At 36.7% G+C, this 121,896-nt stretch overlaps 2 protein-coding genes across 3 annotated transcripts; one reads left to right on the top strand and one right to left on the bottom strand.

The window, feature by feature from the left end:
• Positions 1 to 12,882: 12,882 nt before the first annotated feature.
• On the bottom strand, positions 12,883 to 104,161 carry NUDCD1 (NudC domain containing 1). The gene is made up of 10 exons (XM_031013776.3): positions 103,933 to 104,161; positions 92,072 to 92,226; positions 66,196 to 66,381; positions 63,153 to 63,333; positions 59,570 to 59,752; positions 50,789 to 50,993; positions 45,189 to 45,333; positions 40,851 to 40,976; positions 15,529 to 15,688; positions 12,883 to 13,507 (listed from the first exon to the last, which is right to left on the bottom strand). Exons 1-10 carry the CDS (start codon positions 104,048 to 104,050, stop codon positions 13,215 to 13,217), a joined length of 1,752 nt encoding a protein of 583 aa, XP_030869636.1. The 5' UTR covers positions 104,051 to 104,161; the 3' UTR covers positions 12,883 to 13,214.
• A 145-nt stretch (positions 104,162 to 104,306) lies between these two features.
• On the top strand, positions 104,307 to 115,986 carry ENY2 (ENY2 transcription and export complex 2 subunit). Of its 2 annotated transcripts, none has more exons than XM_004047438.5 (5): positions 104,307 to 104,442; positions 106,167 to 106,243; positions 109,332 to 109,402; positions 110,511 to 110,585; positions 113,436 to 115,986. In XM_004047438.5, the coding sequence occupies exons 2-5, from the start codon at positions 106,176 to 106,178 to the stop codon at positions 113,510 to 113,512; spliced, it is 291 nt and encodes a 96-aa protein (XP_004047486.1). In that variant the 5' UTR covers positions 104,307 to 104,442; positions 106,167 to 106,175; the 3' UTR covers positions 113,513 to 115,986. The 2 variants fall into 2 exon arrangements, with proteins under 2 accessions (XP_004047486.1, XP_004047485.1); XM_004047437.5 differs by having other exon boundaries at positions 104,377 to 104,514.
• Positions 115,987 to 121,896: the final 5,910 nt, after the last annotated feature.

Genomic DNA, 121,896 nt, shown 5'->3' on the forward strand with positions numbered 1-121,896 from the left:
CAAAAGTTTTCCCATTGATTTGAATATTTTTACTTATTTTCCTAAAACCTCTGTCTCTGAAGATACTGAATACTGACAATTGCAGAAACAGGTAACCAAGCAGCAAAAGAAAAGCAATGATTGAGAAGTACATTTGTGCCCCGAACTCCATTTGCCTAAAATTCTAGAGACTTGGGACACATATGACTTAAGTCATCACCACAATTACCAAAAAGTATATAAACAATTTACTAGCTGTGTGTGCAAAGCAGGTTTTGTTTTGTTTTGTTTTGTTTTTTGAGATGGGAGTCTCGCTCCATCACCCAGGCTGGAGTGCAGCGGTGCGATCTTCTCGGCTCACTGTAAGCTCCGCCTCCCAGGTTCATGCCATTCTGCTGCCTCAGCCTCCCGAGTAGCTGGGACTACAGGCGCCCGCCACCATCCAGCATAATTTTTGTATTTTTAGTAGAGACGGGGTTTCACCGTGTTAGCCAGGATGGTCTTGATCTCCTGACCTCGTGATCCACCCGCCTCGGCCTCCCAACAAAGCAGGTTTTAAAGGTGGCTGAGAGTTCAGCAAAGTCTAGACTGCCTTGGTTCAAATCCAGGTTCTGCCATTTACTATGTAATTCAGACAGATCACTTAACTTCTCTGTGTCCCAGTTTCCTCTTCTGTAAAATAGGGTTGGTATGAAAAAATAGTTAATAAGTGCTAGAACAGTGGCTGGTATATAGTAGCTACTATCTATGTATTAGCTGTAATTGTAATTCAGAAATAGAATTTTGAAATGTCTGTAGCTCTTTGCACATTAAGGCAAAGATTTCAACCTGTCATTTAGATAAATGTGTAAATTTAAGATGGTATTGTCTATTTTATGTTTCAAGATCTCAAGGGTTTTCTGTTTCTGAAAGGAGAATTCTCTGTCCTTACCTTGCAGAAAATTTTCAAAGAAATTTAAAAGGCTGGAACTTTCAACACAAAATGTCCCAAATTAAAGACAATGTATCCCTTCTATAACTTGTTCCTAATCCTGAATGTATGATAAAAGATAAATCTGTACTGTATTTTCTTCCTTCTTTTTGCTTATTTGCTACTATTGTCTATTTGTCCTCTTTTTGACAGTAAAGACTATTACCATGTTTCTTGTCTGCATACTTTTACAAATGAACCCTTTTAAGCACCACTTTGACTACTCTCTAGCCCAAAACTTTCCACAGTTCCCTACTGTCTTCAAGATAAACTCTGAGATCTTTAGCTTGTTTAAGGCTGTACTCAATATAGCCTCAATCTAATGTTCCGACCTTATTTCTTCCTACTCCTTTCTCATAAAGCCAATACTCTATCACAATGTGTTCTCAACTGTGGATGATTTTGCCTCCCAGGGAACATTTGGCAATGTCTGAAGACATTTCCTTGTTACAACTGGGGAAGCATGCTACTGGTTGGTATCTTGTAGGTAGAGGCCGGGATGCCGCTAAAGGTCATACAATGTCTAGGACAACCTCTGACAACCAAGAATTATCCAGCCAAAAATGTCAATAAGTGTTAAGTGTGAGAAACCCTGCTCGAGCCAAATGTAATAGCTATTTCACATAACTGCTTAAATTTCCTGCTTCTGTGCTTTATTTTTCCAATGATACTCCTTCTGCCTGGAATTGATATATTCTTCAACATTACTTTATCATCTGTTCATTTATTGAGCATCTATCATATGACAGTCCTTATAAAGGTAAACAAGCCATTCCCTATCCTAAAGAAGCTCAGACTCTCATAGAGCCTAAATGACTCTTCTTGTACATGCATGTCCAAGTAGTACCATTTTTTTAAGATTTATAATTACGATTTGAATAAGTTATCATTTGAGTGCTAACTATGTGCTAAACATTGTTCCATGTATGAACTCATTTAATTCTTACATTAATTCTATAGCGCAGGTACAATTATTACCTCCCTTTTACAGATGAGGAAACAAAGAGAAACTACAAAGTCACCCAATCTTATGGTTAGTAAATGGCAAAGCTGGGACTTGAACCTATGCAGTAGCCTATGCAGTAGCTAGGTGCTCAACCATTGTCACAGTTTACTGCTGTCATCACTAACCCTCGATTACCTAGCTGCTTCATCCTGGCTCGCCTCATCCCTGAAACTTTCAAAATTGTGCTTTCTGCCTTTGACAGTTGCCTTTGGGAGACTCAGCCACAAAGAGCAGCTTACTCCAATAGGGCAGCAACCTGCAGCTCCCCTCAGATGTAGTGCTTTATTGTTACACACTGTGGTGGCCCTTGGAGAGCCTCTGGCTCCAATATCATCAACTGTCTTTATCCCCAACACTGGTACCTGCAGGCATGAAAAGAACCATCCCCATACCTCTCAGGCAACAGGAATTCATTCCAGGCTCCTTACCTCACTTCCTCATTGTTGCCCCGCTACCAAACCATCTGTACACACTGCCCTTTACCCTGCTCCACTGGGTAGGTGGGAAAGCCTGACGGCTAAGCAGACATCCAACTAGGAAATAAATGCAGTCCACTCTTCTTAACATCCCCAAACTTTATAAGAATCTCTCAGCATCTCTTGGCAGAAGAAAAATATTCAGGCACTTCCTCTCACCCTCACCAAATGTCAAATTCATCTCAGTCCTCTAAAATCATCTGGAGGGAGTAGGGGTATGAGTGATGTTACCGTCACTGTAGGTTCCACTAAACAATGGCCTCTCAGCAAGCCCTGGTGCCTTCAATATCGGGTGGTTACCCAAGTCTACAGGGTAGGGTCCTTAGCAAACTTCTTCCTTCTGTGAGCTTTAATGGTCAATCACAGGGAAAAAACTCATTTAACACCCAGTATCATGCTGTTACAATTTATTTCTTATCTAACACTTGTATATTCTTTAAGACATTATAAACTCTTCTGAGGAAACCACCATGTACTAAAAATTGGGCACACTATGTAACATATAACCCTCATTCATAATAACTATGAGGAATGTAGCATTGTCTCCATTTTACAGAGCCGGTACTGGGGGAAGTCTGACTCCCTAAATCATGTTCATTTTAGAAAACAAAATTCCTTGAAGATTTGTGTTTACATTTTGATCCTCCTCTGCACTAGCAAAGTTACACAGGAGCATACAGCTGTTAAGAAGTAGTGATCATGAGCTGGGCATGGTGGCTCACGCCTGTAATCCCAGCACTTTGGGAGGCCGAGGCAGGCAGATCGCTTGAGCCCAGGAGTTCAAGACCAGCCTGGGCAACATCATGAAATCTGTCTCTATAAAAAATAAAAAAAAATTAGCCAGGAGTGGTGGCATGTGCCTGTAGTCCTAGCTACTCAGGAGGCTGAGGTGGGAGGATAGATTGAGCCCCGCAGGTTGAGACTACAGTGAGCCATGAAGCTGTGATTGCACCACTACATCACTGCACTCCAGCCTGGGTGACAGCAAGATCCTGTCTCCCGCTCCGTGCCACTGCCCGCCCCCACCCCCCCAAAAAAAAGAATGAAAGAAAAGAGAAAAAGAAAGAGTGATCACGGAGAAGGGCCACTTGGTGGAGCAGTTGGAACATACACAGCCTTTACAGATTAAATTCACTGTCTCATATTGGTGCGGTTTATGGTGCCCCAAAACAATTAGAATAGAAACATCAAAGATTGGGCTGGGCGTGGTGGCACATGCCTGTAATCCCAGCACTTTGGGAGGCCGAGGCAGGTGGATCATCTGAGGTCCGGAGTTCAAGACCAGGCTGACCAACATGGAGAAACTGTCTCTATTAAAAATACAAAATTAGCCAGGCATGGTGTCACATGCCTGTAATCCTTGCTACTTGGGAGGCTGAGGCAGGAGAATTGCTTGAACCCAGGAGGTAGAGGTTGCGATGAGCCAAGATTGCACCATTGCACTCCAGCCTGGGCAACAAGAGTGAAACTCCATCTCAAAAAAAAAAAAAAAAGAAACATCAAAGATCACCAATCACTAGTCACTATAACATATAATACTAAAGTTTGAAATATCATGAGAATTACCAAAATATGAGGGACACAAAGTGAGTATATGCTATTGAAAAAATGGTGCCAAAGGACTTGCTTTATGCAAGATTGCCATAAACCTTCAATTTGTAAAAAATGCAAAATCTGTGAAATGCAATACAAGGAGGAACTGCCTGTATTTTATTATTTTACTTTCTGATGTGTTTTATATAAGGAGCTTAAAACACTTTGAGCTCTCCTTTGACCATGTAACATTTTGCTTTTCCTGTTTACAAAATCTGAAGTCTTTTTTTCTCTTCAAGATGTATAAAATGTGCATAATGAAATCTAACAAAGCGATTCTTCAGCTAAAAAAAATGTGTAATCAAGGAAGGAACACACACACACACACACACACACACACACACAAGGAGCCCAGGAGGTCTGAACTGCAGATTATTTTTGTTGTGCATAATTATGAATGTATATACATATATATGTGCATGTGTATATATACATATATACATCCATAATTATGCACAAGAATAATCTGAATACAGTTTCCTCCCACACATAGTGTAATATTGGTAATAAAGCCGACTAGGTAACTATGAGATCTGGCCCTTTTGATGCCCAATTTCCTCTTTCAAACTGCTTCCCCATACTCTGCTCTCTGCTCACATGTCAAGCATCTCTCATTATCTAAGACCTTCACCCACAGTTACAGGAGTATTAGTTTTTCACAGTCATTTTGCCATGTGACACTGATAACAAAGAATTTTCCATGCTAACAATTCTCTCTGCTAACACAAGTATAAACAGATATATTTTGCTCTTTATGTATTAAGGAGGTGATCTGAAAATATCAGCAGTCACATGCATTCTCATTACAGTATTTTCTGTTAGTGATGATATCTTAGATCTTTCCTGGTAGGTGTATGGCAGATAAGTGCCCAGGTTAAGGGAGGGGGAAAACTCTGCCAAGGCAGTAGCTGCCAGCGAGAAGTGGAGAGGAGAGAGGAAAAGGAGGAGGGGGACAGATGAGAGTACAAAGGATGAAGGGGAGGAAGAGAGAGGGAGCAAAGAGAAAGACAAAGAAAATTAGAAGTTCTAGATCATGAGAAACTCGAGTACATGAACATTCCTGCTAATGCTTTTCCCCTGTTCCAAGGCCCTAACAGGCCTCACATCCTTAAATATAATTTGTGATATTTCTCCTGGGCCCACTGCAAGGATTTTCAACTAGACTGTGGACATTTAAGCACTCGTAATTCTTATTATTGGCTTAAGTTATTCATTATGGAACATGTATAAATGATAAACTCAGAGGTGCTAATTTAAACTATAACATGTTCAGAAAAACTTTAAATATCAAAATGTACTCCAACGCTAAAACCCCTTAGATGGCACATGTCTCATAGGGGTCCTGAAGTCAGTAGATACATTTATCTAGGATCACTGCAATTTTGGTGAATGCACTCCTAAACAAGATATGTAGAGTGTTTTCTGTGGTTTTCATAGACTGCATGTTAACAAGAACAAAAATGCTGACAGCTTAAAATCATTTCCTATAGACTCACATAGTCTTAGATGAAACGTAAATATCAGAAGAAAATAACAAAAACAAAGATCAAGAAAATGTTTTGTCCAAATAACTCCTCATAATATTATAGGAAAAGTATTTCCTCTGAGAGTTTTTGGCAAGAGAGGGTGTCACCACTTTATCTGGTTTCCCTAATAAAATTGTAGGAATAATTTCCCTACCATAAAATTCAAATTTCTTTAAAAATATGTTGTTTCAACAAAGTTGAAGGCAAAAATACTAATACATTTTTAGAAATCCATTCATATTTAGCATGGAAGATGATCTCAGAATCTTTTTCTTAGCTCTTTTCTCATGCTGTTGTTTCCATATGGCTTAATTGAAACAGAATCCACAAGCTACACAACTCACCTATTTAAAGTGTATAATTCAAGGGTTTTTAGTATAATCAGAGTTGTGCAGCCATCACCACAATCAATTTTTGTCACCCCCAAAATAAGCCCTATACCCATTAGCAGTTACTTTCCATTCCTCCCCCACTGTAGCCCCTAAGCCTTTGGCAAGCACTAATCTACTTTGTCTCTATAGATCTGCTTTTTTTTTTTTTTTTTTTTTTTCCTTAAAGACAGGGTCTCACTTTGATGCCCAGGCTGGAGTGCAGTGGTGCAATCATGGCTCACTTCAGCCTCGACCTCCTGGGCTCAGGTGATCCTCCCACCTCAGTCATGTGCCACCATACCCGGCTAATATTTGTTATTTTTGTGGTAGAAGTGGGGTTTTGCTATGCTGCCCAGGCTGGTCTCTAATGATCTGCCCTCCTCAGCCTCCCCAAGTGCTAGGATTATAGGTGTGAGCCACCATGCCCAGCAAGATCTGCTTTTTCATATAAATGGAATCCTACCGTCTGTAGCCTATTATGACTGGCTTCTTTCACTTAGCATAATGTTTTCAAGGTTTATCCATGTTGTAGCATCATTTATTGCTATACAATATTCCACTGTACGGATAAGCCACATTTTATTTATTCATTGGTCAGTTGATGGCTGTTTGGTTTGTTTATACTTTTTGGTTACTATAAACATGTGTGTACAGGTTTTTATTAATCTTGGATATATACCTAGGTGAGGAATTACTGGGTTATACGGTAACTGTTAACCTTTTGAAAAACTGCCAGACTCTTACAAAGCAGCTTTCCGTGCTGGCTGCAAACTCAGTTATTTTTCCTCACACCTGATTCCAGCTGGGTTCCTGAGGCACCACTAATGAACTTCCTATTATATCAACCTACGTAGGGGTATGCTTTATGCTTATATTACCTTGTGCCTCCACTAAGATATCTTCATCCTTCTCTTTTTCCTCTAAGTAAGTGTATATTTGCAGATAAAAGAAAAACACTGAATGCTTATTTACTACTTAGTAAAAGACTTCAGAAGAATAGTTTTTTGAGAGTTCTTCATTTCATAAATTTCAGTGACTGTATTAATTTTGTAGGCCAAACTACATTTTCTTTGTGAAAAACACAGATGGCAGATATGAGAACAATATTTATTCTAATGTCAAGAATATGTTTAATCTTCTTCAATATTCACCTGATATCATTTTTTCCTGCACTATGAGATAGATTCATATTGGATATTTTGGCAAGCATTAAAAGTGAATCTCAAACACTTAAAAAAAAGTCAGTTGCAGAAGTGGAAAAAATTTAAATGGCTTAAAAATGTAATATGTTACAGATTTTTTTTTTTTCTCCTGTTTGGAGTAAAAAAATTGTAGACTGGGTGCATGGAAAATACTGACGTCAGAAAATAGAGCTTCAGGATTGAAAGTACATTTACTTTTATCTTCCCTCCCTGGTACCAAAGAAACTTCTTCCAAATTTATTTTCATTAATATACATTTTTGAGGAGTTGCTAACTATTTTAAAGTGAAAAAAAATTCCCCCATTTAAAAAGCACTTGTAACTTATCTATTAAACCCCTATGTGGATTAAAATATCAGTAATTCTCATCCATAGATTCTGATGTAAAAATCTAGAATAAAGTCTCAATGTGCACAGTATAATCATACATTAAAAGAATTTTCCACCACAGAATCAGGCCTGAGTACAAGTAACAGAAAATCTGACCTAAACTGACTTAGGGAAAAAGAAAACTTAATGACTCCCATTATCCAAAATTCTAAGAACAGCTGGTTTTAAGAATTGCTTGGTAGGACTAGATGATATTATCAAGGTTCATTTTCTCAGTCTCTTAGCGCCATCCTTTGTTGGCTCCCTAGTTTGAGAAGTTCTCACCTTACTGTAGTGACAAATGTGGTTTTGTTTATATCCCTTTATTCTTACATCCAGTGGCAAGGCTTTGTCCCAGAAATCACTGCAAATTCTCACTGTGAATCACTGTTTCTAAATGGGTCAAGTGCCCATTTATGAACCAGTCACTGTGACCAGGGATTCTGCATTCGCAAACTACTGACTGGTTTAGCCTTAATAATGTTCTCTATACATGGTGCCAAGGACAGAGTCAGTAACACACAAATATATTGGCTTAGAAAGAAATTATGGTATACTTCCAAAATAAGGGGAATGGGTATACTTCCAAGATAAAAGGGAAGGGATGCTGATCCCCGTAATATAGGAAACATGCACTAAAATGCCATTGCAATACAAGAAAAAAAAAATTAAAAAGCAGAAATTAAATCAATAAGAAAATTTTGATAAGATTCAATACTTAATCTTTAAACAAATTTAAAAAGCATTATTGAGGCATTGATGTGCAAAATGGAATGCTTAAGGTATACTTTTTAATAAAATTTAACTTGTGTATACACTCACGAACTACCACAATTAAGATAATGAAGATATCTCTTTACCTAAAATGTTTCTCTGCCCATTTATAATCTTTCAAATCCCCCCGCTCAGGTAATCACTAATCTGTTTTCTATGTGTTTGCACTTTCTAGAATTTTGAGTTGAAGCATACAGTATGTACTCTGGCTTCTTTCACTCAGCATAATTACTTTGCAATTCATCTATGTTGGGTATATTGATACTTTTTATTGCTGAGTAATAATCCATTGCATGGACAAAGCACAATGTATTTAGCCCTTCATCTGTAGATGGATATTTGACTTGTTCTGAGGTTTGATTATTATGAACGCTGTTGCTCTGTTCAAATCTTTGAATAGACATATACTTTCATTTCTCTTAGGTAAAAGAATGGGTAAGTGGAATGGCTGGGTCACATGGAAGATGCATGTTTAACATTTTAGAAAACCACTAAAGTCTTTTCAAAGGCGATTCTACCATTTTACATTCCAAACAGCAGTGTTTGAGAGCTCCATTTGTTTCATACCTTTGCCAACATCTGGAATGGTCAGTCTTCAATTAAAGGATTTCAGTAGCTATGTAGTGATACCGCATTGTGCTTTCAATCTGCTCATTCCCAGTGACCAATAACGTTGAGTGCCTTTTCACATGCTTACTTGCCATTCATCTTGTATGATGTATTTGTTCAGTATTTTGGCCCAATAAAAAATTTACATATTTGATTATTTTATTATTGAGTTCTGAGGGTTCTTTATACATTCTGGACACTAGTCCTTTATCAAATAGTGATTTGTAAATGTTTTCTCCAAATCTGTGGCTTTTCATTGTCACAACACTGCCTTTCTAAGAACGTAATTTCTTAATTTTGATGAAGTATGATTTGTCAGTTTTCTTTTTTGGTGTCATATGCAAGAAATCTTTGCCTAACCCAGCCTTACAAAATTTTTCCTTTATGTTATCTGCTAGAAGTTGCACAGTTTCAGGTTTTACATTTAGGTCCGTGATCCATTTTAAGTAAATTCTGATATAAGGCTGTGTTAGTTTCCTATGGCCGCTGTAATGAATTTACCACAAATTCAGTGGTAATGCATTCTGTCACAGTTCTGAGGCCAGAAGACCAAAATCAAGGTGTCAGCAGGGCCATTCCCCCTCCAGAGGCTCTGAGGGAGAATCTATTCCTTGCTTCTTCCAGCTTCTGGTGGTTGCCAGCATGCTCTAGCACTCCTCGGCTTGTGGCCTTTTAAACACCATCTTCACATAAGCTTCTCCTCTTTGTGTTTGTAACTGCACTCTGCCTCTCTCTTGTAAGGGACACTGAAATTAGATTTAGGGTCCACCCCAGATAATCCAGGATAATTTTTCCATGTAAAGATCCTCATTGTAATCACTTCTGCAAAGACTCTTTATCTTCATAAGGTTATATTTTCATGTTCCAGGGATTGGAACCTGATATCTTCGGGTGGCCACTATTTAGGCTACTACAAAGGCAAAAATGAATACCCAATTGTTTTTGCGCCACTTGTTAAAAATATATCTTTTCTCCATCAAATTATCTCTGCATTTTGAATGGCCTCTTCACTGAAATATCTCTGACTAAAATCAACTGACCATATGTGTCTGAGTCTCCATCTGGACTCTTTATTCTGATCTACGGATCTATTTGTCGAAATTGGTGCCAATACCACATTTTCTTGATTACTGTAGCTTTACTGACCATCTTTATTGTCTTTTCTGTGAATTAACTGTTCATATCTTTTGTCTGCTTTCCTTTTGTATAACTTGTTTGCTTTTTTATTAAATGATAGTTCTTGTGTTCTAGATTTTAACATTCATACATTATGCATAAGTCACATATCTTTCCTCAGTCTATTGCTTTATCTTATACCAAAAGTAGGTCATAAAGAAATTTTACATTTTGTAATGATCAAATTCATCAATCCTTTCACTTATATTTTTGCCTTCTGGATCTTAAGAAGCCTTCTCAACCTTGAGAATATAGATATTTTCTTCTTGTAACTATAGGACAATTAAATGTGTGTCTATTTTGTTTACTAATGCAATCATGCTACTCTTTTTACTGCTTCATGATGTATCTTGATATCTAGTTGGGTACCTTTTACCTTGGCTTTTTTTGTGTATTTATTCTTTCTTACCAATTCTAGAAGGCCTTACTTCTCTTTGCTTTATTACTTCTATACTTCCATCATTAGGCTTTTTTTTTTTTTACCACTCAACTATTATTACTTGTTCAGTAAAACACACTTACTACTAAGAAGTAATTAGAATATTCTTCCAGTAATAATCAGTGATAAGTATTAGTTTTGCCTTCTTATATGACTTGCCACACATAAACTTACCATCTGTTCTTTTCTATAGTTAATAACAAAATATTAGAAATTCCTGTGTAATGATGGTTTAACTTGTTCTGTACAGTCATTTCCCTTTTATGTAGAAATGTGATGAGTATACTCTAAGAGTATTTTTTTTAACATTGTTAACCATTCCTAATTTCTTGACACTCTGATTCTTTTTTCTAACTCTTCCCATTGGCAACTCCTCTACCTGACTCTTGTGGGTAGTCCCCAAGGTTCTAGCCCTGGTCAGACTTCCTTAGCAGGAAAGCAACCACTCTATGCCACCCTCTCCTCTTTTTTTCCCTAAAAAGAAATTTTATCTGAAAATCATTAGAATGTAGATTGTCTCTTTATCCTTAGTAATATATTATCCTTAATACTGAAAAAATCATGCTAAGGTACATAGTTGATGCTTAAATGTGTTAAAAGAGTGAATATTGTTAATGACTCTTAATATGCAAAACACATAAAATACTACATTATTACTATCATACATATTTTATAAATTCCTATTTAAAACATGATAAAAATCAACAAAAATACAAGGTACTATATTTTTAGCACTTGTAGTATATATCTCAATGTTCTGAGTATATGTACCTTAGAACATTGTTTAAATGTTTATGGAATCCCTGAATCATTTCAGGTTTTAAATAGCTTGAAATCACGGCTCTAGACCTATTCATCTTTTAACGTAGGTCAACATGCGACAATATTTAGGATTAATTATCCTGAGAGCTTTCAATTCAACATTAATCATGCAAAAAAATCACATGCACAAAGAATATTGATTACTAAAATTGGCAATATATACATAGTCATGGTTAATTAAGCACCACATTTTTATTATACATTTTTCTTATGTTCCCTAAGAGGATATTATCTTTGGGGAAAATTTTAGAGAAAATTTAGATCTACTTTCCCATAATAAAGATTTTTAATAATTCACTATTTAAATGGTCTTTTGTTTCATGAAGTTTTACAACAATACTAAAAAGTTCTGGAAATATCACTGTTTTGGTTTTTGGTTACTATACAGTTTTCCATCTCTATGATCTCATGATGTTTGGTATCTAGTCTCTCTTTCCTAATACGAATAGAGTACTATTGGGACTCCAACTGTCAATACCAGTCCTCAGGACATTTCCTAACTTTCTACCTAGCACCTCAATACTCTCTAGGAAACTGCATTCTGGCAAAGGGTTTAGAACATGTATGTAATCCTCATCTTTTTTCCTCCTCTCTGTCTGTCATTCATTCGTTCATTAAAATTTAGTTGAGTCAAATACTTGCCCAGACAGGCAAAAGATATGTTAGGAACAAAGCTTTTCTATCTTATATTTCTTATCTTAATCTTCTGCCTCTTAAATGAAGGTCTTAACTTCGTTATTAAAATATAAAATCCAACTTGAGGTTTATATAAGATACATATCTTGAAATGGTATAAAAAGTAATAAAAATTTCCAGGTACATACATACTAAAACAAACCTGGAAAGGTAAGTTTGAAAAAACAAAATTTGTGGCAAGAAACTATAACATATAAACAGGATTATTTTGTTGAAGTTGTTAGAAAAATAAAGAGAGCCACAAGGATAAATTATACTTTGTCCTTGTGTGGTAAGATTGTTCCATCAATGGCCCCCAATGAGTCATACCATCCGCTGTCAGCTTGTGTAGTCCCCTCATTCTGACTTTAGACTTGGCCATGTGATTTGCTTTGTCCAATGGAACATTAGTAAATATGATAGATGTACAGGATCGATAAGCTCTTGCATATTGGAGCTTGCTCTCTTAAGATGTTTTCTCTACTATGGAAAGAAGATTCGTCTAGTCTACTGGAGGCTGAGAGGCCCTGTACAGCAGAGACAGCCAACTTACTGCATCGTGAAAAATAGTAAAAGTCCTTGTTTTAAACCACTGAGTTTTGGTGTGGTTTGTTATGCAGTGATGGATAATGTGAAATCTTATCTCTCTTTGTCTATGTCTGTGGCAGAGCAACTGGCTAAAAGTTACATAAAGCTATACTTAATTTGAAAATAATAATAAAGGTCTCTCAGTAAACTTAAAAAATATTAGACCTGCTGTTCTCTAGCATTTCCCCCTCCATGTAGACTCAAGTTATTCAATCCACTTAAATACATATGTGCAATACTCAACATTTAACTATTATCCTGTACATCTTATAGGTACAGCCTGTAGCAACTAATCAACGAACAGAGTATACAATAAATATTTTTATTTTTAAACACTGAATTGTACATCTTTCATATAAAACATGAGATTCTAGCCTGTTTTAAAAAATAAGTATACTTGCTAGTACTATCTTCACTCTTTTTTTTTTTAGAAGCCAATGTTCTCTAAATCTGCAGCTTCATTCCATAGCTTTACAGAATCATAATCTCTTGAATATATTTCCAATGTTATTTAAAAAATAAAAAATCATACAAGATATATTTAGCACATTAAAACTTAAGAGGTTACAGTATAACTGTCCAGACCTCCAGGTACCACTGAATACTTTTCCAGTAAAAAGAGGCCAATATGTTAGAATAATTAATTCTCTGTATTTACTTTTATTAAAAAGAGGTTTTTGGTAGTAAGAACAAATAATCTCTCATTTGTTGCCTGAAATCCTAAAATAGGATCATTGGTTTCTAGGCTTGCTACTTGCTGCTTAGCAACCTGTCCTACTTGCCTGCCTTCCTTTCTATTGTAAAGTACAGTGGACATGGGAGCAGGCTGACGATAGATGAATACTCGACGAAGGCACTCACAAAGGGCTGCATAGGAGTAATTTGGAGCACAGGCAAAAAATTTTTTGTCTCTCTTTGATGCTTGGACGTAGCCTGCCAAGAATATGAGACAAACAAAAGAAAAACTATATATTAAACAGAAGGGGAAAAATGATGATTTAACATTTAATATTTTGCAATGTTTATTACAAATTAAAATGCCCAAGTAAAATATATACCATAAGGTATATAATTCTGAATCATTAATGATTAGCCACAATCAGTCTCTCCCATCTGGTACAAAAATACAACTTTAATTCCTAAGGAACAAAACAGATATGGCTTTCTTGCTTCAAAAAAAGCATAATATAGTTTCATTTAATTTCCACGAATAATTCGAACACTAAAATTCTAAAATCTAAAACACTCAATACATGACAAAATATCTTTAAGTGCCAATTTAATATTTAGCTTCGTGAGTTACGGATAGGGCATCACAGAATCATTTTTTTCCTCTTAAATAAATTGGAAAATGTGTATAGGATACCATCATAAAGTTATTTTAGGTTTCTGTTCATAATGTATCCCTGAATGTACTAGTATTCGTGATGCATTCTCTTATTATCCCTAAAATGTTAGTGATATTTTTATACATCAATACCAACACTGTAACCAGATTTTTTTGTACTTTTAGCCCCCACAAGTAGAATGTTGATCACTATAACTTCAAAAATAATTTCAAGTCTCTAAACTGAAAAAAATCCTTATCTTAATTCATGTACATGTTTAAAAAGTATCTTTTTGGATTAAAACAACATTTATATTCCAAAATAAAAATTATGATTTTTAGATTGTGACATGGTTAGCAAATGTTAGGTATTTATGATCATGTAAAATAAGAATACAACATTAATTAAAATTGAGATCTCATCAAACAATGAATAAGCAAAGGAACTACTGAGCACATGCAGATCAATACTGTTTTTAAAAATATTAAGCAGGTTTGAAGCAGGAAAAGTGAAGATTTAGATACCTATTTAAATAGTTTAAAGTAGCTATCCAGGCTAACCTTGACAGAATAATGTATATAATATTTCAAGAGTACATATCTAATGTATGTTGATTTAACTTAGAATTAAGCATAGAATTCCTCTATAATAGGGGATTTGGGGATACAAATAGAACATCTGAGCATCTAAAGATGATATGATAGAGCTTTCTTCTGACCAAAGTATAGATAATTAAAAAATAGCATTATAGTAGGGAGGCTAAAAATTATATGGTTAAATTAGTTAACCAAACTTTGTACTTCAGGTCATAAAAATCCATTTGGAGTCTGAACCAGTTTAGCAGCCTACATTATTAACTATAAGGGATAATTAATAAATTTCTTCTACAATTAGGGTTGTGCACATATAGCCATCAAAATACATAACTTCACTTCTTGCTGCCTGTTTAAAATAACCTTTCAATAAAGCAACAACTGTGGCTAATTCACATAAAAAATTTCTGTCACACAATACTAATGCATTTTGACAGAAAATCAATGATTGCATACGTCTACAATTAAGTAGTTTAAACATTGTCAAGCCCTAATTTTAAAACTGATTTTTTTCCTTTTATCCTACCACATAAATTTAATTTCTGCTTATCACCGCTTTCCATAAGTATTTTCATTATAATGGCTCTCTTTTGTACTTAATTTTGACAAAAGATGTCTCCTAATGTGCATTACACCTTAGGGGAATTCTATGATGTTTCTGAAGATTACTCTGAAGAAACTTGAACACCAGTTCCATGTAGGGTATTATCAAGCTCCTTGCTCAGACTCCAGTATTATATGGCTTACAGAATTAGAAAAAGCAAATGACTTATTAGAATAATTCAAGTGGTTAGATAACCACTTTCATTTCTATTCTGTGTTGATCTTCTGTACAAGCATAAAAACAGATTAGTCTAAATGTTCCAACAGTGCTAACACTCATCAACTAGTACAAGCAAACAAATCATAGCACAAATCAATCTAAATGTAATCAGGACAGCTCAAATTAAAAAGAAAAAAAAGAAATGAACTTTAAATGAATGATGACTGTATTTTTGATTTCATGGAAAATGTCAAAGAGTTTGCTTTATACCTAAAGCATTGAAAGTTGCGATGTGCTCCCACATATCATCTTGTTTGCTGGAGTGTGGTTGCCAGAGTAGGGCATCAACATCATGGCGCAAACAGAAGCAGGGCATTTCTTTAGGATCCACTATGACAGAGAAAAGGTACTGGTTGCTTCCAAGATTCACCTAAAAAGTGATTTAAAAAAAATTTACTCAACAACAAATTAATAATAGCAACAATAACAATGGCAGAAGCTGACAGCCAGCATTTAAGTGTCAGCAACTGTTTTATACTTTTTATATACTTAATCTGATTGACTCCTCAAAATATCCCTGAGATAAATGTGCTCCTGTTATGTTCATTTCAAAGCTGAGGAAAGTGATGCACAAGGCATTTAGGTAACTTGTCGATGGTCAGCCTGGCCATAAGTCATGGAGCTGAAATTTGGACCCAGAGTCTATGCTCCTAATCACCACGTGATATACCACCTCTTAATTGTTAGTAAATAGTTTTAAACATGATATAAAGCAGGGGTCCCCAGTCACTGAGCCGCAGACTGGTACCAGTCAGTGGCCTTTTAGGAACTGGGCCGCACAGCAAGAGATGAGCAGCAGGCAAGGGAGCATTACTGCCTGAGCTCCGCCTCCTGTCAGATCAGCAGTGGAATTAGATTCTCACAGGAGGGTGAACGCTATTGTGAAATGCACATGCAAGGGATCTAGGCTGTCTGCCTTATGAGAATCTAACTAATACCTGATGATCTGAGGTGGAACAGTTTCATCCTGAAACCATCCACCAAGCCCCCACAGGCCCATGAAAAAACTGTCTTCCACAAAACTGGTCCCTGGTGCCAAAAAGGTTGGGGACTGCTGATATAAAGCACCAATTTTATAAGCAGACTATTTTTAGACCATAGAATACACATGTGAAGTTTACTAATGCTAACTTGTAATAATTACCAAGAACAATGACACTACCAGAATTTATGAGCACACTCTACATGCCACGCATGTTATAAATACTAATCTTAACAACACGCAAGGCTATTATTATCTTCATTTAAAGGATGAAAGAACAGGCTTGGAGAGCTTGAGTAACTTATCCTAGGCTAAAGAGAAATATCACAATGCTGGAATTCACACTCAGATGTTTAAAACTATTTACTTAAACATATTGCTTAATTAAAGTATCAATGTCAATATGTCAGTAATGTCAACATTTGTTATTGTAACATCAATAATTGTTATTGCAATATTGATGCCTAAAGAAATGCATTTTAATACAAAATCATCAAATTGAAACTCACTGAATTTCATCTACAGAAATACTTTTTCTAAATGAAGACATGTTGTAATGATAGTCTTCTTTATGAGAAATGTTATTATCAGAGTTGAAAATACGAAACAGAATACCAACAAAAATCACATCAAATGTAGAAAATATAAAATATGCACAGTACTTAATAAATATGTAATTGATTCTAGGAGTTTGCAAGCAGGCTAGAGAACAGTAAAAGGTTGGGTTAAAGTAAGAAGTGGAGACCTGACCTGAATTCAATAGGGAAAGCTGTGAAGTGGCTCTCCAGCAAGGGGACCTATTATTGGTAAAGCTGTGACAACACAGGCTATTGGTCACAGGAGAATACAGTGTCAGAGCAACCCATCTTCTGCTCCCCAGCAATGCCAGGGAAATAGGGCTTTTTCATAGAGCCAGTGCTCGCTCTCTACAAAATAAGGGGAGAAGGCCAGCAAACAGAGACCACAAACTATTTCTTTTCTCTCCTTACTCCCGATGATCAGTGGCTAGATAAGGTTTATTTTCAAAGTCACCACTACCTAACTGGCCTTTTATTATTATAAGGTTTGATGGACCTAACACTGCTTCAGCTCTCTTCCCTGTACTCCAACTCTGATACTCTATTTTTTTTAACCAAGGGCTTTCACAGAAGAAAAATAAACAACAGCTAAAATAAAATACAAGTTGAAACAATATTTTCACAACAACACATCTACTTTCATGAGCCAAGTGCCTAAAGAATGTATTGAATATTATGAGGATTAATATAACTGAATGATCTCTGGTCCATCCATACTTGAAGAGACAGCAGTGAGAACAGAATAGAGGACCTTGAACCACGAAGTGAAAGGTGACCACCAAGGGAGATCAATCATGAAAATAAGAGGGTAAGAATGAAGGTAGGTGCCCTATTATGAGCCCCTCACTCTGACTTAGATGTTTCTTCACTTCAGCAGCCACTTACCTTACGCATATTTCCATTATGGCGACTGTGTCAAGTGTTGTTAATTGTGAAACTAGCAATTTCATACAGCTTGTCTTTGCCATACCTTTGACATGGCATTCTGTTTGGACTCCTTGTATTTTTTTCACCTGATAGATTCCCACTTATCCTCTAAGACTCAATTCAACCATCAGTTGCTCTCAGAATTCCCCCACTCTCGTGGTTATATGAACTGATTGAATTCTGAGAACTCCAGCATCATGTATGTTATTCCTATCAAATTATTTATCATATTATATTAGATTATTAATATTTTTACATACCACCTGTGGCAGGCTGAATAATGTCCCCCAAAGATGTCCACATCTCAATCCCTTGGAACCTGTGAATAAGTTACCTTATATAGCAAAAGGGACTTTGTAGATGTGGTTAAGTTTAAGGTCCTGGGATGGAGAGATTATCCTGGAATATGTGGGTAGACTCAATGTATTAAGAAGTATTCTTAGGGAGGGAGGAGGGCCGCAGACACAGAAGGTGAGATAACAACAAAATCAAGGGGATAGACAGAGTTTAGAAGATGATATACTGCTGGCTTTGAAGACACAGGATGGGCCCGGCCACAAGCCAAGTAATGGAGGCAGCCTCTAGAAGTTAGAAATGGCAAGGAAATGGATTCTCCCCTAGAGCCTCCAGAATGAATGTTGTCCCTACAAATCATTTTAGGACTTCTGACCTCCCAAATTGTAAGAGAATAAGTCTGTGTTGTTTTCAACCACTACACTTGCAGCAATTCGTTGCAGTAATAACAGCAACCTAACATACCACCCATCTCACAACGCTAATTCTTCTTAGGAACTAGAAGTCTGCCCTTTTTTCTCCAAATTGTAAAGAATTTTTTTTAAATGAATGTTATGTAAAAAGTGATTATTTCTGTAATATCTTCACCAAGGCTAATCTATCTTTAGATTTGGGAATTATCTATTTTACAGTTAGAATAATTGGCTGAAGATTCTGTAAGGCAAAAATCTCATAATTAGGTTCTTAACCTAACAAGAGGGTGACTAGGGTCAAGAGCTTCTAGACTTAGTACATAGTTCTCTGTGCCTTTTAGCTTTTAGTTCTCACTTCCAGAAATGTTAGTTTCTCAGTAATTTCCCTCTATAGCTTTCCACTGTTTGACAAAAAAAAAAAAAAAAAGGTCCACATTGCCTTAAATGGCATTTTGAAAGCTTTTCGAAACCCGACCCCAGCATACTTTTCAATATTCACTATTACTTTCCTTAAAATATAACATTTAGCAAAACTGGATCACAATTTGCAAAACTGTCTCCCCTATTTCCCCATTCCTTTATTCATGCTTTTTTTTTTAACCCGTTGCATATCCTGTCCATTATACACTCTATGCCATATGCAAATGGCATCTTCTCCTCCAAGGAAGTTTTCCCTAATGCTAACAAAAAGAAATTGTGTATTGCAACTAATTATTTATACTTTTCCTATAGAGTTTGTCTCTTCATTTCACTTATATGCTCTTTCAGGGTGATAGCTATGACCTTGGGTAGGATATTTAAACCATTTTATTCCCCTTATAAATATGGTAACACTACTACTCACTTCACAATTGTTATGATGAGTAAACAATATATTTCAAAGCTTAGAAAGAACTTAATAAGTGTTCATGTTGATTATTACCTGTCTAGGAAAGCCCTTAATAAGTATTAATGTTAATTATTACCCTTCCAGCATTCTTAACACATTTTGTTTTGTATATTAATGGCATTTCAAATTTTAAGAATGAAATGAGTAATACTGACAAGAAAGCATAGCAGCTTTCAAGTAATCTTCCTGTAGCTCACAGCTACAGCTCTTATACAATTTTATGTCTCAGAAATGTGTAAATAGCTATAAAAATAACATACACTTATTCTGTCTTAATCCCAGCATATTTGAGACAAATTTCTATACTCTTGTACCATTTCAAAAATGAGAAATATAGAATTCATTGTTCTACTTGTCATTTTGTCATATAAATTCTATTTTTATCAGTGGTTACAAATGAATGCTTATTGCTTTCAATTTCATATATTCCTATAACGCATATATTCCTCAGTAAATGGATCTGCCCCTGAAAAGGGACAAAGTCATGTTTCAAATAAGATTTGGAGTTTTAACATATACTCAAAACCAAGTACCTTAAAGTTTAAAATCCAAAGTAAACAAACTAGTCAATTTTTTGATGGCAGTAACTACATATAAATTTACAGACAGACATAAGAATCCCATTAAAAAATGAGATATATAAAGAATTGTTGAATTTTTTTTTTTTTTTTTTTTGAGATGGGGTCTCACTCTGTCACCCAGGCTGGTGTCCAGTGGCACATTCATGGCTCACAGCAGCCTTGACCTCCTGGGCTCAAGCAATCCTCCAACCCCAGCCTCCTGAGTAGCTGGGACTACAAGCACACACTGCCATGCCTGGGGAATTTTTTAATTTTTTGTAGAGATGAGGGGTCTCACTATGTTGCCCAGGCTGGTCTTGAACTCAACTCAAGCAATCCTCCTGCCTCAGCCTCCCAAAGTGCTAGGATTACAGGTGTGAGCCACTGGCGCCCGGCAAGAATTGTTGAATTCTTTACTTCTTTCTGTATGTAGTAAGAGACTATGTGATACTCATTTTACTTAATAAATAAATTCTAGCTTTCCTATTTTTTACTTCAAAACCGAGTATTTCATACAGCTAAATAAAATAAAGATTTTGCCACTGCCAGATGTTTGCTACTTCTTAGGTTGGCCAGATGCCACAAAAGGAAAACAAAAGGAAAACAATTCAAAGATTCCAAACTAAGAGTGGATAAAGAAACTGAACATGAGCATTATTTTAAGATAATGCCTAAAAGGTGTTTGGCTTCATTTTTTTCATGGTGGTATTAGAATCTCTTGATAGCTGTTTATGCCCTTCACTATTATTTCCTGCCTCACTGCCTACCTGGGACTCCCAGCATTATGCTTAACAGGAGTAATGCGAGCAGACATCTTGGCCTGTTCCCAGTTGTAGCAGAAGCCTTCAGTCTTTTACCATGAAGTACGGTGTTAACTCTAGGGTTTCTGATGAGGCAGTTTCTTTCAATTCCTAGTTTGCTCAGCATTTTTTATCATAAACGAATGGTATTTTTTTTTCATATCCTTTTTCTGCAACTACTAGGATGATCAAATATTTTTCTTTAGTCTGTTGATACGGTGAATTATACTGATTGACGATATTTGAGTAACAAAATCAGCTCTGAGTTCCCAGAATAAACCCTACTTGGTCATAATGTAATTTTCCTTTTTACTTATTGATGGATTTCATTTACTAATATTTTGTTAAGAATTTTTGTGTCTGTATTCATGGAGGATATTAGTTTTTTTCTTCCTGTTTTCTCATCTTTTAATGTCTTTGGTATCAGGGTAATGCTAGCCTCATAAAGTAAGTTGGAAAGTGTTCCTTTCTCTTCAACTTTCTAGAAGTTTGTAGAGAATTGGTATTGTTTCTTCATTTGGTAAAATAAACCAGTGAAGCCATCTGCGGCTGGAGATTTCTTTGTTGGAAAGTTTTTAAAAGTGAATTTAATCTTCTTCAAAGAAGATTAAATACATGTCAAATACATGGAAATATAGTTGTGCATAAGACTTCATTGGTTACACTTTAGTGTCTTTAGGATCTCCATTGACATCCTAAGTGCTATTCCTGATGTTGATACTTCGTGTTTTCTTTTTCCTCAGTCTGGCTAGAGACTTACCAATCTTGACCTTTTCAGAGGACTAGCTTTTAGTTTATTAGTTTTCTCTATTATTTCCTTCTTTCAATTTAACTGGTTCCCACTTTTATCCTTACAGTGTCCTTCCTTCTGCTTGCTTTAGATTTAGTTTGCCCTTCTTTTCCTAGTTTCTTAATGTGAAAGCTTAAACTACTAAATTGGGGCACTTTTTTCTTTTCTAGTATAACATGTAATGCTGTAAATATCCCCCTAAGCTTTAGCTGTATTCCACGTGTGCCATGTTTCATCTTCATTCAATACAAAATATGTTTTAACTTTCCTTTTGAGTTCCACTATAATTCATAGGTTACTCAGTTTTGCTTGAGTACTTTCCTCAATGGTATTGTTCCATCCCAAGCTTTAGGCCTTCACTGTGCATGTTCACCTCAGAGTCTATGCTCTTACTTCCTCTCTAGTGGTAGGCTGTGGTTACTTGTTGCTTGATGTGCTTCCTAGCCTGATGGTGAGGGGGATGTGGGTTGGGGAGTCAAGGAAAAGCATTCTCTACTGTCTGGTTCAGCCTCAGTACTCTGTGACCTCAGTTTCAGGGTTTGAGCTTTTTCAGAGATACTGCCCTCCTCCAGCGGTAGGAGACTTCTAATAACCTGGATGATTTTCTGCCCCTCCTCAAGGCATAGAGATGGTGTTTTGAGGTTTTTCTTTATCTTTTCCTCTAGCTGCAATGGGTCTTCTTCTGAACCCTTGGCAAGCTAAGATTTGACGCTCTTCCCTCAGCAGCTTAGGCTGCTGATACTTAAAAAAAAACAGTGCAGGCAAGACTTCATACTTTTCCCACAGCAGAGAACACACCCCTTTAATCCAATTCTGAACCAGCAAGATAGCTTTTTCTAATATCCTGCCCTCACCAAGGTCCATAAAGAAGATCCTTTATGTGTGAGCAACTTCCCTTGTGTCTGTGAATGCTAGGTGACAGTCACGGGTCACACCACGTCTTTAGCAATCTGTTAGCTGAATCCTTCTTACCCACTTACATGGCAGTCCTCCTGTCTCCCTCCAATGTTCAGGGTGAACCAGTGTCCCTATCTCATCTTTCCTTGACATACTTTTCCTTAGATTTTAAGCTGTTGGCTGCCCTGTAAGCTCAGCTTTCTGATGAGTCTTTAAAAAGTTATGATTCCATAAATAATCCAGCATTATTTTATTACAATGGGCATGACAATCTTTCCAACTTTCTACATTTTAGGCAAAAGCAGGAATTTCCTTGATCACTATTTATTAACTTGCCTAAAAAGCTTAGGATTTCAACTTATAATCAACAGACCAGTGACAATTCAATATCTACAAGAGGTTCCAAATATACAAGTAGCCAACCCATGTACTATAGGAACCCACTTCCCTGGCTTCTGCTAACAGAATCAAGGGTTGGCATCTAATCCAAAGTTAACCGTCTTTAATCTATTGATTTATAAAATGGTTATGATGAAGTGTTTTCTCGAACAGATGCTTCCCATACTGGATGGTGGTTAGCCAAAACAATAAAGTCCTCTTGTTCAGGAAGTTTAAATACCAAAAAATAAACAATTCAAGCTAAGAAGAGAGGCAGAAGACGTAGCTAGAGAGTACAGTAAGCAGAAACCATAAGATGTAGAAAGGAAGGGAGTGATCAATAAATAGAAGTATGCTCAGCAGAAGCAAATACAGAAGATGGCAATGTGATCATAATAGCACAGAACTGACTTAGAGAACAAGTTGATTATCAAGAGGCAAATAGATCGCCTGGTCATCAGAACTTGTGCTATTTTCTAAATAATGTTCCACATTTCCTTTAGGCCTGACTTGCCAGCAAATTTGTTTCCAAAATGACCTTAGTTATCCATGAGATCTAAAGAGATTGTTTCCACTATTCCTCACAGGCTCCATATATGCTCACATCATGACTTGAGATAACCCAAAGGTTTTCTCTGTTGCCTGCAACCTCTAAAAGTTTAGGTTAACAGGATTTCTTCCAAAACAATTGTACTTCCAGTACAATTGTACTTTGCTCTTTCTTCCAAAAGCAAAGTACAATTAAAATTAAAAAGTAAAGTGACTAAAATAACTAGTTTTGCTAAGTGAATTAAAATGAAGTGTGATAAGCACAATTAAAGTATACTTACTGTATAATCCTATAGACACAGAAAATATCAATATGAGAAAAAGAAAAAATATATGAATAACAAAAGGATATTGCATCATAATTTGAAGTGGAAAACAGGGGAAGTAAAACATTATCCATTATCTAGCATGGGCCATTACCTGGAAGAAAAAAGTACAAGATGTTCAGAAGGTTCCTGAGTCAAGAACAGGTGCCACAAAACCCATTTTTCACTAGAGAACTATTTATTCTGACTGTGAACAAAATTCCATCGAGTTTACAACTTGGTAGCCAAGAGCAAAACAGGAAATAAGAAAGAAAAGGACTGTTGCTTTGGGTACATGCACCGCCAGAGTTGAGATGAAGCAGCCCATAGCTTATGAGCAGTGGAAACAAACACAAAAGACATTTTTTTAAAGGAAGTAGGCAAAGACTCCCATTTAATTCAAATACCTTTAATGGTAATTACCTAGAAATACAAAATATGGTAATTAATGTTCATTCTGATGATATGTAACCATGAACAAAATGTTACTTTCTCTTCAGAATACTTTATGTAAGATGTTGGGCAAATAATACATTTTAGTAAGATTCCAAGGGGGAAAAGAAGGCTTTAAATATTTTTGGTATTTGAATGGAAAAAATTAACTTATTTAGGCAATTTACTCATTTGGAAAATTCATTCCTTGTTAATACCAACTAAATATCTTACTGCATAAAAAACAACTCTAAACTCCATAAATCCTTTGGGCAATAAAATATACTTCCACATTTCTTATGTTTACTCTACAAAAGGTCATATTTACCTTTGAATTACCTTTGTAGTCTTTGAATGAAGACTACAATTAGAGTAAAATATTCTCTAGGGAAAATTTGGCATGCATTTCAAATAGTCAATTAATTGTCTTATTATTCTCTTTGTAGAACACTTAGCAATTAAAGACTACTGAAGATTAAATGTCAAAGTGAAGACATTTAGACAACTTTTAATCACTTCTAAAACCAATTTAAATTTAAAAATAATATTAATAAAAAGGTTTTATCTACTCAGAAGGTATGTATTGGGATGCCAGATTGAAACTTTAATTCCAAATTCATATTCTGTACACAGAATAAATTGTAAAAATTATTTACTGTGTTCTTACTATGCATCAAGTATTTAGCTGATCTGTATTTACTACCTTATTTAACCTTTGCTAACTGAGAATTAAGAATATGATCCCATTTAAAAGAGGAAACTCAAACTTGGTAAGTTCAGAGATTTAAGTCAAGAAGCTAACAACTGGTAGCTAGAATTTAAATTCAGATATATTTCCAAACTCATGTTCTTTACCACCACCTGCATGTTCTCCCAAAGTCCATTTTATAGTGACTATTAACCACCAGAATGTGTCCCTGGCTAGACACTAGTTCAGATACAGTAATTCACATACTATAAATATGCTTATAATCTAGTTTTGTCAGTTAAGTTGTATAGATAAGTTGTTCATCCATTTTGTATATAAAATTGATGTCTAAAAAATATGGAAAAGAAGTAAATCCTGGGTTGCATTTTTTGGTTTGAACACCCATTAAATTACCTATATACTTAAATATCTCTTTACCTTGACTAGAGACTGAAGCATAGGAAGATGTCAGATCTTAGCTAAGTGGTATAAAATACAACTGGTAGAAATGCACTTAAATTTCTACTTTAAAAAGCCACAATAACTATTACTTAGAAATATTTTTTAAAACTGATACTTTTTTTTCATTTTTTGAAAATTATCAAATTAGGTCTTAACTATGATGTATCATAACATTTTACCGACTATTCCAGTGGAGGATACATATAAATGTTACCAGATAAAATAAACACACAGATACAGATCAGAAAATAGAAAGTTCCATACAGAAAAAAAAAAAAAAAGAAAAGAAAAAAGCACGTGAGAAGATGGATAATGTGGTTATGTTTTAATAGGGGACAGAAGACAACGTGAACAGAGGTAAATAAAGAGAATAAGAGGAATAAAGTAAGGAAACAGTGAGAAAAGGTAGAACATTTCAGGCAGAGATAATAACAAATGCAAAGACTCTAAGGGAACAGCATGTTTCAGTAGGTTTGAAGAACAGCATAATGGCCAGTGCAGCTAAAGAAAAGTGAACCAGTTGCCGGGTGCTGTGACTCACACCTGTTATCCCAGCAACTGGGAGGCTGAAGTGGAAAGATTACTTGAAAGTTCAGGAGTCTGATACCTGCTTGGGCAACACAGTGAGATCCCACATCTACAAAAAAATCCAAAAATTAGCTAGGCGTGTTGGGATGCACCTATGGTCCCAGCTACTCAGGAGGCTGGAAGTGGGAAGACTGCTTGAGCCTGGGAGGTCTAGGCTGCAGTGAGCACGCACTTCAGCCTTGGTGACAGAGCGATACCCGTCTCAAAACACAAAGCAAAACACAACCCAGAAAACTGAACTAGGAAAAAATGGTGAAAAATAAGATAATCAGGACTGGATGGCAGTGTTCTTTTAAACTATGTCTCCACATTGGTAGCAAAATCAAGTTAGAAGATCAAGAACAGGATTTTCTATTTTATTTCATTAAAATACCGCAGAAGAATATTAGAGTACATCTCATACAATAAGGATAGTACTGTTTTGTGAAACTTTTGCATCAGATGTGTGTGTGCATGTGTTGAGTCTCAATTAAACACGTATCACCTACAATGAGTTGCAGAAACTTGGAAGGTTCTTTGTAGACCATGGTAAGGACACTGAAAATTATTCTAAATGTAACACATAGGAAGCCTACTATAGGGAGAACAGGAATAGAGAAATGACATAATCTACTAAATCCTTTAAAAAGATTACTTTGATCTTCACACAAAGTACTTATTAACTCAAAATGAAAGATAACTTTAGATTACAGAAACCTGGTAGACATCACATAATGAAATATCGCACCACAAGAAAAGGAAAAAATGACACCAAGTTCCTCTTAATGTGATGCACTGCAAGGGAAACATCTTTTATGTAGTATTCCTGGCAAAAAAAAAATGCAACATCTGAACCCGATGAGGATATACAATCTAATTAAAAGATAATCTATAAAAAAAGTACAAAATAAAGTCAAAAATGTTGGTTAACTTGCTATTCCAAATTACAGGAGATTAAAGAGACACCATAACTAAGCACTTAAAAATTCAACACCTCTTCATGATAAAAAAAAAAAAAGAAACTCAGCAAACTAAGACTAAACATGACTTCTACTTAAATAAAAACTCTAGAACTAATGTCATATTTAATGGTAAACCACACAATCTTTCTTCCTAAGATTAGGAACAGGACAAGAATTCCTATTCTCATCACTGATATCTGCATTGCATCTAATATCCTAGCTAGTACAATAAGGTAAGAAAAAGAAATAAAACGTATGCAGATTGGAAAAGAAGAAGTTAAACTGCTTTATTCACAGATACTACCCTGTACACTGAAATCTTGGAGTATCTACAATAAAGTAACTGGAAAAAGATAATTTATTGAAGTTACAATATAAAGTCAAGTAACGTTGCTACGTAATACACAAAATAAATTGGGAATTAAAAAAATACTAATTATATTAGAATCCCAAAATACAAAATATCGGGATTAAATATAACACCGACAACTTCAAAAGGCTGCTAGGACACATTAAGGAAAACCTAAATAAATGAAGAGACAATGTTTATGGATCAGAAGATTCAATATCATCAAAGTATCAATTCTCCTCAAGTTGACCTGCAGATCCAACACAATTCCAATTAAAAGCCCCATAGCCATTTTTGTGCAAATTAAAAAGCTGATTGTAAAGTTTTTACAAGAACCAAACCTATTTAGGAAAAAAAAATCAAGACTAACACCATCTGAATGGAAACTCCCTGTAACGCGACAGTAATCAAGCCAGTATAGCATTGTCTAAAGAAGGAATCAGCAAACTTAAGGGGTCAGACAGTAAATATTTCAGGCCTAAAGGTCATACAGTCTTTGTTAAAATTATTAAACTCTGTTGTTGTAGTTTGTAAGTAGCCATAGATAGCACATAAATACATGTCTATGACTGAGTTCTAATAAAACTTTATTTATAAAAACAGGTACCTGGCCCACTGAGTCTTGCAGATAATGAATCATTTGTCAAACACATGTATTAGAAATTCATTTCCCTCTCTGTAGGTTTCTGTTTTACTCTCATAATGGCATATTTTTGAAAAATAGATGTTAATTTTGATCCAATTGATCACTTTCTTTTTTTGGAGTTAGTGTTTTTACATGTCCTAGTCAAGTAATCTTTGCCTAATCCAAGGCCACAAAGATGACTTTGTGTTTCCCTCTAAAAGTTTTATTAGTTTACTTCATGTTTATCATCATAGTTTATTATTTCATATGCAGCCCATCTGTAACTGATTTTTGCATATGGTATGATGTAAAAGTCAAAATAATTTTTTTTTCTTACAGATATCTAACAGACCCAGTGCCATTTATTGAAAAGACCATCCTTTTCCCACTGCACTATGTCACCCTTGTCACAAATAAGGTCATTGTATTCATGTGTTAGGTTTATTATTTATATTACTGTCAAACCCACAAAATGCATAGCAAATGAAAATAATAATAATAAACAAACTGCATTTATTATCAACTATCTATCAATCCCTCCAGCCAGGAACATAGACTTCGTCTCATCTAGTGTGTGAGGGGCAGTCTCCCTAGGAAAAGGTTGGCGAAGAAAGAAAAGCTATATTTGATAAAAATTCTTCCAACTGGGATAGTAATTTATGATAGCTGCTAAAAATGGCTTTGCCCTTTCAGATTCTAGAAGGAAAATAATTAAATATCCTAGCTAAAACAACAGCTTCTAGGAAGAGTATATTCCTGGAGAAAGGCTCAGTATATATGAACACAGATTCTAAGAAAAAAAAAGTATCAGTTAAGCATTTCATTACTATCCCAAGGAAAGGACTGAATTCTCCTGCACTGAAGGCTTGACACTGTACAGAATTTTAAGAATCAAAAAATATAAGATTTGCAACTAAAATTATATCTTTTCAGAGGAGAATGAAAGGCAAAAAAGGAATTAAAGACTTCCGCACATAAATCCATCATAGGTAATAATAATTGGCAACCAATAATTAACAACATTATTCAATATACTCTCACAATCCTGAAAGAAACTAAAATGTCTCCAATAAAACCACACTCATATTGAGGTCAGCATTACTGTGATACCTGAACTTTAAGCTGCTGGGAGACAATTTTCCTAAATACTCGCATTTTCTGCATATCTTTGAAGCAGAGGCACTAAATATAAGTCCTTAATTCTCAACTACTATTTCAAGGATGTTTGTAAAGCAAATAACGCAAATAACCTAGGAAGATATAGTATCTCTTTCCAAAGCAAAAGGCAGATTTGTTTGAAGTCCAGTAGAATAATGTTTCTTCTAAGCAAAGTACAGGAAGGCTTACTGGCCATCTCCATATTTCCCCGTGGAAACTGAGGATCAGGGAACTGGTCCAAATGCTGATACTCTGGGTTAATGCTATTGCTGTCAGTAATAAACTATCCTTTGTGTCTGACATAGGAGTTTCATGTCTTTTTACCAGCATCTATGAAACTGTGATAGGCTAACTTGTTAGCTTGCCAGTAGGCTAAAAATCTCAGACCCACTGTCATTATTGAGAAGAAGATGGAATGCTGACAGAGAAAGGGCTCCCTGGAGGAGAAAAATGAGAGCCTTATAGGTTGATTAACAAGGTTAGAGGTGTGTCTATGGGATTATCTGGTTAACCAGGCAATAAATGCCCTCCACTTCACTGCCTATTAATGAGGAGCTGGAAAGGCAGGTTGAGTACTGGGAAGATGGTTGACAGCTGCCTGAATAATGCCCTGGCTGTTGCTAACTCTCTTCCAGAAGAAAGTATCTTCTCACTGATTTGGTGGTAGTACTTTAATTAAAGCATAATGTGCTTTAATTTCTGTTTTGCTAGAAACTAAATATCACCATCTGTTTTTTGAAGATTTTCATGATAAGTTTCACTTTCTCAAAAACAGGGGCAACACAAATTTACCTTATTTAATAAGTTTCTTCTGGGCAAATCAAGTACTTGCTAATTCATACTTTTAACAGCTTACTATTCAAAAGATTTTTTCATATACTAAAAGTAAACCTCAAAGAGTCACACAGAAGATTAGGACACAATAAAAATATTAAAAAACATTATGAATATTTATCAGATTTTTATGAGGGCAATAATCTTCTAAGTGCAAGAAGGCAAATATATAAACATTACTCAAATACATAAACACTTAAGGCTGTCATTAAAGTGAGAAAAAATAAGCAACATTAACCAAAAACAGCCAAAGAGAAATGTCTACAACAATTATGACCCAAAATCAAATCATATGCTATTTTTTTCTTTTATTCGAGAGAAGGTCTCACTCTGTTGTAGGTTGCCTAGGCTGGAGTGTAGGCACCATTATAGCTCACTGGAACTTCCAACTCTTGGGCTCAAGAGATCTTCGGGCCTCAGGCCCCTGAGTAGCTAGGACTAGATGTGTGCACCACCACACCTGGCAAATTTTTTTTTATAGACAAGAGGTGGGGGTGGAGTCTCGCTATGTTGCCTAGGCTGGTCCTGACCTCCTGGCCTCAAGTGATCCTCCAGCCTTGGCTCCCTAAAGTCTGGGATTATCGGCATGAGCCACTGCACCTGGCCCATATGCTAGTCAAAAAGCTAAAAAGATAATGGGTACAACAGGAGCAAACAGAATTTAAAACAAGCATATAGAAATCAACTGCAATATGAGCCAAAGAAACTCAATGTATAATTCACATATCTCAGATATCAATTCATAACCATTAAGATGGAAATAGTATTAAGTAGTATTGCTATGCATACACACACACACACACACACGTCTCTTTGAGACTCTATACTCTGGCAATGCCAAATTTGTGCTGATTCTGAATCTCAAAAGAACCATCATCTCTGGGATATCACATAAATTGCAATATTTGCCTGATACAACTCTCTTTCCTCACTTTCCTACACTATAATTATTGTTATAAATATTTATTTACACGCTTGTTCCCCACATGACTGTATGTTTTAAAAGTAGAGACTGTCTTGATTACCAACAGGTCTTCAAAATTGAATGTAAGCACCATATACATTTATTTGCTCAATGTTGGCATGGTTACACTAAAAGTGGTGACAGGTAACTTCTGCAATATTTGTAGAGCACTTTAATCCAAGGCCAAGACTCTAAGATAATTAAAGAAATACATGTAGGGGGGTATTTTAAATGATTATATTTGTAATTTTTAAAAATCTAGGGGAAACATATTCATTAGATAACTGATTAAACTGTAGTATAAGCCTATATGACAGCATGCAATATATTAGTATAAAATGCTCATGGCAATATTAATTTTTAAAACAGTAGGCTACAAATTGAACCTACAGTATTGTTATAGACATAAAAATTACACAAGGACTACAAGGTGAAAGTTTCAAAAAGGTTAACATTAGCACTGCTAGATCAAGAAAATGAAAAATCCACACTAGAATGAATTACATATATATACATGATGAAAACTATGTAAGAGTCAAAACGAATGAAACTCAACTATACATGACAATGTGGTTGACTCTCACAAACTTAAAGAAAAGTCACAAAAGAATACTCCAGATTATGATTCCATTCATAGAGTTCAAGAACATGAAATTAACCTATTATTAAGAGGTAAATGTGATAAGGGCTGTTAAACATATAAGTAATAAATATTAACAATGAAATATTAGACATTCAGGACTGCTTTCTTGGGCAAGAGGAAAAAGGCATAAGGAGATATAAGTAGTTAAGAGATGAGATCTAGAAAACATAAAACACAAAAACATTGATTCATTGTTTATTTTAATTTACATCAATGCTATTAAAGCAATATATATTTTTTATAAAAGACTTCTACTTAAACTTTATTAAAATGATGCCTTCATACCAACATAATTTGCCCAGTTTAATTATTTTTCTAAATGTAAATTTTCTTCAAGTAGGACTCATAGGCCCTCAGGACTCACAGGGCCTCACTATGTACTAGTAAGGGCTAGTACATACCATAAAGAAGTATAATATATACCTATACATACACATCTGTACTAGTACACATACACACACAGGTATGGAGCACTGCATTACATGGTGTTATGAACAGCAATTACTGTTGCAACAAAAAAAAACGTCTTTTAGTTGTCAAACTACAAGGGCAACAAAATAGACTACTCACTTCAGCCACTCTCTATGGGCTAAAGGAATCTACCAAGAAAAAGAAAATTTAAATACTTTTATATGTGGTTTTACTTCGTATTGTTGTAAGTTAATTCTGCATTTCTCTTTAACTTCTGTATGTTTTGAAAGCAGAGATACTGACTGCTCTTTACTCTCTAATACCTTTCCAAATGTTAACGTCCCCAGTGGACAGACAAAATGGACTCCCATGGCTGAAGCGCTCAAAGTTAAAACAGAAGCAGGCAGCCATGGCTGGGTGAGGAAGTGGTCAACTATTGTGTTCTCAGAAAGCTGTTGTAAAAGTATGACACGACCTCCTTTTCCACAGCCAAGCCAAACCACTTCCTATTGTTGGTGCCAAAATAAACAGCAGCCAGAATCCCCTCACCCATCACTCACCATTTGAAAGAAACACTTGACAGAGACTTCTGGTTTTATGCTTGAAAACCAACCAGTCAGAGCTCACCTGCCCCAGTCAATCAGGGCTCAGCTGTGGTTATTCAGCTCAAACTATGGTTATTCAGAATTGGGTATTTGGCAAACATTCTTCCAAAGTAAATCAATCAATCATGGCTCAACTATATTGACCAAGGGGCTCAGCTGTGCTGACCGATCAGAACTAAGCTGTCATTCATTCATTTGCATAAACGGATCTGCTTGGGAACCTGGGCAGGAACTGTTGCTATAAAACCTGAATGTGGCCGGGTGCGGCGGCTCACACCCGTAATCCTAGCACTTTGGGAGACCAAGGTGGGTGAATAACGAGGTCATGAGTTTGGGACCAGCCTGGCCAACATGGTGAAACCTTGTCCCTACTAAAAATACAAAAAATTAGCTGGGCGTAATGGTGGGCACCTGTAATCCCAGCTACTCAGGAGGCTGAGGCAGGAGAATCGGTTGAACCTGGGAGGCAAAGGTTGCAGTGAGCCGAGATCGTGCCAATGCACTCCAGCTTGGGAGACAGAGCGAGACTCTGTCTCAAAAAAAAAAAAACCCGAACGCTGTCTTTGTTCTCTAGAACGCACCTTCATTTTACACTGAAGGCTGCCTAAGGCTACATCTCCTCAGTCTGTAAACTGTTCACTGGAATAAAGTCTCTTTCCTCCAAATTCCTTCTCAAAGAACTTTGTTCACACAGGGATGTTCACATAATGAACAACCTTAGAAGATAGAGTGCCTCCCTCCAGTACTATGGGCAAAATGTTTATGACAACAAGCAGTTAGACATGCTAACTGATCATTATAGCAGATTCAAGTTCCCTAAGCTCAAGTTTTCTCTCCTGTAATACAGCCTATTGATGTAGGTGGGAATCCATCTGGACCCATCCGTTTTGCCCAGTGGGAATTTTAGACTTGAGAAATTGGCATAAATATGCTAATGCTTATGCTGTTTACTGTGCAAAGTAATAAAGTCTCCAATCCAGTAATTTCCTGTCTCCTACCAGCATCCATTAAACTGGCAGGTTAACTTGTTAGCCTGTAAATGGGGTAAAATCTCAGAACCTTCACAGTTCTTGACGTAACTACTATTCTGCAACTTTCTAAGAATTAGTGCTGTTACTGTGTGAGTGGCATATACACACAATCTCTGCTTTAGCCACTCTCAAAGTATGATATGCAGAACCCTATTGGGTTGGGGAGGGGGGTGCTGGGAGACATCTTCAGGGGGTCCATAGGCTTAAAACTATTTTCATAATAATACTAAGATGTAAATTGCTTTCTCCCTATTTTTAAATTTGTATGGATGGTACAAAAGGAAAAGTAGGTAAAACTGCTGGAGTGATAGCATCAATTACTGCAAATAATAGCACCAGATACTAGTAATTACTTGAAGTTGCTACATTCTTCACTGCCATGTACTCACTGTAAAGAAAAGGCCAGTTTCACTTTAAAATGTCCTTGAGAAAGAAGTCAAAATGATTAACTTTATTAAATCTTGACTCTTGAGTATATGTCTTTTTAGTATTCTGCATGACTAAATAGGAAGTACACATAAAGCACTTCTGCTGCATACTAAAGTACCATGGTTGTCTCAAGGAAAAGCACTTGGGAATCGTTTGAGTTGCAAACACTGAAATGGCTGTTTTTTCATGGAACATCATTTTTACCTGAAACAACAGTCGACAAACTATGGTTATTCTGAATTGAGATTTGGCAAACATTTTTCCAAAGTAAATGACCAAAGTCTGTCACTTCAAGGAGAACACCCAAAAGTATTTGTTGCCAATGATAAAATTTCAGCTTTTGAACAAAACTTAGAATTTTGAAGAACTCATATTTATCACCATGAGGATATAATAGCCTGCCAATCCTTAAACACTTTTCTGGTGAGATTAGTGGTATATTAACAAATGCTTATGTGTGTATCGGTTTATATTGAATAATGAAATAGATTAGCATTTGGAAAGTCTGCATAACTCTGAGAAGCAATATTTCCAAGTTGTCGTCATGGGTAAAAACATCCATTCGAAGTGTCTCAAAAACCAACTGATTTTAAAGTAACAGAGCATGAAAAGTTTACATTGCAACTAATATTTAAGAAATGGGCATGTCAAATTTTGGTGTAATATCAAAGGAAAAAACTCACCATTAACTGCAAATGTTAATTAAGTATCCCTTTCTTTCCAGTTATATATCTATAGGAATCTGAATATATTTCAACTACAGTATCATATTGCAAGAGATTGAATGCAGAAGCAGATATAAGGATTCAACTATATTAATGCAGACATTAGAGAGATCTACAAAAATGTAAAACAATGACATTCCTCCTACTTTTTTTTTTTACTCTGGAAAATATCCTAATTTTCATTAGAAAATATTATTTATGTTAATAGGTTATTATTTTAAAATAAATATTTAAAAAATTTCTTAATTTCTAATATGATACGTTTTGATAAACATAATCCAAATATAAAAATTAAGTACACCAAAAAGCTTAAGGAGGTAAAGGCAGGCAAAGTAAACCCATTGGGTGGTTAAAAGGCTTGCTAAGAATACTAATTATTCAGTGAAACATAATTGCAAGGACAATGTTTAACCTAATTAAAAAATAAATCTCAAATATTCTAACATTAATTTTAATTACAAATGAATTGTTAGTAATTAAACAATTTTGTTTCGGAAAAATGCCGTTTACATGAAATTACTTGATTATTCATTACTTTGAATGACTTTTTTTGTAATGGATAATTCTATGTTTTTTATAATAATTTAAATTTTTCATTTCCAAATAGTTTAATAAAATATGGAGGGAAAAAAAAAGAATGTAAAGGGGTCCTGAGACCAAAAACCACTGGTTTAGATACTTTTTAAATGTTTTTTAAACTATTATAACTATTTACACTATTATAAATGCTCTAATAACTTCTGATCCTATCCTTAATATCCTCTTGAAAGGATTAACAATGTACAGCACTTGCCTTTCCTACTTCCTTTCATAATGACATTAACTTAAAAAAATTATTTTCTGTTTGTAACTCTTCCTCCTGTCTTGATGAGTTTATTTAAAAGTTACAAATATTATTTCAGGTGTTTCAATTTTATATCTTAAGCCAGTGGTCCCCAACTTTTTTGGCACCAAGGACACATTTCATGGAAGACAATTTTTTCACGGACAAAGGCAGGGGTGTGTGGGGGTTCCAGGATGAAATCTCAGATTATCAGGCATTAGTCTCATAAGGAGTGCATAATCTAGATCTCTTGCATGCACAGTTCACAATAACGCCACTTTGAGACTCTAAGACTGCTGCTCATCTGACAGGATGCGGAGCTCACCCACTGCTCACCTCCTGCTGTGCGACCAGGTTCCTAACAGGCCAGGGACCTGTAAGGTCTGTGGCCCAGGGGATTGGGGACCCCTGTCTTAAGCAACAGATGAATATCATCTGATCTAAGAAATTCACCATAATCTAGTACTTAAAAATATCCTTTCACCTTCTGGTCATTCAAGTCTATATAATTTGATTAATACAGATCAGTGTTGTCCAACAGAAATAAAATGGGAGCCACATACATAATTTTAAATTATCTAGTAGCCATATTTAAGCATTAAAAGAAACTGGATAAATTAACTTTAATAATATATTTTATTTAATGAAACATATCCAAATGATTATCATTTCAACATGAAAATTAATATAAAAATTTACTAGTAATAATTTTTTTTTTTGAGACGGAGTCTCGCTCTGTCGCCCAGGCCGGAGTGCAGTGGTGCGATCTCGGCTCACCGCAAGCTCCGCCTCCCAGGTTCACACTATTTTTGTGCCTCAGCCTCCCGAGTAGCTGGGACTACAGGTGCCTGCCACCATGCCTGGCTAATTTTTTTTTTTTTTTTTTTGTATTTTCAGTAGAGACGGGGTTTCACTGTGTTAGCCAGGATGGTCTCGATCTCCTGACCTCGTGATCCACCCACCTCGGCCTACCAAAGTGCTGGGATTACAGGCGTGAGCCACCTCGCCCGCCTATTTGTAATATTTTATGTTTTATGTATTTCATGTTTTCAAAATCTGGTTGTGTATTTTATATTTATACCACATTTCAATGCAGACTAGCCACATTTCAATTGCTCAATAGTCACCATATGGCCAGAGGCTAACATTTTGACAGCACAGCTCTTAGAAGTAAAAATAATTCATCTTCAATTCTATCTGAATTCTGATTTGTGCTTTACACTTCAGTGACCAATTTAATATTTCAGAGAAATATTAAATATTCAGTTCTGATATTTAATATTTCTTTTATTGTGCTGCTTCATTTATTTATTTAACATTTTATTTTCTAAATGGCAATTCTAACCCTAATGTCCATGTCTTTAAAGGAAACATATTTTGGGATATTTGTCATTTAAAACATAGAGTTCTGACCTTTTCATTACAGCATTATTTTCTAAAACTCTAAGGACATATACTAACCTTCCCACGTAAGGTAATTTCAAATTTCAAACATTGTATGAGTATCCATTCTACATATATGTTTATGCATTTTTACTTCACTGCATTTTTGTCTATATTTATAAAAATTAGTAATAGAAAAATCAAAATGCTTACAATTTTTAAATTTTATGTTCAGGGGTACTTGTGCAAGTTTGCTACATAGGTAAATTGCATGTCATGGGGGTTTGGTGTACAGAATATTTGGCCAACCAGGTAATAAGCATAGTTCCCGACAGGTAGTTTTTCAATCCTCACCCTCCTCCCTCCCTCCACCCTCAAGTAGGCTCTGGTGTCTGTTGTTTTTATTTGCGTGTCCATATGTACTCAGTATTTAGGATCTCACACGAGTCAGAATGGCCATTATTAAAAAGTAAAAAAATAACAGATGCTGGTGACATTGGGGAGAAAAGGGAACGCTTATACACTGCTAATGGGAATGTAAATTAGTTAGCTATTGTGGAAAGTAGCTTGGAGATTTCTCAAAGAACTCAAAGCAGAATTATCATCTGACCCAGCAATCCCATGATTGTATATATATCCAAAGAAATAAAAATTGTTCTACCATAAAGGGCTTATAATTATAAAAAGAAAGTTTGGTTTAAAATCCAACTGAAACAAAGATAAGAATCTTTAGTTTTAATTATACACTAATTGAAGTTAAACCAACAATTAAACTCTGAAATGTGATTAAATAGTTAAAACGGTATGTACAAAATACTGGAAATGTCTCATCAAATATTGTCTATAAAACCTATGGTACAGTGAAGGATTATTTGTTTATTTCTTAAGTTACTGAGGATAGAACCTGCTTACCACAGAAATCTATTGTTCACACTTCCTAGGAACACAGAAGACTAACTGTATTTATTCAGAAGTAAGGACTAACTGTAGTAGCTTAGTAACTCCAAATAGAAATTTATGATCCGGTTGTTTAGGGAAAATTACGGAAAGCATACTGGCAGCCTGAGAGATCTAGTTTCTACTACTGACTCTCGCTTTGATCCCATATAAACTCCATCTATCTCAGCTTGTCTTAATAAATCTGTAAAATGAATAAGATGAAATATGGAATTTCTTTGAAGCTGGAAAGATTGTCCCTTTTTATTATATATTGGACTTCTTCCCCACTCTTGATGTTTCCATCTACGACACTGAGAAGATCCACTGCTATAACATTCTAGCTTTTATAAATTCCTGAGGAGTGAAGTCACATTTGATTGGTAAATGTAAGAAAAATCGGTGTATTTTGCTCAGTTCTATCACTTTTTCCTATAAGGAGCTAGAGGCCTCAGGAAAGAAGAGGTTTCAGCTGCCCCTCTAGGGGCAGCCAGAGCTGATTTAACATTGCCTGTGACTATAGTTAAATCTGCTAAATTCTAGGACTTAGTAAGTAGATCCACTAAGCTTTGGTACTGTAATGTATCAGTAATAATGGTTTTATTTTGTCATTGCTTGGTTTTAATTAACATGCTCAAACATAGGAAATAAAGAAAGGTATCATAAACTGGGGGGTATCTTAGTGACCAACATTAAACTACTGATCAACAATACTTAGGAGTACTAAGATGAACTGAAATTCTCAGGGAAGCTATGTTTAAACCACAGCATTTTATGACACCTAAGATATAGCTGCCTTCCTTATAAAAGTTTGGCAGAAAACAGTATCCAAGAGTTATAGCACCTAAAACTATAACGTTAAGAAGAACAACCAGATTCTTCATTATTAGAACAAATAATCTCCAGTTAGTCAGATTCGAGAGCCTTCTATCAGTCACGCCTGCAACTGGTTCTCTAAAATTTAACCCAAGGTAATAAAAAGAAGAGCAGCTATGTGATAGCTCTTATTTATCACAATTCAAGGAATCATGTATGGGATTATGTCAAAACTAAACAACATCTAGGAAGTAAAACTCCTAAAAAATCAAAACAGCTCCAATAATCTTGGGTTTTGACCGGTACCCAGCCTGGATATAATAATCTGATTAAGAATACTGCTTACTCTTCAATTAGAAGAGTAATTGAAGAGGAAGCGGGAAAATTCATTTCTTGAGATCCAAGATGGACCTAAAACCATTTTTTTTTAAATTTAATGACTGTCACTAAAAGATAATTCTAAAGAAATATATTAAGCATCTATTATGAATCAGAACATTTGGTAGGTGTTGAGGACACCGGTAAAATGTCATACATGTGCTTTTTAGAACTTACTGGTGTTAAAGTGTGGCGAAGAAGAGAGCAGTGAAGAGATAGAAATTAATTGTAAAAGCAAATATTTAATTTTGATACAGTTTCAAATGGTACTTCTGCCTAGCCATTGGTCCTATGCCATTCCACCTCATTTATCTACACTGGTGTAATCTAGAAATGCTCATTTTACAACTTCTTTGAGTACTAATTAATGTTCAGCCATTAAATAAAGCTGGTAAGTATCCAAAAAGACTAGGAAGGGATAGCGAGTGAGAAGAACAGTTATATTTCCTTTTAGTCAGTAAAATGTTGGGCCAGAACTCAGACCTGGTAAGCCAGCTTCCCATGACACTTTTAACTTCGGTTACATGAATTCTGCTAGAATACACTTTCCCCCAAATCTCTACATGACAAAGAAACATCAGGGCACACCTGGCAGAAATTTTCCAGGTTTTTCTTGAAAACAGAACCTTTGAAACCTATATCAAAGACTCACAAGTCTAAAAACAGAAACAAAAGACCAAGTTGTTCTCAATCTCTGTTGCTTTTGCTTGGAATGAGTCTCCTAAATTTCCTTCTGGTTTCAGTAATAACACTAGATTAATTTCTATATGCACAGCTCTAAATTAGCCACTGATTTGCTGAGACACCCTGCTCACATAAACAACTCTATGAAACACATTTAGTAGTATTAACTAATGGTTAAAGATTACCCTAAGAAGGAATATCTAATAAGGTTCTAAATTAAAAAAAAAAAAAAAATCTACATCTACTGCACCAAGCGACTCCAGGCAGTCTTCTTCAGTATCTTAATACAAATCTGTCAAAGCTTGTAAACAGAGTGTAATTTTGAGGTGGTGGTGGGGGGGGGGGGGGGTGGGGGGAGGGTGAAATATATGCATATATGGCACACCAGAGAGAAAAGGAAAAACAAATTCCAGATGAATTAATGAGCTGCATAAAAAACATTCCAAAATATAAAAAGAAAAAAATTGACTCACTTGATATAGAAGCATTATCCAAATTTAAAACACATCATACAAATTGGTAAGAAACACTAAGACAAATAAAAACTTCACAAAAGAAATAGTTATTACATAAAATACTTGACAGTAAAAAAAAAAAAAAGATTGGCACAAGTTTATTTTACACACCAATTAGTAATGATCAAACAAAAGTGAAGGTGAAGATGCAGTGAATCAGGCAATAACTGCAATCATTACTAATAAAAATATAAGTGGTAATCAATTTGTCAGAGGCTTATGATTCATTAATTTGAATTCTGTAACTCGTTATTAGATAAATGTCTCTGGAAATAGAAAAGGCTTCATATGACAGAGATTTTTAAAAATAGCATCATCATAAATAATGTACTTTTAAAAAAGTTATTACTTATTGTAATGTGTAGAACCACTACATACAGACATGACCAACATCATAGCATAATCCAACCATTAAACCAGACATTTAAATAACATGAGGAAACACTTAAGTCCATACTGATGAATGAAAAAAAAAAAAGTGAAGTTATTATACATTACAGGGTGACAATTGTATATTAAAAAGCTGTCCAGAAAAGCACCACTTGAAAGATATCAATATGCAGTGGTACCAAAACTATACAACACTGTTTTGCTGAGTGTGGTAGTATGAAAAGATGCTACTTTATGGAGTGATGAGACTTATCAAAGCCAGTAACTGCTAATCAAGTATCTCTGAAAAACATATATAGACCAATCATTATCCGAGTAACTACTGACAAAATTTTAGAAATATTAATATCAGTAACTTACCACATGAGTAGTTTTTAATGTATTGCCATCAAATCTGCATAAACTGGAGCTCTCTTCAAAGAAAATATCACATTCTTCTAACTCTTGAGCATTGCAAGGTGGTTTTTCTTTATCTGGATTTGGATTCTTAGTCCAGAAAACAAAATAAGTAAATAAGTAAAACAAATAAACAAGGGAATGGGTTTCTTCATCTTTAAAAATGTTAAGGTTACAGCAGTAATTAAAAATGAATTGCAAACCTATGACCAATAAAATCATAATCACAAAAACAGAAATAACAGAATGACAAAGTCAACAGAAAAGGATATGAAAACAGGTATTATAAACAGTTCCATATACTCAAAGATGTAAAGGAAAACATAACCATGTTGAGAAAGAGAGAGATGAAAGAACCATACTGAACTTCTGGATATAAAAACACAAATCTGAAATGAAAAACAAAACAGATGTGACAGGCAGCTGATTAGACACTGCAGGAGAAAAGACCAGCGAGCTTGAAAAATAGCAATAGCGACTACAAAATGAAGCACAAAGACAAAACATAAAAGCAGGGAAACTCAGTGACCTGTGGAACAATATCAAATGGTCTAGCATATGGGTAACTGGAGGAGGGCAAGAAGAATGGGGAAAAAAATTGCGAATAAGTAATGGCCAACACTTTAGAATGTCAAAGAACTCCAAGCACAACAAACATTTTCTTTAAAAAATCAAAAATCACAGTAAGTCACATTATAATTAAATTTCTGAAAAGCAGAAATAAAGAAATTCCTAAAAGCAGACAGAGGAGGAAAAGATACATTATTTACAGAGGAACAAAGATGTAAAAGACAGCTGACTTCTCATCAGAAACTATGTAGGCCGGAATACAATCGTGGATATTTGAAGGTGTAAGAGAAAAAAACAAAAACCAAAACCTGTCAACACCAAATTATATACATAACAAAAATAACTTTGGAAAAGGGAAGAAAAGAGAAATATTTTTGCAGAAAAAAGCTCAGAGAATTTATTACCAGCAAATCTACACTAGAAAAAATGCTAAAAGAAGCTCTCAAGCCAGAAAAAAATAACATCAGATGAAAATGTCAATCAACACAAACGAATGCAGAATAGAGGAAAAGGCAAATATAAGAGTAAATGAAAGACCTGTTTTTCACATTTTTAATCTCTTTTAAAAGAGAATTACTGACTATAGCTAAAATAACAAGGTATTATTAATTTTAATAGAATATAAAATGTAAGACAACAATAATACAAAGAATAGAGTGGAAAATATAAATTTCTTAAATTACAGATGATACAGTTTTTAAAGATAGTTGGTGATAAGTCAAATATGTAACCTCTAGAACCACTAAAACACACACACACACACACACACACACACGCAAATATCTACCCAAACAGAAACACTGAAATATAGTTAACAATAAGCCTAAAGTAGACATAAATAAATTCACAAAATTCATAAATTTATAAAAGCAATTTTTAAATGTTCCCTTGCTTCAATGCAAGGGTCACTGTCTGGTCTTACATACCTCACAGAGTAACAGGATCACAATAATTAAGGAATAAATTATACAATATTTGCATATAGCAGCAATACAATTCTACAACTGACCAAATGTGTAAACATCTAGTTTGCTAAGATACAGAGATATGTTAATTCTCATGTTATTAAGAACTTAATGAAATGAACTGAGAGAATCTGAAACTAAATGGATGGGAGTTCTAGAAGATCTACATACTCAACATGTGTCCATGTCCCAGCTGGGATATGGAACCACCTAGTTGTGGCTGTTGCCTCTACTCTAAATATCAATGGGAACAATTATGGTTGCTGTGGCTGGCTGTAAAGGCACCGCCAGCAATCTCCTGGTTAGTTGATGCCATTGTGCACAGAAACTCAAGGAAATATCTATGTCCAGCAGAATAGAGAAAGTACCCTATAGATTTCTCCTTCCCTTCCCCTTCCAATTATTCATACTTTAGAAGCAGAAAAAATTAAAAGTTCAGGACTATCAAGGCCACCAGTGCTTCACAGGACAAGATTAGAGAGAAGGAAATTGCAGAGAAAAGGGTCAAACATGCTATATTGCTTTCCAAGGACCATTTGCTGATTTCTAAACTGAGTCGAAAAAGACAAGCGGAAAGCAGCAAATAAGGGGCTAAAAAGCTGAGTTTGGGGTATTAAAGTGCTTGGGAGTCAAAAATTAGACTTCAGAGTCCACACAGTAGGAGAAGACCTGGTAACCATCCTAGGCTTTCAGTTGAGATAAATGAAAAGTTTTGCCTTAGGTGTAAGAATAAACATGGAATAAATCAGCCATGTAAAAGACTGAAGCCCAGCATCAAATCAAATCAATCCCTATGGAATTAAGAAGGTAGGCAAAAATTTAGAGAATGCAGCTACAGTAGTGCTTAGAAGGATATGTATAACATTAAGTGCTTTCATTGGAACAGAAAGGTCAAAAATCAACTAAGTATCACCTTCAAAAATAGAAAAAAAGAGCAAAATAAATCCCCGGTAAACAAAAGGAAGAACATAATAAACGTAACACAGAAAAGAAGAAATGGAAAACTGAAAAACAAAGGCAATGGAAACAGATGCTCACATTAGACCTATATCTGTTAAAAGAAATGAAAAACATTAAAAACTAAGGCACCATAGTTAAGTGCCTTCCAAAAAAGCAAACTCAAGGTCCAGATTGTTTTACTGACAAATTCTACCAAACATTTTAAGACATAACACTAATTCTATACATTCTCTTCTAGAAATAGAAGAGAGAACACTTCCCTAATCATTTTACAAAGTTATTACCCCAGATACCCAAACTGGAAAAAGATGGCAAAAAACAAAACAACACAAAACAAAAAACCTATCCAATATTCCTCAGAAATAGACATAAAAATCCCCAAGAAAATATGAGCAAATCAAATTCAGCAATATGTAAAAGGATAATGCATCATGACCAAGAAGGGCTTATCCCACCAATGCAGAAAATTCTATAATCATTCATGATAAAAACTCTCAGCACACTACAAATAGAAGAAAATTTCTTCAATGTAATAAAAAGAATCTATCCTTCTTAATGATAAAAGTCGATTATTTTCCCCAAGATCACAAATAAGGCAAGAATGTCTGCTTTTACCATTCGAGAGTTCTATATAGCTGTGGAGTAGACATTCTAACCACTGCAGTAAGGCAAGTATGAATATTTGAAAAACATAAAACTGCCTTCAGCTGCAGATGAGACTGTATATTTGTCTTCTCAAAATCTAACAAACACACTGGTGTTCAGGCATAAATAACTTTCTCATAAACACTAACATTCAATTGAAACCATCGAGTTTAAAAGTAGTTAACTGCAATTATCTACAATCTCAAAACACATCTCCACTACTGTCACTATTATATCCCCAGAGCCTAATACAATAATACTTGCTGAATGAGTGAATATAAGGCAATGCAGCCTGCATGGCTTGTTGTAAACAGGGCTATGAAATCAAAGTTTTGTAGTCCTACATAAGAATTCCAGTGATTCCTGAAATTTTCAATTACTACTGGCAAACATGAAACTTAGTTTCTCTATTTAGCCATGTTTCCTTTTGATAGCGACATTCACTTTGAATATTCCAGTCCTTCTTTTCTATCTTAGGATGCAAGTAACATTACAGTATAAATAATTTTTGCACAGTCTTCCTCATCTCTATAATTCAAGATGGCAATAAACCAGACATCTTTCATATGCTGGTATCATTGTTAGAAAATGAACACATAATTTCAAGTTCTGATGTACTGCTGTATTTGTTCACATTCTTAACATGATCTTACACGTCATGAGAGTGGGAATATATTCAACCTCATGATTAAGTATTGTGTTGTCACTGTAATCACCATAATGAATTACATTATAAAGAAAAAATATACTATATATGATACATATATCCTTGCAAAATTGTAAACTCACCTCAAAAATTTTAGTGATAAGTAGATTCTTAGCAAATAAACTGTTAACATAATTTTTGTCCTACCAGCATTGGTCAGTTAATTCTCCTAAAGAATACATGTAGAGAGAGAGCGTGCACAATACATACACACACATAAACAGATACAGACAAACCCTCTATACAGTATGACCACACATATATGTATGTATTTACATAGTGTAAGAAATAAATATTAGAACTTAGGCCATATTCAAACATCACTCAGATCAGTAGTATCTGATATGTATCTTTTATATTAGGAAAAGCAAAATATTATTTGAAAAGCATGGCATAATCTTCACATAACATATTTTTGGACCCTTGGAAAGTCACACTACTATTCCAACTACTTACCAGTTCTTCAGAGGTCAAATGCACCAAACGTTCAGCTATTGCAGCACACTGGGCTGAATCTCTTATAAGTTCCCCTTGTTTATCTCCAATTACTAGCTCTGGCCAGGTCAGTCCTTCATTCTTCTTAATCAAGGAAATCTCCAAGCTGGAAGTTTAAATGGGAAAAGTAATGTTACATTAAGCAATCATACAAATTATACGATCAGTAGCAAACATTGTTTGTTTCTGTCTTCTATAGAAAGAACCCTCCGGTGTCCAGAGGATGGTTTACCAAAAATCTTGCTCATTTAAGTTTTGCATGTGATGGAAAACCTATAATCCAACGGCAAATAGTCCAGATTTAATAAAGAAAGAAAGTACCACTGGAAATGGTACATCAAATGGCCTGAAGAGAGGATTGGCTGGAAAGAGTCAAGTCATCCAGAAAGTACTGGTATGCAGTATGTTCCTGAACTTAATAGAAATACAAGAAGCATGGATCTATAAGACATCTGGGGAATGGTCGGGGGTGTGGGCATGTAAGCAAAGAGTAAAAGGGCTGTAACTAAAGGATAATTCTTTGTGTCTGGAACCAACAATTAACTTTATTTTCACAAACTAAGAGCCATAATATACGATTATTAACCTGAAGATCAAGCAGGTTAAATCAACGCAAATCTTAATTTTAAAATACAGATGTTAAATAATTGAAAAGTAGAAATAAGGGAAAAAATTAACTTTGGTAATACAGGGAAAAAAGATGTTAATGTGTTCTCTATTAACTTATTTAAAATCTAATTCTGTACATGTAAACAACTAAACAATTCCAGATGCACTAAAAATGGCCTGTCAGGGAACCCTGAGATCAAGGACTGATGCAGCAGGAAAGGGAAAGAGAGCAGAGTCAAGGCAGACTATGGACATAGGAGAAGAAGTAACTTGGCCCATGTTCCTCTGGAATAGGAAGGAAAACCCAGGTAAGATGCTTTGAGAGCACCCACTGCTATAACAGAAAAGGGGAGTGGTAATAGCTATTCCACAACAAAGCAACCTTTTCCTTGTGCCATCTTTCGTACACATGTACCATATTAGCTCATGCCCTGGAACACAACTGCAAGAATACAATAATAACTATTATAGTTATCAAATAGGACACGCAAACTTACCAGCTGTTCTTTTTCAAGACTGTTACAATCACTACCTTATAAATTACAGCATTTAACATTTTTCTGAAATTACCTATTTTAAGAGACTATACAAAATAATAATATGAGTACTTATCATTAGCACTGAAAATTACTACCACAATTAAAGCCCAGATTTAGTCACATTTTTTCTTTTTGTGAGACACAGTCTCACTCTCTTGCCCAGGCTGCAGTGCAATGGCACAATCTCTCTTACTGCAACCTCCAACTCCCGGGTTCAAGTGACTCTCGTGCCTCAGCCTCCCAAGTAAGTAGCTGGGATCACAGGCCACGCCATCATGCCCACCCGGCTAATATTTGTATTTTTAGTAGAGACAGGGCTTTGTCATGTTGGCCAGACTGATCTTGAACTCCTGGCCTCAAGTGATCTGCCTGCCTTGGTCTCCCAAAGTGCTAGGATTATAGGTGTGAGCCACCGTGCCCAGCCCCCAGATTGAGTTACATTTTCTAAGGATAAAGGTAATCTTGATAATAATGATGATGATAATAATAGTAATAATGACCATAGCTTATACTTACCTATATGTCAGGTGCTGTCTTAAGCACTTTACATGTTTTAACTCATTGGTTACAACAACCAAATAAAGTACTGTAAATATTATTATCATCACCATTTTACAAGTAAGAAAAAAAAGTACTGAGGTTAAGCAACTTGCCAAGGTCACAAGCTATTTAAACAGTCTGGCTCTAAGTCCATGTTCTTCACTACTGCACTATTCTGCCTCTCTGAAAAAATATACGTAAATAACTATTAAAGAACATTTACCCAGTGAACTGTTCTTAGTTGTTACCTAAAGAGGTCTGAAAGAGTTGATACAATCTGTTATAATTTCCAAACCATCATTAATTTACACAGTTAATCAGTGCACCCTTCTTCTGACTGCATTTATACATTTTAAAACTAGTATTGTATGCTACCATCCAAGCAAAAAAAAAACCCCACACAATGCCAAATATAATAAACTACAGATTAGTTAAAAAAATCTTTCCAAAGTGAGACAACAGTAACTTTTGAAAACGAGAGGTACGAATAATTGTGTTTTTAAAACAACAATACCATCTACACTACATTGTAGTTATCTTTTTTAACACAAAATAATAATCAAACACCTCAAATTTAATGGAAAAATAATACTGATCTATGTTGATGCATTGAATGCTGAAACTACTTACATGAAGTCAAGCTATTCCCCCAGACCTTTGCTGGGTTACTGCTTGATGACTTACATTTAACAATATGTTCTAGTTGGTTTGCCAATTTGTAAATGTGACTCACATACACATACACATAATTAAATAGAGTATGTGGAGATACAAAATACTTTTAAAAGAACCTTTCAAGCAATTATTTTTGATATATTAAAAAGTGTAACAAAATCACCAAATGTCTTCATTAATGAAATGTAAGATACCTTTTACAACTTCAAACTTTCTATGAGCTAGATATATTTTTCTTGGATGCTCATGATTTAGACTTGTATCAGACTCACATGGATCATATACTACTAATTAAGAACCATACTTTGTGTAAAAACATCTAAGTTATCCTCTATGTAACATCAACTTAAAGCACAAGATTTAGGTTGTATTTTAAATCAACCATTTCTCATTTCTGACCAAATTTGACTATTTAAAAAATTAACTGCCTAACTCTATTCATTAATCCATCACTGAATTTAATAATTACTAAGACTTGATTTAAAATAAAAGAAAGTAATTTTAGTAATCCAAATAATTGGGGAATAAACAAACTGCCTGGAATAATAGATTTGCAAAATGGCACAGCTGTGGGGGGCAAAGGATTATAATTTTAAAAGACACTTAACTTTATCTTTTTTTAAAAAGACACAGTTTTGCTCCTTTAATTGAGGTGTAATTTATAAATAAAATTCACAGGTTTTAAGTGCAGAATTTACTGATTTTGACAAATGCATATACCTTTGTAACCCAATGAGGATACTGAATTATTTCCACCATACAGGCAGTTCCCTTGGCCTTTCTTCAGTCAATCTCCCTACACCCTAGAGATAACAAATGTTCTGATTTGTATCACCATAGATTAGTTTTGCCCTTCTAGAACTCCATATGTGGAATCATACAGTATGATTTTTTGTCTTTGGCTTCTTTCACTCCACATGTTTTAAATTCATTCATATTGCTTTTTATTTATTGCTAGCACTTTATTACAGAGTAACATTCCATTGTATGAATATACCACATGTACTTATCCATTCACCTTTTCAGTAACACTAGAGATATTTCTGGCTTTTATAAGTATGCCCGCTATGAATGTATGTTTGCAAATTTGTTTTGGCTTTGTTTTGTTTTTTAATATATATTTTCAGTTGGGCATGGTGGCTCACACCTGTAATCCTAGCACTTTGGGAGGTCGAAGCAGGCAGATCACTTGAGGTCAGGAGTTCGAGACCAGTCTGAGCAACATGGCAAAACCCCATCTCTACAAAAAATACAAAAATTAGCTGAGTGACTGTGCCACTGCACTCCAACCTGGGCAACAGAGTGAGACCCTGTCTCAGAAAAACAAAAAATTATATACATTCATTTATTTTGGTTAAACATCAAGGAGTAGAATTGTTAAGATTAAAAATAGGTATATGTTTAACTTGATATGAAACTGCTAAACAGTCTGCCAAAGTGATTGTATTATTATTTTACACTCGTACCAGATATGAATGAGTTGCTGGTGCCCCACATCCTTGCCAACGTTTGATACTGTCAGTCTTCAAAGTTTTAGTCATGTATTGGTGTCTCACTCTAGTTTTAATTTTCCTAATGTCTAATGATAATTACCTTTTGATGTGCTTACTAGCTGTTCATATATCTTCTATTGTGACATGTCTATTCAAATAATTTGACCATTTAAAAAAATTGGCTTCTTTTTATTATGAATTTGTAAGGCTTCCTTATACACTAAGAATGAAAGTCCTTTGTTTAAGATGAATACTGTGAATATTTTTTCCCAGTTCATGGCTTACCTTTTTGTTCTCTTAATGGTATCTTTAGAAGAACAAAAATTTTTAATTTTGATACGCAGAAAATGCCTGTTTTGAAGAAGCCTAACTTATGTATTTCTTTCCTTTTTTTTGAGACGTAGTTTCACTCTTATTGCCCAGGGCTGGAAAGCAATGGCCCGGTCTCGGCAACCTCCGCCTCCTGGGTTCAAGTAATTCTCCTGTCTCAGCCTCCCAAGTAGCTGGGATTACAGGCACCCGCCACCACGCCCAGCTAATTTTTGTGTTTTTAGTTGAGACGGGGTTTCACCATGTTGGTCAGGCTGGTCTCGAACTCCTGACCTCAGGCAATCCACCCGCCTCAGCCTCCCAAAGTGCTGGGATTACAGGCATGAGCCACTGTGCCTGGCCACTTATGTATTTCTTTTATGGCTTTGTGTCCTGAACACACAGTTCACAAAAGAAATGTAAATGGAGAATTTACATAAGAAAAAATTACTTCAATTTACAAAGAAATATTAATTATTCCACTTTTAGAAATTTATCCTTCATATATATTTCTACACATGTGAAATACTATGTATATAAACAGAAGTTATTGAAAACAACCTAAATTAACACAATAGAGGATTAATTGTCTAAAATGATGGTGCAGTTGATAGAATAAAATACCGTGATGTCATAAAAGAGAATTTAATAATTTTTATATATTCATTATGGAAAGATCCCTAAGATTTATCATTGCAAGTGAACAAAAGCAAGATGTATAATTGTGTAAAGTATGTGTTAAAAACTTTTTTATTGTTGTTAGAGACAGGGTTTTCTCTTTTTGCCTAGGCTGGTCACAAACTCCTGGCCTCAAGCAATCCTCCTACCTCAGCATCCCAAATGTTGGGATTACAGGCGTGAGCCACTGCAGCTAGCCACCAAAAGTAATTTTCCTTAAAGAAAAGGAAAAAGTATGTGTCATGCTTGAATGTATGTAAAATGTAACGACACTGATTGTGAGGAGTGGGAGGATGGGTGACCCACAGGCTTGTGTTGGAGGCAGACTTCTCACTCTACATCCTTTTGTATATTTAAAATTTTAAAGAATGGAAATATATTATCAAGCCAGCAAACTAAAGTTAAAAAAATTATTTCTATTAAAAAGTTTGAAAAAGTGCAATTTAAAATAGCCATTTTCACCTATGATTATTATTGTATCCAGAGCTGGTAAAACAAAGCACTACCATATTCTCCAAGTGATAGCTATGCTACTATCTTTAATTTCAACTAGAAATATGCTCTTTGACACAGTAATTCTATTTTTAATATATCTTAAGAAAAGTAACCAGCAATACAGACAGAACTATTGTATTAATCTCTGATGTAACCACTGTGGAAAGAGTGAAAAGAAAAGAAAAAAAGATAATAGAATATTAAAGTAAAATTTAAAAAATACCTATTACTCTCTTTAATTATCCATGTACTGCTTTCATGATCAATAGATGAATAGAGTTTTCCTTCTAAAAACTGGTGATCCTTCAGTACAATGTTGATGTGATCAGGCAAAAACTGTATTTGAATGTCCTCCTTAGTACTGTCTTCTGGAAGCCGTATGGTTACTGTCAAATCATCTTCAGTCTGTTGCCAGTAATACAGAGGTTCTATTAGGAAAAGAAAAATGCATCATGTAATAAAAAATTAGAGAAAGCATACACACACACAAAACCTATCTAAAAGAATTTTAGTATATTTACTAGTGATCATCTCACAAAACATAATTATAAACAAACATGCACAGATCTCTTTGAGGAATTTTCACTCAAAGATTTGCAGCAATTAACATGAAATTTTCCCCTTCCAGACTTACCTGATGCTTGAGGAGATAAAGCACTCATAAAATACTAATGATGGCAATCCTTTATCCTCATTTCTTCCCTCTCTCCCTCCCTTCCTCCCTCTTTCACTCCTTCTTTCCTTTAAACACACACACACACACACACACGGAGTGAATCCCTAGTTCAAAAGAACATAAAATATGTTACCCAGAAAAGCTAGCAAAGCAGTTACATAATAATATCTCAATGGATAGCTTCTGCCAGATAATGGGAATGGGAGGATGTGCAAAATCACATGCACTTTTAGTATAAATTAAAGGCCATACTATCCCAACCCTTCCTGTGCATACATCACAGCGCAGCCGGGCCCTCTCCACTCCATTTCTAAGCAGACCTCCAGGCATTCAAAGCACCTTGCCCAGATTGGCAGCCTGAACTGTCCCACCTTTCCTATTCATAGATCTGGTGTTGGGGGGCCCTCTCTGCTTCACACCCAGGTGGACTTTCAGGCATTCAAAGCACCTGTTTGCCTGTTTCAACAGCCTGAGTTAACCTACATCTCCTGTGCAGAGATTTTCATACAGAGGGGCCCTCTCTGCTCTATACCTAGGCAAAGCTCCAGGCACCTGGAGCTCTCCTAGATTAGGAGCTTATGCCATCCCCCAAACCCTGTCCAGAGAACTTGGGGCTGGGAGGGTTTCTCAGCTCCACACTTAGGCATGCCTCTGGGCATTTAGTGGCTGCCAGGTAGATTCTCCCTCAGCGCTGGTGTCCACACCTGCCACTGGGAGATCTGTAGGCAGATCTGCCCAGTCTCGTCCTGCCCATCTTGGCCCCCACTCCCCAGGGCTGAGCAGGGAGCTCAGACAACTGTGCAATCCAAGAATCAGCCCATTGCCTGAGGCAATAAGAGAGTTCTCCCAGTAAACAAGGATTAAGTACATACCCTGCTGCACTGGCTGCAATTGGCTGTTACTAACAAGCACCATCTACCGGCTTGTAGGTTAAACTGCATAGCCCAATATACAACCTGCCAACAGAAGTGCATAGGGCTATGGAAGCAAAGCCCAAAGACCCTACTCAGCATTCTCTATAGTCAAACCCCCTAGAGAGGGAAAGAGAAAGAAAACAAACAAACAAACAAACAAAAATAATATTATAAGGAAAGAAAGAAAAATAAAAAATCCTACCTGCACAAAAATATTATAAAAATTTGAAGTGCCAGGATCTCTAGATAAGAAACCAGAAAATCAAACACATGTTCTCACTCATAAGTGGGAGTTGAACAATGAGAACACATGGATACAGGGAGGGGAACATCACACACCGGGGTTGTCGGGGGGTTGGGGGCTAGGGGAGGGATAGCATTAGGAGAAATATCTAATGTAGATGACGGGTTGATGAGTGCAACAAATCACTATGGCACGTGTATACCTATGTAACAAACCTGCACGTTCTGCACATGTATCCCAGAACTTAAAAGTACAATTAAAAAATTCCAAAAAAAAAAAGAAACCAGTGCAAGAATTCTGGCACCACAAAAAAATCTGAATGTAGTGACACGACAAAAAATATCACTAGCTTTCTAGAAATGGTCCTTAACCAAAATAGACACTCAGAAATAAGACACAAAGAATTCAAAGCATGGATTGCAAGGAAGCTCAACAAGATCTAAGACAAGATTGAAAATCAATACAAAGAAACTTCTAAAGCAATCCAAGAAATGAAGGAAGAGATAAACATCTTTAAAAGAAATCAGTACAAACTTCTGGAATTGAAAAACTCACGTATGGAATTTCCAAATACAATTGAAAGCTTTATCAACAGACTGAACCGAGCAGAAGAAACAATTCTAGAACTTGAAGGCCAGTCTTTCAAACTAGTCCAGCTAGACCAAAATAAAGAAAAAAGAATTTTAAAAAAATGAACAAAGTCTCTGAGAAATATGAAATCATGTAAAGTAACCAACCCTATGAACTACTGGCATTCCAGAGAAGAAACACTAAACAAACTGAAAAACATATTTGAGGGAATAATTCAGAAAATTTCCCTAATCCTGCTAGAGGTAGACATTCAGGTGTAAGAAATCCAGAGAACCCCTGAGAAATACTATACAAAATGAAGATCACCAAGTCATATAGCACTAGACTGTCCAAGGTCAACACTAAAGAAAAAACCTTAAAGGCACCTAAAGAAAAGAGATTACATAGGGGAACCCCATTAGGCTAACAGCAGACTTCTCAGCAGAAACCTCACAAGCCAGGAGAGATTGAGGGCTATTTGCAGAATTTTTAAAGAAATTCCACCCAAGAATTTCATAACCCACTAAACTAAGCTTCATAAGTGAAAGAGAAACAAAATCTTTTCCAGGCAAGCAAGCACTAAGAGAATCACTTACCACTATACCAGCCTTAACAAGAGATCTTTAAGGAAGTTCTAAACAGGGAAACAAAAGAACAGTATCTGCTACCACAAAAACACAAGGACAGAGCCATAGTCCCTGTAAAGCAACTATACAATAGAAACTACAAAGCAATCAGTAACAACTTCATGATAGAATCAAAACTTCACATAACAATATTAACCTTAAATATAAATGATCAAAACATCCCACTTGAAAGGCACAGAGTAGAAAGCTGGATTTAAAAAAAAAAAAACAAAAAACAAAAACAAGGCCCATCGGCATTCTACAAGAGACCCATCTAACACATAATGACACCCACAGGCTCAAAGTAAAGGGCTGGAAAAAAACTTGCTATGCAAATGGAAAACAAAAAGGGCAGGAGTCACAATTCTTACATCAGATAAAACAGACTTTAAACCAACAAAGGTAAAAAAGGACAAAGGGCATTACATAATAATAAAGGGTTCAATTCAATGAGAAGACTGAACTATCCCAAATATATATGTGCTCAACATTGGAGCACCCTGATACATAAAAACAAGTACTTCTAGACCTATGGAAAGACTTAGCCACAAGACAATAGTGGGGAACTTCAACATACCACTCACAGCATCACACAGATCATCAAGGTAGAAAACTAAAGAAAAAAAGTATGGACTTAAATTTGACACTTAATCTAATAGACATCTACAGAATACCCCACCCATCAACCACAGAATATAAATCCTACTCATCTGCACACAGAACATACTCCAAGATCACTCACACACTCAGCCATAAAGCAAGTCTCAATAAATTATAAAAAATGAAATCATACCAATCATACTCTAAGATCACAGTGGAATAAAAATAGAAATCAATACCAAGAAGATCTCTCAAAAACCACACAGTATCATGGAAATTATCTGGGATGCAGCAAAAGCAGTGTTAAGAGGAAAGTGCTATGTATCTACCTCAAAAAGTAAGAAAAGCCTCAAATTAACGATCTAATATCACACCCAGAAGAACAAGAAAAAAAAACAAATTAACACCAAAGCTAGCAAAAGAAAAGAAATAACTAAAATCATAGCAGAACTGAATGAAATTGAGACCCAAATATACAAACAATGAATCCATGAAACCAAAAGTTGGTTTTTTTTTGAAAGGATAAACAAGATCAATAGACTGTTAGCTAGATTAACAAAAAAAGAGAAGATACAAATAAACACAATCAGAAATGAAAAGGTAACATTACAACCAATTCCACAGAAATACAAAAAAAAACCCAGAGACTATTATGAAGCCCTGTATCCCACAAACTAGAAAATCCAGAGAAAATGGATAAATTCCTAGAAACACAATCTCCCAAGATTGAATCAGAAAGCAACTGAAACCTTGAACAGACCAATATCAAGTTCCAAAATTCAATCAGTAATAAAAAAATCTATCAACCAAAGAAAGCCCTGGACAGATGGATTCACATCCAAATTCTACTAGACATACAAGGAAAAGCCGGTACCAATTCTACTGAAACTATTCCAAAAAAATCGAGGAGGAGGAACTCCCTCCCTAACTCACTCTATGAAGGCAGCATCACCTTGATACCAAAACCTGGCAAAGACACACACACACACAAAAACTACAGGCCAATATCCCCGATGAACATAGATGTAAAAATCTTCATCAAAATACTGGCAAGCTGAATCCAACAGCACATCAAAAATTTAATTGACCATGATCAAGTAAGCTTCATTCCTGGGGAAGCAAGGTTAGTTTAACATATGCAAATCAATAAATGTGATTCACTACATAAACAGAATTAAAAACAAAAATCATATGATCACCTCAATAGATGAAGAACAAGTATTCAGTAAAATCCAACATCCCTTCACTATACAAATCCTTAAGAAACTGGGCATCAAAGGAACATACTTCAAAATAACAAGAGCCATCTATGACAAACTCACCGCCAACATCATACTGAACAGGCAAAAACGAAGCATTCCTCTTGAGAACTGAAACAAGACAAGGATGCTTACTTTTACTGCTCCTATTCAACATAGTCCTGGAAGTACTAACCAGAGCAATCAGGCAAAAGAAATAAATAAAAGGTATCCAATTAGGAAAAGTCAAACTTTGCAGATGACATAATTCTATACCTAGAAAACCCTAAAGATTCCACCAAAAGGCTCCTGGAACTGACAAATGGCTTCAGTAAAGTTTCAGAATACAAAATCAATGTACGAAAATCAGTAGCATTTCTACAAACCAATAATGTTCAAGCTGAGAGCCAAATCAAGAACACAATCCCATTTACTGTAGCTGCCAATAATAATAATAAAATACCTAGGAATTCATCTAACAAGGAGATGAAAGATCTCTACAAGGAGAATTACACAGCACTGCTGAAAGAAATAACAGATGACACAGACAACTGGAAAGACATTCCAAGCTAGTAGGTTGGAAGAATCAATATCATTGAAATGTCCATACTGCTCAAAACAAACTACAGATTAAATGCTACTCCTATCAAACTACCAATGTCATTTTTCACAGAACTAGAAAACACTATTCTAAAATTCGTACGGATCCAAAAAAGAGCCCGAATAGCCAAAGCCATCCTAAGCAAAAAGAACAAAGCCAGAGGCATGACACTAACTGACTTCAGAGTATACTACAGGGATACAGTAACCAAAAAAAGTACAAAAACAGATACACAGACCAGTGGACCAAGAAATAAAGCCATACACCTATACCCATCTGACAATCTTTGATAAAGGCAGCAAAAACAAGCAATAGGGAAAGGAGTCCCTATTCAATAAGGGTGCTGGGATAGCTGGCTAGCCATATGCAAAAAAATGAATCTGGTCCCCTATACCATATACAAAAATTAACTCAAGATGAACTGAAGATTTAAATGTAAGACCTCAAACTGTAAGAATCTTAGAAGAAAACCTAGGAAACACCATTGTGGACACTGGCCTTGAGAATGAATTATGACTAAGTACTCAAAAGGAATTTCAACAACAAAAAAATTGACAAATGGTACCTAATTAAATGAAAGAGTTCCTCCACAGCAAAAGAAACTATGAGTAAACAAACTATAGAATCAGAGAAAATATTTGCAACTACGCACCCAACAGAAGTCTAATATCAAGGCTCTATAAGGAACTTAAACAACTGAACAAGCAAAAAACAAACAACTCCATTAAAAAATGGGCAAAAGACATGAACAGCACTTTGCAAAACAAGACATACAAATGGCCAACAAACATGAAAAAATACTCCACATCACTAATCATTAGCACTAATTATCAGAGATTTGCACCTGCAAATCAAAACTACAAGGAGAATATCATCTCACACCAGTCAGAATGGCTATTAATAAAAAGTCAAAAAACAACACATGCTGATAAGGCTGTGGAGAAAAGGGAATGATGATACACTATTGGTGGGAATGTCAATTAATTCAGCCCCTCTGGAAAGCAGTTTGGAGATTTCTCAAAGAACTTAAAACAGAACTACAATTCAACCCAGTAATCTCAATAGTGGGTATATATACAAAAAATAAATAATTTTTTTGCCATAAAGACACATGTGCTAGTATGTTCATCACAGCACTATTCACCACAGTAAAGACATGGAATCAACATAGGTGCCCATCAACAGTGGACTGAATAAAAACAATGTGGCACACATACACCATGGAATACTACACAGCCAGGTAAAAGGACAAAATCATGTCCTTTGCAGCAACATGAATGTAGCAAGTGGCCATTATCCTATGCAGATTAGTGCAGGAACAGAAAACCAAATACCACATGACCTCACTTATAAGTGTGAGCTAAACACTGGGTACTCATGGACATAAAGATGGCAACAACACACAATAGGGACTACTAGAGGGGGTAGAAAGGGTTGAAAAAGTAACTGTTGGGTACTATGCTCAGTACACCTGGGTGACAGGATCATTCGTACCCCAAATCTAAGCACCATGCAATACACCCAGGTAAAACAACATTGACATGTACCCCCTGAATCTAATATAGAAGTTGAAATTTTAAAAATGTATTAATTAATGAAAGGCCATGGATGTAGACTAAAGGTAAAGTCACAGTTTTTTAATCACCTCCCCATTGTATACATTGTTGAATGTATACAAACACCTAAATAATTTTCTCAATTACTGGTTGCTTTGAGTACCTTTCTATGCCTTTAGAGATTGTGTTTTAGGTCTTTAAAAACATGTTATTAAAATGCCAAACAGCCAATAGATAATACCAGTCTTCTTGAAGTTAACAGAAAAGGAAACCAGTATATATATTAATATTCAGAAAGTATTACAAATGCCAATCAATGACCAAACTACCCACAATTTTTAAAAATTACAACACTTTTCCTTTATTACTGTGAAAATCCTATGACAAAATAAACAATGAATTTGGAGGGAACTCAAGATACAGCATGACATGTCATCAAGGAAAACAATACCTGTGGTTGTGATTTAAACACATGATGTGTCCCACTTAGGCTTCAATCTGTCTTGGAACTGCATGGTTCCAAGTTATCTGGGCAGAATGGTTCCAAAGATTAAGGCAAGCTTTCTATTCCCTCGAAATTGCTTACCAAAGGAATTCTAAAGACACATGATCTAGAGAAATAAACAGCTATTCTGGCTAAGCTTTGGATGAGGTTAGCATTATAATTAGACAGAATAGTAACATTTATTCAGGAAAGGATCTTAGAGATAATCTAACAAAAAACGAATCCCACATGAGAAAACCAAGGTATTAAAAGTCTAAAGAAAAGGCCTACTAAGCACAGCTTTTTGTATTCAGAGGTGCATATATTTATAAACCTGTGGAAAATATTTTTCAATTATATATTACATTAATATTCATTTTTTAAAGCATCCAAAAATAGTAAACCTAGGTTGCTCTGCTTATGGAGTAGCCATTCTTTTATTTCTTTACTTTCTTAATCAACGTGCTTTCACTTAAAAACAAAAAGGTAAAACTAATTTTTTAAAATAACTTGTTTAACAAAAAAGGGAGATTCAAAGAATAATATGTAGAATTGTTAAATATTATAAAAATCTCTGTTAAATAAAATATACTATTCTCTGGCTATGAACATCAGAAATATGAACAGTAATTATTACAGAGGAATGTTCTCTTGAATAGCTTTAAAAGAATGTCTGTTCTTTATATACAAATATAAATTTCTTCTGAAATTTCTTGTTAGTCTTTTCTTTTTTTTTTTTTTGAGACAGTCTCGCTGTTGCCCAAGCTGGAGTGCAGTGGCACAATCCTGGCTCACAACAACCTCTGCCTCCTGGGTTCAAGCGATTCTCTTGCCTCAGCCTCCCAAGTAGCTGGCACTACAGGCACCCGCCACCACACCCGGATTTTTTTTTGTATTTTTAGTAGAGACGGGGGTTTCATCGTGTTAGCCAGGATGGTCTCGATCTCCTGACCTTTTGATCCGCCGGCCTAGGCCTCCCAAAGTGCTGGGATTACAGGCGTGAGCTGCCGTGCCTGGCCAGTCTTTTCATGCTAAAACATAACCTTCATTCATTCATTCAACACTGATAAAATTATGTGATTCTGCCCTCAAGGAACTTACTTTCAGTTTAGTATAAAAGGTAAGAACAGGTACATTAGCTTAACTTATTTTTAAAAATTAGTATCTTCAATATTACACTATTAATACCATCAATACTAATAGCAAATAGACATTTATTTGATAACTATTTATTAAGCACCTAATCAAGGAAGCTAATAAATGATTTTTTTAAAAAACATTTTTGGTAATAACAAAATGATCAAATTAAATCAGTTCATTCACACTATTAAGGTGGTATACCTTATAAAAGACTTCTGGAAAATACATGAGAAAATAAAGAAAAAATTATGCATCTATCTTGCCCTTGTAGAACTATTAACCTAACTGGGAAAACAAAAGACATAAATATATGTTTATGCAAATACAAATAAGCTCTATTAAGAATAAAAATTACCTTTGATTTTCTCTGATATGTCTTCATCCATATTTTCTTCAAGATCTTGACCAGCCTGAACAAATGTGAAAGACTTGTAGGATACAATCATTAGACCATTTCCATCAGGCTCAATAGCAGCATAATGTGGCACTGACTTTCCACGGAGAATATCATGCTTAATAATTTCATATTTTTTATTATCTGTAAGAAAAAGTATTTCAGAACAAAACATTACAAATAAAAACTATTATCAAAATATTCTGATATTTAAAAATTGATTTTAATTATAATTAAATAATTTGAATGTATTATTAAAAGGTACACTATTAAGAGTCTTTTCATAAGGATAAACAATTTACAACCTAATTTTCTGTAAATAAGTCCCTATTTTAAAATACTGGGTCTGGTGAAATTTGTTCCCGATTGTCCTGTCCAATGTGGTAGTCACTGGCCAGAAGTGTCTACTTAAAATTAAGTAAAATTTAAATTCCTCAGTCACACTAGCTACATTTTAATTGCTCAATAGCCACACATGGCTAATAGCTACTGCAGTGAATGGTACACATATAAAACATGTCCATCTTGGAGAAATCTCTTATTAGACAGCAGTACCCCCAGAACTCCAACATGACTGGCTTACTTGGAATAACAGCTTCTGTATGACCTACCTCTCCTTGACTAACGCCTGTCTGCCTTCTCAGCAGGTATGTGATAAGTTTCTTCTGAAAAGTGACAAATTGAGGACAAGGGGAAACATGCAGTGTGGTCTATTTTTCTGCCTGCTCTAACTCCTGATAAGGGGCATTTTAACAATGAAATAAATTTATAGCAGAAATGATTTTTTTTACACAAGACATTTATCTATATGCTTATAATTAAACATAAATTAGTGCTACTTTTAAGATATAAACAATTAACTGTATTCCAAAAGTTTCTGACAAATTAAACTTATTTTCCTATAAAGACAGTAATTTTTTGCTTTAAGAAGTACTCAAACATTTTAGCTGACTCCATACTTTTACCTATACTGTTACTCTTTAAAGTGGGTTATACTTGTAGGCTTCATACTGAGTAGTCGAAAATCACAACTCAATGTCATATTATTATGAGTTTTTACATAATAATACCATCTGTTCTAAAATATCTCATTGTTTTTATTCAAAATCCTCACCTATATTCACACATTCAGTTCACACATATTTAAGAACAGGTTTGTAATTTAATGAATGAACAAAACTCCTACACTTCCCCTATAGATACATGCAGGGCCAAAAGTCCTACTTGACTTTAAAGATCCAAACACCGACATCACATATTTATAGCGTGGCCTTTCCCAACATGCATGGGACAGAAAAGAATAGGAAGCCTCAAAAACTGGATTCCATGGTTAAATACGTGGAGAAATGCTAGGTTAAAATTAAATGTAAATTGTTTTTTGTTTGAGACAGGGTCTTACCCTGTTGCCCAAGCTAAAATGCAGTGGCACGATCACAGCTCACTGTAGCCTCAAACTCCCAGGCTCAAGCAATCCTCCTGAATAGCTGGAACTATAGGTGCACACCACCATGCCGAGCTAATGTTTCTGTAATTTTTGTAGAGACAGTGGCTCACTATGTTGCCCAGACTGGTCTCAAACTCCTGGGCTCAAGTGATCCTCCTGCTTTGACCTCCCAAAGTGCTGAGATTACAGGCATGAGCCTCTGCATCTAACCTAAATTTTTTTTACTCACAATTTTTAGAAACTTTAATATGCTTAATGTGTAACGGAGCTATTTTATGTCCACATTTTCAAACTTATCTAACCATAAATATACTTTATGAAATGTTTCATTCAAAATAGTTTACAAAAATACTGTTCTGTTAACTAAAAAGAAAAAGAAGAAAACAACCAATCATATTAGTAGTAGTCTGCGAGAGAAGGAACAAGATATAAAAGAAAGATAAAGGGAACAATAAAGAGAATTAATGATTCTACAACTACAATCTTGGGAGAAAAAAGGTTAGTCTCAATGTATTTGTCCAGCTGAGGCAAAGAAACGAAGACAAACGGGATGGAGAAGTAGAGCTGGAGCAGAGTACTGCTATGTTCTGAGGCAATTTGATGAGTTACCACAGATTGAGAAAAAGATGTTACAGAACCAAGTGTCTTGGAGAAAGGAGGAGGAATATGCATGACAATGTCTCCTGTAAGATTTTGAATTATGTACCTAAAAAAAATTAAGGCTTCCATTATCTAAAGCAGGGGCTCTGCAAACTAGGACCCTTGAGCCAAAGCTGAATCTAGGCCTATTTTTGTATGGCCTGTGAGCTAAGCATGAATTTTATATTTTTAAATTGTTAAAATAGTAATATTTAAAGAATAATATTTAAATATATGTCAAAAAACATAAAATTCAAATTTCAATGTCCATAAAGTATGACTGGAACACAACTATACTCATTCATTTATATATTGTCTATGGATGCTTTTGCACTGTGTTGGCATACTCGGATAGCTGTGACATAGATCTTATGGTTACCAACTGGGATTTCAAAAAAGTTTTCTAATATCTAATTAAAGTTTAAAGTTACTGTGTTCCTCCAGAGATAAAACTACAACACCAAAAAGAACTAATAAATTATACTGAATACTTCAAAGAACAAATCTGGGAGACTTATTCAGTTTATTTATAAACAATTTTGAGATATTAGATAGATAGCTGTTTTAGAATAAAAGGCAAAACCCTCTTAGGAAACAAATACTAACAGTCTTTACTGAATTGCAAACTAGCAGCTATGGTAAAGAAATATTCTTCTACAGAGATGAATGATAATTTAATTTATATTAACTTACTCATAAATGAGTCAGCTAATAAAAACTACTGAGAAAAAGAGCATAGAGTCATTATGGAAACAAGCACTCTCAGTACTCAACTACAGTTAAAAAGAAAACACTCAATGAGTCAGCAGGAACTAAGCAAAGGCAAAGAGATTTCTTAATACTTTAAAGAAATCCTAATTAATTCATGAGATTGTAATTTTTAATGTCAAGTTAGAAGCTTGACAGACAGCTTCAAACAGACCAAAGTTCAGGACTATTCTAAACATGGAAGCACATCAGGTAAGAAAAAGTAACAGTTTTCCTAAATGTAGAAACAAATAATGAAGTTCAATTAGATTTAAAAGAAATCATACCTGTACTTTAATGAAATAAAGACATTCATTTCCAAGTAAGTATTTATATTTATTTACATTTAAATTATACTATAATTTATTAATTTACATTTAGTTTTAGGTATATGTTTTTGTGTATCACACATATATATGCATATATTTTTGTATATATTAAAAATATACCTGTTAAATTATTCAAAACTTATATAACAATGTCTTGTTTTATATAAAAGGCATAATTGGCTGTGGATGCACACTGCAATTTTTTTCATAAAATATACCTGAGGAAAAACTATCTATACATATTCATTCCACCAGTGGTGGCAGGTGCCAGAATTGTAACACAATGCCCAAGACAGAGCAAACAGTATTTACAGGGACAGCTTTGTGTTTCAAAATCTACTAAATAATGCCAACCAGTAGAGACAGATTCAGACTTTTGTTTTACCTTTATTTTTCTTACTGATAGTGACCCACTCCAGAGAAACATAGAAACCACTTCCTTTCATATCCAATTCCTCTTTCTCTATTCGAAGAAGTAGGGTAGCTATAGAATGTTCTTCAGCATTTAGCAGTGAGATACTGTGAATTATAATAAAAGGATCCCCAAGTTCTTCATTAAACATAATCTACAAAACAAAATTACACACACAAAAAAGTGTACATAATTACATGAACACAGATAGCATAGAGGGAATATATAGGATTCTGGTGATTCAACAGTTATTTTGGATACTAATTATTACAAGAAATTTGAAAATAAAAAGTCCTTTACATAAAGACTGCAAGTTTAGATAATGTTCCCTGAGGACAGAACTTTTAAGAAAATATTTATTTGTATAAGAAAAAAAACTGATCATTAGTCTTGGCTACCTTGCTTCCTCTCAGTTTCTAGATATTGTATATAAGTGTGCATGTGTGTATGCCTTTTTCCTGTTTTTTGTTTGTTATTTATTCTCTGGAAGTTTACAAAGGCAAGAGTCAAAAACATTGAAGAATAAATCACCAAAACATGTTTTTTCTCAAAAACAAAAGAGCCGATTAGCATTTAAGAATAAGTTAACAAACTCTATTTAAAATATAATCCTAAAGTGTTTTTTGAAAAGCAAAAAAGCATCATATAAAAACACACAAAATCTTATCTAAGCATCATACAGAAACACACAAAATCTTATCAAATTCTTTCTTATACCACAAACACAAGATCTGAACAACTATTACATTTTTAAGACTAAATACAAAATAGAGAAGGTTTTAAGGCTGCTTCCTAAACAAGATTTCCAAATAAGATACGGACAGTTGAGAAAAAGCCTAACTGAAAAAAAGGTAGCTTTAAAAAACAAAAACAAAAAACAAAAAACAAAACCTGTACCTGGTATCCCCACATATCTACTCCTACTTGAAAACCTTACAAAGAAAAATGTGCTTTAATGTCATCAACTTCCCTATGTATTTGAACATCTGCCAAAATCATTCAAGTAGTGGGCCTTCAGAATCCATTCTTAAGATTTCCATAAACAGAAAAAACAAAAGCTTAAAAAAAATCCTTAAATATTCAAAACAGAGATGACAGATGAAGGCAGGTTTTTATTGGTTGATTGGGTTTTGCTTTTGTTTGAGGAATAGTGGAAACAAAACGGAAGAACAGAAAATGACAAGTTTTGGCAGGAACAAGTAGCTAGTTTATTGTTTATTTTTTTCTTTCTAGTATGAGTGAAAGGAACTGTAATGAAACCAGAAGAGCAGATGGCGTACTTTTAAAAATTGTTAGGCTGAAGTTTCTAGTTTTCTGAACAAGCCCAGCATCTAAACTATGATACCGTTGATACATGGCACTTCCATGGTATTAGAGGCAACACATTTGGAAAGCAAGCTGTCTCCTTTAATTTCTCTTTTTAAACTTCAGTAATCACCACCACCACCCTTGGCCCCCTTACCCCCCACCATGCTCCGTAATCACTTCTACTTTTAGCTTCTCTGTTATATTAATTACCCTAAAGTCCTAAAACCCTCCTGAATTGTTTCTTAAAGTGACCAATATTCCACAGTATCCCTCCCACCTCAATTAATCCCCAAGTCTCCTCCCTCTCCCACCAGTATCTAGTCAAAACTATTATTAGCTGAAAACATCTCTGAAGGGAGCTTATTTCATTAGGGCAGTATATGCTAAAGAAGGCACAAGGTAGAATTAAGTTTTGAAATTTATTTAAAAGATACTATTGAAGGCTTAATACACGCCAAGGGGATACACAAAACAAAACCAAAAGAAGTATAAGCCCATATGAAATAATGTGTGGTATTATTTTTAAAATGAAAGTGAGCCAAGTAGGTTTGTCCCGTTCAAAATCTACAGAATCCATACAGCTCAATACCAGATAAATTCCCACTCATATCTCTCCTGCGCATTATTCTCAAAATACCTTCCAACTGTTTCAGGTAGCTGTGCTACACACCACATTACTTCTGTTTTTCAGAAAAATGAAAGTTGTTACTAAAGGCCAAAACAGAAATTGCCACAGTATCCAATGAATATCTGAAACTGTGAATGCAACAGGCTCTTGTAAATAGGCTACTGCTGTTCTGGTTATTTACTGTGTATTTTGAACATACTATAATTTGGTAGTATAACATTTAGTATAACTTAGTAAGGTAGGTAAACCATTTGGTTCTAAGACCTAACTGGTTTTTCTCAAGTAATTAAAGCCTGGTCTCTGTAGGCATCTGTTGGTCAGATGAAATTATTTTGTAAGACATAAATATATTAAGCTCGCATCTCTTTATTTACACAGAACTAAAGGCTACCTACAGAGGTTCAGACAGTAGCAATATTACAATACACTTATTAGCATAACTCAAAGGAGCTGAAGCAGTAAACTAAATCTTTTGATTATCTACTTGGCAACATTTTCTTCTGTTTTCAAAAACTGTAGTTCTAGAAAAATTAATTCCTTATTTATTACTATTAAAACCCTAAACTACCCTTTAGATTTATATCTAATTTTTTAAATTAAAGTAAAAATGTTGTCTTGGAAATTGGCATATAACTATATATTTATATCATGTATTTTTCTAAGTAGAGAATATTCTGGTAATCTGACCACTATTTGACCAATGTAAACATCCCAGCAAATCTAACATAACGGCAGAGGAGAAAATCATCCTAACATAAGCTTTTGGTCAACTCTTCTTCAAGAAGGAGGAGGCAATGCCAATGCTTAATGAAGTACTCTACGCATATAAGATGTCTGCTGAAAAATGAATGCAATTCTTGACAACTGCACTGACTCCAGATCAAAACAGGAGTGGTTAATGTAACAGTTTGTGAAAAATATATATTTTATAATTTAGTTAAAAAGAGATCCAAAACGTTATATATCAAACAAACAACAGATCACATGTAAACCATCCTTGAAAAGTGTCATTTTAAAATAAGTAGGGTGTAATTTACATATACTTTCTGGACTTCACATAAGTCTTAAACAAACCCTCACCTCCCATTTTTCAGAAGCGCTATTTCCACGTTCACCTGTTCCAATGACATACAATCTTCCAGTTCCATCTGACAAGGTAACCCAGGTAGAAGATGAGAAATGGATAGATGCACAAAGACGGTTGTCACATGCTGTCAAATCTGTAGGAAGTCGAAACACCTCTCGTGGTTTTCCTAAGGCAGTGTCCTAAAAAGACCAAACATTATACATTAATCTCTTCCTCTTCACTGATCCACACACACAAAATAAATATCTGCGGTGTGGTGGTTTCTCTCCTTTTTAAGAGTTGGAGTCTAATTCCTCTTCCTTTGATGTAAGCTGTCCTACTGATTCAGTTTTAACAAAAATATACAGTAGATGTGACAGATGGCATATGACTTCTAGAACTAGGTCATAAAAGACTTTACATCTTCTACCTCACTCTCTCTCTCTTGGATCACACATTCTGAGGGTGGCTAGCTACCATGCTATGAATATGCTTAAGGTAGCCCCATGGACAGACCCACATCGGGAGGAAATGATGGCTCTTGCCAACGATCAGCATTCCATGAGTTAATCATTTCGAAAATGTATCCTTTAGTCCTAGTCAAGGCTTCAGATGACTGCAGCCCTGGCTATCGTTTTGGCTATAAACGCATGAAAAAATCATGAGCCAGACCACCCACCTGAACTACTCCCGGATTTCTGACCATAGAAACTGTGTGATATGGTTAAGTGGTTATTGTTTCAAGTCACTAAGTTTTGAAGTTGTCGTATGACAGAAAACTAATACAATGCAGTAATCTAGTTTTCATTCTCTTAATTTTAGAGTTAAAGATCAGTATTTTTAACTCACTAGTTAGAAATACCACATCATGTTCAAAATGCCTACAGAGACACCAGTCTGCGGTATGAAAACACTACATTTAGCCTACTACGAATCTAGGTTTTTGTTAACAAATTTTAATTGGTCTATGTACTTACAATGTAAAGTTATGAGTTGCTGCTAGGGTTTGAATGTGGTATCCTCCCCAAAAGCTGAGTTAAAACCTAATCACCAAAGTGATGTTACTAAAAGTTAGGGCTTCTGATCATTAGGGCTCCACACTGGTGATTGGGATTAAGTAACCTTAGAGAAGGGACTGAAAGAGGGAGTTTGTCTCTTTTTCCCCCTCTGCCTTCTGTCATGTGAGGACATATTATGCCTCCTTTCTGGAGGATGCAATGTTCAAGGCATCATCTTAGAAGCAGAGACTGAACCCTTACCAGACACCAAACCTGCCAGTACCTGGATCTTGGAATTCTCAGCTCCAGAACTCACAGAAATAAATTTCTGTTCTTTATAAATTACCAATTCTCAGGTATTTTGTTACAGCAGCACAAATGGACTACAACAGTTACGTCATTAAAATGTTTTACAAGAGAATATATTTTTAAAGGTCTATAATTCAGAAGATAAACTTCCTCTCATATACCAAACTGCACTCAAATTCAACCATTTGTTTTTGTTGCTAAACTTTACAAGTTTTTCTATAGGAGAAAAGTAACCCTTTATAACGATATTTCATTACCTGCTCCTAGAACTTAGATCTATATATGCCATAATATTTAAGTAAACTGTATACAATGTCCTTACTGGCCACAAAATTTTTGGTGACCCATTTTTTCTTTCTAAAGCACCTAATTTAGCTTTCTCCGAAACAGCACCTTTCCTTCCTTTCATATTTTACTGCTTTATATAATATTAAATTAAATAATAAATACTCAATGGCAAGCAGAGCTCACATTAAGTTTGTAGAATGATCAAATCTGAGTATCAGTGATCTAAAACCACAAGCAAGAAACAGAATCATACCAGCATAGTATTAAGTAGCCTATTAGTAGTAAACATTAAGCTTACTGTGGTCTTCCATCAGTATGTTTTACAGAGAGAACAGAAACTATCAATTAACCCATTTGGTCTGTTAAGTGGAGGTCAATTAAGATAAATTTTACTGTAGGTCACATCATTTAGAGCATGATGTGGTATTTCCAGTTAGTGAAATAAAAAGAAAACAGACTAGTCCACAAATGCTACTGGGACACCAGAGAACTTCTGGGAAAAAATTAAACTTATTCTCTCCCACATATCATAAACAAAAATATTCCATATTCCAGTAGATCAAGTGTCTAAGTGTGTTAAAGGAAAAGGAAAATAAAACTGTTCTTATAATCTCAGGATAGAAAAAGTCTTTCTACATGTAAATAAAAGGCATGTAAGAGAAAGGGAGACAAGTATTTGTCATAAATATAACCCAGGGCTAATATGTATAACATAAAAAGAGCCCTTAAAACTTAACAAGAAACATGATTATTTAAAATGTTTAGGGGGATGGGCAGATCATGGCAGATGGGAGGCAGGACTAAATTGCAGCTGCAACTCTGATGGACAGAGCAGCCTGTGGAGCCTCGCATCATGATTTTTTGCTCCAGAATGACTGCAGGAATAAATCAGGAAAGCCTAGAGAACCCACAGACCCTGTGAAGGAAGTGGATTGCTCCTACAGGACCCGGGAGACACCCCAAATACTGTGAGTACCCAAACTGTGGAAGTGGGAAAGAGAGACCCCTCAAACACACACCCCCACTTGGAACCTGAAGGTCTAGGTTATGGGCGAAGATTCTGACCTTACCTGGAACTGAGTCAATTGAGAGAGCTGAGCAAAACACAGGGGTAGAGGAAGCAGCAGGGAAAGCCCTGTCAGCTCGCTGGGTTCCCTAACAAACCATTTCTGCCTGTCCTCACAGGGGTCCTTCGGGAGGGCAGCCAGAGGCACCGGGCAAAGGCCACAGGGAAAAGGAAATCGCCAGCTGAACTTTGTAACACTTTGAACTGATGGAGAAGTCTCCTTCCCAGAACTCAGGGAAGGGTGTGAATCTGGTGGGCAGACTCCACAGGCAGGCGAAGAAGGAAAGCCATATTTGCTTTTGGAGCTGGGAAACGGGTAGCCTGGGGCAAGTTCTCGGCCCTGCTTGCCCACTACCTGGAAACAGACTTGGTGCTGTTGGCGAAGGCATGCTGGGAGTGAGACAGGCCCCTCGGATTGCATGGGAATTGGGTGAGGCCTGTAACTGCTGGTTCTCCCCCACTTCCCTGACCAATCTGCATGACTCAGCAGAGGCAGCCATAATCCTCCTAGGAACATAACTCCATTGACCTGGAAACCTCACCCCCATCCCCCACAGCAGCTGTGGCAAGAAATGCCCAAGGAGAGCCTGAGCTCAGACACGCCTAGCCCTGCCCCCAACCAATGGTCCTTCCCTACCCACCTTGGGAACTCTAGACAAAAGGCATATACTCTTGGGAGTTCTACAGCCCCATCCACTGTGTGTTCCTCCCCATACTACCACAGCTGATGCTCTCTGGAAAGCACCACCTCCTAATAGAGAGCAAACCATCACAAAAATAGCACATTAAATCACCAAAGCTAAGAACCCTCACAGAGTCCATTTCACCCCGCTGACACCTCCACAAGGACAGATGCTGGTATCCATGGCTGAGAGACCCACAAATGGTATGCAACACAGGACTCCGTGCAGACAACCCCAGTACCAGCCTGGAGCCTGGTAGACTTGCTGGGTGGCTAGATCCAGAAGAGAGATAACAATCACTACAGCTCGGCTCTCAGGAGGACACATCCATAGGAAAAGGGGGAGACTACTACGTCAAGAGAACACCATGGGACAAAAGAATCTGAACAACAGCCTTGAGCCCTAGACTTTCCCTCTGATAGAGCCTACCCAAATAAGAAGGAATCAGAAAATCAAGTCTGGTAATATGACAAAACAAGGTTCTTTAACACCCCCCGAAAATCACAATAGTTCACCAGCATTGAATCCAAACCCAGAAGAAATTCCTGATTTACCTGAAAAAGAATTCAGGAGGTCAGTTATTAAGCTAATCAGGGAGGCATCAGAGAAAGGCAAAGCCCAACGTAAGGAAACAAAAAAAATGATACAAGAAGTGAAAGGGGAAATATTCAATGAAATAGCATAAATAAAAAACAATCAAAACTTTAGGAAACAATGGACACACTTACAGAAATCCAAAATGGTCTGAAAAGTCTCAGCAATAGAATCAAACAAGTAGAAGAAAGAAATTCAGAGCTCGAAGACAAGGTCTTTGAATTAACCCCATCCAACAAAGACAAAGGAAAAATAATAAGAAAATATGAACACGCCTCCAAGAAGTCTGGGATTATGTTAAACGACCAAACCTAAGACCAATCGGCATTCCTGTGGAAGAAGAGAAATCTGAAAGTTTGGAAAACATATTTGGGGGAATAATCGAGGTAAACTTCCCCAGCCTTGCTAGATACCTAGACATCCAAATACAAGAAGCACAAAGAACACCTGGGAAATTCACTGCCAAAAAATCATCGCCTAGGCACATTGTCATCAAGCTATCTAAAGTTAAGGTGAAGGAAAGAATCTTAAGAGCTGTGAGACAAAAGAACCAAGTAACCTATAAAGAAAAACCTGTCAGATTAACAGCAGATTTGTCAGCTGAAGCCCTACAAGCTAGAAGGGATTGGGGCCCTATCTTCAGTCTTCTCAAACAAAACAATTATCAAGCAAGAATTTTGTATCCAGTGAAACAAAGCTTCATATATGAAGGAAAGACACAGTCTTTTTCAGACAAACAAATGCCGAGAGAATTCACCACTACCAAGCCACTGTCAGGTCTCTGAGCCCAAGCTAAGCCATCATATCCCCTGTGACCTGCACGTATGCATCCAGATGGCCTGAAACAACTGAAGATCCACAAAAGAAGTGAGAATAGTCTTAACTGATGACATTCCACCACTGTGATTTGTTCCTGCCCCACCCTAACTGATAGGATATATTCTCCCCATCCTTAAAAAGGTACTTTGTAATATTCTCCCCCCGCCCTTAAGAAGGTACTTTGTAATATTCTCTCCGCCCTTAAGAATGTACTTTGTACACCTATCCCAAACCTTAAGAACTAATGATAATCCCACCACCCTTTGCTGACTCCTTTTTCGGACTCAGCTCACCTGCACCCAGGTGAAATAAACAGCCTTGTTGTTCACACAAAGCCTGTTTGGTGGTCTCTTTACACAGATGCGCCAGACATTTGGTGCCGAAGACCCGGGACAGGAGGACTCCTTTGGAGACCAGTCCCCGGTCCTCTCCCTCACTCCGTGAGGAGATCCACCTACGACCTCGGGTCCTCAGACCAACCAGCACAAGGAACATCTCACCAATTTCAAATGGGGTAAGTGGCCTTTTCACTCTCTTCTCCAGCCTCTCTTGCTACCCTTCAATCTCCCTCTCTTGCTACCCTTCAATCTCCCTGTCCTTCCAATTCCAGCTCTTTTTCCTCTCTAATAGAGACAAAAGAGACACATTTTATCCATGGACCCAAAACTCCAGCACCAGTCATGGACTCGGGAAGACAGTCTTCCCTTGGTGTTTAATCACCGCAGGGACACCTGCCTGATTATTCACCCACACTCCAGTGGTGTCTGATCACTGCGGGGATGCCTGCCTTGGTCATTCACCAACATTCCTTTGGTGGCAAGTCAAGTGTGGGGATGCCTGCTTCGGCTGCTTGCCCACATTGCAGCCCAGGGCTGCTCACTACCTCCCTTCTCCCTGTCTCTACCCTCTCTTTTCTCTGGGCTTGCCTCCTTCACTATGGGCAACCTTCCACCCTCCATTCCTCCTTTTTCTCCCTTAGCCTGTGTTCTTAAAAACTTAAAACCTCTTCAACTCACACCTGACCTAAAACCTAAGCATCTTATTTTCTTCTGCAACACCGCCTGGCCCCAATACAAACTAAACAATGATTCTAAATAGCCAGAAAACAGCACTTTTGATTCCTCCATCATACAAGATCTAGATAATTCTTCTCATAAAATGGGCAAATGGTCTGTGATGCCTGATGTCCAGGCATTCTTTTACACATCGGTCCCTTCCTAATCTCTGCTCCCAATGAGACTCATCCCAAATCTTTCTTCTTTCTCTGCTGTCTGTTCCTTCAGTATCCACCCCAAGCTCTGAGTCCTGGGAATCCTCCTTTTCTACAGACCCATCTGACCTCTCCCCTCCTCCCCAGGCTGCGCCTCGCCAGGCCAAGCCAGGTCCCAACTCTTCTTCAGCCTCCACTCCCCCACCCTATAACCCTCCTATTACCTCCCCTCCTTACACCAGGTATGGCTTAGTTTCATTCTGTGACTAGCCCTCCCCCACCTGCCCAACAATTTCCTCTTAGAGAGGTGGCTAGAGATGAAGGCATAGCCAAGGTTAATGCTCCTCTTTCTTTATAAGACCTCTCCCAAATCAGTTAGCGTTTAGGTTCTTTTTCATCAAATATGAAACCCAGCCCAGTCCATGGCCCGTCTGGCAACAACCCTCAGACGCTTTACTGCCCTAGACCCAGAGGGGCCAGAAGGCTGTCTTATTCTCAATATGCATTTTATTACCCAACCCACTCCCTACATTAAAAAGCTCCAAAAATTAGATTCTGGCCCTCAACCCCACAACAGGACTTAAATGACCTCGCCTTCAAGATGTACAATAATAAAGAAAAGTTGCAATTACTTGCCTCCACTGTGAAAGAAACCCCAGCCACATTTCCAGCACACAAAAACTTCAAAAAGCCTAAACTGCAGGGGCCAGGTGTTCCTCCAGGACCGCCTCCCCAAGGATCTTGCTTCAAGTGCCGGAAATCTAGCCACTGGGCCAAGGAATGCCCTCAGCCTGGGATTCCTCCTAAGCTGTCTCCCATCTGTGTGGGACCCCACTGGAAATCGGACTGTCCAACTCGCCCAGCAGCCACTCCCAGAGCCCCTGGAACTCTGGCCCAAGGCTCTCTGACTGACTCCTTCCCAGATCTTCTCTGCTTAGTGGCTGAAGACTAACACTGCTCGATTGCCTTGGAAGCCTACAGGACCATCACAGACGCTTTGGGTAACTCTTACACTGGAGGGTAAGTCTGTCCCCTTCTTCATCAATATGGAGGCCACCCACTCCACATTACCTTCTTTTCAAGGTCCTGTTTCCCTTGTCTCCATAACTGTTGTGAGTATTGACGGCCAGGGTTCTAAACCTCTTAAAACTCCCCAACTCTCATGCCAATTTGGACAACATTATTTTATGCACTCCTTTTTAGTTATTCTCACCTGCCCCACTCCCTTATTAGGTCAAGACATTTTAACTAAATTATCTGCTTCCCTGACTATTCCTAGGCTACAGCCACCCCTCATTGCCGCCTTTTTCCCCAGTTCAAAGCCTCCTTCACATCCTCCCCTTGTATCTCCCCACCTTAATCCACAAGTATAAGACAGCTCTACTCCCTCCTTGGCAACCGATCATGCAACCCTTACCATCCCATTAAAACCTAATCACCCTTACCTCGCTCAATGCCAATATCCCATCCTACAGCACACTTTAAAAGGATTAAAGCCTGTTATCACTCGCCTGCTACAGCATGGCCTTTTAAGGTCTATAAACTCTCCTTACAATTCCCCCATTTCACCTGTCCAAAAACTGGACAAGTCTTACAGGTTAGTTCAGGATCTGCGCCTTATCAACCACCCCATGGTGCCAAACCCATATACTCTCCTATCCTCAATACCTCCCCTCCACAACCCATTATTCTGTTCTAGATAAACCTAGCTGACCCCATAAATCCTAAATCCTTTCCCCACTCCCCTTTCCAATCCTTAAAAAACAGCCCTAAAAGCTGCTCCCACACTAGCTCTCCCTAACTCATCCCAACCTTTTTCATTACACACAGCCGAAGTGCAGGGCTGTGTGGTTGGAACTCTTACACAAGAGCCAGGACCGTGCTGTGTAGCCTTTCTGTCCAAACAACTTGACCTTACTGTTTTAGGCTAGCCCCCACATTATTCCTGATACCACACCTGACCTCCATGACTGTATCTCTCTGATCCACCTGGCATTCACTCTATTTCCCCATATTTCCTTCTTTCCTGTCCCTCACTCTGATCACACTTGGTTTACTGATGGCAGTTCCACCAGGCCTAATCACCACTTACCAGCAAAAGTAGGCTATGCTATAGTATCTTCCACATCTATCCTTGAGGCTACTGCTCTGCCACCTTTCACTACCTCTCAGCAAGCTGAACTCATTGCCTTAACTCGGGTCCTCACTCTTGCAAAGGCACTACGTGTCAATATTTATAGACTCGAAATATGCCTTCCATATCCTGCACCACCATGCTGTTATATGGGCTGAAAGAGGATTCCTCTCTACGTAAGGGTCCTCCATCATTAATTCCTCTTTAATAAAAACTCTTCTCAAGGCCGCTTTACTTCCAAAGGAAGCTGGAGTCATTCACTGCAAGGGCCATCAAAAGGCATCAGATCCCATCGCTCAGGGTAACACTTATGCTGATAATGTAGCTAAAGAAGCAGCCAGCTTCCAACTTCTGTCCCTCAGGGCCAGTTTTTCTTCTCCTCATCGGTCACTCCCACCTACTCCCCCACTGAAACTTCCACCTATCAATCCCTTCCCACACAAGACAAACAGTTCTTGGACCAAGGAAATATCTCCTTCCAGCCTCACAGGCCCATTCTATTCTGTCGTCATTTCATAACCTCTTCCATGTAGGTTACAAGCCACTAGCCCATCTCTTAGAATCTCTCATTTCCTTTCCATCGTGGAAATCTATCCTCAAGGAAATCCCTTCTCAGTGTTCCATCTGCTATTCTACTACTCCTCAGGGATTGTTCAGGCCCCCTCCCTTCCCTACACATCAAGCTTGGGAATTTGTCTCTGCCCAGGACTGGCAAATTGACTTTACCCACATGCCCCGAGTCAGGAAACTAAAATACCTCTTGGTCTGGGTAGACACTTTCACTGGATGGGTAGAGGCCTTTCCCACAGGGTCTGAGAAAGCCACTGTGGTCATTTCTTCCCTTCTGTAAGACGTAATTCCTCAGTTTGGCCTTCCCACCTCTATACTGGCCTTTATTATTCAAACCACCCAAGCAGTTTCTCAGGCTCTTGGCATTCAGTGGAACCTTCATACCCCTTACTGTCCTCAATCTTCAGGAAAAGTAGAATGGACTAATGTTCTTTTAAAGACACACCTCACCAAGCTCAGCCTCCAACTTAAAAAGGACTGGACAGTATTTTTACCTCTTGCCCTTATCAAAATTAGAGCCTGTCCTCGAGATGCTACAGGGTACAATCCATTTGAACTTTTATATGGATGCAGTTTCTTGCTCGGCCCCAACCTCATCCCAAGCACTAGCCCTCTAAGCAACTATCTTCCTGTCCTCCAGCAGGATAGACAGGAAATTCACCAGGCTGCTAATCTTATTAAGAATCTGACCCCTCAAACTCTACAACCTTGGTGGACTGGACCCCACTTAGTCATCTATAGTACCCCAACGGCTGTTCGTCTGCAGGACCCCCGCATTAGGTTCATAGATCCAGAGTAAAGCTGTGCCCGTCAGCCAGCCAGCCTGATTTCTCCTCTTCCTCCTGGAAGTCGCAAGTACTCCCCCCTACTTCCCTTAAACTCACTCGCATTTCTGAAGAACAGTAATAACCCTTATAAGCCTAATATATCCCTTCATTCTATTAGGTCTATTTGTCCTCACCCTGCTTTTTGCAACAGGGCTTTACGCGGTCACTCTCACTACTTGGACTGCACCCCGAAAACTTTTCATCCCTACTATCTCCTGTCTAGTCTTACTCCTACTCACCACTCTCAACTACTCGTAAATGCCCTGCCCTTGTTTACATTGCCAGTTTACACTTTTCTTCCAAACTATCGTAGTGGATATCCTCTGGTACTAGCCCCAATCCACCACTCTTGACTCCCTCTTGGAGTGGATAGATGATCTTTGCTGACAGGTTACACTCCAATACTTTCACCCTGATGAAGTCCTATTCTTTACTTTTATACTCACTCTTATTCTTGTTCCTGTTCTTATGCCACCCTCTACCTCTCCCCAGCTATCTCCACCACACTATCAATCTCACTCACTCTCTCCTAGCCGTTTCTAATCCTTCTTTAACAAACAATTGCTCACTTTGCATTTCTCTTTCCTCCAAAATCGCCAAGGCCTCTATTTACTCACTGCTAAAAAAAAAGGGGGGACTCTGTATATTTTTAAATGAAGAGTGTTGTTTTTACCTAAATCAATCTGGCCTGGTATATGACAACATAAAAAAAAACCTCAAGGATAGAGTCCAAAAACTCGCCAACCAAGCAAATAATTATGTTGAACCCCCCCCACCCCTGGCCCCCACTGGACACTCTAATTGGATGTCCTGGGTCCTCCCAATTCTTAGTCCTTTAATAAGTGTTTTCCTCTTTCTTTTATTCAGAGCTTGTGTCTTTCATTTAGTTTCTCAATTCCTACAAAACCACATCCAGGCCATCACCAATCATTCTATACGACATATGCTCCTTCTAACAACCCCACAATATCACCCCTTACCCCAACAAAATCTTTCCTCAGTTTAATCTCTCCCACTCTATGTTCCCATGCTGCCCCAATCCCTCTCGAAGCAGCCCTGAGAAACATCGCCCATTATCTCTCCATACCACCCCCCAAAAATTTTCACCACCCCAACGCTTCACCACTATTTTGTTTTGTTTTTCTTATTAATATAAGAAGACAGGAATGTCAAGGCTCTGAGCCCAAGTTAAGCCATCATATCCCCTGTGACCTGCATGTATACATCCAGATGGCCTGAAACAACTGAAGATCCACAAAAGAAGTGAAAATAGCCTTAACTGATGACATTCCACCAATGTGATTTGTTCCTGCCCCACCCTAACTGATAGGATATATTCTCCCCTGCCCTTAAGATGGCACTTTGTAATATTCTTCCCATCCCCGCCCTTAAGAAGGTACTTTGCAATATTCTCTATGCCCTTAAGAATGTACTTTGTATGCCTATCCCAAACCTGTAAGAACTAATGATAATCCCACCACCCTTTGCTGACTCCTTTTTTGGACTCAGTCCGCCTGCACCCAGGTGAAATAAACAGCCTTGTGGCTCACACAAAGCCTGTTTGGTGGTCTCTTTACACGGACGTGTGTGACAGCCACCACTACAGAATTGCTAAAAGGAGCTCTACATCTTGAAACAAATCCTAGAAACACATCAAAACAGAACCTGTTTAAAGCATAAATCACACAGGACCTATGAAACAAAAATACAATTAAAAAAAACATGTATACGGGCAACAAAGAGCATGATGACTAGAATGGTACCTTACATCTCAATACTAACATTGAATGTAAATGGTCTAAATGCTCCACTTAAAAGATACAGAATTGCAGAATGGATAAGAATTCATCAACCCATTTGCTGCCTTCAAGAGACTCACGATTCACATAAGCTTAAGGTAAAACGGTAGAAAGAGACATTTCATGCAAATGGCACCAAAAACGAGCAGAAGTAGCTATTCTTATATCAGATAAAACAAACTTTAAAGCAACAGCAGTTAAAAAAGGCAAAGAGAGACATTATACAATGATAAAAGGCCTCGTCCAATAGGAAAATATCACAATCCTAAACATATATGCACCTAACACTGGAGCTCCAAAATTTATAAAACAATTACTAATAGATCTATGAAATGAGATAGACAGCAACACAATAATAGTGGGGGACTTCAATGCTCCACTAACAGCCCTACACAGGTCATCAAGACAGAAGTTCAACAAAGAAACAATGGATTTAAACTATACCCTGGAACAAATGGACTTAACAGATATATACAGAACATTTAATCCAACAACCACAGAATATACATTCTATTCAAAACCACGTAAATACACGGAAATTAATTAACTGCTCCTGAATGATCATTGGGTCAAAAAATGAAATCAAGATGGAATTTAAAAAATTCTTCGAACTGAAGACAATAGTGACACAACCTATCAAAACCTCTGGGACACAGCAAAGGCAGTACTAAGTGGAAAGTTCATAGTCCTAAACACCTACATCGAAAAGTCTGAAAGAGCACAGACAATCTAAGGTCACACCTCAAGGAACTAGAAAAACAAGAACAAACCAAACCCAAAACCAGCAGAAGAAAGAAAATAACCAAGATCAGAACAGAACTAAATGAAATTGAAACAAACAAAAAAATACAAAAGATAAAGGAAACAATAAGTTGGTTCCTTGAAAAGATAAATAAAATGCATAGACCGTTAGCAAGATTAATTAAGAAATGAAGAAGAAAATCCAAATAAGCTCAGTAAGAAACAAAATGGGAGACATTACAATTTAAAAATTACCAATAAAAAAAAGAGTCCAGGACCAGACTGGGTGTGGTGGCTCACGCCTGTAATCCCAGCACTTTGGGATGCCAAGGCGGGTGAATCACGAGGTCAGGAGATCGAGACCATCCTGGCTAACACAATAAAACCCAGTCTCTACTAAAAATACAAAAAAATTAGCCAGGCGTGGTGGCAGGTGCCTGCAGTCCTAGCTACTCGGGAGACTGAGGTAGGAGAATGGCATGAACCCAGGAGGCGGAGCTTGCAGTGAGCCGAGATCGTGCCACTGCACTCCAGCCTGGGTGACAGAGCGAGAGTCCATCTCAAAAAAAAAAAAAAAAAAAAAAGTCCAGGACCAGACAGATTCACAGCAAAATTCTACCAGATGTTCAAAGAAGAATTGGTACCAATCCTATTGACACTATTCCACAAGACAGAGAAAGAGGGAAGCCTCCCTAAATCATTCTATGAAGCCAGTATCACCCTATTACCACAACCAGGAAAGGACATAACCAAAAAAGAAAACTACAGAGAGATATCCTTGATGAACCTAGATGCTATAATCCTTAACAAAATACTAGCTAACTGAATCCAACAACATATCAAAAAGATAATCCACCATGATCAAGTGGGTTTCATACCACCGATGCAGGGATGGTTTAATATACACAAGTCAATAAATGTGATACACCACATAAACAGAATTAAAAACAAAAATCACATGATCATCTCAAAAGATGCAGATAAAGCATTCAACAAAATCCAGCATCCCTCTATGATTAAAACTCTCAGCAAAATTGGCATACAAGGGACATACCTCAATGTAATAAAAGCCATCTATGACAAACCCACAGCCAACGTAATACTGAATGGGGCAAAGTTGAAAGCATTCCCTCTGAAAACTGGAACAAGACAAGCATGCCCACTCTTACTACTCCTCTTCAAATAGTACTGGAAGTCCTGGCCAAAGCAATCAAAGAGAAAGAAATAAAGGGCATCCAAATCAGTAAAGAGAAAGTCAAACCGTTGCTGTTTACTGACGATATAACTATTTACCTAGAAAACCCTAAAGACTCCTCCAGAAAGCTCCTAGAACTGATAAAAGAATTCAGCAGAGGTTTCCAGATACAAACTTAATATACATAAATCAGTAGCTCTTCTACATACCAACAGCCGCCAAACTGAGAACCAGATCAAAAAACAAGAACTCAACCCCTTTTACAATAGCTGCCAAAAAAAAAAAAAAAAAAACCACTTAGGAATATACCTAAACCAAGGAGGTGAAAGACCTATACAAGGAAAACTACAAAACACTGCTGACAGAAATCACAGATTACACAAATGTAAACACATCCCATGCTCACGGATGGGTAGAATCAATATTGTGAAAATGACCATACTGCCAAAAACAATCTACAAATTCAATGCAATACCCATCAAAATACCACCATCATTCTTCACAGAATTAGAAAAAAAAATTCACATGTAACCAAAAAACAGCCCACATAACCAAAGCAAGACTAAGTTAAAAGAACAAATCCGGAGGCATCACATTTCCTGATTTCAAACTATACTATAAGACCATAGACACCAAAACAGCATGGTACTGGTATAAAAATAGGCCCACAGACCAATGGAAAAAAAAAAGAGAATCCATAAACAAACCCAAATACTTACAGCCAACTAATCTTCGACAAAGCAAACAAAAACATAAAGTGGGGAAAGGATACCCTTTTCAACAAATGGTGCTGGGATAATTGGCCAGCCACATGTAGGAGAATGAAACAGGATCTTCATTTTTCACCTTATACAAAATTCAACTCAAGATGGATTAAGGACTTAAATCTAAGACCTGAAACTAAAAATTCTAGAAGATAACATTGGAAAAACCCTTCTAGACATTGGCTAAGGCCAGGATTTCATGACCAAGAACCCAAAAACAAATGAGATTAAAAACAAAGATAAATAGCTGGGACTTAATTAAACTAAAGAGTTTTTGCACAGCAAAAGGAACAGTCAGCAGAATAAACAGACAACCTATAGAGTGGGAGAAAATCTTCACAATCTATACATCTGACAAAGGGCTAATATCCAGAATCTACAACAGCAAGGAAAAAAAACAAACAATCCCATCAAAAAGTGGGCTAAGGACGTGAATAGACAATTCTTTTTTTTTTTTTTTTTTGAGACGGAGTCTTGCTCTGTTGCCAGGCTGGAGTGCAGTGGTGCAATCTCGGCTCACTGAAACCTCCGTCTCCCAGGTTCAAGCGATTCCCCTGCCTCAGCCTCCCGAATAGCTGGGACTACAGGCGCACGCCACCACGCCCGGCTAATTTTTTGTGTTTTAGTAGAGACGGGGTTTCACCATGTTGGCCAGGATGGTCTCAATCTCCTGACCTTGTGATCCGCCTGCCTCAGCCTCCCAAAGTGCTGGGATTACAGGCATAAGCCACCACACCTGGCCATGAATAGACAATTCTTAAAAGAAGATGTACAAATGGCCAAAAAGCATATGAAAAACTCAACATCACTAATGATCAGGGAAATGCAAATCAAAACTACAATGCGATACCACCTTAGTCCTGCCAGAATGGCCATAATCTAAACATCAAAAAATAGTAGATGTTGGCATGGATGCTGTGAACAGGGAACACTTCTGTGCTGCTAGCAGGAATGTAAACTAGTACAACCACTATGGAAAACAGTATGAAGATTCCTTAAAGAACTAAAAGTAGAACCTCCATTTGATCCAGCAATCCCACTACTGGGTATCTACCCAGAGGAAAAGAAGTCATTATACAAAAAAGATACTTCCACACACGTTTATAGCAGCACAATTCGCAACTGCAAAAAGTGGAACCAACCCAAATGCCCATCAATCAATGAGTGGATAAAGAAACTGTGGTATATATATGATGGGATACTGCTCAGCTATAAAAAGGAATGAATTAACGGCATTCACAGTGACCTGGATGACATTGGAGACTATTATTCTAAGTGAAGTAACTCAGGAATGGAAACCAAACATTGTATGTTCTCACTTGTAAGTGGGAGCTAAGCTATGAGGATGCAAAAGCATAAGAATGACACAATGGACTTTGGGGACTTGGGGGAAAGAGTGGGAAGCGGTGAGGGATAAAATTCAACTACAAATAGGACTACAAATAGGGTATAGTGTATACTGCTCGGGTGATGGCTTTACCAAAATCTCACAAATCACCGTTAAAGAACTTACTCCTGTAACCAAACACCATCTCTTGTTCCCCAATAACCTAGGAAATAAAAAAATTAAAAATTAAAAATTAAAAAATGTTAAATGGGGAAAATATTTGAACAGGACAACTATAGTTTAAAAAAAGTCGGCTGGGCGCGGTGGCTCATGCCTATAATCTCAGCACTTTGTGGGGCCAAGGCAGGCGAATCACCTGAGGCAGGAGTTCAAAACCAGCCTGGCCAACATGGTGAAACCCCATCTCTACTAAAAATACAAAAATTAGACAGGTGTGGTGGCAGGCACCTGTAATTCCAGCTACTCAGGAGGCTGAGGCAGGAGAATTGCTTGAACCCGGAAGCAGTTTGCAGTGAGCTGAAATCGCACCACTGCACTCCAGCCCGGGCAACAGAGCGAGACACTGTCAAAAAAAAAAGCCCCAAATCACTAGTATAAAATAATGGATTAATAGAATATGATTATCTCATTGGCCAGAGAGAAAACAATCTTACACTAGTAATGACAATTCTTGGCTAAAGTGCCATGTTGGTGGGAGTAAAAATAACTATAGGCTTTTTGGAGATAATTTAAAGCTATGAGGTGCTGCTATGGTTTTATTAAGTTTTATGTTTTATATACCGTTTGACATGATTCCACTTACAGGAATTTATTCAATAAGAATACCTGCATATGTACACGAAGATCCATGTAACAAGAACGTTTATTTTAATAACGAAAAGGAAAAACTGTGCCAATAAAAACTAGGAAAAACAACCTAGTTGTTTATCAATAAAGTAGGTAAGATGAAAGCAGACCCTGACATTATGGAGAAGGCCTAGTAGTATCAGCCAGGCCTGTTTTGTTACGAGCTAGCCTGGCACTAACAGGTGTTCTGTTGAACAGGAATAGTTTCACAAAACATAAACATCAGATAAGGCCTCTGCATGACCGTGATGGAGCAGAACAAAAAAGCAGCACTTCACAGTAATATCTGAACACAGATAAAACATCAACACTGTCAAGGCTACAAATATGACCAGACCAATATAAGCAGCTGCAGCTTCCTTACTAATTATAGTGTGAGCCTCAGTCTAGTCTTCCCTCCTTCTTGGTAAGACTTATTAAGATACCCATTACATAAACAACCAGTTTCCTGACAGTATTCAATCTAGAATAAAGCCTCACTTTCTTTAACCCTTCCTCCAAAATCACCCAACAGAAGCCCAACCTTCTAACAGCATCCTGTTCCTTTTACTGAACACTCTGTGGTTCCCATGGTATGTGTTCTCCCTTACTGCAAAAGTAACAAATCCAACTCATTCAACCACAGATGCGTGCCTGGTATCTTTGTCTGAAGAGCAATGGCAGGCAAATGGTTAACTATGGAGCATCCACCCTATAGAATACCAAATAACTGTTAAATATACTAAGGCGGATTAATAATACTGACATAAAAAGATCTCCTAGATGCTGATTTTTTTAAAAAAGATGCAGAATACATACAATATGAATCCATATATGCCAAAACAAATATCATGATACGACAGCACAAAGTATAGATAGACACATGCTGACCTGTTAAGAATGTTTACCATTAGGAAAATAAGACTGAAGTGTAGTGGTCGGGGAGATCAGGAGTATGAGAAAATTTTCCCCTTTTGCTTCGAATACATTACTATTTTAAGACTGAGCAACTTGTGTGTGATATACGTAATTTTAAAGGTATTAGTAAGATACAATGGGGGGCTTTCCTCAAAACAGTTATTTCAAAGTAAAGGTTTCTAGTTGTGTCTACTACATGGCCCCACACTGCATTTAATCTAATAAACCATTACTGGGAAGAACGTAGAGATAAACTTGTTAAATTATTATTCTTCATTTTATACACAATTATGAGCATTTTAAGCCATTTTCTTTAAAATACCTGGTTATACAAGACGGAGGTTGCTAGAAGTCTAATTATCAATCAGATAAATGGGTACAATATCCAGTAGAATGATTAAGATACTTGAGTATCTAAATGTGTAAACAAAATTAAATTAAAACACAAAAGGAAACACATAGTGGCTCTCTTACTTGCATTAATGACAGTTAAAGTGAAAGCAAACTAAATGTTTCTGATTGTTTAGATCTAATTTTCAAAGTACAGTTTAATTTTAAATGGACTATAAGCAATAAAATATCTTTTTCTCTAAATCCCAAAATATAGCATTTACTTATATCTGAATAACCTCTATTGACAATTTCACTACATGCCCTCATAACAACACTTTATATGCTAACTGACATCTATAATGTCCAGGTCTCACATAATCATTTTCTTTTTCCTCACAAAAGGAGTTAATGTAACTACGTTCAAGGGCTAACACTGAAAATCATTCTAAGGCAACATTACACAGCTGACTGCAGAAGGATTAAAATTTCATTGATGAACGGAATACTTACTGAATCAGTATAATGTATAAGAATTTTATTAAATAAGTGCTTTGACTTTTTGCCGTGTCATGTATTTATCACCAAACTCTATGACGTTAAAATTATTAACTACACTTAGAAGAGAGGTTCAAAAAGATTAAATAATTTGCCTGGAGCTCCACTGCTAGAAAATGACAGGGCCAAGACTCAAATCCTGATAAACCCTACTCCAAAAGTTGGTTTTCTTTCCCCTACTCCACATTTGCTTGAGAAGAAACCACTTCGGAAGATTTTCTAAATAAATTAATATTTCAGATCTCAATACAGTTTCTAGTATACCCATCCCCAACCCCCCAAATCAACCTTGAATGTAACTACTATATTCAGTTTTTCTTCAGGCCTCTACATAGTATTTTTAATGCAGATGCCTGGGTCAATATAGATGTAATATAAAAATTATAATGCCCATATATTATATATAAATGACACTGTAAATAAATAGTAAACAAGTAATACATAAACTATATATATTTATAAAAAAATCTTTAAACACATTTTGGGACCCTCTTAGTTGCAGCTATAAGTAGAGAATCTTTGAACTAATGAAGTAGTTTTCTAATAAATATAGATTTATAGAAAGGGCTACTCAAGTTTAAAAAAATAAGCAAGTGGGGATACCATTTACTAGTATTATTAGATACTATTTACTAGTATTATGAGACAATGATATTTAAAACTTTGCCATTTTAAAAGGCAGTGATCTTTTTCAGGACAAAGTTTTTTCATCATTAATAACCATTAACTTTATTTGGAAGAAAGAACATAAAAAGTTCCTTTTTCCTTTTTTTTGTATTAAACGCACCGTTCTAACTATTTACCCCACTCTTTATTTTTTCTTTCATCAGGCATTGCAGCTCAAAAAATGTTACTCCGAAATAATGCCACTTCAACATGAAGCAGCCTCAAGGTGTTTCTGGCCTCCCCTCCCTTCCTGTCTCTCCCAAGCACAGGATGAAGCTATTCTCTGAAGTTCTTTCATCTACCTATAAACTGGACCTGCCAAAGAGAAACACAATTGCTTTCCCTGAAATTTCATTAACCAGAGAAGATTAAAACTTCTATCACAGAGGAAGAGGCTGAAAATTAAACACCCCACCTACAGCCCAGATGAACTTAGTCACAAACCATTGTCTGCTCTCCATCCCATTCAATTTCCAAAGAAAAGTATTAACTAATCATTGTCTGAGCATTAGGCCCATTCATTCATTTCCCCCTAAAGATCATTTGCTATCCCGCATTTCCCCCATGTCCCCTACTGATCAAGCATAAGAAGGGTATGAATAAGGGTATATAAGCATCTGTACCCCACTGGGTTACTGGGTAGTCATTTTCCTGGATTCTGCCATGTACACATGTTAAAATATATTTATATGCCTTTTTCTCATGTTAATCTGCCATTTGTCAACAGATTTTCAGCAAACCTTCTAAGAATAAAGGGGACACTTTGCCTTCGTCTCTACACAGGTAAGTAAGTGGTCCCCTAATAATTAACTCAACTGTGAAAACAAGCTGACATTCAGGCCTAGAGATGAACATACTGACATAAAACTGAGCTCCTCTAACAAATAGTTGTAACATGTCACTCCAAGATGCAACCTCACACATATATTCTTACAAATGAAATCCAGTAACTGCCCCTTAGACCTTTAAGTACAAATTAAAGAGGCACTATAAGATGACACTCTTTTAGTAACAGAAACAAATTATTACAGAAATAATTTCCTAAATATTAAGAAACGGAACACATTACTTTAAAATAAGCCATAATATATAAAATAAGGATGTATTAAAAAACCAAAGTTTAAACACATTTTTGCTTTCCCAAGGCATTTTCTACTTCCTTAGCACACTTCTTTCCGAGGGACATTTCCCTAAAATTAAGGACTGTAAACCTACAGGTTAAACTTTTTGTAAGTAGTGTATTCTGTCTTTATAAACCAGTATGTAGACCTGCTGCCACCTGCTGGCTCCAGACAGTCTGAAGACCTAGCAACCTATGGCTTTCAAGTGTTGGGTCCCATAGCATTCACTTTTACTACAACAGTTCAGGTTTAACAAAGGTGGTCATTTGTACATCAGTCACAGAAAAGGAGCCTGTCTAGGATTTGTGCACGTGTGCCTTTGATGAAAACAAAAGAAAACAAAAAAAATTATTAAACAATAAAATGGATATTGGAAGAGCTGTTTTCTGCTATAAGCCAATAGTCTAGTCAGTGGTCAACATTCTCTACCTGCCTGCACCTGACAGAAACTCAGAGTAGGTTGATTTCATTTGTTGCTGATGAGAAAAATAATAAGAAATAAGTGTAGTGTTCTTCTGTATCCCAGGTACAAAATTTCTTAATACCTGGTCATCCCTGGACCACAAGCAAAACCACCTGAGGTGCTTGATAAAATGCAGGTTCCCAGTCCATGACCAACCCTGACAATAATGAATCAGAATTTTGGGAAATGGTACCTTGAAATTAGTTTTTGTTTTGATCAATTACTCCACAATTATTCCAAGGTACAATATGGTCTGAGAACCAAAGAAAATTAAGCAGAAAACAAGCTGTAAGAACCTAAAACATGGTTCTTTAAAAATAAACTAATACCCTTCCTAAAGCTTGATTAGGTAAAAAGAGGAAAATTATAGAAAGGAAATAGAAAAGAGAGAAAAGACAACAATAATCTTAAGAGCATAACGCATGCAACTTTATAGCAGCATATCTGGAAACCTAAGAGGAAACTGATGGTTTCCTCCAATAAAAATACATATTACAAAATTACCCTAGAAACACACTTTGAATAAACCCATTACTGCACAAAAAACTGAACAGGTGATTAGAGAACTGGCACTGAAAATGATAATAGAGACCAGGAGCAGCTGCTCATGCCTGTAATCCTCCAGCACTTTGGGAGACTGAGGCAGGCGGATCTCTGGAGCCTAGGGGTTCAAAACCAGCCTGGGCACCATGGTGAAACTCTGTCTCTATTAACACATAATATCCGTCTCTATTAACAAGAAATAAGGAGAACTGGTAGAGCACTGTGGCATTCTGGAATAAATGAGTTTAAATCCAGACTCTTACAAACATCCCTATGCCTCAGTTTCCTCAACTGTAAGATGTGGATAATAATAGTATCTCGTATACCAGGATAATATCAGGATATTATCCTATGAGAAAGGATCCACAGGATCCATTGTTCTGTGGATTAAACAGTTAGTATGTGTAAAGTGTTTAGAATTGTTCCTGATATGTAATAATCTCTATGCAATAAAAGTTACCTGACATTATGATTTATTCTTATCATACAGTTCTACTGCTCTCAAAGAAGGAATATGTGCAAAAAAACTAGCCAGTGTTTGTCTCCCATAAAGTGATACCCCAACGCATATGCCAGTAATATCTCTTTATATTCGCATAATGCCTTCCACTTTTCAAAGCATTTTCACACACCTTGCTTTAACGTCTAAAAAACCTTATCATTATTCTTATTTTCTATGAAACTGAAGCCAAGGATATATGGAGACTGCTGTACCCTTTTTGTCAGCTACATATTACCATGTAATAGTTACCTGTACACTCATATTAGCACCTAAAAAGTATAACATATAAGTTACCTGAACTTATATATAGAAGTATAAGTACTTGAACATGTTAAAAGTAATGGTAAAACTGTTTTTATTTTTGCACCAACCTATACATTAGTGTTCTACACAGAGTAGGTTTTCAATAAACACGTTAAAATGAACTCATTTGGTAAGTCTGTCTTAAATGTCTAGTTCCCTTTTGACCAACTACCCTACCTCCCTAACAACACGTATTAGAGCTACATTACATGTGCCACAAGATATCTATGGAAAAGTAAAATAGATTATGAATATGGATGGTACTACAAAAATTAACACTTTCAGATCTACCATAATGTCATCTGACTTCTTGAGTCAGAAAATTGGTAGAATAAATGTTATTGGCAAACTTTATGGTACAGCAAATGCTATCAACAAATGCCCTATTCGTTAACACAAAAAGGATTAAGGAAAAACTTTCATGCACATACACACAGAATTCTACATCAAAATCTATTTGATCATTAAAATGTATTTGATCAGAGAGATCAGAGCATAGCCACTCATAAAAATGCATGTCCTATCACTTTAGTTGGTTTATACACATTGGGCCTAGATAGTAATCCTTAGTAGAACATGGGGCTAGCAAGAAAAAGCAACTAATATCTAAGAGTAAGAGGCCAGATTGCATCTCCTCTGATCCAACAAGAAACAATCAGAATTTTACACTATCTGTCTTAGGAGTCACCTGAAGGAAAATATTTATTACCAGGAAATGTCTAACTCCTTTCTGAACATTTTGAGATAAACACTGCATTGCCAATACAGAACTCATACCTATACTTGGATTAGAAATAACAGGAGGAAGATCCTATTCCAAAGCCAACTCCCAACAGTAATAATGAACTTTACACAGCTATTATCCATTCAACAAATATACTGATCAAGCCTTCTGCTGGGTGCTAGAACCCATGGCCTCATCCAGGGGGTGGCAAACTACAGTCCACAGGCCAATTCCTGCCCATTTTATTTTATTTTATTTTATTTTTGAGACGGACTCTTGCTCTGTGGCCCAGGCTGGAGTGCAGTGGTGCGATCTTGGCTCACTGCAAGCTCTGCTCACTGCAAGCTCTGCCTCCCAGGTTCACGCCATTCTCCTGCCTCAGCCTCCTGAGTAGCTGGGACTACAGGGACCTGCCACCACGCCTGGCTAATTTTTTGTATTTTTAGTAGAGACAGGGTTTCATCGTGTCAGCCAGGATGGTCTCGATCTCCTAACCTCATGATGCGCCCGCCTCTGCCTCCCAAAGTGCTGGGATTACAGGCGTGAGCCACCGCGCTCGGCCCATTTTATGTTTTTGTAAATAAAGGTTAATTGGAACACGGCCACACTCATTTGCTTATAAACTGTCTATGGCTGATTTCACACTACAACAGCAAGAGCGAGCAACAAGAGACAATCTGGCCCACAAAGCCTAAATTAGCTGGCCTTGTGCAGAAAAGCGTATCAACCTCTAGACTAGAAGAAATTCACAGCACATGTAGATTTGAGAGCCAATGGTGTGAATATTCCTAGGGGAACAGAGGTAAGATGTCAAGGCAAGCTTGCTAGATGACAAAATGGTTACCTGGGACTTAAGTAAAGATTGCAAAGCAGACTGACACTGAATTAAAAGTATGCTCCAGGTAGTTAATCAATGAGAAAAGGACCAGAAGAAATAGGATACAGCGCATGTCTCAGGAACTGCAAGAGTTTAGTATGGCTAGAATGTAGTATACAAAGTGCTGTAAGACAAGATTGGAGAAAACTCGGCATATAAACGTATATGCAAAGATGGAAAGTTTAGTTTAAGAATATATATCATTTCATCAGGGAGCCTGCCCCAATATTCACGTAGGTTCTTTTCTATTTTCCCTAAGCGTCGGCCAGCTTGAGAATTTAAGGGACAGAGTACAAAAGAGAGAAACTTTAAAGCCGGGCGTCCGGGGGAGACATCACATGTCGGTAGTTTCCGTGATGCCCCACTAGCCACAAAAACCAGCAAGTTTTTATTAGGGATTTTCAAAAGGGGAAGGAGTGTGCGAATAGGTGTGGGTCACAGACATCAAGTAGTTTACAAGGTAATAGAATATCACAAGGCAAGTAGAGGCAGGGCGAGATCACAAAACCACAGGACTGGGGCGAAATTAAAATTGCTAATGAAGTTTCAGGCACCATTGTCATTGATAACATCTTATCAGGAGACAGGGTTTTGAGATCAACCGGTCTGACCAAAATTTATTAGGCAGGAATTTCCTCTTCCTAATAAGCCTGGGAGCACTATGGAAGACGGGAATCTATTTCACCTCTGCAGTCTCGACCATAAGAGACGACCACGCCCAGGGGGGCCAGTTCAGAGACCCACCCCCAGGTGCACATTCTCTTTCTCAGGGATGTTCCATGCTGAGAAAAAGAATTCAGCGATATTTCTCCCATTTGCTTTTGAAAGAAGAGAAATATGGCTCTGTTCCGCCCAGCTCACCTGCGGTCAGAGTTTAAGGTTATCTCTCTTACTCCCTGAACAATTGCTGTTATCCTGTTCTTTTTTCAAGGTGCCCACATTTCATATTGCTCAAACACACATGCTGTACAATTTGTGCAGTTAATGCAATTATTACAGGGTCCTGAGGTGATAGACATCCTCCTCAGCTGACAGGATTAAGAGATTAAAGTAAAGACAAGCATAGGAAATCACAAGGGTACTGATTGGGAAAGTGATAAGTGTCCATGAAATCTTTACAATTTATGTTTAAGAGATTGCAGTAAAGACAGGCATAAGAAATTTAAAAAGTATTAATTTGGGGAACTAATAAATGTCCATGAAATCTTCACAATCTACATTCTTCTGCCATGGCTTCAGCTGGTCCCTCCATTTGGGGTCCCTGACTTCCCGCAACATCATTTTGTGTTTATACTTGCAAAAAACAACAACAAATAACCTACCACATCTGGAAAGACACACAAAACCAATAAAGACATTGCAGGGGAAATAATGGATACTGGAGATAGGATAGATAAAAGATGGGATCAAGGAGGCTTCACTAAATACCTTTTATAACTTTTTTGTTTTTTAAATTACATGAACACATTGCCTATTTTTAAATTACATATTAAAAACATGGATTTTTCCATGAAGGAAATATTAAAAGAATTTTAGCAAGTGATAATATTAAACACGCAAATTAGACAGACTACTCTGTAGATGCAATGTGCAGGAGGGCTAGAAGGAACAGAGTACTTAGGAAGCTATTAACAGATTATTGGCTGTTTGAAGCAAATATATTAACAATGTATTGTGGAGTTTCCAGCATATGAAGGTGAAAAACATATGATAAAATTAGCTCAAACAATGAGAGGGTAAGTGAAAGGAATTATATTGTTGTAAAGTTTTCACATTGTTTTTAAAGTAAAATAATATTAATTAGAGGCAGACTGTGGTAAGTCAAGGAAAACACTATAACCTCTGTATCAACCATTTAAAAAATAATAATACAAACAGGGTTAAATAAAAAGCCAAAAGAGGAAATTAAATCGAGTTCTAAGGACATTTTTTTTAAAAAGAAAAACTGTGATTAATTCCTCCCGCAAAAAAGTAGGAACAAAGACACCAAGGAACAAAGAACAAACAGGGCACAATGAGAAGAGCAAGATGGTAATATTAGCCCAAGAATATTGGGAACTAGATTAAATTAAGTATAAATGTAAGCCCTCCAATTAAGAGAAAGATTGTCATATGGAAAAAACAAGAGCCAACTATATGCTCTTTATGACACATACTTTAAAAACAAGAACACTGATAAATAGAAAAAGCATATAAGAAGAAAAATACTAATTTACAAAAATCCAGAAATAACTGTATTAATACCAAAGAAGATTTCAAGACAAAAAATATTCACAGAACCGAGAGATAAACAGAGACATTTTATAATGCTAAAAGAATCAATTCAGTATAAACAAAACAATCCTAAATGTTTGTACCAATTAACATAGTTAAAAATACATAAAGTAAAAACTAAAACAAAAGCAAATTCACCATTATAGTTGGGGACAATACCTCACATACGAAAAGAACAGTTACATCAGTACTAATAATATATAAAATCCATGACAGTCACTGCCCAATGGTGAGAGTGGAGGTGAGTAAGTGTAAATAACAGGATCAAAGAGAAAAATTAAAATTGAAATAAGAAATGGAGTATTACGTAGATAGGATTCCATATACTACAGGTATGTGCACCTCACTTCTCTGGATATTAGATTCAAAAGGGAAACTTAATTATCAAATTTGCTTGATATTACATACATATATTAATTATTACACACATGTTTCTCTTACCAGCATTACTGTTAAATTCATAATTCTTCCAAGGGTATCAATATAGTAGACACTGTCTTGATACCATGAATCACAGTGCAGGTAATTATACATTCCAAAAGCATGCATGTGTTCCAGTGTATATTGATCATCTCGAAGTTTTACCTCTGCCACAGCTGAAATACAAGAAAAGCAAACATAAACATCAAGAGTTTTGCCTCAGATAGTTTCTATCTGTAGAATGCCTACAAGGCAAAAAAAAAAAAAATCACAGAATGCCAATCACAAAGGCCTTCAGGACAATTCAGTATACCATTCTTTCAAAGATAATTTCTGGGTACTGTGTACAGAGGATAAACAGTAAGTAAAACTGATATGGTCCCACGTCCTTACAAGACTTAGAATACAGTGGCCACAGGAGATAGGGCTTTTTATGTCATGACCCTCTTTTAGGCACCTCTAATAATTATGAATAAAAATAACAGAAATTCTAAAATTGAAGAATCTACCATTTCCAGGAAAATGTTAAGCCCAATTTATGAAGTGTTTATATACTTTAAAAATGTTTTAATATACTATTATCTCATTCATTTTAATACACATTAAGAAATTAACTTTTAAAATCTCATTATACAGTTATATAAATAAATGTATACACAAATAATGACTTCTCCAATGTTATACTACATCTTTTCCAAGGGTACAGAGCAAAACAGTATCACAGCTGGACTAGAAACAAGATCTCCTACTTACAGAACAGAGATTTCTTCACTTAAGCATCAGCTGCTTCCCTAGGTTTAAATCTAGCAAACGTGATCTCTTCCTCCCACTCCTCCTGCCCTTTCATGAAGATGGAAACTTTCATGGCTCAGAACTGCTCATGATCTGGAATTAATTTCTGCCCCAGCAGGAAACATATAAATGGATTATGCTGGGCCAATATCCTACCCTAATATAAAACTCACTTTACTGTATTCTGATGGCAACTGTTTTCTTCTTCCCCCAAATGCTCACCTGTTCCCACTTCCAATACCTGCTTTGAGTCCTGTCTGACTTATATTCATTTATACAGAAACTAATATAAATTTAAAAATAAATAAATAAAATTCCAATAGGCATCAATGACACAGTGATGAGCCAAGAATGGAATCTTGCCAATTAGCACTTGTGATACAGTGAGGAAATAGGCATTAGTCAAATAATCATATAAATCTTAAATAATTTTTATGAAATAAATTTTATATAATTAAATTGTGATAAAGAATAATCACTGGGTACCATGAGAACACATAATGTAAGAGTTCTATTTGGGGAGATTAACAAAAGCTTTCCAAGGTTTGAGCCACGACATAAAAGATAAGAAAGAATTAACTTAAGAAAAAGTATTTTAACAAGAAGGTGAAAGACTTCTACAAGAAAACTACAAAACATTAATGAAAGAAATTGAAGAGGACACAAATAGACATCTCATGCTCATGGATCAGAAAAATTAGTATTGTTAAAATGACTATACTACTCGAAGCAATCTATACATTCAATGCAATCCCTATCAAAATACCAGTAACATTCTTCATAGGAAGGAAAAAATCAATCCTAAAATTTGTATGGAACCACAAAAGACCCTGAATAGCCAAGGTAATACTGAACAAAAAGAACAAATCTGGAGGCATCATACTACCTGACTTCAAAATGTACTACAAAGCAATAATAACCAAAACAGCATAGTGCTGGTATAAAAACAAACTTATGGGCCACTGGAACAGAATAGAGAATTCATAAATAAATCCATGTACATATAGCCAACTGATTTTTGACAAAGGTGCAAAGAACATACACTGGGAAAAGGATACCTTCTTCAATAAATGGTGTGAAAATTGGATATCCATAGCAGAAAAATAAAATTAGACTCCTATCTCTCATCATATGCAAAAATCAACTCAAAAACTATAAAAATACCAAAAAGGAAACAGAGAAATGCTTCAGGATATAGGTCTATGCAAAGATTTTATGGTTAAGACCTCAAAAGCATAGGCAAGAAAAACAAAAAGACAAATGGGATTATATTTAACTAAACAACAACAACAACAAAAATACCTTCTGCAGAGCAAAAGAAACAAACAACCTAGTGAAGAGACAACCTATAGAATGGGAGAAAATATTTGCAAAGTATTCAATCGTAAGGAATGAAAATTTTTTTTGCTGTTGAAGCAAAAAAAAAAAAAAAGTCCCATTATAAAGAGGGCAGAGATCTTAATAGACATTTCTCAAAAGAATATATAAATAAATAGCCAACAGTTACATGAAAAAATGCTCAACATCACTAATTATTGAGGAAATGCAAATCGAAATCACAATGAGATACCATCTTCCTGTAGTTAGAATGGCTATTTTCAAAATAATACAAAAAAAAATAACAAATGCTGGCAAGGATGTGGAGAAAAGGGAACACATAATCTGTCAGTGGGAATGTAAATTAGTACATCCATTATGGAAAATAGTAAAGAGGTTTCTCAAAAAACTAAAACTATAACTACTATACCACAATAGGCACTCCCACAAATGAATATTTATCAAAACAAAAGAAAGTCAGTATATCAAAAGGAATACCGTCACTTCCATGATTATTTCAGCACTATTTACAAAAGCCAAGACATGGGGGAAACCTAAGTGGCCATCAAAGGATGAACAGATAAAGAAAATGTAGTATATACACACACTGAAATACTATTCAGCCATAAAAAGGAACGAAATTCTATCATTTTCAGCAACATAGATGGAACTGGAGGTCATTAAGTTAAGTGAAATAAACCAAGCACAAGGCCGGGCGCCGAGGCTCAGGCCTGTAATCCCAGCACTTTGGGAGGCCAAGTCGGGCGGATCACGAGGTCAGGAGATTGAGACCATCCTGGCCAACATGATGAAACCCCGTCTCTACTAAAAATTCAAAAAACAAATTAGCTGGGTGTGACAGTGCGTGCCTGTAATTCCAACTACTGCGGAGGCTGAGGCATGAGAATCGCTTGAACCCAGGAGGCAGAGGTTGCAGTGAGCCGAGATCGCTCCACTGCACTCCAGCCTGGGACAGAGTGAGACTTCATCTCAAAAATAAATAAATAAAATAAACCAGGTACAGAAAGACATCATACACGCAGCTAAAAAAGTGGATTTCATGGAGGGAGAGAGTAGAAAGATAGTTATCAGAGGCTGGGAAAGATGGGGGTGGGGGATGAAGGGAGGTTGCTTAATGGGTACGAATATATAATTAAAAGGATTAAGTTCTCATGTTTGATAGCACAGTTGGGTGACTACAGTTAACAACAATATATTGTATATTTCAAAACAGCGAGTACCAAAATAGCTAGAAGATTTCAAATGTTCCCAACACAAAGAAATGGTAAATACTGAAGTTGATGAATACCCTAAATACTGATTTGATCATTACACACTGTATGCATGCATCAAAATATAACATAAAATCCCAGTTTACCAATTTAACATATTTTTAAAATAAAAAATACATCTATATACATGCATACCCACTCCTCTACTTTTCCAGACAGAAGGAAAATCTGTAAAAAGTAGGAAGAAAAACTTGTGTTCAAAGAACACAAAGAAGGCCACACTGTTCAAAGAAGGCCACACTGGCCGAAATGCAGAGCAACAAGCGGACTTGTACAGGAAAGGTTGCAATAAATGAAAACTCAGCAAGAACTGGATTATGAACGGACTGTATTTATTTTTGTTGACAAATTCAATTTAAAAGAATTCATTAACAGTTTTCAAGCAGGAGAGTAAAGTTCAGATTCGAGTTTATAAAAGAGTACTTATAACTACAATATGGAAAACAAATTGGAATAAAGCAGGGTAAATCCAGGAAGATCCACTGGAAAGCTATTGCAATCATCTGGTTGAGAGATCATGGAAACATCTCACAGGTAAAAATCCAATTATGATAGATTTGATAGAGGTTGAGGAAACATATAACACCACTTATTTTATAAGCAACAGTTAGAAATATGTATTCTTGGTTTTCTAGCACCACTGTGTGGATGAAACTCGATACTGCAGGAAAACTGCATGGTAACATAAGGGCCTGAAGCAGTAATATTAGACAACGATATAACAAATACATTTTCTTCACATCTGTGCAAAGACCTCTGGGCAATCCTGAACAAACTGGAGGCTTCTTAGACAACAGTCTTATTACAACACTTCATGATTGTTTCATTCCAACAAGATAATTTATATAAGTTATTAAGACACAGATGTGAGTCTAGGCCATATTACATGCTATTTTGTAAAATCTCTATTAACGCATAGAAAAAGGACACCTCTCTGGCCCCAAATGAGAAAGGAAAAGTTATCACATGATGATGACCATGTCAATTATCTTGATTATAAAAGTGGGAGGCAGAGCAACTGAAAGTAGAAAAGCAGTGTCCAGAATGTGACAGTTCTTAGCTACTGGCAGAGCTCTTTTGTAGAGTTCTCCCAAAAAAAGAAGTAGGGGGCAGCGAGGCTTCAATCTCTGCATAGATCTTTGTAAGGGTTGAAGAAGAGGAACTTTTTACAGAGAAGGAAGTGTAGTAAATATTTTATTATTTAATGATACCTTGCATTGAAAATAAAAGAGCTTTGCTGAAAAATCTGATAAGGATTAGTCTTCTAAAAAGAACTTAGGGCCTCAAAGAAGAGTCTCCCTTAACATTCGCCCAAATACTTACCGAACCTCAAAACCTAGTTTTTCACACATGAAAACCACAAAAGCCTCATGGGACCTCAAAGGGCTATAGTTTTTCATTCATAAATTATTTATTGAATATCTACTATATGTACCAGACATTGTGGTTGGCACTGGGCACAAACAGTGAATAAAACAGACCTGTCTCCTGCACTAATGGTGCTAACAATGATATTCATTACTGTTTCTTGGCTTCTCAAAATACACTATTACTTGAACCACATGATATTGCCAATATTTAACTCTTTGACACCAATTAAATATGATGCAGTCTAATATTTACATAAGCAAAGTATAATAATCTTTAAAAAGGGGGAAGAGAGAGGCCAAGAACGTTAACTTACAAAGGTCACTTCATGGACCACTTATCTTCTAGAATCAACCCAATAAGTCTTCTTTTCACCTAGTTACTGAGCTTGCTATTTATCTATGAAGGTGTAAAAAAGTAAAAGTACAAGTCCACAAATTCTAAAGCGAGACTTAACACGGGAGGACCAGAGTTAACAGCACTGCTCCCATAAAATTATTTTATGCAATACTTCTCTGACCTCAACACATTCACGTGGGTATTTTCCCCATCTTTTCCTCCATAAGGGTAGAGATGAGTTTTATAGTCAACTCTACATGAATACAATGGTTACGTGGCTTTTCCCTCCCTTTACTCTAACTGTAGTGTAAATCTTCACCAGCTTTTCTTCCCTCTGCTCTGAAGAAAGAAAAAGGCCAGAGTGACCACAAAGATCATTAGGAAAAGCATGAGCTTTAGGGTCAGCTTTGCCACTGATGAATAGCTTGGTTAAGTTAGCTCATCTTATTGCCCGTTTCCTCATCTATAATAAAGGTTAGTAATACTAATTGTACAAAAGCACTGACAAGCTTCAGTCGAAATATGCAATGTATTTACTATCAATGCATGGCACATAAGATTAAGCACTGATTTCCCTGTTCCTTTTCTCCCATTCAAGGCTAATTCCCACACAGGTGTTTATGATTCAATTTTCTCCTGCCAGAAGTTATCTCCTCTCCACTGGTGTTTCTCCTCCACTTACATATGCTGAAACTTCCCCACTCGCAAAATAAACAAATAAAAAAGGCTTCCTTTTCTCTGCGTGGCCGCTAAAGCAGAGCTCTCCCCTACCTTGTTCTTCTCAAACTTCTTTAAAAAGCCGTTTATACATCCATTTTCTCACTATACTCATTAGCCCTTTTCAATTGTTTCTAGCTCTATTATTCTACAGAAAATATATTTTCACTTAAAAATATATATTGAATAACTTTTGTTTGCAGCCAACATGGAAGAATAGGAACCAGATTTATCTTTCCACCAGAAACATCCAATAAGATGAAATAAACCAGAGAAAGTTAAATGAAACAGTTTTCAAGACATCAGACATAAAACAACAAAGGACACTTATGAGATTAGCCCCACCACCAATTTAGTTTACTGCCTTGAGGAGTTTCCAGACCACAGCACAAAAAAGGGAAAGTGAGGTATAGTCAACTCTACATAAATACAACAGTTATATGGCTTTTCCCTCCCTTTAACTGTAGTGTAAATCTTCACCAGCTTTTCTTCCCCCTTCTCTGAAGAAAGAAAAAGGCCAGAGTACTTGTATGCAGAGTTGACTTCAACCTCCTTGAGTTGAAGAAACTAGGCTGCCTGGGGAGATCAAGGCAGCTATAGTTCATTAGACACAGTAGCAGAGAAAAGAGAGATGCAGAGAGAAGCCCAGAGATCTGAGAGTCTGCCTCAAGTACTCAAGAGTACTAATGGCATGTGTTTGAGGAGATTACCCCAGGCTACAGAAAGAACCATCTGAAAGGGTTGAAGAGAAATCCTGGGCACTCACATAAGGCTAGGAACCATAACTGCTCCCAATAAGCAGAATGGAGAAAACCCTTAATTTGTGGGATACTGGGTAGTGTACACAGGAAAGTCTTGCCTCGGTAGTGGGAAATAACCCTAGACTGAGCACTGCTCCTGATCGGACTAACAAATCATAAAAGCAAGAACCAATGGAATTAATCTGTTTCCAAGTAACTCAACTATATCCCAGAAAAAAAACTCAAGAACATTATAAAAATACAAAAATAACCTGCACCTAACAAGGTAAAATTCACAATGTCTGGCATCCAATCAAAGATTACCAGATATGCAAAGAGGAAAGAAAACAAAATCCATAATGAAGAGAATTACCAATCAATAGAAGCCAATATAAAACTGACATGGAAGCTACAATTCACAGAACAAGATGTAAAAACAATTATTGCCACATGTACTCCATGTATGTTCAACATAAGTAAGTAGAAGCAAGAAAGATGCAAAAGATTTAAATCAAACTTCTAGATGTGAATATTACAATGTCCAAGATGAAAAATACACCAGATGGGATTAACAAGAGATTAATATTACAAAAAAAAAGGTAAACGGAACTAAAGGCATGAAAATGGAAACTATTGGCAATAAAACAGAAAAAAGTATAAAGAAAAAATGAAACGGGCATTCATGAGCTGAGGCCAACTTCTGTGATCTAAAAATATGTAACTGGAGTCTTCAAAGGAGAGAAGGAGGGAAAAAAGTTGGAAGAAATAATAGCCAAAATATTGCCATTGATCTTGATAAAAACTATATGTCCACAGTTTATAGCCCAACAAACCCCAAACATAAGAATCATAAAGAAAACCACAACTGGCCACAATATTATCAAACTGCTCAAAACCAATGTAAAAGAGAAAAATCTTAAAACAGAAGAAAAAAGGCATGTTATGTATAGAGCAACAAAGATAGGATAATGAGAGATTTCTCATCAGAAACAATATAAGCAAGACTGAGGCTACAACTTTAAAGTATTGAAAGAAAAAACTGTCAACCTAGAATGCAGAAGGAGCAGAGAGATGGTTACAGAAGGGTACAAGGAAACTTTGGGAATGATAGCTAAGTTTAGTATCTTGATTGTGGTGATGATTTCACGGGTGTATACATATATCACAACTTCTTAAGTTGTACATTTTAAATTTGTAGTTTATTGTCAATTATGTCTTCACAAAGCTGTTTAATTTGTGAGACAAATTTATGTCCTACTTACCAGGCATGCTCCAACCCTGGAGATAAAGCATTGAAAACGATGGACACGGGACCCTTCAATACAAAATCAATAATCTTAGCAAAGAAAACATACTGGATGCTACGAAGTATGATAAAGTCTATGAAGTACTGGTTACTATGGCAACGTATAATACAGATTCTATAGTGTAGATTCTGACTAGTCAAGAAAGGAATCCCTGAGGAAGTAACATGTAAGCCAACATGAAAGAATGAAGTATGAATTAGCTAGGTGAAATATAGCTGGGAAACATATAAAAACATATAAAAAGACCTGTACTAAATGAAGATTCTAGGAAAAGGATATTTATAAATGCCTAGGAAGGGAATTGTCGGATCAAAAGGCAATTACAATTTGATTAAAAATAAGTTTTTTGTTTCGTTCTTTGGAATAGAAAAAGACAAAGTGACATTTACTGCTTATGTAGCAAAGGAAATTTTGGTACAACTTAATAACATTATCTAAGACAAGAGAATAAGCCTCATTGCATCAAGTTCTTGACACCAGAGACCACATCATCTTTACATCTTAAATGCAGTGTTTCAGGTAGCCAAGGTGCCCATCAAAGGTTTGTGGAACTAAAGTGAACTCTTTCAGTTAGAATAAAAGAAATCAAATTACCAGAAGCGCCTCAATTATGCTTCACTATCTCTAGAAATGATAGTTTTTAAACAAAATAATCTTTTTCGTCATCCTCAAGTAATTCCTAATGAAAAACTCATCATGTGAACTATTGCAAAAGCCTCCTATTTGCTGTGTGCAGTCATCTCATCTTCCAAACTCAACCTCCACAGAGTCTGAGGTAAGCTTTTCAACTCCCGTATCTGTTCACGTCCCTTGCACTTAAAATGTGGTACACATACGCCATGGAATACTATGCAGCCATAAAAAGGAACACAATCATATCCTTCAAAGGGACATGGAAGGAGCTGGAAGCCACTGTCCTCAACAAACCAAAGAAGGAACAGAACACAAAACACCACATGTTCTCACTTGTAAGCGGGAGCTGAACAATGAGATCACATGGACACAGGGAGGGGAACCATACACACTGTGGTCTGTCAGAGAATGGGGTAGGGGGAGGGAGAGCATTAGGAAAAATTGCTAATGCATGCTGGGCTTAATACCTAGGTGATGGGTTGACGGGTGCAGCAAACCACCATGGCACACGTTTACCTATGTACCAAACCTGCACATCCTGCATATGTACCCCGGAACATCAAAGAAAAAAAAAAATCAGTCGGAGCAGTGGCTCAGGCCTGTAATCCCAGCACTTTGGGAGGCCGAGGCAGGTGGATCGCGAGGTCAGGAGTTCAAGACCAGCTTGGCCAAGATAGTAAAACTCCGTCTCTAATAAAAAAATTAGCTGGGCTTGGTGGCGGTCACTTGTAATCCCAGCTACTCCAGAGGCTGGGGCAGAGAATTGCTTGAACCCGGGAGGCGGAAGTTGCAGTGAGCTGAGATCGCGCCACTGCACTCCAGCCTCAACGACAGAGACTCCGTCTCAAAAAACAAAACAAGAACAAAAAGAAACAAACAAAAATTAGCTGGGCATGGTGGCGGGCGCCTGTAATCCCAACTACTCGGGAGGCTGAGGCAGGAGAATCGCCTGAACCCGGAAGGCAGAGGTTGCAATGAGACGAGATCACACCACTACAGTCCAGCCTCCGCAATAGAGCAAGACTCAGACTCAAAAAAAAAAAAAATCTTCAAATGGCACCTGATATCCTGCAGCTGTACATCCCAAACACAGAATCTAAGATTAACGCTGATGAAATGAATATGGAACAAGGACAACTTTGTGAATTTTTTCTAAAGTTAAAGTATTCAATGGATTGTTTATTGTGAGATTTTGCTTCCTGCTTTTTTGGTGTTAAAATATCCTTTTGTTTATGAAAAGATAGATGAGTAAATGATAGTTTTTAAGAAACATCTCCACCTAGTAAACAGAAAAGTTGGCAGAACTACAGCAGCTGAGTTTTATTTTATATTGTAATGGCTCAATACAAAAATGTCAGGGAAACACTGAATGACCGGAAATCCAAAAGGCAAACAAGGCCCTCACTGATTTATTTCCTCTCACTTTCCCAGACGTTTTGCTCCAGCAATATAAGAGTGCAAGGATGTCCAACATACAACCTACTAATTACTTCCCTTTCCTCATGCTTTCCCATGAATGGAATGACCTCAACAATTTCTTCTCTTCTTCATATACTCATTTTATTGAATACTTACTATGTGCCAAGCACTAGATATAGGGTAGTGAGCAAAAGAAAAACATCACTGTTTTCAAGGAACTCATAGTCTAGTGGAGGAAACAGACAACAAATCAAGATAGAATTTAAAAGGCCAATAAGTACGTCTTATGGAGAATGCAATGACGAAGCCCAAAAGTGAAGGCAGGAAGGCTAGTCAGGAGGCTACTAGAGTTCAGGTAAGAGACAACTCTGATTTGGATTAGGGTGGAGGCCTAGAGATATCAAAATGTGGAGCTGACCGGACTTGCTACCAAGCAGACAGTGGCTAAAAGAAATAAACCCCAAATGACTCCGGCACAAGTGTCTCTTGGAACCAACCTGGGCTAGTCTAGTCGGCTAAAGGATAAGAGACCACACGGAGAAAAGTCAAGAGGAGACCATGTGAAAGAATCTTAAACAAGCCTATAGTCTGAGACCCTACCCCCACCCTCCAAACATATGAGGAAGTCCAGCCAAATGAGCAGAGCTTCCCAGCAGATCCATTACTGAACAAGGATGCATCAATGAGCCCAACTAGGACTAGAAGAACCACTCAGCTGACCCGTAGACTTGTGAGCAATAATAACTGCTTCTTGTTTTGAGACACTGAATTTTGGCTTCACTTTCTAATGCACTAACTAAACATGGTGATACCATCTACTGACATGGGGTGACTGGAAGAAACACGGTGGCAAAGAGGAAAAGGAAGCAAATAAAAAGAAAAATCAAGCTTATCCTCTCTCATCCTAGTCAACTCTTAACCTACCCTTCAAAGCTCAACTTAGATATTAACTCCTCCAAGACGCCTTCCCAGATCCGCAGACTAGTTTAGGAAAGATATTCAAGTACTACCATTGTATTTTGTACATATCCCTATCACTGCCTTCCCATATTGTTTTACAATCATCTGTTTACAATTTTCTTGCTAACTAGTTAATAGTCCTCTTCTGTTATGGAAGGTGTCTTGTTCATTTTGATATTATCAGGACGTAACACAAAACAGGTACTCAGTAAATATTTCTGAATTTAATAAATCAATTAGCACAAACTTATTTTATACTTTAATGTCTCTTATTATAATTAACTCTAAATCACTATTTCTCAAAGTGTGATCTCTGAAAACATGCATCAGAATCAGCAGGGGTGTGTATTTTAAAATGCAGATCTCTGGGCTCTATCATAACGAAAATGCCGTTAAGTTGTAAAAACAAGAGTAAGGATATTCTACCAGCCACAGATAAAGCAAGAAGTAGTAGTGTGGGAGTAAATCCACTTTTCCTCACTATCTTCTAGAGATGTTCTCTACCAGAGTTCTTAATGTGCCAGGAACTGAGTAAATAAAAATGCTATGACTGGAATGCAGTTTCTCTTCTAAGAAACGGCTCCCGGTCAGAGGAAACAGGAACTGGGGGTCCTCCAAGGAGGTGTGGTTTCTCAACGCACACGTTCACAAGCGATGCTCCAGGAGGAAGGAATGTTCTCAGCGTCCCCCGAAACAGAAGCCAGGCTGTGGACACACAGCAGCCAGGGCCCCAGGCACTACCCGTACGCCAGCCCTCAGAGGCTGGGCTGCTGACGGAGGGGGCCCAGGGTCCCGTTACCGAAGAGCGCGCGAAGGCGGCTCTCACCGGGTTCTGGGATGGGCATCATTCCCCAGAAGCAGCGGCCTCCGTGAGTCCACGCAAGCCGCCACGGTGGCTTCGCTTGCCAGTCAGAAAGAAAGAAATTGCGGGAAGGGTCAGGCCGGAGGCAGCCGAAAGGGGAAAGGAACGGAGTACGAAGGGCGCCGCCGCTTCCCACCTGCGTCAAGCTCCAGCTGGTAACAAGGCAGCGGCTCAAGAGAGAGCTTGTAACCCTCGAAGCGGGGATCCAACAGAGGTCTCTTCACCCGTAGGGAGCAATTAGCCGCCACCTCCATCGCTTTCCAGGGCCGCAGCGTGAGAATTAATAAAGCCCTTGTTGAAAGGTCCGCGCTTCACGCCTCGCACACAGACTGGGAAGCGGCGTGGTTCCCATCCCAGAAAACACTGCGGTGCGAACTGCCTTCTGGGAAATGTAGTGTCCGTGAAAAAGTTGAGACTGTTGCGTGCTGGGCTATGTAGTTCTCTTGGTACTTAACGCCCGCGCGACGGCAAGGTCTGAACTCTGTTACCCAGAGGCCCTAGCAACCAGGAGGCGGCCCGCGCTGGTTAAATTCTCACATTATAGGCAGGGTGGCGAGACCCCGCCCCGGAAATGCGTGTTCTAGCTTTCTGTGTGCTTAGGTGCCCGAGCTACTGAGGGTCTAAGTCCGGGCAGCCGAAGAGTGTGGTAGGTAACGGTCGTCAGCGCAAGGGTCATTTCGTCGCTGGGAAGGGACGGCCCTCGCCCGCGGTGATGGTGGTGAGCTATGCCCGTGGTCCTCAGGGCCGGGACCCGGGCCCAGCCCAGGCTCCTTTCGATGTACTGTCTTTCGTTAGCGTCCCCGACCCGCGCTCGCGGGCCTGTAGGGCTCTCCGACAGGGCGTGCTACCGGAGTTGGCCTGAAGCCAGTCCTCGCTTTGTTTTCTGGCTCCTCCTCTCCCGCCTCTCCCGCTGTCTCCGCCCTGTTCTATTTTCCCTAAGAATGTCTGAACTGGGAGGGATACCCTAGCGCCCTTGTTTTACCAGTGAGAAAACTGAGGCCTTTAAGAATTAAGTGACTTGTCCAAGGTCACTATCCGTATTTTAGGAGCCAAGACGAGATCAAGTTCAATATTCCAGGAGTGGTACTGACTAGACCTTGTAGTTATTTTGAAAATGTTAGCCTCCAATTACAAAAGCAAGCGTTTCCTAGTTCTCACTCAACTTCTCCTTTTCCCTGTTCCTCTCAAAAAAGAAAAAAAAAATCAACTCTGGTAACTCATTGCCAGTCTGAATTTTCAATAGGCCAGATGGAAGACAACAAAAGTAATCTCAAGTTAGTGACAGATTAGGTGGGAAAACGTTAGTTTACGCCAAGTTTTATTTAATTTAAACTTTTAAGTGGCTTGAACGCTTTCAAAACCTAACTTTCCTCTTCTTTCAACATCATTTTGGTTTGGGTTGTCTTTTTACTGAAAATTGAGGACTTTGTAAGTTAGGAATTAGTTTGAGATTTGTTTTCTCCTTATCCCACCAGCAGTGTGTGTGTAAACACACATCCACACACTTAGGTTTAGCAGTTGTAATTGTGGGTTCATCCTAGTGAAGAGTAAAGCAAAACACTTAGAGCCTTATCTAGTAATTTTATTTTTTTGATTAATTAATTATTATTATTATTATTATTTTTTGAGACAGAGTCTTGCCCTGTCACCCAGGCTGGAGTGCAGCAGCGCAATGTCAGCTCACTGCAACCTCTGTCTCCTGGGTTCAAGCGATTCTCCTGCCTCAGCCTCCTGAGTAGCTGGGATTACAGACACCTGCCACCAAGCCCAGTTTATTTTTCTATTTTTAGTAGAGACGGGGTTTCACCATCTTGGTCAGGCTGGTCTTGAACTCCTGACCTCGTGATCCACCCGCCTGGGCCTCCCAAAGTGCTGGGATTACAGGCGTGACCCACCGTGCCCGGCCTGGTAATTTTATTTTTTTACTAATAGTGTTTAATCTTTTTTTGATGTTTAGTATGTATGACTTCTCCCAATTTTTGGATGCAGTCTGTGCAGAAGTGATCGGCAGTTATGTTCAGTTTTGGAGCTCCTAGGGTCAAAGTACAGTTCAAATTTTGCCTTTCCACTTTCTATCTCTGTGCCTCAGTTTCCTCATCAGTAAAATACAGATTATTTTATTAATATAAATATGTAACAATACGTTCTGGGAATTAAATGTGATGTTTTAAAAAAAGCAAACCCACACTGCATTAGCCCAGTGCCAAACACATAAGTGTTTAATAAAGAGTAATGATATTGTTAACACACTTGAAATGTATCACCCCTTCAGTTAATAGAATGGTAAACATGTTAGGATGCCTGCCTAGAGGATTTAGAAGAAAATGCTTTGTAAATGTTCTATATCTGAAAGTACATGTTGATGTCCAGGTTAGCAAGATGAACAAAGATGCGCAGATGAGAGCAGCGATTAACCAAAAGTTGATAGAAACTGGAGAAAGAGAACGGTAAGTAATAGATTGTGTTAATAAATTACATTTCACCGCCTTTAATAGTTAGCTTGTAAGAATCTAAACAAGAAATGAAACATGTCACTGGAAAGAATTACAATTGAGATTATAAAAGTTTCTATTCCGAACATCTGGAAAAAATAATTTAGGTTTGTTAAGTATTGCAGGACTTGTAGGGAAGTGGTGATGTAGAAAGATGAGCAAGATATGGCTCTTAAAGAGTAATTTGATGGAGAAGAAAAAGTACATACCTGAATTACAACTGGAGACATAATGTTACCTGGGTTTTAACAGGGAGACAATGTTGTGGAACCAGCTTCATTTACCAAGCTCTCAACCTTGGAGCGGCAAGTGCTGTTTCCACTCTCTAAAACATTCTTCCTTCTCTTCCTTTTTAGCTAATTCTAGCTCAACTATCAGGTCTAATTTATATATTGTCTCTTCAAGGAATGTTTTTAAGCCCCAAATACCTCGTTCCATCATAGCATTTAATCAACATTGTATTCTAACAATCTACTTGGCTGGTTTGTATCCTCCAGTATAATCTAAGTTCTTTAACACCAAAAACAACATTGTATACCCAGCATCTAATGCTTTGTTTGGTTCATAATTGGCCAAGTAAATATTTGCAGAATCAACAGGTTTAGAAGTACAAAGAAGGGGCTGAGGAATCAAGAAAGGCTCCCAGAGGCAGGGTTATAAAGTGAGTAAGACAAATATGTATAAGGAAGAGGGGGAATCTTTCAACTCAACCTGGGCATTCAGGTGATCATGTAAGATCTCACACAATAAGAAAAAGAGGTGCATCTGTTGCTGACTTTATTTTTGGATGATGGGAGTCATTTAAAGTTTTAAGAAAGGAAATGACTAGATCATGCTTACACTTTAGGAATCTTACTCTGTTGGCGTGGAGCTTGGACTTGAAGGAGGCAAGATAGATGGCAGAAAAATGAGGTAGAAGATTATATAGGGTTGAAAATGGAAAACTCCAAAAATTGGAAGGAGATCTTAGAATTGTAATAAAATGTAGAAACAGCAACCCTCAAAATGAGGAAGGAGGCATCTATAACTGCCTTGGGTAGCTTTAGAGGATAGTACTGCTGGTAAGGAGTACGGATTGTATGTTGTTTTTTGTTGTTTGTTTTAGATTCATGCAGCTTCAAGTTACTGAGTTTCTATCATATGCCATGCCCTGTTAAGGTGTTGGAGGTAACAGTAGTAGACAAAAATGGAGACTGTGTTTTCACAGAGCTTGCATTCTAATGGGAGGAGACAGATAAAACTGTGTAATAATGTCAGATGGTGATGAGCACTAGAGGAACAATAAAGCAGAAAATAAAGAGGTGTAATATTTTAGATAGAAAAGCAAAGAAGAAATCAGAAGGAGGCCGTGCATAGTGGCTCACGCCTGTAATCCCAGCACTTTGGGAGGCTGAGGCTGGCAGATCACAAGGTCAGGAGATTGAGACTATCCTGGCTAACATGGTGAAACCCCATCTCTACTGAAAATACAAAAATTAGCCATGCATGGTGATGGGCTGTAGTCCCAGCTACTCGGGAGGCTGAGGCAGGCGAATCGCTTGAACTCAGGAGGCGGAGGTTGCGGTGAGCTGAGATCGCGCCACTTCACTCCAGCCTGGGTGATAAAAGTGAAACTCCGTCTCAAAAAAAAAGAAAATCAGAAGGATATGAGGGTGAGCAGGGACTCTTTAAGTTCCCGAGATAGGAGCTTGCCTTTCATTTTTGAGGAGCACAGGGATGCTAGGGAGACTGGGTAAATTGGGTGAGGGAGAGTGGAGATTAAGTCAGTGGCATAGCTGGGGAGAAGGCAGATCATGAAGGATCATGTAGGCTGTAATAAAGTCTTGGAGTTTTATTCTGAGTAAATTGGGAAGGCACTGGAGGTTTTTGAGCAGCAGGAGAAGAACTAAGTGTACAAGGGAAGAAGCAGGGAGACAACCTAGAATGCTATGGTAATATTCTAGAGAAGAGATGATGGCTTGAACTAGGGTAGTAATGGCGGAGATAGTGAGAAAGGTGAATTCTAGGTATATGTTTTAAATTGAACCCAATAGGATTTGCTCATAAATTGGATGTGTAGTGTTAACAAGGCAGCTGAGTGGAAGGATACTACAGAGATTCCTAGTCTGAGGAACCAGAAGAATGGAATTGCCATTCTCAGAAGAAGAACAAACAGGATGAATTTGTAGAGAATCAAAAGTTGGATTTTGGCCCTATTAAGATTGAAAGACCTAATTAAATATTAAGATGAGAATGTCACATAGTGGATGTCTAGGGATAGTGAAAGTGGTTTGCAGGGAAAGAGAATTTGTTTGGGATGTGACATTTTTAACCTGAGAAGTTAAATGATTTAGGTTGAGGATAGAAGATTTGTAAAAGTGGATATGGCAAAAGGATAAGAAAATATTTTATTGCACCTGTGATGCCATTAGTTGCATATACACTGCCACTTTTTTGCCTTCGAGAGAAAGAAAACACTGGGGGCATGCCAATTACTGAATCGTTAAAATGTGGGGAGAACAACAGTCTTACAGTCAATGAAATACCATTGTCATTTTGTAGTTTAGAAGGGCCTGATAGGCTGGGATCAAAGAGGTGGGTAGCCTGTGAAGTTAGAGGTAATGGGGGAAATAGTAGAGCTAAAGGGTAAGAAGTTGAGGTTAAAGAATGGATTTTGGAATTCGAAGATTTCGAGGTGCAGCTGCTCCAGGTTCAGTTAATACTCTCTAGATGTTGTACAAGACCCATGATATTCCTGTTGGTAGAGGACGGTAGAAAGTATATAACGTGGCCAAAGAATAGAGCTTCTTGAAAAGTATTTTAGCCCCTCCACTTCATTTAATTTTACTCATTAAATGAGACCCAGATGAAATGAAAGGCCTAGAATTTAAGTACTTGCATGAGATCAAAGAACTGTTTAGCAATTCAACCAAGATTAGGCCACAGTTAAAGTTTTGTAACTGGAAGGCAGGGAATTTTTAGTTGAACACTGAACCTTTGCTTCATACATTGCTGTCTAAGATGTTATACGTTGTTCAATTTGAAAACACTTCTGTTTCAACAGCCTCAAAGAGTTGCTGAGAGCTAAATTAATTGAATGTGGCTGGAAGGATCAGTTGAAGGCACACTGTAAAGGTAATCAGTTTCATTTGGAAGATAAACTAATCCCATTTTTCTGATCAGGATTGGTTTGGGGGTTGCTTATTTTAAGGTATATTGAGGATTCAAGCATGATTTTAAACAAATATGGAATCTAATCTTGTAATGGTTTCCTCTTGGTGGCATATGTAGACCTAATTCCCAGATTTTTAGAAATTTTCTCTGTTTCTGTTAAGCATGAGCACTTAAGATTTTCTCTGGCATCAGAATATGGAATCTCATGTCTTTCAGCAACTTTATTGTTTCTTATGTTTTAACTTAAATGGAACACTTTAGGGTTGGCAGACTTATAGAAATTATCTCTTTCCTGTCTTTTAACAGTGAATATTTGAAAAATTCATCTATGAAAGCTCTTAGAATGCACTTAAAAAAAAGTAGAAGGGAAGCTTATTAAATTGCTGGGTATTGTTGATGATACCATTTGATGGATTATACATGTCACTAAGGGGAGCCTCCTTTCTGTCTCAGCTTTTGATATAATGGAACTCTGGATATTTTTAATGAATCCCCATTGTAATGGTTTCTACAAATAAAAATAAACTATTTATATGTTAACTGTAAGAAGGCAATGTGACAAATTAGTAAAAGCATAGACTTTAAGGTCATATAGATTTTCATCACTGAAAGAATAGAGCTGGATTTCAACTCAGGGCTGGATGACTTATTTAATCTTTAAGCCTCAGTTGCTTCACCTGTGAAGTGGGAAAATGCCTAGCCCATTAGATCATTGTGAATATTAAATGTTGTAAAGCACCTAATAGAGATCTAGCAAATGTTAATTATAACAGTTATAAGTTTTTGGCATTTTACAGATGTTAGATTTGAATATTACAGTCTAAATTTATTGTAAGTGTCACAATTATTTAGTTGCTGGTTATTTAGCTGAGACTTACGAACAGACTTTTATCTTTTAGATCTAAAGAATACTTGATGTGTTTGTAAGGTTGAACTAAATTTTCAGTGTCCTTTTTTTAAAAAAACCAGTCTACACTCTAAAAACATGATCTTAACCCTTCCTCTATGAAAATCTTTCTTACAGATAATGATTTTAAATGATATGATTTGTTTTTTGCTTTTGCATAAGAGGTAATTAAAGAAAAAGGACTAGAACACGTTACTGTTGATGACTTGGTGGCTGAAATCACTCCAAAAGGCAGAGGTAAGGAATACAGAGTTTGTTAAAGGAAACATGCTGCAGACATGATTTTTTTAAAATCTCTTGCTGATTCAGATTTTCTTTCTGTTTTTAAGGAAAAGCACTACCTGTGTTGCCTCTTGTAAAGAGTTAAAATTGCCTAGCTGCCTCCTAGCATAGTCTGGGAGTAACAAATGAGATGCTAGGTTTCAGTGTTCTTGTACTCTAGAACAGTGCACCAATGCAAGTTGATACAGTTGTTCAAGCAAATAATTTTTAAAATATGGGATTCTGCAGTGTCAAATACTACATGAAGCTAGGATTTATAAACTTTATCAGATATGGCATGACTCCACTTAAATATTTAATAATTCAAAGTCTTCTTCCAACCCCTGAGTCATTGCCCCTTTATCTCATTAAAAATTAATGAAGGTCTGTCTTCTTAAATGTCTACTTAAGAATTTGGTAGCTCCTTGACTTCATGTTCAGAGTAATTCATGTTTAAGACTCACAATGCAACCACCTTCTTAATTTCAACCTTTAATGCCTTGTTTACAGAAGGCAAAGTTAAGATGGGAAATATTATATTAAAACTGATGATGTGTAGTAAATGTTGTCAGGAGCTACATCATTGTTATCTTAGATATAACTACATTATTTTCATTTACTTTGGTGAAGTTGGGGTTGTAACTGGAAGGTAAATTAGATGGCCCAAGTTGTTTTCTCACACAGAAATTGTGATAAGAATTTAAGTGTAAAAAGTAAATAAGTTTGAAAATTATTACTACAGAACATGAATTTTTGAACTCCTCCCTGCTGGGAATAAGCTATAGAATCCCATGGTCCTTGTCAGCCATCTCTTTAGGCCTGTTTACAATTGAAAAACATGACTTTTTCTTCAAGTATGTCTCGGGGAAAGGAAAAAAAATTATTATTCCCCTTATGAATTTATATTTTTAAATTTCTCTAAATTGATTTTGTTTTTGTTTTCTTCTGTGACTTACACTTAGTCTGTTAACATTATTTAGGAACCAGCTATACAAGTTAGAAACTATCCTTTGCTTCTCCTTCGATACTTAAACCTTGGACATTTCAATGTCTTGTAGCTCCCCTGCTAGAGAATGAGCAAATAAAAGAGAAGTAAAAATAGATATTTTAATTTATGTTCTTAGTCTTCTTACTGTTGTTAAGAGAAGACATACTTTTTAACACAGTAAAATTGTCGTTTTTTAGTGTGCAGTTCTGTGAACTTTATACATATGTATAGGTTCGTGTAGCTACCACCGTCAGGATACAGAACAAACAGTTCCCTCACCACCAAAACCTCCCTCATGGTATTCCTTTATAGTCCCATCTTATTTCAAGGCAACTCACTGATCCTGTTCTCAATCACCATAATTTTGATTAAAATTATTTTTAGTATACATATTGATTACATTTCCAGTGGACTTGAATTAATTATATAGTCTTGATTTGTAGGTTGGCTTAAACTAAACAGTTTATAAAGAAGAATATATGGCTTATTTGATTTGTATAACTTTTTTATGGAAATACTGAACTGTATCTGAAGTTTTCCATTTCCCCAGAACACAAGTAAATACGTTAGAAGTTTTAGTTAACCCTCCCTTTTTCTTTTCTTTTTGCATTTGTGGTTTAATATTCTGAATAGATAATAGTCAAATGGGTCAAAAGTATAACATATAACAGTTGTAATTTTTTGGATTTTTACTAGCTCAGAGTGTATATACGTGAATTATTTCAGTAAAATACAGATTACCTTCTAAAACATATACCAGTTTATACTCCACGTAATATGAGAGTGCTCCCTTAGTCTTGCCAACACAATGTTGCCAACAGTGTGTATGAATACATATATATTTTTACATATGTGTATACTTAAAATATATATTATGTATGTTTATATATTTTATGTATGTATATAAATATATGTATATTTTTATATATGTATAAATATATATACCTTTTTTTTTTTTTTGAGATAGGATCTTGCTCTGTCACCCAGGATGGAGTGCGGTGGCATGATCATGGCTCACTAGCCCGGATCTCCCAGGCTTAAGTGATCCTTCTCCCTCAGCTTCCCGAGTAGCTGAGACCACAGACACACACCACCATGCTCCACTAATTTTATTTTTTGTAGAGACAGGTTTCGCCATGTTGCCCAGGCTGGTCTTGAACTCCCGGACTCAGGCAATCCTCCTGCCTCAACCTTCCAGACTGCTGGGATGACAGGCGTGAGCCATCGTACCCAGCCAACACAGTATATTATTGACCTTTGTATTTTTGCCTATGATTGGTAAAATATGCTATGTAAATGTGGTTTTAATTTCATTTGTCTTCTGAGATTGGGACCCTTTTATGTTCAAAAACTCTCCTTTTCTTCATCTCTTTTGCTCATGTTTCTATTAGCCTTTTGATCTTTTCCTTATCAGTGTGAAACAACTGTATAGTAGAAAGATCAGCCCTTTTCTGGAAGAACATTTCTTCAGTTTTTATCTTTTGGCCTTGCTTATGGTGATTTTTCATTCAGCATAAATTGTTACTATGTTTTAATCAAATTTATCGATCTGTTATAGCCTCTGTATTTAAAAATGGTCTTCTTTACTCCTAAAGAATTTTCTCACGTTTTCTTCTCATCAACATGCAGTGCATTTAGGCATTGGATAGTTCATTTAAAATGATGAATTGCAAGAAGACACTTTTCTTTGTCAGATAACTTTACCTATTTTTTTAATTGAACATGAGGGTTATTTATGAAATTCTTATGTTGTTTACCCTGAGCAAAATGTCAGATCTTAAATTGTCATGTATTAATTGGTAACTTCTTACTCTTATTTTTTTATTTTTGTTTTTCAGCCCTGGTACCTGACAGTGTAAAGAAGGAGCTCCTACAAAGAATAAGAACATTCCTTGCTCAGCATGCCAGCCTTTAAGATTGAATTAGATTGTGTTGTTGTGGTTTTATTTCTGAAAGTAAAACTTGCCATAAATTAGAAAACAATTTCCCAAAATAAAATCCTTTTTTGTATGATGGTATACAGTTTTCAGTAATGATGTATACATTGTATTGATTTTTTTCCCTAAATGTGTTATTTTAATAAATATCTCATGAATGAGTTTGAAGTTTGCTTGGATTTTGAAATGAATGGGACTTTGTCTTTATTACTAATTCACCAAATTTGTTGAGCGCAAAAGCAATTAATGTAGTTTAAGTATTTAGTATGTACAGTTCTCTGTGTTAACAGCTGAGAAGTAAGCAACCTTTTCTGACTGCATATGGTGTATTCCTCTTTTGAGTCCCCATAATATTTTATAAATTGTAATGCCCCATCTTGTACTACAGTTGTCTTATTCGTATTGTTTATAAACTTTGAGGGTTAGGACTGGGTCTTACTCATCTTTATGTGCCTTGCTTATGCTTCAAAGAATTTACCATCTAATGGAAGAGAGAACATTTGCAAGTTGGCTCCATACCAAGCTCCTTCCACATACTCTACTCATCTGAACTTTGAATGCAGAATCTTTAAATTGCAACCCCACATACTAAGGTCAAGAAAGAACTTAATGGGAATTAATCTCCACCCATTAGCTTTACCCTGACATCAGGATTGCCAAATCCAATGGACTCTTGTCTATTCTTACGTGACTTCTGCTGGAAAATGTGAATGTTGACCATCCTGCCACTCGGAACTCTCTTCCCACTCCTCACATTGCTTTTCCTACCACTGGAAGTTCCTTCTGTTTCTTGTGGAGTACCTTTTGCTGTCTGGGACTCGTAGATAATGGTGTTTCCTAGGGCTCCCTCCAGGGCCCTCTGCCTCACTAACTGGATATACTTTTCCTGAGCAAATCCCAGGAAACTTGCGTCAGACCGTGACTTCAAATACAGGCTGATAAATGCTAAACTGTCTCCAAACCAGACTTCATCCTAGCCTCCACACCCAGACACCCAACTGCTATGGATCAACTTTTTAGAATATCCTCACTTCAAACTGACCTTACCTAAAATAATGACTTTTTCCCCCAATAATTGCCCCTGCTATATTCCTTATTTCTGAATGGTACCTCCTAGCTATATAGATTATCTGAGGAGCTTACTGAAATGCTGATTCTGAAGATAAGGGGCATGGCTTTAAGATTCTGTTATTTGTGGCAAGTACCCAACTGGTGCTCATGCTGCTGATTGAGAACCACTTCTGAATATAGCAAGGCTGTAAATTATCCACTACGTGCCCTCGTACTTGTCTTAGTTCAAGCCCAGATTATTGTAGTAGACTTAGTATTTCTTTGCCTTAGTTGATCTGTGACCCCTCCAATATCTATTCCACACTGTTGCCTAAGTGGCCTTAGTAAAATTCAAGTCTGGTTATTTTATTCCCCTGCTTGGAATTTCTCAATGTAGAATGAAACTCATTCAGCATTAACACAGAGGCCCTTCTTGATCTGACATCGTGTTTCTCTAGTTAGACTAAAGAATCCCCACTATGAAGTTGTTTCATCCGTAAGTACCTTTGAACCCAGAAGCCCCCTTTCTCATATGTTTCTCATTCCTGTTTGCCCTTCAGAGTTCAGCTTTAGTTGCTAAAACATTCAGACATCCCTCTGACTTAGATCCCCCACTACTGCTTTTCTGTGAGAAGCAGCTATGCATAATTCCTCTTCAACACAGTAGTTGAAATTTTGCAGGCCTCTCCTGGAGAGGAGGAAATGACTTCTCTGACTTTGTATGATGCTTATTTGTGGATGAATGGGCAAGGGAAAAAATGAAGGAACAAGTGAATGAACAGTATGGGAGTATGAGAAAAGGTATAAATTGGGTATAGTTGAGAAAAGGATTCAAATTGATCTTTGGTTCACTTCGAGAGACAATTTCATCTTTCTGATGAATTTAAAGTGTAGTCTTTGAACCAGCTGGGCTTAATTATGTAAAGTTTTGAGCCTGAGATAAGCACACAATCACAAAACCTACCCAAACAAGTTTTTTGTTTCACTTCATCTCTTATAAAACAATGTTCTGAAGTAAGTGATAGGGATGCTCATCATTCTGCTACCTATTATCACAATGAAAACAATCATAAATAGTACACAGGAAAGGTGAGAAATAGCGGATAGTTCTTATTTCATAGTACTGTATATGGAAATAAACCAAATTTGCTCATATACTATTTTATTACCTCAAAAATATATAAAAATGAAAACGTTATGAAAATATTTTAAAATGGGATTTAAAAATAATTGAGAACATCACAGCAATTTAGAATACTAAAGAGCATAGCTTTAAAATGATAGTGCTGAGAACTCCTCACCTCTACCCCACCACCTATAGGCTTCTTTGACAACTTACAAATGTTCTCTAGTTTGTATCTAGAATCACTTATATCTTTCAAATAAACCAACTTTGTGAACACCTTGACTCACATGATTGATTTCTGTAAGCTAGGAATATATTCTTTAAATTCTTGCACCCTTTCATGCTTAATGTTGGAAATTCAATAGGATTACTGTTACATGACTGCACCAGGTGAGTAAAATACTAATTAGGATTACTGTAAGCTGCTCGTATAGGATTAAAGAAGACCCAACTAAATTATTTATGTAATCACTTTGCTTTGGCATTATAAGTGTATCATTTGGTTGAGCAGTGCCAAGCCAGGAAATGGGTGATGCTGGGGATTGGTAATTGGATATGGGACTTTTCATAACTTGATCAAAAGCTCCATCCAACTGAAGAGAGCTGTGACAGCTGTTCAGTAGCTGATGTTGGAAATGATCCAGTGTGTGGGTGCGTGTGCGTGTGTGTGTAAAACCCATCTTGTAAATAACTCGTGTTACTCAATGACTTCATAAAACCCCTCATATTTACCATTAGAAACCACACGAAAGTCATTGGATGAATCTGCCAAGAAAACTAATGGGTGCAATTAATGCAGGTTCCAGTCTCATCTCTAATACTGAATTACCAGGTAAGACTGACCCTTCTGCCTCAGTTTCCTTGTCTGCATAATAGGTCTGATAGTGCTGACCTGGAAGGAATGCAAATAATAAAACAAATATTATTAATAGAATAAACAAAAAGTAATATGGATTCATGTTATCTTAGAAATAATTTAAAAATATAAAATTATTTACAATGTGTTCTCTAGTTGTACAGAGATACAGTACATGAATTACACTTGTGTGGAAAATAGCTGCTTTTATTTTTTAGGAATTTCTAATATTAATTACCATAAGAATATCTACAAAAATGTAGAGGACCAATGTAACTTGATTGAAATAGAATAAATATAACTATAGTAGCACTTAGCAGGGAGGGTTGAAATTATCTGTAGTCATCTCGCCTTTATTCTGTTATGAACTTCTCTATGACATGGACTGTGTCTTATTTATCTTTGAATTTTCAGTGCCTAATAAATTATTGGTAAGTAAGTAAGTGGCAAAAGAGAAAAATTTGGCTTGTGCCAGTTTATTCCAGGCTTCAAATTATATTTGATTATTCTGTTATCAGCCACAAGAGGGCACTTGAAGCCAGTATTTTGGTCCTTCTTGGGGCTCTAACTGAATTGTGTATTCTTTCAAACAGGTCCGCTTCTGATTCAGGCCACCCAGCCGTTTACTTTTTCAAGATGAAAGTGTTACTGAATTAAATCTTAATGTGAGGACTTCAGAAAGTGCTTCTTGTATAAATTAAGATGAAGCTACTGTGAGATGTAGATGTTGTTTAGCTGGGATCGTTTTCTGAAGTCAATTCAGCAATTCAAGCAAGAAGATGATTTAAATAGCATACACTGCTACTGAAATAGTCTATTTCACTTACTTTATCAACAACAATAATAATAATAAGCACAGTAAATTCTTAATAAAAATGAAAGAAAAATAATTTTCAGTGTTTATTTTCCTTGCTGTACCTTTCTCATAGCCTTTTTTTAAAGGTAATATTCATATTTTCCTTTTTTAATCTGTATCACTTTATCAAAACACACACACACACACACACACACTATGAATAGAGCCTTATATTATTCCAAAACCCTGTGGCCACTGAATGAATGTTGACTTTTGATTACAATGGTAAAACACGTCAATAAACAAAGGCATGTAGAACCTGCAGTCCTAGTGCTACGTTGTTCATAAAGTAATTTTGGGTACAGGAGTTGGTGCCAGTGCTTATCACATCCATTAATACCTCGACTTTGTGCCTGGGATCACTAGAATTAAATGATAAAAAATGGCTTTCAGTTGCCATATGAATTTTTACCTTAAAATATTTTGTTGAGAGCACACCCTTGATAATTTATCCCTCCTAGACAGCTACGTTTATCAAAGTTGGGCTTTTTCTGGGCTAACAGCCACAGAGTAGAATAATGGAAATAGAAATGTTTATTAAACCATAGCCTGTCTGATATGCAGGTGATTTAAGTAATGATATATATTTTCTGATTTGAGGAGCATTCAGTTGGGCTGAGATACTGACAGTATGTGAGTGAGTGCTCTGGTTTTCTTCTCAGTTCTACCATTAATTTCATTACTTATTTGGGGGTTCATGTGACAATTGCCTTTCAACAATATATCTCAGATTTGCTAGGGATACTGGCAATATAATCAAGTAAAAGAATTATGGGTGCTTCTTTCAAAGGTGTGACCTAAAGTCAGTTATAGTAAAGAACTTTACAAATCCATGTGTATATACACACATATGCACACACATGGATTTGTGTATGTGCTGTACTATTCTTCCAGCAATCGTACTCATAAAATAATTTTGTATGTGGGGTCTATCACCCATATTTCACCTCCTACAAAAAAAATTGGGCTTTCAGGTAGACGAATTTAGTAAAATAGAGCAGACATATTCACTGATTAGTTGCATTTCCTGTGTTTCTGATCTAATTATTTCACTTTATAAAGACTTTTTAGAGACCTCCAATGAACTCCCCCTTTATCATTATCATTGCTCCCCACATGCTCTCACTTCCCTCCTTACCAGCCTAAATTTGGTCACTATTAAGGTTAAAATTGATCGGTTTATCGTTAGAGCCTCCTTACTATTAACCTTAATTTCTCTCTCTTTTTTTTCTAACCACACACAGTCCTGTCTAAACCTGGCTACTCTGAAATCTTAGTCCATGCATGCACGTGTTTATCTGAACTTTGTTGAAGAAAATTACACAACCCTTCTGATAAGGCTCATTTTAAAATAAAAACCACTACATTGTGAAAAATGTATTTACATGGATTTCTCAAAACGAAGTCAATGTCTTGAAGGAATGAAACACTAAAAAAAAGGAGAAAGAAAAGCAAAAGCAAAGACAGGGCCTGTGCTAGATTAAAAGAAAGATATATTAAAGTTTAAAACAATGTGTCATCCTTGATAAATAAACAAAACACAGCTATCCAAAACATTATTTGGACATTTGGAAAAATTTAAGCATAGATTGTAGTTTCAGTGTTAAATTTCTTGAGTCTTACACTTATATTTGGGAAGAATGATCCTGTTCCATCTTGAAGTATTTAAGGATGAAGTGCCACATTGTAACTAACTCTCAAATGTTTTAATAGCAAAAACTGGTACTATATGAATAGATTATGAATAGAAAAATGAATAGAAAAAATGATACTATATATGGAGATAGAGAAAGATTTAAAATGTGGATCTAATAGAAGTGTATACACCAACTTATTGCAAATAAGTTTAAAATTTTTCAAAATACAAGTGTGATTTTTTGCTTCATTTTTAAAATGAATAAAATATTACAGATAGCATAAAAATATTTCCTGGTTTGGGTATATTTAATATGTATGGAACAATAATATGTATAATATGTCAGCATTCCTTTTATATCTTTGGATACATGTTTTATATATATATATATATATATAACTTGCCTTTATTTTCTATGTTTTCAAAAACCACTTTATTGAGATATGATTGACATGTAAAAAGCTATACTTATTTAATGCATACATCTCAATGAGTTTGGGGATAAGTGTATACCTGTGAAACCATCATTACCATCAAGGTCATAGACATATTCAGCACCTCCCAGACTTTCCTCCCCCACCCTTCGTTATTGTTTGTGTGTGTGTATGTGTGTGTGTGCATGTATGTAGTAAGAATACTTAAGATCTATCTGCTTAGAAAATTTTAAGTATACAATACAGTATTGTTAGCTATAGGCACTGTGCTGCATAATAGATCACTAGAATTTACATAACTGAAACTTTGTACACCTTAACCATCATCTTCTCGTTTCCCCATCACCCCAGCCCCTGACAATCATTCTACTCTCTGCTTCTATCAGTTTGACTATTTTAGATTCCACGTATAGGTGAGATCATATAGTATTTATCTTTCTGTGTTTGGCTTTTTCACTTAAACATTATATCCTCTAGGTCCATTCATGTTTCCACAAATGACATGATTTCCCTCGTTTCTCAGGCTGAATAATTCTAGTGTGGAGGAGAGTGGGTAGATTAATGTGGAGGTGTGTATTAAATTTTCTTTATTCATTTATCCATCGAAGGACACTTAGGGTAATTCCATATCTTGGTTACAATGAATGATGCTTTAATCGACAGGAGGTGCAGACACATATTGAAGATCCTGGTTGAGTGCAGTGGCTCATGCCTGTAATCCTAGCACTTTGGGAGGCCAAGGTGGGCAGAACGCATGAGCCCAGGAGTTCCAGACCAGCCTAGGCAATATGACAAAATCCCATCTCTACAAGAAATTCAAAAACTAGCTGGGCGTGGTGGCACACTGCTATAGTCCCAACTACTTGGGAGGCTGAGGTGGGAGGATTGCTTGAGCTCATGAGGTCAAGGCTGCAGTGAGCCATGATTGCACCACTACACTCAAGCATGGGGACAGATGAGACCTTGTCTCAAAAAGAAAATTCTGATTTCAATTCCTTTGGATATACACCCAGAAGTGGAATTGCTGGATTATATGATAGTTCTATTTTTTAACATTTTGAAAAAATCTTCATACAGTTTTTCATCATGGCTGTACTAATTTACACACAAACCAACAATGTATCACGGTTCCCTTTTCTCCACATTCTTGCCAACACTTATCTTTTGACTGTTTGATAATAGTCATTCTAAAAGTTGTGGGGTGAAATGGTGATTTTGATTTGCATATCCCTGATGGTGATGTTTAGCACCTCATCATACAGCTTTTAGCCACTGCTATGTCTTCTTCTTTAGAGAAATATTTATTGGTCCTTTGTCTGTTTTTTTAATTGGGTTGGTTTATTGTTGTTTGTTTTTTGCTATTGAGTTGTAGGAGTTCCTGATATTGTGGATATTAACCTCTTATCAAATATATGGTTTGAAAACATATTCTTTCATTCTATAATTGCCATTACACTCGGGATTGCTTTCTTTGCTGCAAGAAAGCTTTTAAATTTGATGTAATCTCACTTGTTTATTTTTGCCTGTATTTTGGCATCATATCCAAAACATCATTGCCAAGACCAATGTCAAGGAGCTTTTTCCCTGTTTTCTTCTAGTTTTACTGTTTCATGTCTTTGAGTGTTTAATCAACTTTTGAGTTGATTTCCTGGTACTTAAGATATATGGATTAAACAGTTTTTTATTTTTTCATGTGCGCATCTAGTTTGCCTAGCATAATTTATTGAAAAGACTGTTATTTCCCATTTTATATTCTTGGCATTTTTTTCAAAAATTTGTTGACTGTACATGCATGGGTTTATTTTGGGCTCTCTATTCTGTTCAATTGGCTCACGTCTTTTTATGCCAGCATGACACTTTTTTTCTTTTTCTTTTTTTTTTTTTTTTTTTGAGACAGGATCTCCCTCTGCCACCCAGGCTGGAGTGCAGTGGCATGATCATGGTTTACTGCAGTCTCAACATCTCAGGCTCAAGTGATCCCCCCACCTCAGCCTCACAAGTAGCTGGGACTGCAAGTAGCATGTGGCACTACACCTGGCTAATTTACAAAAAAACCTTTTTTTGTGGAGTTGTGGTCTCAGGTCTCCATATGTTGCTCAGGCTGATCTCAAACTCCTGGGCTCAAGTGATCCTTCCACCTCAGCCTCCCAAAGTATGATGCTTTTTTGATTACTGTATTTGTTATAGCTTTATAAAATTATTTGAAACCAGGAAATGTGATGACTTCTGCTTTGTTCTTTTTGTTCAAGGTTGCTTTGGCTTTTCAGGTCTTCTGTGGTATCTTTTGAATTTAAGGCTTGCTTTTTCTCTTTCTGTGAAAAATATTATTGAAATTTTAATGGGATTGCGTGGAATATGTATATTCCTTTGAGTAGTATGGACAGTTTAACAGAATTAGGTAGTC

This window comes from Gorilla gorilla, chromosome 7 (assembly GCF_029281585.2).
Source record: "Gorilla gorilla gorilla isolate KB3781 chromosome 7, NHGRI_mGorGor1-v2.1_pri, whole genome shotgun sequence".
Taxonomy (NCBI): Eukaryota; Metazoa; Chordata; class Mammalia; order Primates; family Hominidae; genus Gorilla; species Gorilla gorilla.

Excerpts from the sequence above, each read along its gene's own strand:
- NUDCD1 (XM_031013776.3), bottom strand. The coding sequence starts at position 104,050 with ATGGAGGTGGCGGCTAATTGCTCCCTACGGGTGAAGAGACCTCTGTTG. Across the intron at positions 50,994-59,569 it reads CATATCAGAGAAAATCAAAG|AACCTCTGTATTACTGGCAA; the intron begins GTAATTTTTATT and ends TTTTCCTAATAG. Across the intron at positions 40,977-45,188 it reads ATTTGACCTCTGAAGAACTG|AATCCAAATCCAGATAAAGA; the intron begins GTAAGTAGTTGG and ends TTCTGGACTAAG.
- ENY2 (XM_004047437.5), top strand. Across the intron at positions 109,403-110,510 it reads GTTGAAGGCACACTGTAAAG|AGGTAATTAAAGAAAAAGGA; the intron begins GTAATCAGTTTC and ends CTTTTGCATAAG. Across the intron at positions 110,586-113,435 it reads AATCACTCCAAAAGGCAGAG|CCCTGGTACCTGACAGTGTA; the intron begins GTAAGGAATACA and ends TTTGTTTTTCAG.